The 144,179-nt window shown below is 43.2% G+C and overlaps 4 protein-coding genes across 7 annotated transcripts in view; all 4 read right to left on the bottom strand.

Annotated features, from left to right (window-relative positions):
• Positions 1-7,493: 7,493 nt before the first annotated feature.
• On the bottom strand, positions 7,494-28,986 carry LOC122560977 (neurotensin receptor type 1-like). Of its 2 annotated transcripts, none has more exons than XM_087999187.1 (3): positions 28,890-28,986; positions 16,478-17,918; positions 7,494-9,028 (listed from the first exon to the last, which is right to left on the bottom strand). In XM_087999187.1, the coding sequence occupies exons 2-3, from the start codon at positions 17,382-17,384 to the stop codon at positions 8,466-8,468; spliced, it is 1,470 nt and encodes a 489-aa protein (XP_087855313.1). In that variant the 5' UTR covers positions 17,385-17,918; positions 28,890-28,986; the 3' UTR covers positions 7,494-8,465. The 2 variants fall into 2 exon arrangements, with proteins under 2 accessions (XP_087855313.1, XP_043568156.2); XM_043712221.2 differs by lacking the exon at positions 28,890-28,986 and adding an exon at positions 19,864-19,947.
• A 7,426-nt stretch (positions 28,987-36,412) lies between these two features.
• rrp12 (ribosomal RNA processing 12 homolog) lies at positions 36,413-90,013 on the bottom strand. The gene is made up of 34 exons (XM_043712868.2): positions 89,826-90,013; positions 88,048-88,280; positions 87,762-87,845; positions 85,778-85,854; positions 80,487-80,592; positions 80,249-80,365; positions 79,044-79,182; positions 78,727-78,854; positions 77,421-77,519; positions 76,878-76,969; positions 76,588-76,699; positions 75,184-75,284; positions 74,725-74,839; positions 71,225-71,367; positions 67,657-67,778; positions 63,502-63,566; positions 60,825-60,987; positions 59,773-59,927; positions 59,430-59,497; positions 58,905-58,998; positions 57,371-57,529; positions 57,166-57,246; positions 52,897-53,002; positions 52,548-52,655; positions 51,963-52,120; positions 47,837-47,928; positions 42,160-42,315; positions 40,175-40,341; positions 39,198-39,305; positions 38,625-38,674; positions 38,193-38,265; positions 37,089-37,162; positions 36,827-36,909; positions 36,413-36,668 (listed from the first exon to the last, which is right to left on the bottom strand). The coding sequence occupies exons 1-34, from the start codon at positions 89,962-89,964 to the stop codon at positions 36,563-36,565; spliced, it is 3,873 nt and encodes a 1,290-aa protein (XP_043568803.2). The 5' UTR covers positions 89,965-90,013; the 3' UTR covers positions 36,413-36,562.
• A 14,395-nt stretch (positions 90,014-104,408) lies between these two features.
• Positions 104,409-126,512, bottom strand: LOC122561404 (uncharacterized). The gene is made up of 13 exons (XM_087999257.1): positions 126,395-126,512; positions 123,009-123,149; positions 120,241-120,396; positions 113,935-118,903; positions 112,686-112,742; positions 112,513-112,546; positions 112,215-112,282; positions 111,136-111,949; positions 108,850-109,005; positions 108,451-108,550; positions 108,034-108,155; positions 106,016-106,167; positions 104,409-104,745 (listed from the first exon to the last, which is right to left on the bottom strand). Exons 1-13 carry the CDS (start codon positions 126,506-126,508, stop codon positions 104,642-104,644), a joined length of 6,987 nt encoding a protein of 2,328 aa, XP_087855383.1. The 5' UTR covers positions 126,509-126,512; the 3' UTR covers positions 104,409-104,641.
• A 12,087-nt stretch (positions 126,513-138,599) lies between these two features.
• Positions 138,600-144,179, bottom strand: part of entpd1 (ectonucleoside triphosphate diphosphohydrolase 1) — a 120,608-nt gene continuing 115,028 nt past the window's right edge. For all 3 annotated transcript variants that reach the window (XM_043712869.2, XM_087998823.1, XM_087998824.1), the window contains one exon: positions 138,600-139,798. In XM_043712869.2, the coding sequence (XP_043568804.1) occupies positions 139,592-139,798 (207 nt within the window). In that variant the 3' untranslated portion in view covers positions 138,600-139,591. The remainder of the gene's footprint in view (positions 139,799-144,179) is intronic.

Raw genomic sequence — 144,179 nt, 5'->3', positions numbered from 1 at the left:
ACTGTCTCTTTGGCTAACATTATTTAAGGGCAATATTTCTCTCACTGACAGAGAGAGGAGAGAGAGAGTTAGCTTTGCTTCCTTGCAAATTTTTCCATAACTGACCAAGCAAAACAGAAAGTAAAAGTCCAGAGGCTATTGCTAGGTAAATTCAGCACTAAGCCCCTTCAAATCATAGACCATTCAGTACATTTACATCTGTCTTTTAAAAGATTTTCTGTCCAATTCATTTTGCTTTTAGTAAACAGCAGACAAGCCCCATTTCCTTTTACTTTTGCCTTCCAAAAGGTCACATGGTTAAATACTTTGCAACCTATGAATGTTCTAAATCTTCAATTGTCTAACTCTTATAATCCTGGCATATGTGTGCTCCCAAAGATGGACATAATGTTGTTTCCATAACAGAAATCAACACAACCTCTATCCAGGTGGACAAACCCGCTTCCAGGATAGGTAAATGTGTGAATGTTCCTTCAGTACAATAGGTTTATGATAATGTCTCTTCCAGGTTTGTAATTCAATTAGACAATTACAGTTGCCTTGCCACATTGTTGGTTGTGTCTGATTTGTCAATCAATCAGAGTTCAACTGGCTTACACTTCTGCAAGGTTTTTAGCAATCTTTTCATACCAGAATAGCTCACCTCTACATGTATGGCTATGATCATGATCTGGGATAAAAGAAAGTCATGCCAGATTTCATCAGTGAACAAGAAAGCAAAAATCTTGTTTATTATCACAAACTTGTCCTCTAACATGTGAAAAATAGATGATTAATGTACAAATTCAAACTATACCCCTTCAAATCTAACCATGCACACATTCATTCAAAATAGGCAGGACAAGATGAATGAGACAGATGGTTTTGCAAGAATATCGTGGTAGAAAATATTCGTGAACAGGTACAAAATGTGTATCAGAAGTCCAAACCATGAGAGTAAATGAGGAGACGTTTTTACAGTTCTTCCTTGATTTTTTTTTGTCAAGATATGTCAAACGTAGAGATCCTCAATTCAATAGTTGGACTAGAGCATAGCTTCACTTAAAGGTCTTTCCCTTTGCAGAGGCTGTTATTTATTTCCCACGCATAGAGGGAGAGAGAGTGTGTGTACATTGTTCATAGAGGTCTCAGTGCCCACTGTTCTCTTTCCAGTTCTGTGATAAAGCTGCCACTTAGAACCAGTCCAAAAGTTGGTGCTGAGCAAGTTTCTTGTTTTCAATCCATAGAAACCCAGGGCCAGACTATCTCACAAAAGTATGAAACCCAATTTCAGCAGACGTCATAAGGTCTTGTGTAACCAATGAATAAAATCACAGAGTTTCACTTTAGCTTCAAATTTTAATAATAACAACTTCTTTCTCTGCAACAAGGCAGTCTAAGCTCCTATTTTCTAGTTCGTATTTCAAATAAAATATATGTCGACCTCAAACCAGCCATATCAGTATCATAGCTACAAAAGTATGGCAGAAGTTGAGCAAGTAGTTCACCTCCTAATCCAATCCCTCAGAACCTCTCACTCTCTTAAAAGATTCAAACCAGATATGTACCATACTTGCCTGGAAGGTGCAGCCTTGAAAAGGGCCTCAAGGTGATCGAGGACAGAGCAAGTCACATAGTCCCTGCCAGTAAAATTAGTGGAGAATAATGTTCCCTTTAGGCTGCACAGCTGTGACGACACCATTCGCAACATTGGCTTCCATTTGCAGACGTTGCTGCTATGCATGCAGAAGAAAAAGATAATGGGACCACTGGTGGAGATTACATTGGTCTTGAAGAAACACTACATTGTCAATCGTGGACAGCAACTCAAATTGTCTCTTTACCATTGGATTACATTTTACCCATATTACTCTACAGTTCAAAATAATTTTCACCTCCTAAATTCTACACCTATTCCTGTCACCACCAATGCACCCTAGCTGTATAACGTACAATCAACAGGGTACAGTTCAGCAGATTACCAGCATGGCTTAAACAACATTCTTACCCCCTGTGGCTTTCATCATTGCTAAGAATGTTAAAAAAACGTATTGTGAAATTACCATGAGATACAAATTCTCCTCTGTTACACAAAATCCTCCCTTAGATATACTATGGGAAGTCTTCATCATCACTAGAGCAGAAAAATAGAAAAACAAACCTAACATGATTGTAGAAGTACCTTCAGCACATGGACTACAACAGTGACTCAAGGATGAGGCCTGTAACCACCACTGCAGAAAACAAGATAAACGAACCAATTACCTTCGCTCACTGCCGACATCAAAAAATAAATTTAAAATGAAGAGCGAGCACTCTTAAACAAATCTGGTACTTTATTAATACTGAGCAACACACACACATTACAGACAAAGCAACCCATTGTGTGGGTAGCAGTCTCTTGTGACATAAGTCTTTTCCAGATACAAGTTTAGCAGGAAGGAGATTGTAACATGAATCAGGAGGGGGTGGACCATCAGACAGAAACTTGGGAAAAGGATGAGGGATACCTGAAATTGGAGGAAGCAACAAACTAGTAATTAAGCCAATAATGGAATTTCAGCAATCCCAGGATTGTCCTCTAAGCTTTCTTAACAGCCATGTTCTTGAAGCATGTTCGAGGTACTTTCTCATAGATCCATGTAGGTCATAATCCTGTCCTACAACTGGTTCCTCTTTTTTGGGGGTCAAGGAAACTCTTTTTTCCCATGACTAATCTTGCACAGTAAAGGAGAGGTTGTTTATTCTTAGTAAGGTTGCATCTATTGCTTGGTACTCTGTAGGTATTGTGTCATACTAAGAAGAAAGAACTAGCATTTGCTACAGCACTTTTCACAATCTTGTGTCATTTCAATCTACTTTACAATAAAGTGCAATATGTTAAGTAAAAAATTTGTATCCTCTGATCAGAATGTGCCCTTCATATTAGCAGACAGAAACTTTGTCTAATATATTTGTTAGTGGTTTAGTTGAACAACTCTGAAAGGTGGTGAGTTCTGTCCGTGTTGGTCACCTAACTGATCGAATTAGAGGATTAGTCAAGGCTTTGCCCAGATTGACTTAAGTGTCTAGATGTTCAAACCTGTAAACAATGACAGGTGTCAGCTGTGGATAAGTATTCAGTGTCTACGTTTTGGGCTAAAAAGATATAGAAGGTTCTCTCAGAGAAGTAAAAGATTGCTGTTGGTGTTTGGTCAGCAGAGGGAAAGCTGTGAATACTCTGCTAAATTTGAGGACAGAATACGAGTCAGTGTGTAATCTTTGATTAGACATGAGGAAGAATTCATGAAGTCTAATCAGGATAGTTTCAAAGAACAATATTTAATGGATCCAACCAGGGATCTGATAAATGTGTAACGATCTCAGAGTAAAGATCTTGGGAACAGGGGGAATAATAAGGTAGAACTTAGAATTCAGTTTGTGAGTGAGAAACTTGGGTTAAATATTGGTAATTACATAGGGATGAAGGGAGAGTTGACTGGAGTGGATTGGGCAGGGAATATAGCAAAAAAGACAGTTGAGGAACAATAGCAGACATTTGAGAAATAGTTCATAACGTACAGCAAATATACATCCAAGTGAAGAAGGATTCTAGCAAGAGGATAAAACTACCATGGTTAACCAAATAAGTTAAAGATAGTATCAAATTGATAGTAGCAAAGGTTTGTGGTAAGCCAACGGATTGGGAAAGCTTTGAAAGCCAAGATGATCAAAACAAAATACAGAGGGAGAAACCAAATTGATGGTAAAATAGCAAGCAATATTAAAACAGATTGCAAACTTTTGTTTAAATATATAAGAAGGAATAGATGAGGCTGGGGAAATAATAATGGGGAACCTGAAAATGGCAGAGAAGTTGAATAAGTATTTTGCATCAGCCTTCACAGTAGAAAACACAAATAGCATCCAAAAATACTAAATAATCAAAGGGCTAAATGGAGAAGGAAATAAATATAAGAAGTATTGCTAAAGAAAGTGGACTAGCAAAATTAATACGAATAAAGACCAAAAGTCCTATGTACCTGATAGGCTGCATCCTAGTATATTAAAGGAAGTAGCTACAGAGATGGTGGATGCACTGGTTTCAATCTTCCCAAGAATCCTTAGACTCTGGAAATGTCCCAGAGGATTGAAAACTGCCCGTGTAACACCCTTATTCAAAAAGGGAACAAGACAAATAGAAGTAACTATAGTCAAATTAGCTTAACATCTGTTGCTGGAAAAATGTTAGAATCAATTATCAAAGGTTCAATAGCAGAGCATTTAGAAATGCATAATAAAATCAAGCTGACATAGCATAGCTTCACAAAGGAGAAATCAAGCATGAAAAAGAACATTCTTTCAGGAGATAACAGGTAGGATAGATAGAAGAAAACCAATAGATACAATATATATGGATTTCCAAAAGTCATTTGATAAGGTAGCAATATTGGAAATAGTATTTTCGCATGGTTAGAGGACTGGCTAACTAACAGAAGACAGAGAATTGGAAGAAGGGGAGCATTTTCAGGATGGATACATTTAACTAGTGGAGTACCACAGGGATCAATGCTGGGGTCATAATTATTTACAATATACCTATTAAATGCTGAAATGAGGAAAGTAAATGTGCCCATGAATAGGAAAGGTTTGGAGGGATATTGGCCAGGAGTAGGCAGGTGGAACTGGTATAGTTTGCGATTGTGTTTGGCATGGACTATTTGGACTGAAGGTCTGTTTCCGTGCTCTATGACTCCACGTACCAAGTGAATGTTTGCAGATGACAAAAATATATGGGAAGGCTACTGGTAAATTTGGCACAAAAACTCCTCAGAGGGATTTAGATAGGTTAGGTGATGGGCAAGAACTTGTTTAATGGAATATAATAAGGGAAAATGTGAAATTATGCACTTTGAAAGGAAGAATAGAAGAATTTGGTATTATTCAAATGGAGAAAGACTGCAGAGAGCTATAGCCCAGTGGGATGTGAGAAAGTCCAAAATCACAAAAACTTGCAAGTTGAGCAAGTAGTAAGGAAAGCCAATACAAGTTGGCTTTTGTTCTGATGTCATATGGTCTTAAGAAAATAATAGCTGAAGTTAGTATTTTTACTCTCAACAGTGAGTCTAGAAATTGGTCATGGAAAACAAGGAAGCTTTCAGGCAATGAATAAATATTTTTCATCTGTCTCCACTGTAGAAGTTTTAGAAAACTTTATAAAAATACTTCAAAATCAAGAAGTAGAAGTTGAAATAATGACAATCACCAAAAAAAAGGTATTAAGAAAACTATCAGGCCAAAAGCTGACAAGTACCAAGGACTCCATAGCCCGTAATGTCTTACAGAAATGACTGCAGAGTTAATAGAAGCATTGTTATAATCTTCTAAAATTCCCTAGATTCTGAAGAATTTCAAATCATTTGAACAGACTCATAAAGATGCACAGCACAGAAACAGACCCTTCAGTCCAACTCATCCACGTCGACCAGATATCCCAAACTAATCCAGTCCCATTTGCCAGTTCTTGACCTCTAAACCCTTCCTATTCATATACCCATCCAGGTGTCTTTTAAATGTTGGAATTGTACCACTTCTTCTGGCAGCTCATTCCATACACAGACCACCCTCTGCGCGAAAAGGTTGCCCTTTAGATCTCTTTTAAATCTTTCCCCTCTCACCCTAAAACTATGCCATCTAGTTCTGGACTCATCCAACCCATGGAAAAGACCTTGTCTATTTACCCTATCCATACCCCTAATGATTTTAGAAAATTCTGTAAAGGTCACCCTCAGCCTCCGATGTTCCAAGGAAATCAGCCCCAGCCTGCTCAGCTTCTCCAAAGCTCAAACCCTCCAACCCTGGCAACAACTTTGTAAATCTTTTCTGAACCCCTTCAAGTTTCATAACATCCTTCATATAGCAGAGAGACCAGAATTGAACACAATATTCCAAATGTGGTCTAACCAATGTCTTGTACAGCTATAACATGACCTCCCAAGTCCTATACTCAGTGCTATGACCAATAAAGGAAAGCATACCAAATGCCTTGTTCACTATCCTACTTATCTGCGACTCCACTTTCAAAGAACTATGAACCTGCACTCCAAGGTCTCTTTGTTCAGCAACACTCTCCAGAACCTTATCATTAAATTTAAAAGTTTTGCCTTGATTTGCCTTTCCAAAATGCAGCACCTGATATTTATCTAAAGTAAGCTCCATCTGCCACTCCTCAGCCCATTGGCACAACTGTACTCCCGTTGTACTCTGAGGTAATCTTCTTTGCCGTCTATTACACCTCCAATTTTGGCGTCATCTGCAAACGTACTAATTGTACCTCCTATGTTCACATCCAAATCATTTATATAAATGATGAAAAGCAGTGGACCCAGCACCGATCCTTGTGTCACACTACTGGTCACATGTCTCCAGTCTGAAAAGCAACCCTTACCACCAACCTCTGTCTTCTACGTTTGAGCCAGTTCTGGATCCAAATGCCTAGTTTTCCCTGTACGCCATGTGATCTAACCTTGCTAACCAGTACCTTTATTCAAGAAAGAAAGGAGAGACAAAAAGCAGGAACCATAGGCTGGTTAGCTTAATATCTATTGTAGTGAAATTGCTACAAATCTATAATTATGGAGGTTCTCACAGAATATTTACAAAATTATTATGTGATCAGGAAAAGGTATCAGGGTTCTATGAAAGGGAAATTGGCTTTAACCAATATATTAGGGCTTTTTGATGAAGTTTCAAGTAAATTAGATAAAGGGAAACCTATAGATGTGGTGTACTTGGATTCCCAGAAGATTGGAGACAGATTGCAGAATTCAGTGGGGTATACAAATCTGGAAAATGAACTTACCAAAGATTGGTGTGTGGGTACAGCAAGCAATGAGAAAGATAAATGGAATGTTGTCATTTATTGCAAGGAGAATGGACGATTGAAATATAGAAGTTTTAATGCACCTGTACAAGGCTTCTAAACAGAATTTAGAAGAATGACAAGTGGTCTTATTGAAAGATAAAAGATTCTGATTGGATTTGACAGTTGGATACTGAAAGGAATTTTCCATTTGTGGGTGAGACTAGAAAGAGAGGGCACAGTGTCAGAGTAAAAGGTCTAATTTTTAAGACAGAGATAAACTTTTACTCTAAAGAGACCCTTTGTGGAATTCTCTTCCTAACTTGTAGTAGACACTAGATAAATTAAACTATTTAAGTCTGAGTTAGGTGGATATTTGGTATTTGGTAGTGGAGTCAAAGGTTAGAGAGGGCAGACAGGAAAGTGGAGTTGAGACCACAATCAGATCAGCCATGATGTTATTGAATAGGAGAGGGGCTTGAAGGACCAAATCACCCATTCCAGCTTCTGAGTCCTACACTCTTATATATTAGATGCTGATAAATAGTGTTTCGTCTATATCATCTTTAGTTCTTTCGCAATAGAAAATATCTTAAAACCTGAAATCTTGCCATATGAACCTTTCATTTGGCTATTGGAATTTTAAAAAAAATGTTATTGTCTCTGAGGAAATCATAACAAACACATGGGCCAGACCTTCCAAGGAGTGAATTGCGGATTACCGCTCTGGTCCTTCTGTTTTTATGAAAGAAGGAGCTCTGTGTTTCTGAGAGGAGAGTCCACTCAGGGCTTCCTCTGAAATATAGAGCCACACTTCAAGTATGACAGTTCTTTCATTGTGCAGAACGGTCATAGGAAGGCAGATCATAGCTTCTTTTCACAGTAGTCAGAGTGCCAGTTGGGGAGGGGATAAAATGGTAGATTGGTAGGGGTTAGACTGCCATGTCAGTCGATTGCCAGAATGCCAGAACAATAAGTATTGGGAGCCATTTAAGTAAAGTAACAGCTAGGTAGTGGATAGGTTGCCAAGTATGTAGGGTGCCATGTGGGGAGAGTGGCAGGGTACAAGATGCAAAGTGAAGAAGTGATGCACTCTTTAGGGTAGATTGGGGTGGTTGGGAGAAATTGAGGGTGGGGAAATTGGTTGGGTCTGGCATGGAGACATCATTCAGAGTCAGGGGATTGTAGTTGTAGCGTAGTTGAACATATTTGAGGTAAGTATAGTGTCAATTTAATAGTTACTCAGGAGTTAGACTATGTATTTGTTAATTTAAGAATTCCTGAGTAGTATTTTACTTAATTTCATTAGAACTCTCCAAGTCTATAATTCAATTTCCTGCGAAATTCCTTCAGAGCATGCTACAAGGGAATTTTACAAGGTTTCCATGTGCAACTCCCACCTACACTGAAATAACAACTGTCTGCCAGCAGAAACTCTGAGCCAATATGAATGAATGAATGAGAATAAAGGAGAGTTGCAGACCTGAAACACCATGCAAGGTGAACAAGTAGTAATCTTTTCTTCACAGAAAGGCATTCCATAGAAAGCAGAAGTGCTGATATTTGCATCACTAAAACACACTTCACAGAGGGGCGATGATCAGTTAGCCTTCTGATAAGTCTAGGTTTTACTGGTCTGAAGCTCCTAAGGAAGAGGGTCTACTGGCCTGAGAGTCTCCTGATGGAGGGGATCTGCTGATCCCAGACACTCACAGAGAGGCTGTACTAGTCTGAGACTCTGAGGGGAAGAGATCTGTTGATGCCTTTGTTCTGAAAAACCCCTCAAAGATAACAGTTCAAGACCTCTTCTCTGCTGCATATCAAATGAATCAGGAAGTTCTCCACTGCAGGAACTTAGAGTCCATGTGGATTTGTATGTGAGTGGGGGAACTGTCAGTCGATTCCTGGCCCAATTCTGGGAAAAACTAATGCATGAATCATGCAGCGTGTGGCCATTCAGTGACTGACCAAACTGGGGGATTAAGGGTGCCAGGCTTTGCTTCCCAGCACTCCGGAATGAAGAAGAGGAAATGCAGAAGAGGATTGGGTCGAGAGCGCTGTTCACATACCATAATGGCAACGACAAGTATGACTTCAGCCAGGTGTAGATAGTGTGGACACTTGCAGTCCAGTTTTCTGTGTAAATGTGCATCAGGGTGGCAGCAGTATCAGGAAAGTTACAAACGAAAAAGGCAATGATGACAGCTCCTGTAACAAGACAAAAGACACAATCAGCAATTCTATTGAGTAACATTCATCCAACATATTGCACAGCAGTCAACCTATTTCATATGATGAGGAATTGGTTATTTCTTAACAGCTCCATTACCACACTTTCAATGTGGCGTTGGTTTATTGCAGCCTGACTAATACCACTTCCATTACTTTTGCCTGATGCTGTCTTCATGCTTCCTATGCTGCATAAAGCCACTTAGTTTCCCATGGTAACTTCATGGAAATACTATAGAGATGGTATCTGGGTTACAAAAGCACAGCTTTCATATCAAACAAGTTATATTTTTCCTATTTAATTCATCTCCAAAAGGAGTCATTTATTTTCAAAAGCCATAAATTGAGTCTGTATTCCGGCAGCATCTTTGATGTGGAGACTTTTTCTATGTTTTAAAGTAGCCTCAATAATCAGGAATGGCTCAGCAAGCACCAATAGAGATCTAATTAGCACCAAGCAGACACTTTTATAACAGCTTTTAAAATGCTTTAATTAAATCATTCAGTGACCTCTTCATGTTTCCCTGAAAGATTAATCATTTGGGTGCATTACATTATGTTGCTGAGCATTGTAAGGAGATGCATTTCAGGAAATTTGTACATTCTTTGCCTGTCAGTGCCTATGTGAGTCAAGCTGCTACAACCACGACCACTCTAAGTTGTATATTGCTACAGAAATCTTGTTTAGGCTCATAAGAGGAGGAATAAGCCATTCAGTCCCTTGTTTGGCAATACATTTGTGCAGAGCAAGTGACTATTGCTTCACTGTCACTGGGTCAAAATCCTGGAACTTCCAGCGCCAAGGTCCCGGTTTCTATTCTGGTCTTGGGCGACTGTCTGTGTGAAGTTTGCATGTTCTCCCTGTGTCTGTGTGGTTTCCTCAGAGTGCTCTGGTTTCCTCCCACAGTCCAAAGATGTGCAGGTTGGATGGATTGACCATGCTAAAATTGTCCTGTGGTAACCAGGGAATGTGCAGTTTAGGTGGATTAGCCATGGTAAATGTGGAGTTACAGGGCTAGAGTGAGTTTGCTGAGCCTGGATCTAGGTTGGATACTCTTCAGAGGGTTGCTACAAACTTGATGGGCCAAATGGTCTCTTTCCAAGCTGTAGGGATTCTATGATTCTAAATTGGAGTATTGTCAAATTGACAGCTGTGGCAAGTGGAGCGTTGTCAATATCTGCATTGGGCACTCAAGATTTTACAGTCTATGTTAATGACTTAGGCTGTGGGAAGTGTACATGGAGTGGCTGGAAGAAGATTGGTTTTCTTGATAGACTGGGCTGCATTCACAACTCTGTAATTTATTATGGTCTTTGGCAGAGCAGTTGCCATACCAAACTGAAATGCATCCGGATAGGATGCTTTCTGTTGGTGCATCTATAAAAACTGGTAAGAATCCTTGTGACAAGCCAAATTTCCTTAGCCTTCTGAAGAAGTAGAGATATTGTTGTGCTTTCTCGACAATAGTTGACATAGATGGACCAGGATTGATCATTGGTGATATTTACTTCTAGGAGTTTGAAGCTCTTGACCACCTCTACCTCAGTCCCATTGATGCAGACAGAGGCATGTCCTCCACTCTACTTCCTGAAGTTGATGACCAGCTCCTTTGGTTTGCTGACATTGAGGGAGAGATTGTTATCTTTACACCATGCCACTAAGCTCTTTAACTCTTTGTTGTACTCTGTCTTGCTCTTGTTTGAGAACCTACCCAGTACGGTGGTGTCATCAGCAAATTTGAAATTGGAGTGAGATCTGAATTTGGCCACTTGTCGTGAATGTAGAAGAAGTATAGTAAGGAGCTGAGTACGCAGTCTTGTAGGCCACCAGTGTTGAGGATTTTTGTGGAAGAGGTGTTGTCACCTATCCTTACTGATTGTGGTCTATGGGTCAGGAAGTTGAGGGTCCAGTTGCAGAGAGGGGAGAAAAGTTAGAACAAAGAACAAAGAAAATTTACAGCCTAGGAACAGGCCCATCGGCCCTCCAAGCCTGAGCCGATCCAAATGTACTGTCTAAACCTGTCAGTCAATTCCTAAGCATCTGTATCCCTCTGCTCCCCACCTACTCATGCATCTGTCCAGACGCATCTTAAATGAATCTACCGTGCCTGCCTCTACCACCTCTGTTGGCAACGCATTCCAAATGCCCACCATCCTCTGTGTGAAGTACTTGCTGCGTGTATCCCCCTTAAACTTTCCACCTCTCACCTTGAAAGCGTGACCTCTGGTTATTGAATCCTTGGGGAAAAAGCTTGTCTCTATCCACCCTATCTATACTCTTCATGAGTTTGTAAACCTCAATCAGGTCCCCCTCAATCTCCTTTTTTCTAATGAAGTCGTCCTGAAAGCCGGGTAGTTTACTATGAATAATGATCTGTTTGAGGTTTAATGGTTTTTTAAAGGTGAGCAGTGGAGGTATGGGGAAGGTCTTGGCGAGGTGCTCATCCTCGTTGATAATGTGTTGCAGGCTGTGAAGAACATGGCGTAGTTTTTTGGTTCCTAGGAAGTACTGGACAATGAAGGGAGCCAAAAAATTACTGTCTCTTCCATCAAACTTCTTCATTGTAAAATGGGTATATTCAGTTCTGGAAACGAAGGGAAGAAATTAATGAGAAATAGGAAAGATGTTGCATTGACATAATGTTTAAAAACATTCCCCAAAGTTTTTTATAATCAATGGATTACTGTCGTGGAAGCAAATACAGCAGGTAAATTTTAGGAATGTTCAGGAAAATGAATGACCAATTAAACCATGTTTGGTGAATTGGTTGAGTGATGAGTGTTGCCAAGGTCAGCAGAGGAAAACTAAAACATTTTATAATAATGCTGTGAAATCCTTTAAATCTAAATTTTCAGACAGATGGAACGCTTGCTTATTGTTTCATCCAAAAAGAGAGCATCTCCATCAATGCAACATTCCATCAATATTGCACCAAAGTGCCAGTCTAGATTAAATCTTTAAAAGTTGTTAAATGCAACAATAAAGGATAAGCTCACCCCGAAAGTGCTGTTTTCTGAGTTAAAATCTGTCATAATGATTTATATTGGCTGTCAGACTGATCATGGGGCTGATCCAAGAACCCCAACTCCCAGCATTCCTGTTGAGGACTGCCTGTTTGGGAGCCCAAGATCTCTTACACTCTTGATGGAAAATTACTGAAGACAAATTTCTGGTTGTGTTGATGTGTGCCTTTTGTCTTTATTCTTATTTTTCTCATGTGGATGGTGTTTTTATTGTCCTTTTTGTGATCTTTCTTCATCTATAATATTTTCTCGTTCTGTCAATATTTTGCACTTCCTTCCAGATGCTGCCTGAGAAGAAGTGCATTTCCTACATTTTCTGATTGTCAGTATTAGCAATGATTTATGTGAACCAGTCCCATTTTCATATCTGTTCCCTTTGATCCAGGCTGATATAATTCTGATCATACGAGCAAGGAACGAAAGTAGTCCACTCTGCCATTCAATAAGATCTTGGCTGATCTGATTTTACCCTCTATATTACTGCATATCCCCAATAGATTCTTGATTGCCAAGAGGATGAAAGACTGTCTACCTCAGCCTTAAAATATTTGAAGATTCTGCTTCCGCTGCTTTTTGAGATAGAGTCACAACTCTGAGAAAATATATTTTCTCATGTCTGTCTTAAATGGACGTTCATTTTTTCACTTTTAATTTGAACCCCTAGTTGTAGGTTCTCCCATGAGAAGAAATTTTTCACATCCACCCAGTCAAGTCTTATCTTATATGTTTCAATTAAGTCACCTATGGCTCTTCTCAAGGCAAAGGTGAGGACTGCAGATGCTGGAAATCAGAGTCTAGATTAGAGTGGTGCTAGAAACGCAGAGCAGGCCAGGTGGCATCTGAGGAGTGGGATGAAGGGCTTTTGCCCGAAATGTCCTTAATGTATTTGTAAAATCCTTTTGGGTTCTCCTTAACTCTATTTGCCAAAGCTATCTCATGTCCCCTTTTTGCCCTCCTGATTTCCCTCTTAAGTATACTCCTACTGTCTTTATACTCTTCTAAGGATTCACTCGATCTACCCTGTCTATACCTGACATATGCTTCCTTCTTTTTCTTAACCACACCCTCAAGTTCTTTAGTCATCCAGCATTCCCTATACCTACCAGCTTTTCCTGTGAAATGAATGAACAAGTCGCTGTCATTTATTTTGTTGAGTTTAAAAGTGTACAGTGCAAACATATGGTATTTCTGCCTACAAAGAGGACAGCCATTTGTAGCAATATATTAGGTTCAAGTTGACTCAAGAATACGACACTACAAGCCCAACTGTCAATACTAAATTGGCAGTTAGTGCAATTTCTCACAGATACTTTCCGCAATACTTATATCTGTATTACCAAATGACTATTTTACACAACCTTATAATTGTTACCTTGCTGTTTGAAGGAGCTTGGTGTAAGGATATTGGCTGCTGTATACTGCTATATATTGGTTGCTTACATACAACAATGGCTACACTTCAAAAGTGTTTGATTGACAGTGAGATGTCCAGTGGTTGTGAAAGGCATTACAGAAATGTAATTTATTTTTTCTCCCTTTTGAACGAAGGTGTTGGTTTAGTATCACTCAATTGTTGTTGTCCACACTTTCCATCTATCATAGATCACTGCAGAGCAGGGCTGTTCAATCACTTTGCATGGGGTGGTGGGGAATTTCCATTTTTCTCTCCCTCGGTCAGGTGTGATGGGATGGAGTAAACAAATTGAATAAAGGTAAAATTCTCCATAACTGTGAATGTGAATTTCAAAGGGGGAAAAAATCCACAACAATAAACTGACTTTTAAAAATATTCATTCACAGGATGAGGGTGTTTCTGGCTGGGCCAACATTTATTGCCCATTCCTAGTTGCTTTGGTGGTAAGCTGCCCTCTTGAACTACTTCAATCCATTTGGTGTGGATATACCCAAAATGCTGTTTTAGAGATTCTTCCAGGATTTTGACCCAGTAACAGTGTAGGAACAGCAATGTATTTCCAAGTCAGGGTGGTGGATGCTTTGGAGGGGAACTTGCAGACAGTAGTGCTCCCATGAATCTGCTGCAGTTATCTTTTCTTGGAAGGTGATATCTAAGGAACCTTCGTGAATGTTGTGGATGTGGAGCCAATCAAGGGACTGCATTGTCCCAGATTATGTCAAGCTTCTTGAATGTTGTCGGAGCTGCACCCATCTGGGCAAGTGGGGAGAATTCCATCATTCTTGTGGCTTGTGGACAGTTTTTGGGGAGTGAGGAGGTCAGCCATTTAATTATATGAATAATCAATAATAAAGATATGAAGTGGTACCAAGCAGCAGATTGTGTTGTGGTATTGTCACTCTTGGGATGAGGGCCCAAATCCCACCATAGTAAATTATAAAATTTGCAGTTTTAAAAGAAGTAGCCTCATGGTTAACTAACAAAGCCTCTTTTATTTGCCTTTGTGGTTAAGACGCAGAGTTAGAAAGAGAAAAAGACTGTGAAGTGGAGAAGAATGGACAGAGGAATTTGTTTGCTTATTCACTCACTCACGCAGCCACTAACTAACCCAGCCATTCATTCACTCAACCAGTTACTCAATCATCGATTTGATCACATGTTGAACAGTTCACTCACTTGACCACTCACTTACCCATTAACTCACTCACCCATTGATTCACTTACCCATTCGGCCACTCATCCACTCGACTACACTCCCACTTGGTTACATACTCTGTTATCCACTCATTCACCCAGCCACTCAATCACTTGACCACTCCCTCATTTGGCCATATACTCATACGGCCTCTCATCTACTCAACCACTCATCTACTTGGTCCCTCACCCATCCAGCATCTCATCGATCCTGCCACTCAGTCATACACACATTCACCCAGCCTCTCATCCAAGCTTCCAATCAGTCACACACTTATTAATCTTGCCTGTCACCCATCCAGCCACTTAGTCATCCACTAATTCAGTCACCTGGCCACTCACCCACTTGGCCATTCGATCACTCACTCACTGACATGGCCAATCACTCAGTCACACACTATCTCAAACAACCTCTCACTCACCTGGCCGTTCACTCACACACAGATTTACCCAGTTACCCATCTACCCGCTCACCTAGCTACTTGCCCACTCATCCAAAGGTGTTCCGCATAGTAGTCTCCATGCTCGCAAGGCCAAATGCAGACTAGATGAGTTCTCCACAGGCATCACTTCTACTCTGTCTGTGAGAATAACCCTGACCTTGTGGTTGCTTGTCAATTTAATACAGCCTCTCGCTCCCATGCTAACATTGTTGGTTTAGGCATGCTGTAATGTTTTGGCAAAGCTCGATACAAGTCGGAGGAAAAGTACCTCATTTTCCATCGCAGCATTTTATAGCTTTCAGAGCTCAACATTGAGTTCAATAACTTTATAATGTGACTACTGTCTTCCATTTTGATTATGCCTGGCGTCTTAGCCATCCCCAGAGTCTTGTTTCAGCATGGCTGACCTATTTCCCATAATCTGCACCTATTATTAATGCTTACTTTGCAACAAGATTTCTCCTTTATCAATATTAGCATTCCCATTTTGTTTTGCTCTGGGCACCCTCAGTGTCAGTTCCACTCACTTCTCCTTACCCTTTGTCAACAACATAAACATCATCATTTTCCAGCTCTGTTTAGTTCCGAAGACGAGTCATGGGATTTGAACTATTAACTCTATTTTTCCCTCCACAGGTGCTGCCAAACCTGCCATGATTTTTGAGTACTTTCCATTTTTATTTCAGATCTCCAGCATCTGCAGCATTTTGTTTTTGACCAAAGGCTCCATGCACTGATGAAGGACTCCACAACAGACCACATGGTGGTCTGGATGGCACCTGCTGGACAAGCCTGCTGTAGAGCATGCTATGTTTGTGCCAATCTCCTATATTACAAATTGTCAACCTTATGACATGAATTAGCTGTATTCCTTCCAAGGTCTATATATCTTTCCTGAGATTTAGTGACCAAACTAAATGTAGGGAACTCCCTATGGGAATTGACAAGTCCCTTTCACTTTCTCACTTCAACTGCAGACCAATGTGATATGTGCACCAATCCACATATAACTTACTGTGTCTCCACACTGCAATCTTATACATAACTTTATTGTTTCTTATAAATAATTGATAAATATGCGTTTATTTCATTTGTCGTTAAAATGTATGTGTCCCCTGCAAGGCCTGTATTTTCACAGCCATCCTTATTTTCATTTGAGAAAGTGGAAAGGGGAGGCCCTGAGTACAAATCCATTTTCTCACATCCTGCCATTCAGAATGAAACCGATTATCCTAATTTTTGCATCCCAGCTAGTCCCAACTGATCCTTGTCATAAGGTTGTCTTACCTATTATGCAATATATGAGCTTTGCCTTATTAATTGCAAAGAATGATAACGAAGATATTTACTCACCCATCAGTTGAAGGGCCTTTCTTTCTGTTCCAGGCAAATTTCCAGAAGTAGTGAAGGAGTTTGAATATTGACCTCTCCATGGATGGGTTAATCCCATCTCTTCCCGCTGCCGACTATTTACACTCAAATGTCGAAATATTAACAGGTGAAAAATGATAATCACAGTAAGTGGAACGAAGAAGCATAGGATACTTCTCAGCTGAACCATGGTCTTGTAGATTGTAAATGGCTCTTGCTCAGACATCTCGCACACAGTGGAATAGAAAACAGCTTTATCCTGGGAAGTGGCAGTATAGTCCAGAATACAGGCAGCTGATTGCCCATAAACAATGGCAAATGGTACAGCTGAGATAACTGACAAGACCCAGATCGCTGCCAATAGATAAACCATTCGAGATTGTCGTAGACTAGTGATTGACCACATTGGATGGCAAATGGCAATGTAACGCTCAGCTGTAAAGGCAATGATAGTCCAGCTAGTTGCAGCACAGTAGATCTGTCGGATCATAAAATAGAGTTTGCAGACAGGGTTACTGAGCAGCCAGGGATAGTACTGCCAATAGTACCGGTACACAGTCACAGGTATGGTCAATAGGAGTAGCAGATCAGCCAGTGCCAGACTGAGGAGGTAAAAGCGAATGGCACTGACTTTCATCCGTCCATTCTTTAGTAAAGTCAAAATGCTCAAACCATTTGCAAATACACCGAAGAGAAAAAGTAAAACATAAAATACAGTGACGGGAATTTTAACATAGCCTGGTTCCTGTTGCTTGGATCCAATCAACAGATGATGTTGATTGTGTGGATATTTATTGTGTTCAATTGTATCACTTGGGTTTGATTCATTATTGAAGGACCTAATGTGTATCATGCATGGATCCATATGATTAGCCACAGACCAATTCATTTCGTTATACTACTGTTATATTTAAAGTCAGTTGGAATGTAAATTTTGTCCAATAAAATCCTTGAAATGCAGTTGGTATAATGCAAATTATTATCACGACATGGGAACCTCAAGGTGATTTGTCACGATTTCCACAAACGATTGCTTGTTTTGTCTATTAAAACTGCAACATTGGTACAAAAATATTCAATGGAAAATCAAAATAATATTGTGAAAAGTTGAACAGAGCTGAGAGATTTGCTTAAATTGAAAGTGACTTACTTGTACCAGTTCAATTCTAAAATCAAAAGAGCATGTTTCCTTTTATATGTGGATTCACAGCAATTTGAATTGACTTCTTTCTCTCATAGTTTACTCAGGATCATTGCATTCGATTTGGATCACTGAAGTCCAGGGTGGTCCAATACATCTGCCATCACACGTCATGTATAGTTATCTCTCATGTATAGATTGTGTCAAATGATCCAGCAGAGAGAACTGAATATCAATAAATGAATCTAAGTCCTGAGGATATTGCCCTTTCAGAATAAGCAGCTGGTAAAGGAAAAAAAAAGTTGATAGGTTAGACACTGCATGAGATATTTTGCTGTGTACAATATTGTGTGTGTATTCATGAGAATCTCTGTACACAGTGTGTCATTATGTCAAGAATATGGATTAGAGCTCATTCCAGTTCAGTGATCCAACTATCAGAAAACAGATTAGCCATGATCTTATTGAATGGTGTGACAGGCTCAAAGGAATCCTGGGATCTGATCAATAGTACCCTAGAACTCTGTGGGAAGCTAGGGCACTGATTGCTGGGCCCCTTGCTGAGATATTTATATCACTGAGAGTCACAGGTGAGGTGCTGGAAGACTGGAAGTTGGTGAATGTTTAATATTTAAGAAAAGTGGTAAGGAAAAGCCAGGGAACTTTAGACCGGTGAGCCTGATATCAGTGGTAGGCAAGTTGTTGGGGGGGGGATCCTGAGGGGCAAGATTTACATGTATTTGGAAAAGCAAGGATTGATTAAGCATAGTCAAAATGACTTTGTGCATGGAAAATTGTGTCATACTAACTTGAATTATTTTGATGAAGTAACAAAGAGGACTGATGAAGGCAGAGCAGTGGACGTGATCTATATGGACTTCTGTAAGGCGGTCAACAAGGTTCCAAATGCTAGACTGGTTAGCATGGTTAGATCACATGGAATACAGGGAGGACTAGCCATTTAGATACAGAACTGGCTCAAAGGACACAGACTCTGGTGGTGGTGATGAAGGATGGCTTTTCAGACTGGAGGCCTGTGACCAGGGGTGTGCCACAAGGATCAGTGCTGGGTCATTGCTTGTCATTTATATAAATGATTTCGATGTGACGTGGGAGGTATCGTTAGTAAATCTGCAGATGACACTAAAATTGGTTGCGTAGTGTACAGCCAAGAAAGTTACCTCAGAGTCCAATGCGACCTTGATCAGATGGGCCAATGGGTCGATGGGTCAAGGAATGGCAGATGGAGTTTAATTTAGATAAATGAGAGGTGCTACATTTTGGAAAGGCAAATCAGGGCAGGATGTATACACTTAATGGTAAGGTCCTTGGGAGTATTGCTGAATAAAGAGACCTTCGAGTGAAGGTAAAAATTTCCTTGAAAGTTGAGTCATAAGTAGATAGGATAGTGAAGAAGGCATTTGTGATGTTTCCTTTTATTGGTCAGTACATTCAGTATAGGAGTTGGGAGGTTATGTTGAGGCTGTACAGGACATTGGTTAGGCCACTTTTGGAATGCTGTGTTTAACTCTGGTCTCCTTGCTATCGGAAGGATGTTATGAAACTTGAAAGGGTTCAGAAAAGATTTACAAGATGTTGCCAGGGTTGGAGTGTTTGAGCTATAGGGAGAGATGGAATAGGCTGGGATTATTTTCCCTGGAGCATTGGAGGCTGAGGGGTGACGTTATAGAAGTTTATAAAATTATGAGGGGCATAGCCAGGGTGAATAGACGAGGTTTTTTTTCCCAGGGTAGCGGAATCCAAAACTAGAGGGCATAAGTTTAAGATGAGAGGGGAAAGATTTAAAAAGGACCTAAGGGGCACCTTTTTCATGCAGAGGGTGGTGCATGTATGGAATGAACTGCCAGAAGAAGTGGTGGAGGCTGGTACAATTACAACATTTAAAAGGCATCTGGATGGGTACATGAATATGAAGGGTTTAGAGGCTGGCAAATACTGTCAAATGGGACTAGATTAATTTCGGATCTCTGGTAGGCATGGATGAGTTGGACTGAAGGGTCTGTTTCCATGCTGTACAGCTCTAAGACTGATTGGCCTACAATTGCTTATAATTCATATACTCACAAGAGTTCTTCTGCTTGATAAATGTCAAGAAAACAGTAGTTTTACATGGAGAATTACAATTTTTATTGTTTCATTGGTTCACTAGAAAACTGAAGTGACAACAAAATTCCAGGACTAATTAATTCAATTTTGAAAGTCAAACCTGCAGATGCCATGTCTATTTCCTATTGCATTCTGACCGTCTTCGCTGATGCCTTGTCCCAAATGTGAACTATGTTCTTTCTCGTGATGTAATGATTTTTTTCAAGGTAAAAGGTTGCAGGGGCAAATTCCATCAATCATTGGCAATTTTATAGTCTTCTAGGAATTCCAAACAGTGGTCTGCAGAGCAATATGATTTTAAACTTTGTTTTAAAAGCTCTTGGCTCTCCACAGTCCACACCATCTGTGTTGCTGTTAGGTGCTGTAGAATGATCAGGTTATCCAAGAACAATGCAAGGTTGCTAAATACAACCACAATATTACCTGGTTTGTCAATTTCTGACATACTGCTGAGACATTTATTTTAAACCAAAGGAGCAGTGTCTTATTTTGGCATAGGGCCTTCTTTGGTGGAATAAAGTGCAGAGTTCTCTCACACTCGTGGTCACGGGACTTGCCAGTATTTTGTTGAAAGGTTGGTTTTGTTGAGTTGGAGCAAATGGACCACCTTGTCTATATAATTCTTAATGTGTGGAATTGTGTAGGAGTCTATTCTGATCACAGCACTCACATTCCAGGGGTACATGTGGCACGATTTTGAACTGTCTGGTTTGGGGAACAGTATAACGGGGAGCTCCAGCTGCACTGCTTAGGCTCAATTATTCAATTGTACATCATGTCCTGGATATTCTGCCTGATGTGTCAGCTTGTCAAGGTTCTGCTCATAGTAATTTTGATTTATTGGTGGGGCTTCTTCTCAGGACTGTTATTGGGTCCACATCAGCTAATGTGTGTGGAAGTCTTTAAATTTCTTAAGCAAAGGGTTTAAATCCTCCCACTGCTCTTTGGTCACAAAGGTTAACTGGGCTTTTGAGTTTACAATTCTGGTGTGTGCCAGCCTGGAAGCTAGGGGACTCCTCACTTTCTCCTTCTCAACTGACCCCTTCTGGCTACTCTCAGATGGGGCACCTTTTGCCAGAACCTCATTGGTTAATTATGTTTATCTGCATTTCAGCTTTGCTGTGGCATTCACACCTGCAGCAGGATTTCAAGATCACCTGTCCTGTTCAGTTACTTTGGGGATGGGTTAGTCCCAACCTGTCTCATAATCCTTCAGATGCTACTGCTCTCTCTGTGTTTGTTGCTTTTTTGGCTTTGACTATTCAACCAGATGAGGCACCTATTTCACTATCTGCATGCCTATTTTGGAAACTCCTGTTCTCCTTCGAAGCTGGAAGTTAAGCTTTGGCTAGCCAGAGCTGTTGTTCATCTAGCAGGGATACAGGCTTCTTTCCTTCAAAGTCTTTAGGCCTAGTTTGAGACTTGTGTATGTCCCTATTGTGTCTCAAGTCCTTTGGGATATCTGCTGCTCTGCCCTGCAGTTCTTTTATATCTGGAAGAGGCAGTTTCCTGAGCAGCTGTGGATCTATTTAAGAACTTACCTGATGTCCCTCAAATACGGATGGCCAATCACCCTGCTTAACCAGCAGAGGTGAAGGCTCCTTTACTTTTAGGCCAAGTAGTTTTCTCATCAATAGTTTATTTATTTGGCAACTTTCGTTGTTACTTCTAAAATTGAAAATAAGCTACCTCCTGTGCATTCAGCAGAGGGTCGGGCTCCCCTCTTTACATTTTCTAGCCAGATCGGGGAACTTTTTATGCCCCTATTTACCCTGATTTAAAAACCATTGATTGAATTTTTCTGTATTTTTGATTGCAGACTGAAATTGGAAAAAGATTGTTTTGAAAATGAAGGAATATGGAAAGGATTACTAGAAAAGGTAAAGCCACCATAGTTTTACCAACTCTCTCATTAGAGAGCGAACACTGGTGGTGGTTTAATATGAGGGTCACCGCATCTCAGGGGAGCAGAGAGATTAAGAAGGAGATTCTTTTATGGCAACCTCAGCCAGTGTGGGAATTGAACCACACTGTGTTGGTGTTACTGTACATCACAGACTAGCTACCAGCCAACTGAACAAATCAACATCACTAAAGGACAGGATTACTGACCTTTAAAAAGCAGGTTTCTAAGACTTAATGTAAGTGTTATTTATACCCTGTTTGTTCAAGTGGTGGGAAAGTGCTAGCTACAGACCACTTGGAGCCAGGGAATGTGGGCAAAGGAAGATTTGGCTGGCGCCAAGTAGCTGATTGGTCTATGGACTAGTGTCCAGTTGTTGATGACAGCTTGCACGTGCGAACAGTTGGTCAGAAGCCATCAGATTTCCAGAAAGGGATGGAGCTGTCTCTTTCTCTACAGTATAAAACAGCTCAAGCAAGAAGCCCATTTATTTCCCTCATCGGTTGCTGAGAGCTACAGCTTTTACCTAATAAGTCAGAGACTTTATAGTGCAAACCAAACTGTGTCTTCTGCAGACACGTGAGAGTACCTGGAGAAGATGGATTGGGGAGCAGCAAATCCAAAAAAGCCAAAAGCGTCATCTCAACAAATCCTGTGGGTAGGTACCATTATACTACATTCCCAGACTTTCCCTGTCTCAATAAACCCCTTTCTTTTTATAGTTGTCAGCATTTGTGTGTAAGATGAGATATTTAAGGGGGCTATGACACTTTCTCAAAGTGGTAAAATTATATGTTAATGATTCATAACTGTGTACTTGTAGTTAGAATCTATTTATTTGTAATAAATAGTAATCCTTGTGAAGTACAGAATCCTTATGAGTGTGTTCCTCAAGCTGGTAGATTAAGGAATTTTGCATATATTTATAAAATCTTTAACATTTGCGACCACTCCAGGAATAGTGAGGCTTGATTTCCAACTACCCTAGTAAGGCAAAACATGGGAAAAAGCATTCTGCTAGTCACATTTTGTTTGCATATCTTTAAACCTCTGCTATTCTGATCCCAGTACCTTTGTTTCCCAATGACCCCTCAGTTAAATACTGCACACTGATTTTGTGCAGAGGAAGTCATTGTTAACCAGTCTTTGGACTTCTTTGAGGAAGTATCATGTGATGGCTAAAGGGGAACTGGTGCATGTTCTGTTTTTAGATGCTATACTAAAGGTTATTTCAGAAAATAAAAGTTCACGGTGTAGAGATTTGCAATATTAATATGGATTGAAATTGGCTTTCTAAAAGGAAACAGGATAGGTAGGTAGGTGTTTGAAACACAACCTATTAGTATGCAGGTGCATGATGTAATTAAATTGGGAAGTAGAATATTTTGCCTTTATTGCAACGGGGTTGAAAATAGGCAAGCCTATCACATCCATGCTGTACATCTCTATGACTCTATAACTGTGCAGGGTGTTGGTTAATCTGTATCTGGAGTACTGAATACAGTTTTGTATCTGCACTTCACAAAGGATATATTAGCATCGGAGTTCAAAAGGGATTCATTAGGCTGATTCCTGAGATGAAGGACTGACTAATCAAAAATGGCTAAACAGGTTAGGCCTTTATTCATTAGAATTTAGACAAAGAGGTGATCCAATTAAAACATACAAGGTTCTAAGGGAAATAAAATAAAGAACTCAGATGCTGGAATTCTGAAACAAAAACAGAAATTGCAGAAACTCAGCAGGTCTGGCAGCATCTATGGAGTGAAAGCAGAGTTAATAGTTCAAGATGAGTGACCCTCTTCAGAATTAAAATTCTGAGGGCACTTGACAGAGTAGATGTTATGATGATGGTTCCATTAGGAGAATCTCAAACTAGGGGACAGAGTAAGGGCATACTCCATTTAAAATAGAAATGTGAAAGAAATTCCTCTCCCAAAGGTTATTGAATGTCTGGAATTCTCCAGTTCAGAGTTTTATGGAGGCTAGATCACTGAAACTATTTAGAGAGGAGATAGGTAGATTTTTTGAAAGACCTTTTGAAAGGGAATCTAAGCTGAACTGACAGGGAAGAGGAGTTGGGGCAAATCAGCCATTACTCAGAGGGCAGACTCAAGAGGACAAATAGCATACTCATCCTTGTTCTGTCCTTATGTGAATAGACTTTTATAAGGTTAGCAATACTTCATGAGTGATGTTCCACAGAGATTGGAGCTGGGAACTCAACTGTTTACACTTTATATAAGTGACTTGGTTGAAGAGAGAGAATGTATTGTTGCTAAATGTTCTGATGAAACAAAGATAGATGGCAAGCAAAAGTTCATGAAGAACTAAATGAGGCTCCAAAGAGATATGGGTAATTAAAGTGATTGGGTAAAGAACTGACAAATGGAGTATATTGTTGAAACTTTGAAATTGTTCACAATGCCAGGAAGCATAAAAACACATATCCAAATGATAAGAGATTGTGGAGCTCTGAGATGCAGAGGGATCGGGGTGTCCTGGTGCATGAATCACAAAAGGCCAGTATGTGGGTACAGCAAGGAATAAGGGAAGCTAATACAAAGATGGTTTACGGTGAGAGGAATTGAATTCAAAAGCAGGGAAGGTTATGTTTCATTTATACAGGGCATTGCTGAGATGTCATCTAAAGTACTGTGTACATTATTGGTCCCCTTGTTTCAGGAAGGTTATAAAGCATTGGAAACAGTTCAGAGAAGGCTCAATAGGTTAATACCTGGAATGGGTGAGTGGTCTTAGAAAGGGAGGTCTATGCTTAAATCCACCAGTGTGCAGAAGAATAAGAGCTGATTGAAACAGGAGACATCTTGACAAGGTAGACATGGAGAGAATATTTCCTCTTGTGAAAGAATGTAGAAGTAGGGATTATTGTTTAAAAAGACAGATAACTTAATTAAAACAAAGATGAGGCAAAATCATTGCTCTCTGGTCTTTTTAAAATTTGTTCTGGATATGTGGGTATTTCTGGCTGGGTCAGCATTTATTGCCCATCCCTAACTGCCCTTGAAAAGATGGTGGTGAACTACCTTTAAACTGCTGCAATTTGCTGTAGGTAGATATAAAATGGAAAATAGGAGGAGTGGGGCCCTTCAAACTTGCTCCACCATTCAGAATGATCATGATGGTTATCCAACCCAATATCCTGTTCCTGCTTTATCCCTCTTCGATCCTTTTCATCCTAAGAACTATATCTAACTCACCCTTGAAAACATTCAATGTTTTGACTTCAGCGTTTTTTTCTGTGGTAGAGAATTCCACATGCTCACCACTCTCTGAGTGAAGAAAGTTTTCTTGAACTCTGTCATAAATAACCTAGCCCACACCCTTAAACTGTGACTCCTGGTTCTGGACTCCCTATTCCTGAAGAAGGGCTTATGCCCGAAACGTCGATTCTCCTGTTCCTTGGATGCTGCCTGACCTGCTGCGCTTTTCCAGCAGCACATTTTCAGCTCTGATCTCCAGCATCTGCAGCCCTCACTTTCTCCCTGGTCATCATAAACACTCTTCCTGTGTTTACCTTTTCTAAATGATGAGGAGGTGCCGGTGTTGGACTGGGGTGGACAAAGTTAAAAATCACAAAACATCAGGTTATAGTCCAACAGGTTTATTTGGAAGCACTAGCTTTTGGGGCGCTGCTCCTTCATCAGGACAGCTACTGATGAAAGAACAGTGCTCCGAAAGCTAATACTTTCAAATAAACCTTGTTGGACTATAACCTGATGTTTTGTGATTTTTAACTATATTGTATAGGTTTCTATGAGATTCCCACTCATTCTAAATTTTAGTAAACTGTCCTAATTGTAACAAAAACAGAAGTTGCTGGAAAAGCTCAGCAGGTCTGGCAGCATCTGTAGAGAGAAATCAGGGTTAATGTTTTAGGTAGACTGACCCTTCCTCAGAACACAGTCCTAATTATTCTGGGCTCTCTTCATACATCAATCTGGCAATCCCAGGTGTCAATCCATAATAATTCTTCACTCATTCCTTCTGTTGCCCCAACATCCTTCTTCAGAAAAGGAGACCAAAACTGCATGCAATATTCCAGGACAACAATGTTATTAAGGAGTCAGTTGCAGGATTTTAACCTAGAGACACTGAAGAAATGGCAATATTACTTTAAATCAGGATGGTTGCTGTGTTACCATCCATCTTCTGCCCTTTTCTTCTGGATGGTGGTGGACCAGAGTTTGGAAAGTGCAGTTAAAGGAGCTGGGCGAATTTCTGCAGCGCACCTTGTTGAATGTTTGTGGATGATTTGCCAAACAAGTGGGCATGAGTGTTGTTGGAGCCACATTTCTCCAGGGGGCAAGCAAGGAGTACTCTATCAAACTCCCAAGTTGCACTTGTAGACAATAGACAGACATTGTGGAGTCAGGTGGTGTGTTACATGTAACAAGATTCCTAATCTCTGATCTGCTCTTGTAGTCATAGTACTTATATTAGCTAGTCTATTTGAGGCTCTGGTTAATGGTAAGCCCCCCCAGATGTTGATAGTGTGGGATTCAGCGATGGTAATCCTACTGAGAATCAAATGGTGATGATTAGATTCACCACTGATGATCATTGCCTCGCAATTGCTTGGCTTAAATGTCATTTTTTACATGTCAGCCCAAGTCTGGATATTGTTTAAGTTTTGCTCTATTTGGACATGTACTGCTTCAATATGGGAGTTGTCACAAAGAGTGCTGGAACACGGTACACTGATGCAACCACAATCATCACCACAAAGTTTAAAAATCACACAACACCAGGTTATAGTACAACAGGTTTAATTGGAAGCAGTAGCTTTCAGAGAGCTGCTCCTTCATCAGGTGGTTGTGGAATACACAATTGTAAGACACAGAATTTATAACAAAAGTTTACAGTCTGATGTAACTGAAATTATACATTGAAAAATACCTTGATTGTCACAAAACTTATTTTAAAAGTTACACTCTCAGGTTAACTTTAACAATTGGTGTCAGCCCAGATAATATGTTGAAGGTGTTCGCCCCCTGTGTGCTGTTGTCTGTGCCATAATGCTTAGACTGATTCTAATCTAAAAAATGAATTAAGTGTCTTATATGGATTCATGTAATTTTTGAGCAAAGTACAATGTAATTCTGCAAGTACAAATTCATCCCACAAATGTATATGTGTATGTGTGTGTGCAAGCGTGCGCATAGGAGTGTCTGTGTGTGTATAGTGCAATGGTAGTCACTTGTAGTGTGACATGAGCCCAAGGTCCCAGTTGAGGCCTTCCCTATGGGTACCGAATGGTACAGTTACCATACGGAGGGCCTCAAACGGGACCTTGGGTTCATGTCACACAACAGGTGACCACCATTGCACTATATATATATATACACAAACACAGGCAATCCTATACACAGACACGTGCGCACACACACTACTACAGACACACACTCCCACACGCACCCTCTCACAGACTTAGACTACTTTACACTCACACACACATATACACTCTCTCTCACAGACACTCACAACCTCCCACTCCACACATACATATACAAACCCACATATGCATATACACATATATGTTTGTGGGATGAATTGGTACTTGGAGAGTTACATTGTACTTTGCTCAAAAACTGCATGAATCCATGTAAGACTCTGTCAACTTATTTTTTTAAGATTAGAATCAGTCTAAACATTATGGCACAGACAGCAACAGGGGGGCGAACACCTTCAACACATTATCTGGGCTGACATCAATTGTTAAAGTTAACCTGAGAATGTAACTTTTTAAAAAACGTTTTGTGATTTACATATGAAAGAAGTGAAACTTAACATGGTCATTCTAACAGATGAGCGACTTAACAAACAATCAAGGTATTTTTCCAATGTATAATTTCAGTTACATCACACTGTAAATTTTTGCTATAAATTCTGTGCCTTACAATTGTGACCTCTACAATCACCTGATGAAGGAGCGACGCTCCGAAAGCTAGTGCTTCCAATTAAACCTGTTGGACTATAACCTGGTGTTGTATGATTTTTAACATTCTAACTCATAATCACAGTTTAATAAAATCTTTTCTGGTGTTGATAAATTAATATTAAAAGCAAAATTGCTCCATAATAATTTTTAGAAAATTCCACATTTTAAAAAATAACATTATGTTCATATATTTTAGCTGATATAAATATACCTTATTCTCAAAAATATATCCCAATGATTTATTTCACTCCTCATATTATATAATTATATGTAAAAATAATCAGTGCATTTCACATCTTTGGAGTGGTGTTTGTGACACGTCTTGTTTATCCTACTCAATACCATGGTGGCACGGTGGCAATAGTTAGCTTCCTGCCTCACAATGCCAGGGAGCCAGCATTGGACAACTGTCTGTATGGACATTGTATTTTCTCCCGTTGTCTGCATGGATTTCCTCTGGGTGCTCTGGTTTCCTCCCACAATCCAAAGGTTAGATGGATTGGCTATGCTTAACAATAATTGCCCTGTAGTCTCCAGGGATGAGCAGGTTAGGTACATTAACCTTGGTAAAAATAACATGCAAGTTTACAGGGATGATATTCTTCAGTATGTTAGTACAGACTTAATGGGCCAAATGGCCTCTTTCTGCACTGTAGGGTTTCTATGATTCTAACATAGCTCTTTCTGGAGATCCTCTTGGCTTGGGGTAAAATTCAAACTAACCTCAAGAATGGGGATATCCATACCACGGAGATGCTAGATCTTATATATTATATCCACTGCTGATAAATACATCCGTGCTCATCAGTAAACATAGTGCAGAATCAGTAGAGTACTTGTAATCACCAGTCAGTACACAATCATTGTTTGCACTAATCAGTACGAGCTTCCTAACAAGCTCTTCCCTCATTTTTTTGTCCCCAATTTGTTTCACTGATTTACTGCCCACTCTTCATCAGAGAGAGCTCAAAAGTAATCACCTGTCTGGGAATTGTGGGGACGAACGCACAGCCCAGTTCAATTCTGAAGTGAAGCATGTTGGTACGCAATCCGTGTCTACAAGCAGTAAGGGGATGATATTTTCACCATTTGCCTATATTTATCTAATCACATTTTATACCCACTACTTGCTTAGATCACAACCTATTGCAGAGAATGGAACCCAATGGGAGAATTATTTTAAACTTGATATGGGTTTAAAAGCTTAAATATTCTGGATTTATTCATGATTTATTTCCTTACATGCATTACTTGTACTCACCATGCCATCATTCCCAGTAAAGCCTGTGCTCATTGAAGTGCAGTAGGAAGTTAAGATAGATCACATTAGAAGAATCGATAGTTCATCATGCGGCAAAAGTCACATTCTGGATCCTGTAAGTAATCAGCCAGAGCAAAACCAAAGAACGGATGGAGTAGACATTCATAGTGGAAGCAATGCCACATCTGTGTGAATGACCATAGATGGTAAGGAATTGCTGAATTACTTTAGGTTCTTTCTTCACCTGACTATTCAATTCGCTTTGCTCCTCCGTCAGAGCTCTGCTCCTGGAGATTGAAGTCTGACAATGATTCACTTTGTCGCTAAGAGAAGGATCTCAATCCCCACCCCTCAGTCTGCTGCTGAATGGTTTATACAGAGCATCAGAGGCAGAGAGCAAATGTTCACCAGATGCTGTCAGAGACATTTTCATATTTATGAACAAAGCACCAGATCGACAACCAGCTTGACACCTTCAGCCTACTGAATAAGCATCATGAACGAGACTTGTTACTTTAGTATAAGGGGTGACTCATCTTGTCAGAACTACAAATTGTATATTGACTTTAGATTTACTTTGAATCTACTTAGATGATTGGGTTATAGAGCAACTTAAAATATTCTTGAATTGGCACAGATGTGGTTGAAAGAAGGTCCAGTTAGGCATTTAAATCACTTCAACGTAGACACGCCTAGCCTTTTCTCCAATTATTTTGTTCTTATATAAAATTTGTGGAATTATAGCGGATTTTTTTCCTCTTTCTCAGTATCCCTTCACTAAAATTGCAATGTCAGATACTTTGATCCATGGCACCCCCACTGAGGCTTTCATTAGGTGGTTGGACAGGAAATTACCAACATGAAAGCTTCAAATCTCATTCTTTCTGAAAGTAACTATGCAAAGCCAAGGAATGGATGTGATAGCGTGTCAATGAATATTTCACAATGAATAGTACTGGTAAGAAATTGCTGCACACCTTGATGAAAAGTCACATTAATTCTGTTCGCTCCATAGATACTGCCAGACCTGCTCGGTAAATCTTTTCAATTCGGATCTTCAGCATGCAAAGTAATTTATGTTTCTCTTTGGAACAGAATATTGCTCCCAAATGGCTTTGAATTCAAGATTGTACAAGGAAGGTAGGATGTTTCGTGATGCATTTGGTGAGTCAGCAGCTCCATATTAAAGACCTATTCCAGGACTTCCAGCATGGAAACAGACCCTTCTGTCCAACCAGTCCATGTCGACCAGGTATCCCAACCCAATCTAGTCCCACCTGCCAGCACCTGGCCTATATCCCTCCAAACCCTTCCTATTCACATACTCATCCAAATGCTTCTTAAATGTTGCAATTGTCGCAGCCTCCACTACTTCCTCTGGCAGCTCATTCCATACGCGTACCACCCTGTGTGTGAAAACGTTTCCCCTTTGGTCTCTTTTATATCTTTCCCCTCTCACCCCAAACCTATGCCCTCTAGTTCAGGACTCCCCAACCCTAGGGAAAAGACTTTTGTCTATTTATCCTATCCATGCTCCTCATAATTTTATAAACCTCTATAAGGTCACCCCTCAGCCTCCGACGATACAGGGAAAACAGCCCAAGCCTGTACAGCCTCTCACTATAGCTAAAATCCTCCAACCCTGGCAACATCCTTGTAAAGCTTTTCTGAACCCTTTCAAGTTTCACAACATCTTTCCGATAGGAAGGAGACCAGAATTGCAACCAATATTCCAACAGTGGCCTAAACTTGTTGGCAAAAGGTGTATATTATGTTTGAGTACTAACTTGTAACTCCTTTCAACACATGCCATTGAAGTGGTAAGACTGGGGGAAATTCCTGGTTAAGAAATTGCAGCCTTTTAATCATCACTATCCATAATTGCAGGCTACAAGACAGGAATAATTTACTCAGCCCCTTGAGTTCTATCCTTCTAGACTATGACTGATCATCTAACTCAATGCCATCTTCCTATCCTATGCTGTCCTTATTCATTTAAAAATGTATGTTGCCTCATAAATATTCAGTTTACTATTCCATAACCTTAAAATATCTCTGATACTTGGCTTTCACCACTCACCAGTTTCTAATATATCCAGGATATATCAATCCCTTCAATTTCAGTATTGCAGAATGCAAAGATTATTTATTTCAATGAATGATGTAACTGTTGAAAATAGATCCCTTTCCAAAAGTCTGTACAGTTACAATAGTTCTAGTCACAAAATTTTTGTGATAGTTTTATGCATTTGGAAGTTTTGAGCATGTTGCATTCATAATTTAGATGATGCAAAACAAAGTGCAAAGGTTTTATTTGATGGTACCATCTAAGTTTATGAACTCTTATCACCTAGAAGGACAAGAGCAGCAGTGTGGAACTCCGCCAACTACAAGTTATTTTCCAAGCCACACCATCCTACCTTGAAACTATATAATTTGTATCTTCAGCATCATGGCAAAATACTGAAACACCTTACATAACATCACTGTGAAATCACATACACAACATGGACTATATCAGGTCAAGGTAGCCCACCGTCTCAAAACCAATTAAGAACGGGCAATAAATGACCTTGATGGTAATATTCAAATTCCAAAACGAGAATGTAACCAGAGAGAAGGGACTTCAGTTGCATGGATACAGAACCTGGGATTATTCTCCGTAGGTGATTTAAGAGAGGTGTGCAAAATTACAAAGGGTCACGATGGAGTAGAACAAAAGAAGACTGCTTCCATTGGTGGAAAGGTCAAGAACCAGAGGTCTAGTAATTGTCAAAAGAACACAGGCAACACAAGTAAAGATTTTTATGAAATGAATGGTTTCAATCTGGAACAACTTTCCCAAATTCCACAAACCTGACTGCCCCGGACGACCCATCGTCTCAGCCTGCTCCTGCCAAACCGAACTCATCTCGGCATACCTCGACACGGTCCTGTCCCCATTAGTCCAAGAACTCCCCACCTACGTTCGTGACACCACCCACGCCCTCCACCTCCTCCAGGATTTCCGCTTCCCCGGTCCCCAACGCCTCATCTTCACCATGGACATCCAGTCCCTGTACACCTCCATCCCCCATCACGAAGGACTCAAAGCACTCCGCTTCTTCCTTTCCCGCCGTACCACCCAGTACCCTTCCACCGACACCCTCCTTCGACTGACCGAACTGGTCCTCACCCTGAACAACTTTTCTTTCCAATCCTCCCACTTTCTCCAAACAAAAGGAGTAGCCATGGGCACCCGCATGGGCCCCAGCTATGCCTGCCTCTTCGTAGGGTATGTGGAACAATCCATCTTCCGCAACTACACTGGCCCCACCCATCTTTTCCTTCGCTACATTGATGACTGTATCGGCGCTACCTCGTGCTCCCACGAGGAGGTTGAACAGTTCATCCACTACACTAACACCTTCCACCCCAACCTCAAATTCACCTGGACAGTCTCGGACTCCTCCCTCCCCTTCCTAGACCTTTCTGTTTCTATCTCAGGCGACCGAATCAACACGAACATCTACTACAAACCAACCGACTCCCACAGCTACCTGGACTACACCTCCTCCCATCCTGCCCCCTGTAAAAACGCCATCCCATTCTCCCAATTCCTTCGTCTCCGCCGCATCTGCTCCCAGGAGGACCAGTTCAAAATATGTACAACACAGATGGCCTCCTTCTTCAAGGACCGCAATTTCCCTCCCGACGTGGTCGACGGTGCCCTCCACCGCATCTCCTCCACTTCCCGCTCCTCCGCCCTTGAGCCCCGCCCCTCCAACCGCCACCAGGACAGAACCCCACTGGTCCTCACCTACCACCCCCCCAATCTCCATGTACAGCGCATCATCCGCCGTCACCTCCGCCACCTCCAAACAGACCCTAGCACCAAGGATATATTTCCCTCCCCTCCCCTATCAGCTTTCCGTAGAGACCACTCCCTCCGCGACTCCCTTGTCAGATCCACACCCCCCACCGACCCAACCTCCACTCCCGGCACCTTCCCTTGCAACCGCAGGAGGTGCAACACTTGCGCCCACACCTCCCCCCTCACTTCTCTCCAAGGCCCCAAAGGAAACTTCCATATCCGCCACAGATTCACCTGCACCTCCACCCACATCATCTACTGCATCCGCTGCAGCCGGTGTGGCCTCCTCTATATTGGGGAGACAGGCCGCCTACTTGCGGAGCGATTCAGAGAACACCTCTGGGCCACCCGGACGAACCAACCCAACCAACCTGTAGCACAGCATTTCAACTCCCCCTCCCACTCCACCAAGGATATGCAGGTCATTGGACTCATCCACCGCCAAACCACAACAACCCGACGGTCTGAGGAGGAGCGTCTTATCTTCCGACTGGGAACCCTCCAACCGCAGGGGATGAACTTGGACTTCACCAGTTTCTTCATCCCCCCTCCCCCCACCTTGTCTCAGCCGGATCCCTCCAGCCCGGCACCGCCTTCCTGACCTGCAGTCTTCTTCTTGACCTCTCCGCCTCCATCCTACTCTGACCTATCACCCTCACCTTGACCTCTTTCCACCTATCACATTTCCAACGCCCCTCCTCCCTACCTTTTATCTTCTTCTGCTAAACACTCTCTGCTCATTCCTGAAGAAGGGCCTGTGCCCGAAACGTCGAATCTCCTGTTCCCTGGATGCTGCCTGACCTGCTGTGCTGTTCCAGCAATAAAGTTTCAACTTTGATCTCCAGCATCTGCAGACCTCACTTTCTCTCCCAAAAGTTAAGAGGATCCAAGTTAGATTCTTACCTTTCAAAAGAAACTGGATGAATATTTGAAATTGAACTTCAACCGAAGTTTGATATCTAAGTTTGAGCTTAAGGCATCAAACTTCAAGGAAAGAACTGAACATTGCACATGAATTGATAGGTGCTTAGGAACCACATAGGTTTCGAAAGCAACGCCTTTTCTTTGGAAGGGAAAAAGCAGTTGCATCTTTATTCAGTTCTGAAGGTCACCAACTTAAAACATTCTCTCTCCACATATGCTGCCTGACCTGGAGATTGACAGCTGACTTGATTTACTCAGTCACTCTAGGTAAGATTGACCAAGGTCAAGCTGAGGTGTCATTTACCTCTTCTAATTGCAGACCCTGTGGACTTTTCGTTTTATTTTGTATTTCCAGCATCTACAAAATACTAATCGTGGGAAGAGTGTAATGTAGAATAAGACAGTAGCTAAAATAGTTACACGAAGGACAAGTTGCCAAACATATGCTCAAATGGGCAATCCAGTTACACAATGTGAAAAAAAATGATTTAATAATGCAGCTGGATTGGTTTCACAAACAGTGCTAGAAGTTGCCTCCGAATTGGAAGGAAATGTGTCCTGCTGATCCGCCACTGTCACAAGTTAGTTCACAACAGGGCAAGTGTCCACTTGCTTCAACAGGTGTGCAAAACTTGAGTGTTTAAAATTTCTTTCATGAGATGTGCTTAGCATTTGTTGCTGATTCCTAACTTCCCTTGAATTGAGTAGTTGGCTAGGCCATTTCAGAGAGCAGTTAAGAGTCAACCACATTGTGGTAGTTCTGGGGCCACATGTAGGCTAGACCAGATAAGGCAGTTTTCCTTCCTATTAGTGAATCAGAACAAGTGATGTAGTTTCATAGTTGACAAGCTTTACATACCAGATTTAACTGAATTTATATTCTACCACCTAATGCGATGGAATTTGAATCCAAGTCCTCAAAGCATTAGCCTGGGTCCTGGTTACTAGTCCAGTAACATTATCAGGACACCACCATCTCTGCTCGATAAGTGAAGCAAATCTCTCAAACAAGGCAAACAAAAAAAAAGCTGAATTCTTTATCTGTTGAGCTGGAGCATCAGATCACAAATGGATAGGCGACTTAGAGCTGGCTGATAAAGTTTGCAACAGTTTTGATCAAAGGATGATGAAACCTCAACAAATGTTTTCTCTGTCCACGTTGAGGGGCAGAGTTAGATACACTCAGAATCAGAGTCATAGTTGAGTCTTTATCTTAATTTTGTGCTCTTTACAGAGTGGGTTCTCACTCTCAGAATATCAGTGAGAACTATCTGGACCTTTATGGCTGCAATGACTCTTGATTTCAGTATTATTTTCCTGCCATCCCTCCCCAACCATGCATATTGTTCTGAGACATTCCATATTAAAATAAGCAAGATCCAGCCAACAGTCAGACTGATGCATAACCAATAACATTTGTGACACAAAAGAGCCAAATAATGACAGATTTAATTATTCCATTTCACAAACAATTAATTGTATGGCTATCACTTTATCTTCCACGATCAGCATATGGAAGGGTGCTGACACCATTAATTAATAAACTAACAACACTGACCACAAAAATATTGTCAGACGATAAAAATTCAAAAGTGAATAACTTGCTTTCTAATTCCTCAAAGCCTTCCCACTACAAGACATGTCAAGAGTGTTTTAGAATACTCATCACTTGCTTGGTTGATAAAAAGCTCCAACACACAAGCTCAACATTACCCAGTACAAACCAACTCTCCTGCTTACTGATTAAAAATCTATCTCAAACTTAAATATACTTAAAAGCTCAGCCTCTACAGCATTCCACAGTAAAGAATTGAACAGATTCAATACCCTCAGGTGAGAAATTCCTCTTCATCTCTACCTTAAATGGTCGACCCCTTTATTCTTCAGATTAAACCTACTGGTCAGAGACTCTTCAATGAGGGGAAACCATCTCTCAGCATCTACCATGCCAAGCCCTCCCGTAAGGTCACCCTCCCATTCTTCGAAACTCCAATGAGTACAGGCCCCATCTATTCGATCTCTCCTCATAAGACAGATCCTCCATACCTATGATCAACCAATTGAACATTCTCTGGACTGCTTCCAATGCCAGTTCATCTTTCTTTGTATAAGGCACCAAAACTGTACGGTGTTCTAAGCAATAGTTACTTTGCACATTGTTTTTAGTAAGGCCTCTCTATTTTATACTCCATTCCCTTTGAAGTAAAGGCCAACATTCCATTTATCTTCCCTGTTACTTAAATGTTAGCTTGTTGGTGACTTATGCATAAAGAACCCCAATTACTTCTGTTGCAGCTCTCTGTAGTGTTTCTCCGTTTAAATATTATTCAGCTCCTCCATTCATCTTGTCAAAACACATTAACATTTTCACGTTTTCACATTCACTTAACTAGTCTATGTTCCTCTGTAGACTGTTATCCTTACCACTCATTTTTCTGTTGTCTACAAACTTGGCTGTTGTACATTCACTTTCCTCTTCCAAGTTATCAATATATACTATAAGTAATTGAGGCCCCCAACTCCATATGTCGACTGATGCTCACACGATGGTAACTGATACATTGCAGATGATTTTCCGAAAATAACTCGTCCAGGAGGAAGGTTATTCTGGAAAGCAGTAACTATGGCCAGAACCCACTCTTTACAGGATTATTATAAACCCCAACAATTTGAATTTCATATCATATACTACTCAACTGGATTTCTGAACCTTAACCTTGGGAGATCAATGAAGGTGGCACTTAAAGGTAGTTCTGTAAGTCTTTAATATAGTTCCATTAACAGAAAAATAAGATTAAGGATTTAAGATTCTGAATCCAGGCATCAAAGCCGACAAATTGGTAATAAGTCAGTCATTGAAGTCTGAAATAGCGGCAGCTTCTCCCAGTCAATCAAATCATCGCAGTCTCTGTTTCTTCTTTTGTAATCTACGACCAGCCTCTGCCCCTTTCCGTGCAGCTCTAACCAGGCCCTTGAACTGGCCACAAATCTTCGCCTTTTTCCTTCAAAGGAAAAATATATATTGTTAAGAACAAAAATTTAAAGCCAGGAGGAATGAGAAACATTGCACCTGTAAAAATCATTCTTTACACTGATTGAGCCAACAATGCATCATGACCCCTGTATTCATAGTAGTAACCCAGCAGTAAGAAAACCACACCTTCGATTCAGCTGTGATTTGTTAAGTGGGACATAGGCAAAAGGATCCAGCTTCCCTCTCTGTTTCACATCCCCTCGTCCTTTCTGAAGAGAGATTAGAATGTGTCAGATTTAAAAGAAACAGATGCTGAGATGGAAAAATAAATAAAATCATTTGAGAGAAAACAACAGATATTAAAATTAGTTTTGTGCCATTGAAATTAACTACAATCACAGAGTATCAGACATGGTTAATATATCAAGTACACAAGACTCACACTCACCGTTGATTTATACTCTGCACCATACTCTCTATTTCTCTTTGAAAGTGTCTGCCTGTGAATTCCAGAACCTCCAGCTGAAACATTCACAAACAAGTAAAGGTGAGATTGGGAGTAGGAGACAGACAGCAGAGAAACAGGAACAAAAGACCTTTGCATGCCCACTCTGTAGACCATCATTCTTCCCCACCCTTCCTTACTGATGATCCTCACTAACCCCTACAAATACCTTTACTATACACACACATCTTTACTGAGATCGCTCCCTCCGCTATGACCCACCCTGCAGACCTTCAACATACCACACACAGACCACCACCTCCAAAAGACCTTTTCAAACTGCCCACAAACTATTCCCTGAGACCAAAGACACTCCCATACTGTAATAGGCAGAACATCCTTTACTTAATTGACATGATTGAATACAATAATAAAGCATGGAGAAGTAGTGGGATTGAACTCTAACTGAATAATACCTAAGTGAAAGATGTTCCTTGTGATTGAATGGGAACTTGGAAGTAGGATGGAAAGTACTTAGTTGACATGATCCATATAAGATCTAATAAGACCTCTTGCTGATCTGAAGCCAACTTTTTTTATTGAACTGGAAACTGAGCTGGTGAACTTATAGAGGTTTATAAAACCATAACAGGCATGGTCAGTGCAAATGGACAAGATCTTTTACCTGGAGTGGGGGATTCTAAAACAAGAGGGCATAGGTTTAAAGTGAGGGGGGAAAGAAATAAAAGGGAGCTAAGAGGTAACTTTTTTACGCAGAGGATGGCATGTGCATGCTATGAGCTGCCAGAACAAGTGGTGGAGGCTGGTACAATTACAACATTTAAATTCGAATAGCAAGGGTTTTGAGATATATGGACCAAATGGGACTAGATTAGTTTAGGTTATCTGGTCAGCATGGAAGAGTTGGATTGAGGGGTTGTTCCCTTGCTGTACATCTCTATGACCTTTTCTATGATCCTCCGTGTTATTAAATGACAGAATAGGCTTAATATATCCTACAGTGACATCAGCATTATTAGCAGAGTGCTGTGGAGGAATGTGACATACACAGACATGGAAAAGGGCACAGAAAATCTTTACACCTACCTTTATAGCATGAATCTGTCTGCATCTCTTCATCATCATCAGCAGTTTTGAATTTTTGCTTCTGTGCAGCTTTCTAAATGGACAAATTTTCAAAAAATAAATTGACACTGGGATACAGAGTCAAATAAACTGAAAACCAGAGGGTAGGTGGGCAAGATAGAAGCTGGGGCTTCTGGGGACTCGGGTGGAGGAACATAGGTTGGTGTGTCAGGTATGACAGCCAGAAGCTAGCAGTTGTCAGGTTAGATCAGGATGGATCAGGGAGAGGCTGGTTGTGGTGGGAGAAATAGTCAAAGACTACATGGGAAAATGCAGGAGTATTAATGACAATTAGGCTTGCACTCGGGCAGGGTTTGATGATTAAGTGCTGGGGTCTCACTGTCACTGGGACATTAGTAACAAAGTTCTGATGAAATGAAGGCAAACACTCACAGTTTTCACACCAACTTCCTCCAAGATTTCATTTGCTTCATCTTCAGAGTCTGTTAACAGAAGAATTTCCACAAACATCAGCGTCAAGTTTACTTAAGAGAAACCAACTCAGCGAGTGACTGGAAGACGATAGGGCGTTATCCCATCTCAATTGAGATTCCTTGCCATTGAGAAACAATGCAGTTCCATTGAAGAGCACAAGAATATTTTAGCATAGGAGATCCCATGTAACAACCTCCTCACCATCCCCAAATAAGAAACTGCGCAATGTGGACATGAAAATCTAAGCAACAGAATATGCAGCAAGTTTCCAACAATCTTCACATTATCCATCCTGCTGCATGTGCTCTGTTTCAAAACCTCCGAGTGACAATGAAGAACCTCCACTGGAGTTTGTTTGGTGAATTAGCAATGCACAGAATAGCAATCTGACTGGAGGACATGCCTTGAGCCGCCCTGACCAGAGGGAAAATTGTAAAAAGTGGGGAGGTCTCTTATTGAACTATTCAAAGGAGGAGGGCATCTTCATATGAGACTCAGTGCAGAAACAACAAAAATGTCCACAGTATTTACCTTTTAATTGTTCATCCTTTGCTCCTTGACTGATTACCAATCGGCCATCTGACAACACTGGGAAATCGTGTTTAATGCTTGCTTTCTTCTTCAGCTCTGGTTTAGTGGCTGGAAGAAAAAGTAGTCAAGATTGAATGAGGTAGAAGAAAAACTTATCATTGCCAATTAATGTTAGTACGCAACTTATTTGCCCAATGATACCTCTCACACACAACGGCACAGGCACGGCCTCCCAACTATCAACAGCACAATCAAGATACTGTCTTCAAATGTAGTCTGGTCCTATGCTCCGGTAGTTACTGTATTGAAAACCCGGGCTCCTCCCCAACTTCACTACTTCCTGCTTCCACAAGAAATACACAAATAGAAGCAGATGTCAGCCATTTGTCCCTTTTAGCCTGCCCTGCCATTCTATAAAATTATTTGTATTGCAAATTCCACATTCAGATATAACTCCAATAATCTTTGATTCCCCTACAAAAGTTTACAAACTCGACCTTAAATAAGGAAACCAATACAGCATAATATTCAAAACTCACCAATGCCCTGTATAACCGAAGCATAACATCCATATTTGTACGTTCCTCTCATCACAAAGATACATCCCACTGACTTTCTTAATCACTTGCTGTATCCTGCACATTAATGTTTAGTGACTTAGGGGCTATAACACCTAGATCACTTCAAACTTTGAAATTAGTCATGTCTTTAAATAATACTGTGCTTTTTTATTCTCCCTGCCAAGTGAACTTTACATTTTTCAATATTGTACTCCATCTACATGCAAACTTGTGTCTTCTTCACAACACACTTTGCCTGTTTTTGTGTAGTGGCCCCCTTCCCTTCCTGGATTCTAAAGAAATGCAGATGAGGTGGGAGAGTACAGGTGAGTGTGAGTATGAGCAGTAGCAATAGCTAATTTCACTGAAAGCAGACTGAGGGGCCAAATAGTGTGTTCCTACAACTTGTATTCTTACCTAACACCCTCTGTGCCACTTTCTGGTCCAGAAAATTGAGAGGTTCATCAGCTTCCCCTTCCTTCAGCCAAGCAGAGCTCTTCTGGATAATTTGCTTCTTTGTCACTTTCTCTGCTTTCTCAATAACCTCTTCATCAGAATCAGACTCGGCCAGAATCTCTTCAATACTGTAAAAAAAATTATATAATTAAACTAAGCTTCACAGTCTGGAAAAGACCAATACTCCACATAAGCTAGATTCCAGGCAAATTAGGCTGGCGTATCAAAGTCTGCCATGGAAATAATGCTTCCACTAGTTGAACAGACTAGGACCCAAGAGCACAGTTTCCAAGAGAAGGGTCAACCTTTTAGAAATGAGATGAGGAGGAACTTCTTCAGCCACAAAGTGGGATTCATTGCTGCAGAAAGCTGTGAAGGCCAAGTCATTGAGTGTATTTAAGACAGAAATAGATAAGTTATTCATTAGTAACAGGATCAAGTGGTACAGGGAGAAGGCAGCAGATTGGGGTTGAGAAACACATCAGCCATGATCGAATGATAGAGCAGACTCAAAGGGCTGATGGCCAAACTCTGCTTGTATCTCTTATGGTTTTACATCGATGTGGCAATTGCATTGTCTACGTTGGTGGCAATCACAATGCAAGTGTTAGAAGGTTGTGGATCCAAGCCATACTTGAGAAAGGAGCACAAGATTCTAAGTTGATCCCAAGGAGGCGCGGCCCTTGTGAGAGTGTCTGTACTGAGGGAGCGCTGCCCTGTCAGAGGGTCCGTACTGAGGGAGCGCTGCCCTGTCAGAGTGTCTGTACTGAGGGAGCGCTGCCCTGTCAGAGGGTTCGTACTGAGGTAGTGCTGCCCTGTCAGATGGTTAGTACTGAGGAAGTGCTGCTCTGTCAAAGGGTCAGTACTGAAAGAACACTGCACTGTCAGAGGGTCAGTACTGAGGGAGCACTGCCTTGTCAGAGGGTCAATAACAAGGTGATGCTCACTGTTGAATCTATCCACATCTGAATTAGATGGGAAACAGAGGCCTTTGGCTCATTCAATGAGAGATTATCTAATAGCTGTGAACTGAAGATAAGGAGGGGTGACTAAAAGATTTCCACAGTCTAGAGAGATGATAACACACTCCAGCTTGAAACAGAATAATTTCACCATTCCAAAGTAAAAACGTACTTAAGGTTTATACACAAGTGCAATAGGCCACCTCTGAAGCTATTGTCAGTTCTAACATAATACCTTTTGACCACAATACTGAATTCACAGTATTTAATCTCTCAAACATCAAAAGAAATACTCTCATTGCAGTCTGTAGGAGTTTAGTCTGATGAAATTGGCAGCCATTGTGGCTGGATCTGAACAGTTTTTAATTGGCTGTACAATACTTTGGAATGCCCTTGAGTTGTGAAAAGAGTCAGAGTTTGAAGTCACAGTTTTTACAGCAAGCAAGACGACCTTTCAGCTCATCCTGACCTCAATGGTCATCAAGCATCTATCTATTCTAATCTTATTTTCCAGCACTTGACCCATAGCCTTGAAATCTGTGCTGTTTCAAGTGATCATCTAAATACTTCTTAAACATCTTGACGGCTCCTGCATCGATCACCCTTTTAGGCATAGTTCCATTGTGGAATAATACTATAAACATAAGTACAATAAAAATATAAATCTTTCTTTTACTAGCTCATGTGATGAAGAAGGAGAAAGTGAGGTCTGCAGATGCTGGAGATCAGAGATGGAAATGTGTTGCTGGAAAAGCGCAGGTCAGGCAGCATCTAGGGAACAGGAGAATCGACGTTTCGGGCATTAGCCCATTCCTGAAGAAGGGCTAATGCCCGAAACGTCGATTCTCCTGTTCCCTAGATGCTGCCTGACCTGCAGCGCTTTTCCAGCAACACATTTCCATCATGTGATGAAGAATACAGACCCATGATCTCCACACTGTGTAGTGTTGTACTAAATCACTCTTAGCTTATTTTACTCCTCACCTGTCCCCATTTTGTTTTTGAGTTTCATCTTCACTTTCTGAGCCACTCTCAGCTCGTTTCAGAGCTCGTTGCCTCTTATTCCGGGCCTCTGCTTTACGAATATTGACAAGCACTCGATGGTACTCCTCTGGAACCATGCTGTCAATCATCTCGAATCTGAAATGTTGGTGAGAGGGATGTGGGTGAGAAGCACACCAGAAGAGAACACAGATTCTTCAAATTCACAATCTCAATGGACATTCTCAAAACTGATAGCTAAGTTAATGAACAAGCAATTCAGTAATCTGTAGCACCTAGTTCAGGATTTAACCAATAGCTGCACAGAGCTCAGACACTACTGATTTGAAATTCACAACAGTTTAACAGATTAGTTTACTCAAAACTCTTCGTAATTAGCTCTGGGTAAGCTAAGCAAACAATAATTATAATACTGACATCTACCCAACAAAATTAACAGGTAAAACCATTAAAAAAGTTACAACACGGAAAGAAGCCGTTCAGCCATCACGTCTGCACTAGTTGAATAAACTAGGTACCCATTCTTCATCTCACTTTCTAGCATCTGGTCTGCAGCCTTGTTGTCACAGTACTTCTAGTGCTGATCCAAGTTCCTTTTAAACAAGTTGAGGGTTTCTGACTCAATCACCAAACTGAGCAGTGAAGTTCAGACACTCACAACCCTCTGGGTGAAAGCATCCCCTTCTGCTAATCACCTTAAATCTGTTCCCACTAATTACTAACTTCTCTGCCACAGGGATCAGATCTTTCCCGTCCACTCCATTCAAGACTTAATTATTTTGTACACTTCAATTAAATCATCCCTCAGCATCCTCTGTTCCATGGAAAACAAGCTTCACCCTTATTCAATCTTTCCTCATACCTACAATTTTCAAGCCGTGGCAGCATTCTTGTAAATCTCCTCTGAATTCTCTCTATGGCAATTATGTCCTTCCGTGACCAGAACAGTATATAAGACTCCAGCTGTAATCTAACCAGTGACTTGTACAGTTCCAGCTCTTGCATTCAATGTCTCATACAATGAAGGAAAGCATCCATATGACTTCCTTGCCACTTTATCTATCTGCCCTGCCACCTACAGGGATGACCGTACATTCATTCCAAAGTCCCTTATTTTCTCTACCCCTCTCATGACCCTCCCGTTTACTGTGTATTCCTTTAGTTGTTTGCCTTCTGAAAACGCATACGCTCTCACATTTCCAGACTGAATTCCATTTGCCACTTCCCCCGCCACTCAGCAAAACCATTGGTTTCATTCTGCAGTTGAAAGCATCTCTCAATAATAATCATCCAGCTAATTTTTGTTACCTGCAAATTTCCTAATCATGTCCCCCCACTTGTAAGTATAAATCACAAACATATACCACAAACAACAAGGGAGCAAAACACTAAGCCCTATAGATTACAACTTTTCACTCTCAAAAACAGATGCCAGGCATTACCATTTGATTTCTGTCACTGAACCCATTTTGGACACAACTCATTACATTCCCTTGTATTCCATGGACTTTAAATTTTCTGACCAGTCTGCTGCACAGGACCGTGTCAAATACTTTACTAAAATCCTTATAGACATTTTCTGCACTACCAATAATCTTCCTTGTTACTTCTTCAAAACATTCATAGAAGCGAGTTAAACATGATAGTCCTTTACAAAATCATGTTGCCTATCTGTGATTAATCCATGCCTTAAGTTAACTAGTCCTTTCCCTCAACTTTGATGACAGCAATTTGCCCACTGCCAAGGTCGGATTCACCATCATTCAGCCTCTCCCTCACACCTTTTCTGAATGATGGTACAATGTTTACAGACCTCCAAAACTCTGGCATCTCACCTGTATCAACTAAGGACTGGAAATGATCCTCAGAGTTCCTATTATTCCCTCCCTAGCTTCTTTTAACAGCTTAAGATATAGTTCATTCAGCCCTAGTGATTTACCCACGTTCATAGTCAGTCCCTCCAATATTTCCTTTCTTCCCATTGTTCTTATTTTATCTAATACGTCACATATTTCCTCTTTAACTAGAATGTCTGCATAATCTCTCTCCTCTGTGAGGACACAATACTCATTAAGAACCCTCCCCAATCATCTGCATCCAGGCACAAATTACATCCCTTTTCTTAGTCATCCTCTTGCTCATGTATTCAGAACTTCTTTGGATTGTTCTTAATTTTTATCAGTCAACATTTTCATATTCGTTTTGCTTTCCTAATTTACTCTTTCACTTACATGCTGTACTTTCTGCTTCCTAAAGGAATAGTTTTTTCAAGATTGTAATTAGCTCTGTTTTCCTGTTTTATCTTATCTTGGATAGTGATGTGGCTCTTGATTTGGCAGTACCATCCTTTTTCTTTGCAGGAGCATGTTTACACTGTGCCTGCAGAAAGAATCTCACTTTTAAACACTTCCAGCTGATTTTGCCACTGACCTGCCTTCAAGTATCTATAATCAGTCCAGTTTTGCCAGATCAGCTCTCAGCTTTGTAAAATTTGCCTTCTCCCAATTTAGATTATTCCTGTTCTATCTTCATCCCTTTCCAAAATAATACTAAATCACCTGTATTTCCATTACCATCTGCAAAATGATTGCCTACTGCTACTTCATCTACCCGCCCAGCTTCATTTCCAAAGACTAAACCTAGAATTGCACTCGGTCTTGTTGGGGTTTGTTATGTATTGGCTAAAATAGTTCCCTTGAATGCAATTCAATAATTTTGTGCTCTATGTTCTTACACACTGTCTGTATCCCTGCTGACATTTGGTAGTTGAGTGTCCAATTATTACTGCCCTACTGCTTTTCACTTAGAAACTTGCCTTCATATTTGCTCCTCCACCTCTTGCCCATTATTTCAGGGTCTATAATCATTGCCTATTAGTGCACCCGCTCTTTTTTTGGTTTCTATCCAACACATATGGATTTATTTGATGCTGCATTTAGTATATCATTCCTTCTCAAAGCTGTAATCCGATTCTTTCACCACTAATGCAACACCCACACCTTTAGTAGTCATTATATTTATCAACTATCAACATCTTTTCTCCCCCAGTACTCTACAACGCCAACCGCTCCCCACCAACTGTTGCATAAATGCTGCCTCCCTCCACACTTCACTTCAGCCCTAATGAAGAGTAATCTAGACTCAAAACATTAGTGTGCTCTTTCTCCATGGATACTATCTGACCCACTCTGATCTCCAGTATTTGTAGAGTTGATCAATGGTACTCAGTGATGTTCATGTAATTCAATGTCAATAGGAGATGGTTAGATTCTCTTGTCAGAGATAGTAATTGCCTGGCAGTTTACAGGGAAACAGGAAATTAGAATGAGGAAAGAGATGGCAGTCTAATTACATACACATTTTGGTTGTCTTCACATAGGGGGATACAAATAATGTCCCAACATTGTTGCCAGAATGCAGGGACTAATGACAGGAAGGAACTGAAAGAAATCAGTACTAGAAGGGAAATGATGTTGAGAAATTGATGGAATTAAAGGTCAATAAAACACCAGAGCTCGATAATCTATATCTCAGAGCACATAAGAAAATATGGCCCTAAAAACAGTGGATGCATTGATACTCATTTTTCAAGTTCTATAGACTCTAACAGTTCCAATGGCTGTAGGGCAGCTAAAATAACCCCACTATTTAAAAAGGGGGCGGGAAAGAACTAGAGGGCATAGGTTTAGGGTGAAAGGGGAAAGATATAAAAGAGACCTAAAGGGCAATTTTTTCTCGTAGAGGGTGATACATGTATGGAAAGAGCTGCCAGAGGAAGTGGTGGAGGCTGGTACAATTGCAACATTTAAGAGACATTTGGATGGGTATATGAATAGGAAGGGTTTGGAGGGATATGAGCCAGGTGCTGGCAGGTGGGACTAGATTGGGTTGGGATATCTGGTCGGCATGGACGAGTTGGACTGAAAGGTCTGTTTCTGTGCTGTACATCTCTGTGACTCTAAATCTATGCCTGTGGAACAACACATCACGAAAACAATTCAAGTAATATGGCCAGCTTTGCCATTTACTTTGACTTATCCCTCAACCATGCTTATTTCTTTGTCTCTGTCTTTTGTATGAATGGGGCTGAAAATAAAAGTTTTTGGGTTTTAATCAGACATTAGTTAGATTACAGTGATATCTAAATTTTGCTCTGCTTAAGTTACTGCTTTGTTGATAAATTGCTACGTGTTTGGTTGAAGCTAGACACATGTCTATAATTGGCTATTCGCAGAGTCTAGGATCGGTTATTCAAAACTTCTGGATAGGAATCATTGAGGTCAATATTGGGTTTTTGAAAATTTTAACTTTTTGTGTTGCTAACATGGAGGCTCTGTTTCTGAGTGACAGCCAGTGATTATTAGGGTACTGAAGAGATCAGAGCTTGCACCTTAGTGATTAAGGAGATACATTGATGATCTGGATGAAGATACTAAATGTAATATCGCCAAGTGCGCAGCAACACAAAGCTGAGTGGGAGGCTGAACTTTGAAAATGGTGCACAGATGCTTCAGTGCGACTTGGATAAGTTGAATAAGAGGGTAAATGCATAGTACGTGAAGTCTAATGTGGATAAATGCAATGTTATCCACTTTTGTAGCAAAACAGGAAGGCAGATTATCTGAATGGTGATATGTTGGGAAAGGGAAGGTGCAATGAGAGCTAGGGCCCTTGTACACCAGTCACTGAAAAATAAGCATGCAGGTGCAACAGGTGTGGCAATTGGTATTCTGGCCTTCACAGGATCACAGATACTTGCTGCAATTGTAAGGGGCCCTGCTAAGACTATATTTAGGATGTTGTGTGCAGCTTTGGTCTCCTTGTCAGAGAAAGGATGCTCTGGACGTACAGGAAATGCAATTAAGGTTTACCAATCTGATTCCTGAGATGATATGACAGACATATGAAGAGACATTAGACAGGTTGGATCTATATTCACTGGAGTTTAGAAAAATCATGTGCAGTAATACCTTATAAAATTGTAATAGGATTGGACATGGTGAACATAGGAAGGATGCTCCCGATGACCATAAATCCAGATCCAAAGGTCATAGTTTTAGGATATGAGCTACACCATTCAGGACAGAGATGAGGAGATATTTCTACACCCAGAGAGTGGTGTGCCACAGAAAGTGGTTGAGGCCAAACCGTTGGTTCCAAGACGAAATCAGGTATATTTTAAGGGCTAACTGGTTCAAAGGAAATGGGAAGAAAGCAGGAACAAGGTACTGAGTCGAATTATCAGCCATGACCATGTTGAATAGTGGAGTAGGCTTCAAGGGCCAGGTGGCCTAATCCTCCTCCTATATTCTATGCTATGTTTTACTATTGTTGGAATATTGTCAATGCCGATAGGGGCTTTGCAGTATTGGGTGCCTTGTTCGAAGACTGGGTAAATTAATGCTGAAGACATCAGGAAGAGGTGGCCAAGATGGATTGTACACTCAGCACGTTTGGCTGAATAAAGATACGAATGCTTCAGGTTTACCTTTTCCACAGATCTGCTGGGCTCCTCCACTGCTGATGATTAGGATATTCGTGAAGTCACCACCTCCTGTTCAGTGCTCAACTATGCACCACCAATCATTTGGCTAATGTGAAACTATATTCAGCTCTACCTGCAGGAAAACTGTTCCTGTAGTTACATTTCTGCACTTACCCAAACTTGCGTATGAATTTTGTGAAGATATTTTTTAATTTTACACGGAAATGCCGTCTCATATCATCCCGCAAATTGCCAATACTTTCCATCTGCCAATACAAAAGCAATACGAGAAAAGGCTTTTACACAAAATGAGTAGTCAGGTTCTAGAGTTCACTGCCTGGGCGTACGGTGGAGGCAGGCATAATGGATGCATTTAGAAGACAGTTACACAGTTAATTTGAAAAGGCAGAACATGTTGGCTTAAGGGGAGACGGCTAGAGAATGGAACTAGGTGAACTGCTCATTTGAATAGTTAGTACAGACACAATAGGCTGAATGGCCTTCAGCGCAATAAAATCCTATGAAAGAAACAGAATTCAGTAGGAATGCATAACAGAGGAGTGTAGAGAAAGGAAGAAGGACAACAACGGAGCGGAAGGATGAGAGGGAGGCAGAAAAGGGAAGCTCATAAGGAAAAAAAGAGGTGTTAGCCATTTGGCCCTTAAGCCATTCCCAAATAAATTCAATTCGTTCCTCAAGCTCATCATAACCCTCAATGCCAAGATATTCCAAAAGTTTATATGCCTCTCAGACTGATACTTATGGCACTCCATTAGTTACATCTCTCCAACCTGGAAAGAATCCGTTGATCCCAACACCATCTTGTGCTGGGATACCAGGATCGCCTCTCTTAGATTATATTACCTACAGTATGGAAACAGACCCCTCAGCCCAACAAATCCATACCGATCCTCTGAAGAGTAACCCATCCAGACCTTCTATCTTATATTTACCCCTGACTAATGCACCTAACACTATGGGTGATTGAGCATGGCCAATTCACCTGACCACCATTTCCTCCCACCATCTTTGGACTGTGGGAGGAAACTGGAGCACCTGGAGGAAACCCATGCAGACACTGGGAGAACGTGCAAACTCCACTTAGGCAATTGCCCAAGGCGGAATCTAACCCGGGTCCCTGGTGCTGTGAGGCAGCAGTGCTAACCACGGAGCCACTGTGCCGCCCTGCAATAACAAATCTTCTCAAAACTTGCTATAACATTTTATATGGCACCTTATCAAACACCTTCTGAAAACCCAAATACACTACACCTATGCACTCTGCTTGATTGCCTTAAGATTTTCCAAATGGCCCGCTATTTCTTCCTGAATAATGGACTCTACCATTTTCCCAATGACAGATTAACTGTTTTCTGTCTCTTTGTCTCATCTTGAAGAGGGGTGTCACATTTGTGGTTTTTCAATCTGCTAGAATCTTCATGGGATCAAGATGAGTTCTGGATTATTTCAACCATAACCACCATAAACATTGCAGCCACTTCCTTGATAATTCTTAGATGCAAGTCATCAGGTCCTAGGGACTTGTCTGCCTTTCATCCCACTAGTTTATCAACTACCTTTTTTTCCCCTTGTGATAGAAATTCTGAAAAGATCTTTACTCCCACTATTTGCTTATTTGTCTTTGGGACATTTAAAATGTCCTCCACTGTGAAGATCAATGCAAAATATTGGCTTAATTATCTGCAAATTCTGTTTCCCTTAATAATTCCACCAGTTGCATCCTTGAGAGATCCACACTCACTTTAACAATTCTATTTTTATATACTTGTAGAAGCTATTGCTGTTAGCTTTTATATTTCTTGTGAGTTTATTTTCATAATCAACTTTATGCCTTTTTTTTTAATAGGTTCTTAATCATCTGTTGCTTGTTCTTAAAAAAAATCAACCAATCCTCTGGTCTACAACTAGTTTGTCCAGCTTTGTATGCCTTTCTTTAAATTGAATATTCTCCTTGACTGCCTTTGTTAACATAGAAAAATACAGCGCAGTACAGGCCTTTGGCCCTCGATGTTGCGCCGATCCAAGCCCACCTAACCTACACTAGCCCACTATCCTCCATATGCCTATCCAATGCCTGTTTAAATGCCCATAAAGAGGGAGAGTCCACCGCTGCTACTGGCAGGGCATTCCATGAACTCACGACTTGCTGAGTAAAGAATCTACCCCTAACATCTGTCCTATACCTACCACCCCTTAATTTAAAGCTTTGCCCCCTCGTAATAGCTGACTCCATACGTGGAAAAAAGGTTCTCATGGTCAACCCTATCTAAACCCCTAATCATCTTGTACACCTCCATCAAGTCACCCCTAAACCTTCTTTTCACCAATGAAAACAGCCCCAAGTGCCTCAGCCTTTCCTCTTACGATCTTCCTACCATACCAGGCAACATCCTGGTAAACCTCCTCTGCACCCGTTCCAGTGCCTCCACATCCTTCCTCTAGTACGGCGACCAAAACTGCACACTATATTCCAGATTCGGCCGCACCAGAGTCTTATACAACTGCAACATGACCTCAGGACTCCGGAACTCAATTCCTCTACCAATAAATGCCAGTACGCCATATGCCTTCTTCACCACACTATTTACCCGAGTGGCAATTTTCAGAGATCTGTGTACATGGACACCAAGATCCCTCTGCTCATCCACACTACCAAGTATCCGACCATTAGCCCAGTACCCCATCTTTTTATTACTCTTACCAAAGTGAATCACCTCACACTTACCTACATTGAACTCCATTTGCCATCTTTCTGCCCAGCTCTGCAGCTTATCTATATCCCGCTGTAACCTGACACATCCTTCCTCACTGTCAACAACTCCATCGACTTTCGTATCATCCGCAAACTTGCTCACCCAACCTACTAGCCCCTCCTCCAGGTCATTTATAAAAATGACAAACAGCAATGGTCCCAAAACAGATCCTTGCAGAACACCGCTAGTAACTGCACTCCAAGATGAACCTTTACCATCAACTACTACCCTCTGTCTTCTTCCAGCCAGCCAATTCCTAATCCACACCTCCAACTCACCCTCAATGCCATACCTCCGTATTTTTTGCAGTAGCCTACCATGGGGAATCTTATCAAACGCCTTACTAAAATTCATACACACAATATCAACCGCTTTACCCTCGTCCACCTCCTTAGTCACCTTCTCAAAGAATTCAATAAGGTTTGTGAGGCACGACCTGCCCTTCACAAAACCATGCTGACTATCCTTGATCACATTATTCCTATCCAGATGTTCATAAATCCTATCCCTTACAATTCTCTCTAAGACTTTGCCCACAACAGAAGTGAGACTCACCAGCCTATAGTAACTAGGGTTATCCCTACTCCCCTTCTTGAACAAGGGAACCACATTTGTTATCCTCCAGTCTTCTGGCACTATTCCTGTAGACAACGAGGACATAAAAATCAAGGCCAATGGCTCTGCAATCTCCTCCCTTGCTTCCCAGAGAATCCTAGGATAAATGCCATCAGGCCCAGGGGACTTATCTATTTTCACCCTTTCCAGAATTTCCAACACCTCTTCCCTACGTACCTCAAAGCCGTCCATTCTAATTAATTGTGACTCAGTATTCACATCAGCATCAATGTCCTGTTCCTGAGTGAATACTGATGAAAAGTATTCATTCAGTGTCTCCCCAATCTCTTCAGCCTCCACATGCAACTTCCCACTACTATCACAAGTGGTCACTCTTACCCAGTTCCCCTTGTTCATAAGAGTATTTTTTTTAAAACAGTGTTTTATGAAATATCTGCTTAAGTGTCTACCACTGGTCATCCACGATTATCCCCATAGTCTATTTTCTCAGCCAGTTTAAAGAACTCTTTCTTTATGGCTCTGTATTTGCCCCTCAAAAGTTGAGACCAGAGCTGCTCTCCCTCAAACCATATTTGAAATTCTATGTTGTGACTATTAACCCCATCAAGAATTCTTACATACAAGCTCTCTTATAAATCCATCCTTATCACACATCACTAGATCAGAATTAGCCTGCTCCTGGGTAGGTTCTGCATTGCACTCCTCAAAGAAACAATCCCAGATGTAGTCTACAAATTCACCTTCCATGTTACTCTTGCGTATCCAGTTTGACTGGGAGAGTGGGGCAGGGGCAGCTAGAGGTGCAGGATGAGGGAGACTGAGAATACAGTTTCTTTAACTTGCAATCACTAGTCAATGGATTAGCAGCACCACACAGCTAGGATTTGGGGATGCTGTAATGCTGCTTGGTTGCAAAAAGTGAGATTACAGCTTTGTCTAGTGTCACTCACCAGCAGCTGTAGCTGTTGAGCCAGAACCTTTGTATCCATGATGAACAGAATAACTTTGATAAAACTCAGGGCTGATTTGATGATATCACGTGTTTTGGACTGAAGCAAGAGACAGATGTTTTGAAGCAGCTGCTCAATGGTAGATACATCCATTTGATCTGCGGGCAAGAGGGAGAAAATCAGAATCATTTGTCCGTGTTGGTGTGAACTCCAACAGATCCTGCTGATGGTCACTTCCTTTGCCTCCTTTCTATTTCCTCAAGAAGTGTCCTACACAGCAGTATCTACTCCAATTCTCTCAAACCAACATTCTCTGCTGCTCCAGGAATGGTTGGTTCAAACAGCCACAAAAATTAACATTTCATACTGCACCCAAGACTGATCATGTTTCCAGGATCACAGTGCACAAGATGCGGATCCACTGACTGGACCATTCCAACACAGAGACTTACACAATTAAGTGTAATTGTGGTCTCACTTCTTTACAGATGATTGACAAAACTCCACTCACTGATATACAAAAATGAAAGGGAAGAATCGAGATATATTAGCTTCAGCTAAATATTTACTTTTCTCATTCCATACCTTTAAATTCAAACACTAGCCGAGTGAGTGCAAGAACAGTGCAGCTGATCATTGTAACGGATCCAGTTAAACCAGCATATACCAATGCCAGGTACTGGCCAACAGCCTCTACAAAATAAACACAGCTTATTAGGAATTTTACACTCACAAGCTTCTCTGCATTTAAGTCGCAAGAATATTAACAAGGTACATCAATGGTGCTCAGGGAATGTTCCAAAATATCCTAACCCCAAATGGCCCATCATAGTTCTGCAAATACTGGTCTGCACATCTAATTAACATAAATTTAAGAAACAAGGTAGAAATTATTTACTACTAGGGACGAATGAGACCAAGAATAAAAACTCACCTCTCGAGTCTTCATAGAACCTTAAAAAGGCCCGTCCAAACTCAATTAATAAGGTGTAGCCATTTCTACGAGCTCCAATGGAGACTTCTTTCATGCAGATTATAACCTTCAGATTGAAAGGTTTCCTGAATTAATTCTGTGACATGTCAAAGATCAACATCGTGAAACAACAATCCATACAGTGGTGCAAGGGGCCAGTCTTCATTTTACCACATTTTCTACAATTCAGTCTAAATTGCTGCATTATGATTTGGAACTGCCACAGCTCAAACAATGAGATCGTTCTCTGATGCGATTCAGTTAGCTCTTCATTAGCAGTACCAACGAATTATGTAAAATATACACTGCAGAAACAGACCAGTAAGCCCAATCAGTACGGACTGGTATCTATGCGACACTTGAATATTATTCCATCCTTCCTCAGTTAACTATGAGCATGACCCTACATTCCCTTCTATCTCATCTGCTTGTCTTCCCTAAAGGTATTCATTTTATTGGCATCAACATTTCCTTGTGATAATGAGGACCACATTCTCACGACTCATGCAAACATACATCTACTTTACCAAAACCTTACATCATTTTTCTGTATAAAAACCAAAAAAATTGCAGATACTTTAAACCAAACAAAAATAAATTGCTGAGGAATGGCCACTCGACCCGAAATGTTAACTCTGATTTCTCTCCAGATACTGACACACATGCCGAGCTTTTCCAGCAATTTCTGTTTTTATCATTTTTCTATACATTTCTCTTTTCAAGGGAAAAGAGACCCAGCATTTTAAACTACTTTCAGTGAGTAAACCTTAACAATTTTGCATTCAAGATCATTTGCAATTTGGCCAGTATCTATTACTTTTATGATTAAAATGGTTGAAACATGGGCTGACTAATGTTTGATATAAGTTTAGTTTGTGTTGAGAAGTAAGCCCTAGGGGTTGGTTTGTTTTTGATGGTCTTGCTACTTCCAAGGATTTTGTGCATTTGTACTCCTGATCCCTTTTGTTGCCCTATATTCCTATCACCCTATACCTATTTGGTGTCATATAAAAATTGCCTTTTCATTTCCAAAGTCTACATTATTAATATAAATTGAGAACTGCAGTGATTCCATCACTGATTCCTGTAGGGCTTGACCTACTGCAACTTAGAACAGTCATTCTTTACCCTCCTTGCTATTCCAGTCTTGCAGCAAGCTAGATGACAATATTGTTATTTGTCTCCCGACTCCACTATTAGTCATTAAGCTATCGTGTGGAATCTGATCAAAGAAAATTCAGAAACTGTATTTAATACATTATGTCTAGTCTCTCACTAGTTCAAAGAATTTAATAAGGTTAATCAAGACTTTTCCATCTGATATTTATGCTATTTATCAGATTATTTTCCATTTCTAAATTTTCTATTCTCTCCTTTGTAAGGAATCCATTAGTTCTCCTATAGATGTGCTCTTTTCCTAAACATTTGTAAAACATTAGGAGAAAATGAGGACTGCAGATGCTGGAGATCACAGTCAAAAAGGGTGGTGCTGGAAAAGCACAGCAGGTCAGGCAGCATGAGGAGCAGGAGAGTCAACGTTTTGGGCACAAGCCCTTCATCAGGAAAGTCATCAGTTCATTCCTGAAGAAGGGCTTACATCCGAACCGTCCACTCCCCTGCTCCTCAGATGCTGCTTGACATGCTGTGCTTTTCCAGTGCCACAACTTTTCACAAGTAAAACATTGGCTATCAACCAGTGGTTGAATTATTAAATAAGTATACAAGTACCTCTGCTATTTCCTGCCTTACAACTATTTGGCTCAGTAGGTTTTTTTCATAGAATGTAGGCATCACTGACTAAGCCACCATTTAATACATTCCCAATTATCCTTGGAAAGGTGGGGTCAAAAATCACTGCAGTTCAGGCAGTATAGGTGCTACACCTGGGTCAAGACAAAACTTCTGAATTCCCTATTGCATTTCTTGTTGAATATTTTAGATATTTTCTTGCCAACCTGTTCAGAGTATCTATGGAGCAGGTGGGACTAATGAGTCATAGAGAGGTTCAGCATGGAAACATACCATTAGGTCTAACTGGTCGATGCTGACCAGATATCCTAACCAAATCTAGTCCCATTTGCCAACACTCGGCCCATATCCCTCTGTTCATGTACCCATCCAGATGCCTTTTAAATGTCAGAATTGCACCAGCCTCCACCACTTCCTCTGGAAGCTTATTCCATACACACACTACCCTCTGCGTAATTACGTTGCCCCTTAGGCCCCATTTAAATATTTCCCCTCTCACCCTAAACCTATGCCCTCTAGTTCTGGACTCCGCACCACACGGAAAAAAACCTTGTCTAATTACCCTATCTATGCCCCTCATGATTTTATAAACTTCTATAAGGTCACACCTCTACCTCAGATGCTCCAGCGAAAACAGCCCCAGCCTATTCAGCTTCTACTGATGGCTCAAATCCTCTCACCATGGCAACATCCTTGTAAATCTTTTCTGAACCCTTTCAAGTTTCACAACAGTCTTCTGGTGTGAGGGAGACCAGAATTGCATACAATATTCCAACAGTGGCCTAACCAATGTCCTGTACAGCTGCAACATGACCTCCTAACTCCTGTACTCAGTACTCTGACCAATAAAGGAAAGCATACCAAACATCATCTTCACTATCCTATCTACCTGGGACTCCACTTTCAAGGAACTATTAACCTGCACTCCAAGGTAACTTTGCTCAGCATCACTCCCCAGGACCTTACCATTAAGTGTATAAGACCTGCCCTGATTTGCCTTTCCAAAATGTACATTTATCTACATTAAACTCCATCTGCCACTCCTCAGCCCATTGGCCCATCTGATCAAGATCCCATTGTACTCTGAGATAACCTTCTTCACTGTCCACTACATCTCCAATGTTGGTGTCACCTGCAAACTTACTAACTGTACCTCCTATATTCACATCCAAATCATTTATACACATGACAAAAATCAGTGGACCCAGCACCGATCCTTGTGGCACACCCCTGGTCACAGGCCTCCAGTCTCAAAAGCAACCCTGTACCACTCTGTCTTCTGTCTGCAAGCCAGACCTGTATCCAAATAGCTAGTTCTCCCTGTATTTCATGAGATGTAACCTTGCTAACTAGTCCACCATGAGGAACCTTGTCGAATGCCTTATTGAAGTCTATATAGATCACATCCACCGCTCTGCCCTCATCAATCCTCTTCATAATCCTTCAAAAAACTAAATCAGGTTCATGAGACATGATTTCTCAAAGCCATGTTGACCATCCCGAATCAGTCCTTGCCTTTCTAAATGCATGTAAATCCTGTCCCTCAGGATTCCCTCCAACAATTTGCCCACCTCCAATGTCAGTCTATAGTTCCCTGGCTTTTCCTTACCACCTTTCTTAAATAGTGGCACCACATTGAACCTGGGCCTTCTGGCTTACAGGTAGGGACACTACCAATGTGCCACAAATGGCCTTTGTTGACTTCTTTTATTGAGGACAGCTCATTATGCTCTTCCCACAGGAACAAACATTCTTTGTCTGCTCTAAACTTTCATATTTGATTTCTATTGGATCACCTTTTAGTCTTCTCTTTTCTCTTGAAAAGAGACCAAAGCTGTCTAAACATTTCCAGTTCATATAACCTGACATTTCGAGAATAATGGTTGTCAGACTTTAGCAACAGAGCCAGCACCAAGTGCAACCAACGACTAGTTTGTTTCTGATAATATTGGCTCAGGGTGAGGGGAATGCCAACACGGACATCAGGGGAGTCTCTCCTCATCACGAGAGGTCTCATGGGATGTTTCAAGACCGTACTTCCCAAATTGTGACCCGTGAGCCGAGGGCATTCATGAGACACTGGGGTAGCAACTGCTATCATAAAGCTCCAAGAAGGCTGAGAGGTTCATCTAAACTCTAACTTTTTTTTTAATCTGTGCGAGCGACATCACAGACCTGTACCCTGCCTCAGGGGTAAATAAATTAATTGAAAATAATTTATTTTCAAAATCTTTGAAGGTGAAAGCCCTGATCTCTCAGCTCTCGCCCACCTCAGTTCTCACTGCAAGTTCATGGCAATTTTCATGCCTCAAAAATGGGTCACAGTTGGAAAAGGTTTGGGACACAATATTCTCCAATCTGTGAACTGGAAAACGCTCTAACCTAAAACACAATACCATGCAACAAGTCAGCACTCCCAGAACATTTCAGCAGACAGCTAGATGGAAAAATAAATGGTTCGAATAATTGATGGTGTCCTACCTCAGGAAGCAACGCAACAATGAATGGCTGATGTTCCACTGACAGCTGTTTGACAATATGAATCAGACATTTTAACCTTGGCTAGGTGGAGAAAAAGAGAGAGAGAGAAATTTAGAGTGATCCACCACAGACACCACACTCCATAATTGTCTCAGTAGCCCATTTACATACACTGGAAGAATCTTCCTTTCAGTGGTACACTCACCCTCTTTGCAGGAGAGGCTGCACTCTTCAGAGATCCCAGCAATGTTTCTTTCATTTCCTCCAAATGTTTATGAACAAATTGTCTGCATGCTTCCCTCTCCCCACCACACATCTCCTCAAGGATTCGATAGGCCTTCTTCTGGACATGATGATCTTTGCTCTATCACAGAAAGAGCAAAACAGCATAGTTGGATCACTCAGATGCGAACAGGAACTCAGTCCCTCAAGCTTTCACCATTTAATTAGATCAGAGTTGATCTGGGAAAACTCTATCTACCAGGCTTAGCTCTGTACTTAAAAATCTTATCAAATCGAGTTATGGGTTTTAAGTCATTTCCCGAACATCTTAAATACTGAATTTTCAACTGGGCTCAGCTTTAACAGTTACTTAAGGAAGTTCCAGATTTCCAAACCCTTTAGTGTAAACTTCCCGACATCAACCTTGAATGCTCCAGCTCTAAATGTAAGGTTATACCAACTCAAAATAGTGCGGATGCTGAAAACCTGAAATAAAAACAAAGTTCTGAAGAAACTTAGCAGTCTGTTGGCATCTGTAGAGGGAAAGAGTTAAAGTCTGAGTTGATGACCTTTCATCAGAACTAGATTCGAAATATTAACTGTGTCTCTATTTCACAGATGCGGTCAGAAAAAAGTGACCAGTACACTGGAACATAGTCCAATGCAGGTCAAGGTGAAAGGCATTAGAGTAGGTGAGTCAATGGGTGTTGATGTGAACCAGAGCAAGACACAATTCAGCCCCACCATTTTCTAAATTACACATTCTATCTTTAAGATTTATATAAATAACTGGGTCAGGACTTACTTTCAAGTCAGTCCATCTTTATTCTTGCATTTCAATTTTAAATTTCCACATTCATAATCACAATGGGAATAGTCTGTAAAAATGTGTCACCTATTTTTGAGTATGTTTAAGGTAGGGATTGAGCAATTTCTGATTACAATGTGTGGAATATTTTGGGGATGGGTGATTAAAAGGCAATGATGTGATCAATTAGCTATGATTGTATTGATCAGGATCGATGGGCTGAATGGTCAACTCCCATGTCTAATGCAGCTTTCTGACACTGTTGCAAGTGACAACTTGACTTTCCTGGCCTATGCCCTACTATATCCACCACCCACCCAGCTCTCCCCACCTTAGCAAGTACCAACAAGATTTTACCTACTCAGTGCTCCAAAGCAATTGTATTTTTGTCGGATTCCAGAAGACAGACTCCACCTTCCAAACCCCAGGAACACTTCTTTGGCATTAAGAAAACATCTCAAAACACACTAAAAGAATTCTCTACTGCTCCTAGACTAAGAGTCGTCTCCAGCACTAGAAAGTCACCAGGGTTCCCATTAATTTCACTCTATCAAAACATTTCTACTCTGTAAAACCTGTCAACTCTCAGGCTGCATCAACACATTTTGAACTTGACTACTCTTGTAACCAATTATTTTAAATCAGATGAATAACATGCTCATCATGCCTCTGGTTCAATCAAGTAGAAACCTGTAACATCGCTGTTTACCTGCAAGAATGGGAGGATGGTCTGGAAAACGTTATTCATGCTGAGCTCATCGACCACAGGTGCCATTGCCACAATCAGGTCCATAAGTGACAGCCTATTGGAAACCAAAACATTGAGTGTACAACTGTCTTACTGTAAACTTGGAAAATAAATAGCTTAGTCTCAACTTTGAAATTTTAATCATTTTAAGAAATATTGGTCCAATTCTAATTTAATGATGCACACAATAATTTCACTTGACTATTCATCAACTATGGCACAGCAAGAAATACATTCAGAGTTAAACTATTGGCTAAGGGAAATGCATCCGTGACACAGTGGTTGTGTCCTTGCCTCTGGGCAAGGAGGTCTGGTATTAAGCCCTACTTGCACTGCAAATGTCTCCTGTCTGAGCATACTGATTCAAAATACGTTTTTCTTTGAAATTGCATTCTAGAGTATGAAGCCAGCCAACATGCCCTCATGCCTCTGGTCTAAGGCCAGCGCATGGTTAACATATCTGCCTTTTGGTGATGTTCTCCTTACCGCGTGAACTCTGAATTCTCTGCCTTCTTCAGCTTCTCACTGGCCTTGTCCAGAAATCCACACACCAGCTGTCAAACAGTAGCAGGGAATTAGACAACAGGGCAGTCTATTAATCTGTACTCAATGTCTGGGCAGGTACATTGACAAACCCGTTCAGAAAATTAATCACAATCCCAGCTCAGAGTGTAACTCAAAGATCAGAGAGTGCCAGTATATGCCAATACAATTGTGAATTTAAGGCACAGTCACAGCCTGAAATTAGAAAATAGTTTACACTCAGATTTCAGAATGACAAAATCAGAGGTGATTGGCGATGTTTCCAAGTTGATATCAACAAACACACCTGCTGGTCAGTTAGAGTCAGGTATACTTTGATAGTGTCAAGCACAGGCAGTCTGTAGGCTGCACTCTCTCCACTTGCTGGTTCTGTGCTATAAACATTAAACAGGACTGGCAAGAAATTCTTGGCAAATCGACTCACTTCAGCTCGATCAGTCTCTGGAAGAATAAGAAGCAAATGGTATGTGTTCACATCAACTCAGATTCAAGCCTCCTCCTGCACCACAGAGACAGTACAGCTGACTGGACAGAGTACACTGTCCCCCTCTCAACCAGAATCTGACCTGCTGAGGCTCCTCCCTATTGAAGGGTCAGGCCCGGTGGCAGCTCTCCCATCCACCTGAGCCTGGGTGGCCAGCTCTCCCGTCCACCCAGGCAGAATTGTTTTTATTCTTATTTGGAATGTACGAGTTGTTGGAAAGTGAGCATTTGCTGCACGTCCCTAGTTGCCCTTGACCCGGAAGGCTCGCCACGTCATTTCAAAGGGCAGTTAACAATCACACCATTGCTGCAGGTCAGAAGTCACATGTTGACAAGGCTGGATAAAACTGACAGATCAGATATCTTTCATTTAATTAAAGGAGTGAACTGGTTCAACAATAGTTGCATGGTTGCCAAAAGTCTAGCTTTTAACTCAAAACTTTAACTAATTTCAAGTTTCACCATCTATTACAATGGGATTTGAATCCACGTCCCCTAAGGCATTTACTTGGGTTTTCAGATTACTGGTTCAGTGACATTAGCACTATGCCACACCACCTCGTAGGTGCAGCTTTGCCAGTTAATGAGACCAACCATGGTACAGCACTCTCAGTACAAGAGTGAATTCAGCAGGAGGCTCCACAGGTGCAGCATCTCTAGTCAAGGAATATACACCTTTCAATGTAAACTCAGCAAAACCCAGGAGCACCATTTAACAACTTGGGACTGATCACGATTTGCATTGGAATTGCGACTGTTTCGGGATGGATAGAAAGCCAATTGGTACTGGATTGCTTGTGGAGCTTCTTCAATATTTCTCCAGGTGAAATCTCTGTTACCGAAGCCACAACTCACCATTTTCACAACCTTTGTTGATGAGCGTGCGAAGCGCCTGACAAATGGTGAGTCGGAGGTCTGGGTGGTCACTGATGACTGTGCCCAAAGTCCTCGCAATACCTTTGAAAGCCACTGCTGTGTCTGTGGGTTTTGTGCAGAATCCTGGCAGCATTGTCCAAATCTAAACAAAATAAACACTGGTGATCAGCAAATGATCTACAGTCAGAGTACAGAGAATAACACCAAGGGAAAGCCTTGGTTCAATGATGGAGAGAATTGATTAATTCCAGAGGTGAGGTAAGAACAACTGCCCTTGACATTACGGCAGCATTTGACAAGGAGCTCGAGCAAAACTGAAGTGAATGATGATTGGAGAAAATATCTCCACCGGATTCATACATAGCACAAAGGAAAATGTTGTAAGTGAAGGCCAATCATCTCAGCTCCAGGGCTTCACTGCAGGAGTTCCTCAGGGAATCCTAAGGCTCAATAATCTAAGCTGCTTCATCAATGATATTCCTTCCATAAAAATGAATAGTGGATACAATCATTGATGACAGCATAAACAGTATTATTTCAGATTCCTCAGATACCTTAAATACTCTGCCTGCATGCATGCATGCAACAAGACCTGAAAAACATTCTCGCTTGTGCTGATAAATGTTAATACTTGCACCTACTTCTGTTTGTCACCATAAAAAGATTAATCAGAATTAACGGGAATTAATAAAAAATATAAATACTTCACTTGTTCTTCACTACCAAATGTAATAAACGTACATGCATACAAGTTTTTTATTAAATGTAGTTATTTCACTCTGAAAAAAGGGAATACATTTAGTTGAAACATTCTAACATGAGTTATAATCGCATAGTTTTCTCAGAGGCCAATGTGCCATGCAGAGTTCGTCTGGTTGTATGATGCACGTGAATGTGAAGATAAAGAAAATTACAGCATAGAAACAGGCCCTTCGGCCCTCCAAGCCTGTGCCGATCCATTTCCTCTATCTAAATCTACCGCCCATTTTCCAAGGATCTGTATCCCTTTGCTCTCTGCCCATACATGTATCTGTCTAGATACAACTTAAATTAAACTATCATGTCTGCCCCTATCAGCTCCACTGGCAGTGCATTCCAGGTCCCCACCATCCTCTGTGTAAAGAACTTTCCATGCATATCTCTCCTAAACATTCCCCTCTCACTTTGAACTCAATTACTAGGGGTCACGAGTCCCCTGCTCTGGGAAAAAGCTTCTTGTTATCCACCCTGTCTATCCCTCTCATGATTTTGTAGACCTCAATCAGATTCCCCCTCAACCTTTGTCTTACTAATGAAAATAATCCTAATCTATTCAACCTCTCTTCCGAATTAGCGCTCTCCATACCAGGCAACATCCTGGTGAACCTCCTCTGCACCATCTCCAAAGCATCCACATCCTTTTGATAATGTGGCGACCAGAACTATATGCAGTATTCCAAATGTGGCTGAACCAAAGTCCTGTACGACTGTAACATGATCTGGTAACTCTTGTGCTCAAAACCTTGTTCAATGAAGGAAAGCATGCCGAATGCCTTCATGACCACTTTCCAGACCTGCTTTGCCACCTTCAGGGAACAATGGACCTGAGTACCCAGATCTCTCTGCCATGAATTTTCCCCAGTACTTTTCCATTTACTGTATAGTTTGCTCTTGAATTGGATCTTCTAAAACGCATCACCTCGCATTTGCCCAGATTGAACTCCATCTGCCATTTCTCTGCCCATCTCTCCAATCTATTAATATTCTGCTGTATTCTCCAACAGTCCCCTTCACTACCTGCTACACCACCAATCTTGGTGTCATCTGCAAACATGCTAATCAGGCAACTGATATCTTCCTCCAAATCATTTATATATATCATAAACAACAGTGGTCCCAGCACAGATCCCTGTGGAACACCCCTGGTCACAGGTCTCCATTTTGAGAAACTCCCTCCCATTACTACTCTGTCTCATGTTGCCCAGCCAGTTCTCTATCCATCAAGCTAGAACATCCTTGACCCCATGCGACTTCATCTTCTCCATCAGCCTACAGTGGAGAACCTGATCAAACGCCTTACTAAAGTCCACTGTCGGACAGAATGATGGTTCAGACTTGCTTACTAGTGTTAGCTGCAATGTTGTGTGACTTGACCACCCACAGGCCACCTCAAGAACCCTCATAAGACATACTTGGAAAACCACTTACCTAGCAAGAGAAGGCCAGCAGGCACATGGAACATCACCAACTGCAAGTGCCATCCAAGCAACTCACCATCCCTTCTTGGAACCATATCACCATCCCTTCATTGTCACTTCATCAAAACCTCAAACTTTCACCCCAACTGCACCAAGCAAGCAACTGAAGTACAAAGATGGCAGTGATTCAAGGCTGCAGCTGACTACCATCTTCTCAAGAGCAATTAGGAAAGGACAATAAATACTGCCTTGCCATCCTGTGAATGCATTTAAAAATCCCAAACCCAACTATCCACACAAAGACAGAGGGAATTTGCACCTCAACAGCCTAAATTAGACTGCTCTCTGGTGAGAGAGCAGCATCTAGCACAGTAGCAGACTGCAGTTGAATGGAGTTATGTATAAGAGAGCCCAGGAATACAGATCCTCCCCCTTCTATAGAGTCACTGCTGTCACTGGTTCCACCTCTTGGTCCTTACCTGCCATTGCAACGTGTCATAAATTTTAGCTTCAAGAGGTCGTCCAGACTGAGCGAGTTCAAGTGCTGCAGAGAGAAAGAGAAGTTCAGCACCAGAACACACACCATAACTGGACATACTGCGCCAACATCAAGGCCAAAATATCCCATCACCCCACTGCTTCCTCCAATTAAGTGCATGTGCCAGCAAGAGGAGACTATGTGTGAGAGTGAGTGAGAGAGAGACAGAGACAGACAAAGGGGGGTGGGGAGAGAACATCTGGGAATTTTGTTCAGTGAAAATTCAGTGTATGGGGGAAAATATTAATGCCAGATCCTTCCTGATAAAGGGTCATTGGATTCGAAATGTTAACTTGTTTTTCTCTCAATAGATGCCGGCAGACCTTCTGTGTTTCCCCAGCACTCAGACTTCCAGCATTCAGCTGAGTGTGCTTACTAAAAGGGGTTGGTGAAGGATCAATCTTTGGAAACAGTAATAAATCAAGGGATAGAATCAAGGAAAAGCAGCAAAATTCTAATGCCAAAATACTACGGTCAGAAAAATGACATGATTAGACAGAGAAAAACAGTCAAGACTAAATGCTGTAAAGATAACAAAAAAGCAAAAGGCTCTGCATCTGAATGTGCTGAGCATTCTTAACAAGTAAATGAAACAAAAGCACTCATTGAAGTAAATAAACATGATCTGATGGCCTTACTTAGACACTGTGTCCTGTTGCCCAGCCAGTTCTCTATCCATCAAGCTAGAACACCATGGACCCCATGCAACTTCACCTTCTCCATCAGCCTACAGTGGAGAACCTCATCAAATGCCTTACTAAAGTCCAGTGTCTTATTAAAGACAGTGTCGGACAAGATGATGATTCAGACTTGTTTACTAGTGTTAGCTGCAGTGTGGTGTGTCAGTAACTTGTATTTAAGACCACCCACAGACCACCTCAAGAACCCTCATGAATCATACCGGGAAAACCACCTACCTAGCAAGAGATTTGGATCTGAACACTGATGAGTATATGACATTCGAGAAGAATGAACAGCTTCAGGTGAAGGGATAACACTCCTAACCAAAGGTGGCACTGGTGCAGGAGTTAGAGATAGTGCAAGTCAGCAGAATTGGTTTGGATGGAGATGAAGAAGTGTAATGGAAACAAGTCATTAGTGTGAATGATCTACAGGCTCCAAAACAGTAATCATAATGTGGAAGACTTAAGTATACAAGAAAAAATACTGGATGTTTGTGACAATGTGATGGTAATAAGCATAGATGATGATAATCCACATATAAACTGGAAAAATCAGATTTACAATCGTAGGCTCACGGTATGAATGCTTTCAAGGTAGTTTCTTAGTTCACCATGCTCTGGAACCAAAGAGATGAGCTTATATTGGACGTAGTATTGTGTAAATTGAAAGGATGAATTAATTACTTCAAAGTAATGGTGCTAGGTAATAGACCTCATAACACGATAGAACTTACATCCAGTCTGAAAAGGTCTAAGACTAGTATTTTGAATTTAAATAAGGGTAACTACGTGGGAATTTTAAAAATTTATTCAGGGGATGGTGGGCATTGTTTGTTGGGCTGGCATTTATTGCACATCCCAAGAGCCTTTGAGAAGCTGGTGGTGAGCTACCTTTCTGAACTGTCAGTTCATTTAGTGTGCATACAAGCACAAAAGCTAAGCTACCTGAAGTGAACTAGTCCCGAATTGATAGATCAGTCAAGACGCAGCGCCAGATATTTAAGGAGATATTTCAACACTCCATGTAACTAAATTCCAACAAAAAAAAATTCAAAGGGCGGATACATGAAGAAGTTAAGGAAAGGGTATTGTGTAATGGTGAACGGCAGGTCAGGTAACTGATCGGAATATAAAACAATGGCACAAAATGACTAAAAGGTTAATCAGGACAAATGAATTACAGCATAGAGGATGTTAACTGGAAATGTGGAAACAAACAGCAAGAGTTTCAACACTTATCTTAAAAATGGAACAAAATCAAGAATTTAGTGCTGGTCCTCTAAAGAGTGAGGCCAAGGAATTAACAGTGGATTTTAGAAAATGGCGCAATAAATGAATACATATCTGAATCAGTCTTCACCAGAGAGGTGACAAAAAACAAACCAGTAATACTTGTTAATCAGGAGGTTGAAGGAAGAGAGGAATCAGTGAAATTATAGTCACTCAGGAATGGAAAGTAGCACTGAACAAATCAATGGAGCTGCAGGTTGTTAAATCTCTGAATCTAAATTAACTTGATTCAAGGATCTTAAAAATAAATGGCTAATGAGGTAATCAGTATGTTGGAGTTAATTTTCCAAAATGAGTTATGATTCTGGAAAGGTTTCAACAGTTTGGACAGTAGAAAATATTCCCGTCTTTTCAAGGAGAGGGAAGGATACCAGTTAGTTTAATATGTTTCATGAGGAAGGTGCTAGAATTGGTCACAAAGGATATTATAATTTGCATTTGGAAAAACATTTCACAATCAGAATAGTCAAGGTTTTCTGAAAAGGATATCGCATTTAACCAAATTATTGGAATTCTCTGAAGGCGTAACATCTATTGTACGTGAAGGTGAGCCCACTGATATCCTGTTTTTGGATTTCCAGAAGGCATATAAAAGTGTTATCACTCAAAACAGGAACTCAGTGTAGGTGGTAACGTATGAGCAGGGACAGAAGATCGACTGACTAAAAGAATACAGAACAAATGCATAAATGGGTGTTTCTCAACCCGGCAATGTGTGACAAGTAGTATCCCACAGAGTCTGTGCTAAAGTCTGAATTAACATTAATGATTTAGATGAAGGGACTGAAGGTATAGTGTCTCAATTTGCAGGTGATACAAAGATAAATGAGAATGCGTGTTGTGAAATGATATAACAAGGATGCAGAGAGGTTTAGTGGGGAAAAAATCAGGAAAATAGCATATAATGTAGGAAATGTTAAGTTGTTCACTTTGGCAAAAGGAACCAAAAGGCAGAGTATTACTTAAACAGATAACATGCAGAATTTTGATGTGCAGCAGGATCAAGGAACTCTGGTATATGAATCACAAAGCTTTATTATGCAGATACAGCAAGCAATTAAGGCAGCTTATGAAATGTTATCCTTTATATGAGGAATTGATCATAAAAGCTAGGATATTATGCTTCAGGTATACAAGGAGGATATAATGTAAATGTGGAGGCAGTTCAGAGGAAATTTATCAGGAACAATTGGAATGTGCGGGATACCTTATGAGGACCAGCTGGCCAAGTTTTCACTGAAGTCGAAGAGTGTGTTGCTGGAAAAGCACGGCCGGTCAGGCAGCATGAGCTGGAGAGTCGATGTTTCGGACATAAGCCCACTGCTCACATGCTGCCTGACTGGCTATGTTATCCCAGCACCACACAGCTCGACTCTGATCTCCAGCATCTGCAGGCCTCACATTCCCCTAATTGATTATAACCTTACTGCAAAGCCTCTTCCAAGGATGCCTACCTTGAAGAAGTTTTCCTCCTCCCTCTACAAGGATCTCAGTGAGTCTCTCTCTCTCACTGCACCCCCAGGTCATCTCCTCTGCCCTGAAGGTCTTCTCCTGCTCCTTGATGCTGCCTGACCGGCTGCGCTTTTCGAGCACTCCTTGACTCTGATCTCCAGCATCTGCAGTCCTCACTTTTTCCTAGCTTTCTCTTGAGTGTAGAAGAGTGAGGGGTGACTTGAGTTAAGTATAAAAGATCCTGAATTGTCTTGGCAATGTGGATGTGGAAAGATTATTTCCTTTTATTGAAGGCGCACTAGAGATCACTATTTTAAACTTATGGGTGGCCTTTTCAGGACAGATCTTAGAGGAATTCTTTGCTCCAAGACCTGTAGGACCATGGACCACACTGCCTCAGAAGGCAGTGGAGGTAAGTACACTGAATGTTACTAAGGTAGAGTCAGATGCTTGTAAGGAAAGTGAATCACAGGATAGTTGGGGTAGATGGGAATTCAGGACAAACCGATCTGCACTGATCTTGAATGTTGGAGTGGTTATGAAGGACTGAGTGATTTGCTTCTACTCCTAAACTGTGTTTGTGTGTTCCTCCCCTGCTCCCCAGAAGCCCTTTTGCTGTCTTCTCCTAGCTGAGTGTGGACCCATCCCTCCCTCACCCTCCCACCTAGTACCTCTGTTCTTGAGATTTGCAGCCAAGGGTAGAAAGTATTGGTTGAAGAAAGTGAGCCGTGTATGTTTTACATGGTCTCGGATCACAGGAATGAGCCAACTCCGAGGAAAGTCGAACGTCTCCCTAAAGCAAAAGACATGTCACAGAGTAAGATCAACGCTTTATGAGAGGTTTGATCAGAGTAAATAAAGGGAGACTATTTCCAGAAGCAATTTGGAAACAATGGACACAGGAATAGTACACAGGAATCATGCACCATTCAAGTATTTCGGATTTCTAAATAATTCTCATTTGTGCAAAGGGTTACTGCTTGCAGTACTTGTAAAGTTTAATGTCTAAAATGTGGTGCCTAGAATAGCAAAGAACTCTAGCTCTGGCCTAACCACTGTTTTGTAAAGGGGTAGCATAATTCCTTCCTTTATATTCTCAGTCTCTGTTTATAAAATCAGTGATCCAATATGCTTTTCATACAAGCTTCTCAACTTGCACTTTTCATCTTTAAACACTTCATCTTTCTGTTCTTGCATTTTCTTCATGTTGGATCACTTAGATTATACAGTTTCTCTTTATGCTTTGCAGCAAAATGTATAACTTCATATTTCTGTCATAGTTCATCTGTTAATTATCTGTCCATTTTACCAAGCTGTCCATGGATTCCTAAAGTCTGTTAGCCTGTATAGCCCAGTCGAGGATATTAATGCATTAGAGAGTTGTGGTGCTGGTATTGACCCTTGATAATCATCAATCTCTCCTCCCATTCATTCTGGGGAAAGAATACTGATTCACAGCTACTCTCTACTTTCTGTCATAAGAAGAGAGTATTCAGGAGCAGGAGCAGGCCATTTCTTCCTGCTCTATTATTCAATTAAAATATGGTTGATTTGGTCGCAGTCTCATCTCCACTAGATAGACCCCTCTGTCTATCTAAATTCCATCTAACTCAGCCTTGAGTGAATGTGAAGACTCAGTCCCCACTAGAAAATTCCTCACTTTAACAACCAAGGAAAACATTTCCCAATGGCATCTTAGAAAGGAGAGTCTTAGTGTTAAACTGTATCCCTTAATTATAGTCTCCCCTACAAGAAATAAACCATCCTCTGGGTATCGACCCTATACCGTACCTTAAGATCTTAGGTGTTTTCATCAAGATTATCTGTATGTGATGTTCTTTGGAGGGTTAGTGCAGACTCAATGGATCAACTGGTCTCTTTCTGCACAGTAGCATTTCTATGATTCTATGTATCACCCATTCTATAACATCTCTAAACAGGTTGATTAGAAAACATTATACAAGATCCAGAAGTCTTGATGGACATGAAAAAGATGTTCTTCTTGTGGACGAGTCCAGAACTAGTGGACCCTGTTTAAAAATTAGAGCTTCGCCTTTCAGAACAAAGATGAAAAGAATATTTTCTGAGGGTTGTGAGACTTTTAAAGAAGGTAGTGAATCAGGGTCAATAAATATTTTTCAGGCTCCGGTAGATTAATTCTTGCCAGACATGCAATAAAAGGTTTTTGGAATAGGTGGGAAAATGGAATTCAAAACACTAATAGGTCAGCCATGATCTTACTGAACAGTGGAGCAGTGGTGCTAAATGCTCCTTGTTAATATCTAGTAGGGTCTGATGCCAAGTGTAACTATAAAACAGACAATGTTGATGTGAGTATAACTGGATGAGAACTTGACTATGTGCAAATATATCGAAAACAAGTAATCAGCAGGTGGGATTTGGTTAACAGAGAGTTGGAATAAAACTCTAACCAGAAATCACATGCCTGAACCCTGCCTAAACAACACTTTAAACTCTGGTGCTTGTATCTCTTAATTTGTATCCTCACTTAAGCCCTCCATCCCAGGAATGATCCAGGTGAACCTTATCTGAACCTCTTCTAAAGCAATTATAATATTTTCAAGTAAAGAAACCAAAACTGGACACTGTACTCCAGATGCAGACCCACCAACATCAATATAGTTGTAGTAAACCTTTTTTATTCTGTAAGTTGTTGGAAGTGATTCTGAAAGATAGTATTTATAAGCATTTGGAGGTGCAAGGAATGATTAGGGATAGTCAGCATGGTTTTGTGCGAGAGAAATCATGTGTCAAACTTGATTGAGTTTTTTTGAGGAAGTAACCAAGAAGATTAGAGAGGGCAGAGCGGTCAATTTTGTTTACTTAGACTTTAGTAAAGTCTTAACAAGGTTCCGCATGGTAGACTAATTAGTAAAGTTAGACCACATGGGATTCAAAGTGACCTTGCCAAATAGTTACAAAAATGGGTTTAATGGCTGGAGACAGAGTAATGGTGGAGGTTGTTTTTCGGACAGGAGGCCTGTGGCCACCAGTGTTCAACAGGGATTGGTGTTGGGTCTACTTTTGTTTGTCATTTATATAAATGATTTATCTGAGAACTTGGGAGGCAGGATTAATAAATTTACAGATGATACCAAAATTGGTGGTATAGTGGACAGTGAATAATGTCATATAAGATTACAAAGAGATCTTGATCAATTTGGTCAATGGCTAAAGGGAGTGGCAGATAGAATATAATTTGGATAAATGCAAGGTATTACATTTTGGTGAAACAAACAAGGGCAAGACGTATATAATTAAAAGTGTGGCCTTGGCTAGTGTTGTCGAACAGGTACAACTAGAGACTCAGGTACATAATTCTTTGAAGTTTGCATCACATATAAATAGGGAGGTTAAGGCAGCATTTAACACACTTGCATTAATTGCTCAGACCTTCAGGTATAGGAGTTGGGACATTGTGTTGAGGTTGTACAAGATGTTAGTGAGGCCTGTGTTGGAATACTGTGTCCAGGTCTGGTCACCCTGTTTTAGGAAGGATATTATTAAGCTGGAAAAAGTTCAGAAAGGATTTACTGGGATGTTGCCAGAAATGGAGGGCTTGAGTTATAAAGGGGAGGCTGGGATGTTTTCTCACTGGAGCATAGGTGGTGAGGGGTGACCATATAGAAGGTCATGAGGAATATAGACAAGGTGAACTGCAGGTGTCTTTTCACTAGGATGGGGAATTTCAAGTGTAATGGGCATATTTTTAACGTAAGAGGAGAAATATTTAAGACAGACATGAGGAGCAATTTTGTTTTTAAATATACAGAGTGGCTCAAGTGTGGAATTAACTTCCAGAGAAAGTGGTCGATACAGGTACAGTTACAACATTTAAAAGACATTTGGATATATACATGAATAAGGAATGTTTGGAAAGATGTGGGCCATGCACAGGCAGGTGGAACGAATTTAGTTTGGCATTATGGTCAGCATGGACTGAAGGGTCTGTTTCAGTGCTGTATGACTCTATGACCTCATTGCAACAAACGCCAATATTGTGTTTGTTTTTCAAATTATTTGCTGATGGCTGCACTTTAACTTCATGTGATTCATGTACCAACACCTAGATCCCTCTCTACCACTGAATTATGCAATCTCTCTCCATTGAATTAGCATACTGATTTAATGTCTCTTAACCAGATTTTTTTTTCCATATTGCCAATGCTTCTTTAATCCCCCAGGCATCAATTCACTTCCCATGACTGCATCACTCACTCAGTGCCATCAATCTGTAGGGGAACTGCCTGTAAAACAGATTCTGGCCCCATGCACTCAACAGCCATCCCTACAGTCCGATCCAGCTCCTTGGTGTAGGCGAAATATGGAGTCTCTCGCAGATCACACAAAGTCTGCACACACTGAAAACACAAAGACAAGATCAAGATAGTGGAGACAAGAAAACAGATTATCTGGTCATTATCACATGCCTGGCAACTTGATGTGTACACATTGATCTTTTTGTTTCTTATACTATAACAGTGACTATTGTTGAAAAACAACTCGAGAACGTTGAAAGTGCTTTGGAGTCCGGAGGTCACAGAAATGCAAATCATGCATTTTTAAACATAACAAGATGACATTACTAAATCCATTCACTCATTCCCACTCCATTTCTTCAAAGAGCACCCCCCCCACCCACTCCAGTAACTATCTGTCTCGTTCCACTTCCCCCTGACCCCACTCTCTTCCCCTCTTTCCACCTTAGATCATAAGTTGCAGCAGGAGGTGGCCCCTTTAGACCCTCAAACTTGCCCTAAAATGTAAAATTGTTGCGACTGATCTGATTCTGGGTGCAATTCTACTTAATAGCTTGTAGATCATAAGTTTGTCTAGCTCAGCCTTGGATATATTCAGTAAAGCAGTCTTCACTGCTACCTGGGAACAGACTTCCAAAAACTAACCAACCTTCAAACAAGAATGTCCTCCTCACCTCCATCTTAAAATTAGAGACCCCTTATTTGTAAAACTGCCTCTCTCCTTAGAGGAAAACAATTTCTTCATTCGCTCAAAACTCCAAAGAGTATAGACCCAACTTGCTCAATGTTTCTTCATAAATTAACGCACAAAATCAGCATTCTCTCACCGGTTTCCAATATATAACTGGAAACCAACATTTAAGTATGGTTTCACTAATTGCAATGTACAGTTGTAGCAAGTTTCGCCAACTTTTATTCTCCAATCCTTCTGCAAAGAAAGGCCAGCATTTCACTTCTATCAATCTGGACTACCACATACAGTCCTCACAATGTAGTCTCCTTTACATTAACAAGGCCAAACACAAACTTGGTGACAGCTTTGCGGAACACCTCCACTTGTCTGTAAGAATGACTATGAGCTCCCAGTTGCTTACAATTTCAATAAAGTATTGTGTTCTCATGCTAATATTTCTGTAATGGCTCTGCTGCAATGTTCCAATGAAGCACAATGCAACTTTGAGGAACACCACTTCATTTTTCACTCAACACTGTACAGCCTCAAGGTCTCAACACTGAATTCCATAACTTCAGACCCCATTATGTCTATCCTCCATTTTCTTCTGTCTCCGTCTCCCTCCTTTTCCCTCAGTCTCGCCTTGCTTGCATTTTTATTTGCTTTTAGTAGTTTGCTCCCCACCACATCTTAATTTACTCCTATATTACATCTCTTTTTCTCTTTCTCCACCATTAATAACCCCTCTGTCTTCTGCCTCTGTCAAATGTATATACAAAAAGGGACTGCCTACCAACATCAGCAACTGGGGACAACTACGCATATGCACTCATTTGAGAACGCACTTGTGTATGCACAGGGAAGCATACACAATTTTGATCTGGAGTTCAGCAACGGGAAGAGATGTGAGATGGGGGGGGGGGGGGGGGGGGGGGGGGGGGGGAGGGTGGATGCAAATTGAAAAGGGAAGAGTGCCCAGCTTCTGGGCGCTCTACCCCTTACAATGTACCGTCCTGAAAATTATCTATTTATCCCAACTCTGTTTGCTATTATTTTGTCAATCCTCTTAATCATGCTATAATAGCAACCCAAAACAGTGAGCTCTTATCTTGTGCTGCAAACGTTTAAGTACTATTGTATCTTGTAAATTTATTTTTGCTTAAAAATGTGTTGCTGGAAAAGCGCAGCAGGTCAGGCAGCATCCAAGGAGAAGGAGAATTTGGATGCTGCCTGACCTGCTGCGCCTTTCCAGCAACACATTTCTAAGTTCTGATCTCCAGCATCTGCAGTCCTCACTTTCTCCTAATTTATTTTTGCTGCCCATAAACAGTGAAAAGTCAACCATATTGCTGCAGTGTATAGTCTAGTAGGCCGGACTGGATAAGGATAGCAGACATCCTTTCCTTCCGGACATTAGTGAGCCAATTGGATTGTTATAACAATCCACAGTGGTCACATGGTCACCATTAAGGTAGTTCTTTTTATTCCAGAATTTTACTGAATTCACAGTTCGCCATCTGCCATGGTAGGATTTGAACATGCCCCCAAACCATTAACCTGGAGTTCAAGATTACTTGCCCAGTGACTTTAACACCATGCTGTTGTCGCCTTTTGGAAATCCAAATATGCTACATCTATTGATTGCTATTTATTCAATCTGCTTAGTATGTCCTTAATGAAGGCAAATAAATTTGTCAAACATAATTGCCTTAATGTAAAACCATGTTGCCTCACCTGACTATATTAAAATTAATATTTCCCAATTTGTCTGTCTCAGGTCGTACTCCAGAGATTACCTCATAATTGTAATTTCTCTTACAAAGATTAAGTCACTTGTTTCAGACCCACATGCCTCACGCTTTTAATTAAGACTCTAGTTTCTTGTACTCCATTAACAGAACCCCTTTCCCAGTTCCCATCTATGTTACTCACACTTATATGGGTTATAAGAAATAGATCCTTTCACTCCCACAGCAACTCTATGGCGATGTCCTTAATCCTGGCACCAGACAAGCAACACTGCCTTGGGACTCATGCTTCCGGCTAGAGAAAACAGTACCTACCACCATCACCACCAAGCCCCACACCCTCCAACCACCACTGCTCGCCTCCCCAACCATACTTTTATCTCCTACAAATAATTTCTCTTTCCTTTCTTCACTGCAGCTGCAGTTCTCCATGGTAAATTTGCCGTCTCGCTGTAGTTCTTATGTTCAGCCACACAAGGTGCCAGAACATCAAACTTTCTGAGCAAGTAGAAGAGCAAATGTTCCTCCATTTTAAAAGAATTTAAATGTGACACTATAGGTGTGACAGCCTGTAGTCACACTATCCCATTCTGGACCAAGTCTGAAGTACCAAGGGAGTGACTGCCTTCTGGGACAAAGTGTTCATTCAACTTTCCTCCTCCCTGATGCTTCAGTGTCAGAGGCTGATACTTCAGCTCAAAAACTCTCACCTTTTCACATTAAAGTGTGCTCTGGTCCTCTGCTGGCTATGATAACTCTCTCATACTTGCTGCTATAAAAAACATTCATCCTTTGTAAGGCCCTGAACCATGACCCTAGTATTTGCCATTATCATCCACCTGAGTTAGCTGGCCACATAAATAACAGATTCCACAGGTTGTCTATCATCTCTCAATGTCTCTCCCTGTCCTCAAATCTCCCTCACCCATGCTTTCTCTTGCTCACTAGCCATTTCTATCCCTTCCTTTCTCTCCCTCATTCTCTGTCTTTCAAGCTGTCTCTAGCACTCCCTCCTTTCTTTCTCTCTCCAGCCCTCACCTGTTTCATCACTGGATAGGCCTGCTTGCCAATGACCTCAAAGAATGTGCCGAGGACCTGTAGTACGAAAGCCCAGGAAGCGTGGAATCGATAGGTCAGCCCATTCTCCACTGCCCTGCAACACAAAACCACCAATAAACATAGTGAAACAGGACTGCATCCAATCACAACACCCTATGTCATACAGCCAATCACAATGCCCTAAAACAGATTATTTTCCAGTCAGTTTCTTTGACTATAATAAAAGATTGAAGAATTACATAGTCACTGACTCCACCAGCCCTCCACCCCACCCCGCAACGAGACCCCATTATCACACCTCCCTTATTACGGCCTGATTGATCCCCCTTGTCCAATCAACTCCCCCGCCACTCGAATGTGACCCTACTACTCCCCAGACAGAGAAACATCAATGAGCAAGTACTCACAGTGAGCTAATTGACAGCTTGAAACTCTCACCTAAACATCTTACAAATGTAGGAGGCAGGACCAGATGGGGAAGCTGAAGTAAATACACCAATGTCATTGGCAAAAGGAGCCACACACTCTCTCAGCAGCATCTGCAGAGACAAAGAGGAGCAAGCAGAAAGCTCAATGACAATTCAACAAAATCAAGGCGATGAGGCTGTACCTGCCCTGGGAATATTGATGGGACAGTGCAGAGGAAAATTTTACTCTATCTGAACCCAGTTAGAGGATTCCTGGAGGTGTTTGAGGAAACTATTTAACCTGTGATAAGTAAGGAAGATATATTAAAGGTGTATTAAACACAGATTTAGCCTCAACTGAAGTGTCATGTCCAGTTCTGACACTTTTAGAAAAGCTGCAGAAATGTTTCCTGAATTGTGTACAGATTGGAGACTGTTTTCCTTTAAGAGAAGTTTCAGAGGACACCTGTTAGGGTTTCAAAATCATATTGGGCCAAGACAGAGTAGAAAGGGAGAAACTTTTTCTATTGTTTGAAGGATAAAGTACCAGAGGACAGTGTTTTAATGTAACTGGAGAAAGAAGGATTGGTATTATGAAGAAAAACCTGCGACACAGCAAGTGGTTAAGGTCTGGAATAAATTTCCTGAAAATGTGGCAGAAGCAGTCAAAAAATTCAAGAGGGAACTGGATCATTATCTGAGAAGATCTGCAGGTCAACAAAGGAAGGGGAGTGGAACTCATGGAACTGCTTCTATTAGAGGGTCAACACATTTATAATCATTCTGTTCTGTGATTCTAAGGAAATTCCCAACAGCTGCAGTTTCAGTCTATTGTAGGAAATTGACCATTTACATCTCATCCATACCAAATATGTAAACTTGGATGCACCGGTTAACTCCTCTGCCCTCAAATTCGATCACCGATTTAGGCTACAACATACTACATTCATTATCCGGACTTAACCACATGTTCATTTTGCTTATAACACAACTTGAACCCTGCATCAGGCACCATCCTGTGATCATTTCAATATTCACAGTGCCTGTGATTAGCACTGCTGCTTCACAGCGCCTGGGACCAAGGTTCAATTCCAACGTCAGGCGATTGTCAGCGTGCAGTTTGCACATTCGCCCTGTGACTATATAAGTTTCTTCCAAAGGCTCTAGTTTCCCCTATCAGTCCAATGATGTGCAGGTTAGATGAATTGGCCATACTGTACTATAGTGTCTAGGGATGTGTAGGTTAAGTGGATCAGCCGTGAGAAATGCAGAGTTACTGGGGGTGGGTCAGGGAAGGATGCTCTATGGATGCTCGATGTAGACATAATGGGCCAAATGGCTTGCTGCCACACCATAGTGGTTCAATGATTCTATGATTTCAGTGAGTGGAGCAAAAAAAACAAGACGACAAGAAAGATTAATACCTTTAACTCACCTTCATGGTTTCAGCTGCAGCAGCCACGAGCTGTGTGTGTGATGAAAGGAGACAACTAACAGCCGTGCAGAAAAGACGAGGGAGATGAGCCAAACACAAGGAACCCTGCAACCTAACAACAGGACATCAGAGTTTAGACACTAAAGGATCAAGAAAAAAAAAGTCACGAATGAAAAAAAACCTCAACTAGTCCACGATAAACCCTGACCCCTACAGAGCCCTTGGTAAACGCTGACCCTGACAGGGCCACTATAAACAGTGTCACTTATTCACTGAAACAAACTCATTACCTGCACAGGCTGATATGTGCTTTTTCCATTACGGTAAGCCAGGCCAGGACAGGCTGTAGGTCACCAATATTTGGCAAGTAATCATACAAAGCCTGTAGGTGAAACACAGCATTTACAAATTATTCTTCACAAACTGCAAAGACCTATTAATTAACACCCCAACCTCAGATCACTCATAATCCCAAGACCAACACCCTCTGAGCACACACGGCCCAATCCACGTAGGTCACCTGCATACGAACACACACACACATACACCACACACACAACCAACACACACACATCCATATTCAAGAACGGTCACCTAGTCCCCTCCTCGCAGTCAGTCGCACCCCTACCTGCCCTGACTGGGATCACCTGAAAATCTTTCCACTATCTACACTGTCACTTGTACGCCTCCCGGGGCCACCCAAACCATTCCCGCCCCCTATCAGTGTCACCTCAACCTCCTGCACCTTCCATCCCACCAGAATCATCCATAGCCAATTTGTCCCCTTCCAGGATTGCCCATGCATCCATCCCACTGCTGAGGTCTAGACTCACAGTTATGATCTGAGCATTGAGTTCGCCTGTCAGGACTGTTGAGTTTGGTTTGGCAACAAAGAGTCCGTGAAATGCTTGCATCGCACAAGCCGTCACCATCTGTGAGAGAGACAGGAAATGCAGGAGTTCACACTGAGGGTTTCAGAGTGTGAGGCAGTAACAGTCTCCAATACAGTGTCATGAGCTTTCTGGAAACAGTGGCTAGATTGACTAAGAAAAGCAAGAAACAAAGTAGGCTGGGGGTGCAAAATCCTGAGAAAACAATTGGTCCAAGATTTTGCAATCAATTCATCTGCAACACGTTGGCAAAAGGTGATGTTTATGAAGGTTACAGATTCTTGGATTGGTAAAATGCAAGATCTTTCTCCCAACAACTTTCACAAAGCTTTGTCGAGCAAGTCCCTGCTGCGTGGAGAAGCAACAGACCTGTTAGCTCGACATCGACAGAAGTGAAAATGCCAGAATCTATTTGAATGAACATGATTACTGGATATTGAAAATAATTATCCAATTGGACAGAATCAACATTGATTAACAAATGAAAAATCAAGGCTGTCAAATTCAGTGGAGTTTTTTTTGAGAAGGCTATGAGCAACACCAATAAGGAACCAGCTGATGTGGTGTATTCAGATTTTCACAAGGTTTTTGAAAATGTTCTATGTAGGAGGATAGTAAACAAAATTAAGTCACATGGAACTGAGGATGATGTACTGGCATGTTATGTGGAATTGGTTAACAGGCATAAAACAGATCAGGCTCTGATTCGTGTGGTATTGCAAGGATCAACAGCTTTGGCCCCTGTTGTTCACAATCTATATTAATGAACTATGAGGGCCTATAATTATGATGATAGATTGGAGGAGCTGCAGGTCACCTCCTCAGATCAGAGAAGCTAAAGAGGAAATCTTACCGTTCTCAAAATTATGGAAAATGTAGTTACAGCAAATTAAAGAACTTTTTTCCAAAATCTAAAGAATTGATGACCAGCAATTACAGACTAAAGATGACTAGCAAAAGAATCAGATTTGCTGAGTGCATTGGACTATCTGAGAGTATGGTGGACATAGGTTCAATAGTTGCCTTTAAAGGTGAATTGAACCGATATTTGAAGAAACAACAATTGTTGGGATGTGGGGAAAGAATAGGGGAATGGGACTGATTTGATTGCTCTTTGAAAGAGTCAGTGTAAATTTGATAGGCAGAATGGTCTTGTTGTTGCGTCTTGTACTGGCCTATCATTATAGTTATGTCCTGTCCAGCAAAGGAAACAATTTGTAGGTTTACGAATCTTAATGGTGAGACTTACCACATGACTGAGAGTCATGACTCTGAGCAGAGTCTCACAGCATGACTTTACACAACTGACAGGGAAACAAGGGAGCACATCCTTCAGCAAACCCAACACATGCAGTGTTGTTGTACCCTGATCACCACCTATAAGAAACAAATATAATTATCAAGAAAGTAAGCATTATTACTGAGCAGACCACAATCCAACCAGCTTCTTCCTGACTTCCTAACTCCACCCAACAAGCATATAGCCTCCCTACTCCCAGTCTAGATACCTCAGCAGAGAACTCCAACCCACACTCCAGAGACCTTCCATATGTCGTCACCACAAACCTCCAGACTCCTCAATTTCCTTTATGCAGAATCTGGCTGTCGATTGTGCAGCTGGATGATGGGGTGGAGCCAAGTCTCCAAACATGAAGTCACTTCCCTTGAGTATAGAGCAGATGCTGCGTTGCGCTTCTTTCCGGACCTGGGGCAGTGAAGGGCAGAGGGGGGCAAACAATCAGCAATAAATAGAGTAGCATTTCAAATTTGTGGCAAGCAGCGATACCAATAGCCTTCAAGAGGACACAGAGATCAGCAGAATGGGCATAGAACTGGCAGATGAAATTTCATTCAAAGATTACGTGGTGATGACTTTTGGCAGAAGGGATAGGGAGAAGCATTAAAGACACAGCTGCGCTGCTCAGAAGTGTGTGCAGGAACAGGCCAACCTGGGGTTGCATGTGAATCCACTTTTACAAATCGCAAGACTAATTAAGAGAATAATTAGCAAAAATATGGGTTCTCAGGATCCATTGACAAATTGAGTACAAAGGCAGGTGGTTATCCTAACCATTTCAACAGCTCTGGTTAAGTCCCAAACAGAGTTGTGCACACCCAATTCTGGCCATTACGCTTTAGGACGTGAGGACTCTTAAGATGGTACAGAGGAAATTCACCAGAATGGTTCAGAGATGAGAAATCTCAGCTCCAAGATTAGCTTGAAAGGGCTGTTGTTTTTCTCTTTTAAGCAAAGAAAATTGAGGGATGATTTGATGGAGGTTTGCAAGATCACAACAGTTTAGGAAACTGTTCACATTAGTCAATGGTACTATTTCCACCAGTCATGAGTGAGTCCAGGACCAAGGGGCAGAGTCTACAAATTAGAGCAGAACTTTCAGGTGTGAGATTAACAAACACATTTATGTACAAAGGATGGTAGAGGTTTGAAGCTCTCCTCCACAACTTGCAATTGATGCCAATCTACTGTTAATTTTAAAAACAAGACTGACTTGATTTTTGTTATCTGTTCTGTTTGACCAACACACAGTCCCCATTCAGTTCTTCCTTGGTAACCCACACTCAACAGTCTATGTGGCACCAATATCATCAAACTGGCAGAGTTCATCACTGAGCCTGACCTCTCCACTTACATTTGTCTCTATTGTGTTTTGTGCAGTCTGGTGACAGTGCAACCTGGTCCAGATGAATTATGAACACCCCATCAGCCAAGTCATTTTTATCACTCCCCAGCTCCAGTGCGATTGGCTTACCTTTGGTTTGACATGTACAGTGAAACTGAGGACACCATGGTAAACTTGAAGAGTGGACGGGAAGCTCCACACAGTCAAATCCTGCCTGCGTAACAGTGTGGAGAGGCAGGCGAGAATCTGATGGACAAGAAAATCAGGCTAAGTCACAATGAAAACTTAACATTTCCATCCAACAGGCAAACATCATAGGGATGAATGGGACCATTTTAATTAAAATACTCAAAAAAATCACACCCACCCATCGCAGACCTGCCGTAGATCCAGAGTTCACTTGAGCAGATAAAAGATTCATAAAAACTTTTGCTGTGTCTGAGAACTTCTTTATCAAGACAGGACCAGGAACACTGCAATCAATAAGCAGAATAATTATGCCAGTGAATTCAAGAAACATGGTTACATCACAAGCAGATACGGAATAGGACTAACAATAGGCCATTCAGTCTCTCAATCCTGTTCTTCCACTCATTAAAGATCATGGCTGGTCAACCACAATTTTATTATCTAGTTCTAGCTCCTTATTTCTTCCTTCCTTTGATATCCAAATCCACAGATCTATCCTGATTATAACAGAGGATATGTCACGTAGATCTCTGCAAGGGAAAGAATTCCAAAGATTCACACCTCTCCAAGTGAAGTGTTTCTCCTCCTAACCAGCCATATGCTTATACTGAGACATTCTTGTAGCCTAGTCTTTATGAGTGACAATTTCTCATCACCTCCTCTATCAAACCCTTTATTACAGAAGAGTTCCAGACTTCCATCATCCTATGTGTAGAAGTGTTTCCTAATATCACCCCAACATAATCAGAAGTTTCTCTCCATCAATCCCATCTGTTTCCCTTAACAGCTTGAAAAAGAGATCAAGTCACCCCTTAAACGTGCAAATTCCAGGGGATACAATCCTTGTGTAATCTCACGTTTTAACTGAATCTTTGGAGTCCAGATATAATTCTTGTCAATCTAATCCATATCCCCTTCATGGTTAATATACCCTTCTAACACTGATGCTCTTTGTGGTCCCAGGTGTGTCTAACCAGACCTTATAAAGATAAATCACTCTTGTACTCGAGTTTCAATGACAAGGTTCTACAACTCAGGTTGCTACATAAAACTGCACGATATAGGAGATAACATGTAAGCATGAGGAGACAATTGGTTAGCTTACAGGAAATAAAATTTCAGGTTTTCAAATTGTAACAAGTGGTGTGTCACAGGGATCTGATGAGGCATAATCTTTTACAACTTATATCATTGACCTTAATGAAGAAACTATATGTACAGTTGATAAATTTGCTTAAAATACAAAGATAGGGAGTAAATTGTAAAGGGGATATAAGTCTGCAAATGTTAGGGATAGGTTAAGCAAGTGAGCAAAAAGTTGCAAGTATAATTTGTGTAAATATGAACTTGTTCATCTGGCAAGAAGAAGAAAAATATATTGCTTACACTGAGAATTCTAAAGGACAGAAAGATTTTAATGCCCTGGCAAATGAATCATCACAAAGCTAACTCACAGTAGACCAAGTGATGAAGAAGCAAATGGAGCATTGGTGTTTGTTGCAAGGGTAATAAGAATATAAAAGTAGACATGTTTTGCTACAGTTATACAGGATGTTGGCGAGATCACATGTGGAGTACTGCATACAGCTTTGGTCTCCTCATTTAAGGATACAAATGTATTAGAAGCAGTTCAGAGAAGATACACTTGATGGATATCTGGGAAGGGGTCTTTATCAAGAGGAAAGACTGGACAGGCTGGCCTGTATCCCTTGGCATTTAGAAGAATGGAAGGTAATCTTATCGAAGCATATAAAATTCTGAGGGATACTGAAAGGATGTCTCCCATTATGAAAAATACTAGAACTAGGAGACATGTTTAAAAATAGTAAGTCTTCCATTTAAGTTGGAGACAAGGAAGAAGTTTTTACTCGGAGGGTCAACTTTCTACTGCAGAGAGTTGTGGAGGTGGAGATCATCGAATATTTTTAACACCATGGTAAATAGATTTATAATCAACAAGGGAGCCTAATGTCATCAGCAGCAGGCAGGAAGGAATCTAAAGTTGAGGCCACAATCAGCTATATTCTTATTGAATGGGTAATGTGTATGCTTCTAAATGCCAGGGTTATTGGTCCATCCTACTGAACGTCTCCACTTTCTTTCCCAGGAATCAATCCAGTGAAGCTTTCTTACACTTTAAGATTGTTTTATTCTTCCTTAGCTTCAGAGACCCACAGCAGTGTAAAATATTTCATATGTGGAGTAACCAAAGTCATATATAACTGCATCAAGAATATCTTAAATGTTATACTCCAAACTTCTTGTAATCAAGGACAGCATACCATTTGACTCCGTAATCACTTCTTGTATCTACATGTTAAGTTTGTCTTTCTTGTTTGTACTTACTGGACTCTCAGTATTTAAGAAAATATTGACTTTCTATTCTTCTCACCAAAGTGAAGAAAAACATTTCCCAAAGTAAATGCCATCCTTCACTCAATCAACTTGCATCCATTTGCATTCCATGCCCTCTTCAGAGTTTATATTCTCACGCAGCTCTGTATCATCAGCAAACTTGACCACATTAAACAGGGTCCATTCATCCAAATGATGGATATAGACTGTAATAAATGGATGCCCTCACTCTAATCCGATTAGCACTCCACACATTACAGCCAATCAATCTGAAATGATTCCGATTTTCCATTCTCTGTTTTCTGTTCTTTAACCATTCTCTATCCATATTAATAAATTTCTCCCAATGACATGCACTTATACAACTTTTTGTGTGGCACCGTATTGAATGCCTTTTACATGTATGCGCCATATCCACTGGCTCCCCCTTATTTCTTCAGCCAGTTATATCCTCAAAAACCTGAGACTCTCAGAGTGGTTACAACAGAGGCCATTCAGCTTGTCAAGTCTGCTCTCTGCATGAGCAAAACAGACTGTCCCATGGCCCAGCCTTTAATCTACAGTCTTGCAAATATGCTGTAATCAGATAATGATTCAATTCTTTTAGAAAGCCATGATTAAATCTGCCTCTACTACACGCCAGCAAGTATACTGCACTCTTAAATACTCGCTTCTGCACAAAAGGGTTCTTCCTCCACTATTTTTGATTCTTCTGCCAATAATTGGTTCATGCCCCTTCCACCAACAAGAGCTGTTTGTTTCTACCTACTGTGCCAAGATTTTTTCTGACTATGAACACTACTATTAAATGTCTTCTCATGAGTCTTTTTCCTACACCCTTTGGTGCCTTCACATCCTTGTCAAACTGGACACGATACTCTAGCTGAGATTGATCCAATGTCCCGTACTAACTTCCCTGCTTTTGTACTCTTCCGCCTCAATTATATCGATTAATTCACATTGTCTCTTGATCTTTTAAGCAAATAAATCACTTTGCGCTTCTCTGCTTTAAATTTTATCTAACATTGATCTGATCATTCCACCAGTTAAGTCTTCTTTAATTATCAAACTTGCAGCTTGATTTTCTTCCCGAGTTTCACGTCATCCAAAAGATTGCCCATCCAGGTTTATAGATCAAGAAAAGTATCACTAATAACAATGCTTGGGAAACATCACTAGAAAATCTTTTCTAATTCAAAAAGCACAGTCCATCACCACTGTCTTCTTTTACACAATTAATTTCATATCCATGCTGCTACTGTCCCTTTTATATAATGGATTTTGTTGGTAAGCCTATTATTTGGCATTTTACAAAATTGCTTTTGAAAGTCTATGTACACCACATCAACTATGTCACCATAATCAATTCTTCCTGTTACTTCAACAAAAAAACTCAATCAAGTTAAACATTTTATTTAGAACAAATCTGTAGCTGCATTTACTTTGTTAATTTACATCTATTCGAGTGGCTGTTAATTTTGTCCGGGAGTAACATTTATAAATGTTTTCTCACTAATGAAGTTAAACTGATTGGCCTGCACTTGCTGAATTTATCTCCATGCCCATTTCCAAACAAGGGGGTAACATTAGCAATCCTGTTCTTTGGCATCAATTCTTTACTCCCCTTCATTGAGGGGGAACTGGAAGATTATGGTCCATGCCTCTGCAATTTTCATGCTTACTTCTCTCAGTATCCTTGAAAACATTTGAACGGGTACTGGTGATTTATCAACCTTAAGCATAGTCAATATTTCTATTAGCACCTCTCAATTTTTCAGCCATCCAGTGCCTCAATTACTCCCTCTTTCAACACAATTTTTCAGACTGATGCAATACACTCAATTAATACCAAAGCCATGGCCTCTACTTCATGTGCGAATCCTGTTTTTGGATTTTAATTGGGCCCATTCCTCCATTTACCAGCCCTTTACTGTTTATAGGTTTATAGAAGAATTTTAGATTCACTTAGTTATGGATTTCTCTCATACTGCCTTTGCTTCTCATTCCTGCTCTGAATTTTAATATTCATTTTGAATTTTACTAGTATCATGAATTTGACATTTATCATATGCAAGCTATTGAAGATGATTTCTCTTTCATAAAACCATGACGGCTCTGCCTAACCATAACATGACTTTCTAATTGTAACATTACTTCCGGATTCCAGCACTTCCTGATCACTGAGGTCAGACTATTTGCCGCATTGGTACAATATGAATAATGTTACACGCCACCTTCCAAACCACTCCACCTATTCCAGATTTGTGAATTTTGGAACATTACAACGGAGTCATTCTTTTTAAACTCACTCGTAGGACCTGGACATCGCTGACTGACCAGCATTTATTGCCTGTCTCGGTTGCTGTTGAGAAGGTGACGGTGAGCTGCCTTCTTGAACTGTTGCAGTTTATGTGCTGTTGATAGATCACAACGCTGCTAAAGATGGAATTCCAGAATTTTGAACCAGCATCATTAATCAGGATGGTAAGTGGCTTGGAAGGGAGCCTGCAGGTGGTGGTGTTCCCATATATTGCTGTCCTTTTAGATGGAAGTGATCATGGATTTGGAAGGCTGAGGTTTAAGGTGAATTTCAGCAGTGTATCCTGTATATAGTACACAGTGCTACTATTGAGCGTCACTGATGGGAGTGAGGGAATGCTTGTGGATGTGATACAAATCAAGTGGGATGCTTTCTTCTGGATGGCGTGAAGCTCCTTGAGTGTCTTTGGAGCTGCACCAATCCAGGCAAGTGGGGACTATTCTATCACACTCCTGACTTGTGCCTCATAGATGTTGGACAAACTTTAGGAAGTCAGGTAGTGAGTTACAGAAGGATGTTGAGGGATTCAGTGATAGTAACATCATTGAATGGCACAGGACAGTAGTTAAATTGTCTTTTCTTGAAGGTGGTTATTACCTCGCATTTGTATCATGCAAATGTTACTTATCACTTCTCAACCCAAGCCTGGAAACTGTCCAGACTTGTTGCATTTGAATATGGACTACTTCAGTATCTGAGAAATAGTGACAGAGCTGGACATTGTGCAATCATTGCTGGACATCCCTACTTGGTCTCTTACCAATACATCAGACCTCACTAACATTTGGACTTACCGTCTCATTACCAAATTCAGCAGATAGACAACAGCTGCAATTGATTCCTCAGATTCTACAGCTTCCAGTGTGGTCATCTGAGAAAGAGATGCGATCAGGAGTTAGTCAGGCTGGGAGTTATCACGTTCACTGCCTCCCACACAACAACCATTCGTAACAGCCGGCCTTTTATGCTCCTCAACCTTAAACCTTTTACATTAATAGTACTTCATCCAATAGTCTCTTGTAATCCACTCAAAGTTCAGGAAATCATAATATGATTAATTACAGATTTGCCCATCAGAAATGCAATGAGTAATTGACTCCACGGCTGGTCTGTTATCTCAACAATCATTCACATGACAGTCAAATGAACTTTTAACATGTTGGCATTATCTAAATAAACCCTTTGCTTTATAAATTGTTTCGATAATATTTGGGGCCCAGCCTGAAATGTATTCACTTATCCTCACCTGCTGATAGTCAGCAATTTCTACTAGATACCATGGAGCACGGACATAGTTCACGGGTGGATATGAGAATGTGTACAGGGAATAAGCAGACAGGGAAAGAGTTACGTTTTGTGAAACAAGATGTTCAGTTGAGCATGACTCAGATCAGATAAGAACTTACAGTTAACATGGGGTGCTGGAGACAAGGGTAATGGGTTAACAAGGTGGAAAAGCAGTCATTATGTAGAGCCATTTAAAAACATTGGAAGCATTCAGTATGCAAGGCCAGCTAACAAGGGGAAAAGTATCCATTGTATGAATCCAGTTAACAAGGTTAAGAACACTCAGTGTATAACAGTAAAGATGTGTTGTTGGAAAAGCGCAGCAGGTCAGGCAGCATCCAAACAGCAGGAGAATCGACGTTTCAGACATGAGCCCTTCTTCAGGAAATGCCCGAAAGAAGAAGGGCATTTCCTGAAGAAGGGCTCATGCCCGAAACATCGATTCTCCTGCTCCTTGGATGCTGCCTGACCTGCTGCGCTTTTGCAGCAACACATTTTCAGCTCTGATCTCCAGCATCTGTAGTCCTCACTTTCTCGTATAACAGTAAAGGGCTTGGTTTCTGCTATTGATACTCGTTGTTTATAATGGTTACCCAAATAATTTGTATGTTGCCTTATCTGGATACTCCTCCCTGTAAAATGACTACATAGTTCATTGAGAAATCATTGTTCAAGAGAAGACCGTGAACTCATGTCTCTGTGCACTTGGGCAATTGTTCTCTCTCCCTCCAGGGCCCGGAATAAAGATTTTGCGGGGGGGGGGAAGCAGGATGACAGATATAATACCTCACTTCATAGATACAGTCCACAGGCCTCAACAAAGCATACAGTATTTATAAAGCCTAACCAATCGTGGGTGGCACGGTGGCACAGTGGTTAGCACTGCGGCCTCACAGTGCCAGAGACCCGGGTTAAATTCCCGCCTCAGTTTGCACATTCTCCCTGTGTCTGCGTGGGTTTCCTCGGGTGCTCCAGTTTCCTCCCACAGTCCAAAGATGTGCAGGTCAGGTGAATTGGCCATGCTAAATTGCCCGTAGTGTTAGGTAAGGGGTAAATGTAGGGGTCTGGGTGGTTTGCGCTTCGGCGGGTCGGTGTGGACTTGTTGGGCCAAAGGGCCTGTTTCCACACTGTAAAGTAATCTAATCAATCGTAAACCACTGCCAACCAGATGGCGATCTCTCTCAGACAGATCACTGCCGCACTGACCAAAGACCCTGACGTTCAATGACCAGAGAGATTCTTTCTTCATTTCTCCAAACTCACTCAGTGCAAAACAGATTTGAAATTTACAGAAAATCAACCAAGTCTCTGCAGAATAATCTGTTAAAGCAGCAGTCACACCAGACCACACACTACCAAACAACCTTGACACTTCCACCCCACCCCAAGCAATCCACCCCAATGACCCCTCACTCCCACTGCTCTCCAGACTCTTGGGAAGGTGGGAGTGATAGGTGGGAGAAGGGCAAGGGACATGAAATGAAGGCTCACCAAAGCTGCAAAATATTCTGTCTCTGTCTCATTCCCACCTTGAGATCGAATCACCTCCGTAACAGCTGCCAAAACAGCACACACCTGTAAAACAGACAGACAATTAATGAATGTAATCAGTTTGGACCATGTGTTGCTGCTAGTGGTCAACTCCCAGTGTCTCTACTTGAACAGTGAAGGCTCAAAGTTTAACAACTTGGTACTTACTGTTCAATGTTACCAGTGAACACCAGTTTCCACAGAGCACTTTGGGTAATTGACTCTCGGAAACTATGCTGCTACTCACCTCTTTGTGGGCAGCAGAATTGGATTCCCATAAACGCTGCACTCGCCGAAAGGTCAGGTTGCTGCAATCAGACAGGCCACTGAGAAAGGTGCCAGTGGTTTCTTCTGAGGGTGCACCTTCCTCACACTTGGAAAAGGGGTCTTCTGCTGAACTCTCTCTTGGATCAAACAATGAACTGTTGGATTGAAGGTCGTTATGCAGTTTCAGCACATCCACTGTCAGATCACTCTTACCTGGAGAGAATATAAAGGGATCAGAGGTTAACAATCAACTGATCAATATTAAATGCAGTTAGAGAATCATATTCCAAAGAGAATCCCACTCAGACCCATTCCCCCCACCTTATCCTTGTAACCCCGCACTTTAGATGACCAATCCACCTAAATTGCAAATCTTTGGACTGTGGGAGGAAACCATAGCATCCAGAGGAAACCCAGACAAGGGGAAAATGTGCAAACTCCACACAGTCACCCGAGGCTGGAATTGAACCAGTGTCCATGGCGCCGTGAGGCAACAGTGCAAACCACTGAGCCACTGTGCCGACCCCCACTCTCACATCAAATCAAACAGCTCACCATCCAAAGCCTGTCTCCAACAGTATCACCACAACCCAAAGAGTTGATTACACTGGTCCCAGACCATCAACTCACTCAGCAGGGACGACAGCAAATCCAAGACAGGAATTAGGGTTGCAACTATAACAGAGCTAACAATCAGCACCCACTGGGGAACTGACCGTCTCTCCACTCCTCACCCAACCCCAAGCAAAGTAACAGAATTACCACAAGTACTTCAGACAGCGAGAGAAGCCAAGCTAACTGGCACACTAAATTTCTGGAAGAAAGGGAGCTTTACTCTACCTAACCCTGGACTATAGGTAGCAAAAATAGGAAGACGGATCATTATGATAGTTTGCGAAGCGGGGAGGTTATGAGCCTTGAGTGCCCTTGTACACCAGTTTGTGAAAGTAAGCATGCAGATGCTACAAGTGGCAAAGACAATGTTACACAGGCCCTCACAGCAAGAGGATTTGGGTACAGGAGCAGGAGCGCTGCACTTGCACAGGGCTTTCCACAGTATTATGTACAGTATGTACTAATGAAGGATATTCTGACAATGGAGAGAGTGCAAAGTTTACCAGACTGACTCCTGGGAGGCTAGGACTGATACACAAAGACAGACTGGGTTACTTAGGAGTACATTCACTGGAGTTGGAAAAATGAGGGTGAAATCTCAGAAGCCTATGAAATTCTAAAAGGACTAAACATCGGATGAATATTCCGGATTACCAAGGAGACCAGAACCAAGGATCAACCTTAAATGAAATGGGACTTAAACGAGGAAACATACCTTCACCACGAGAGTGACAAACTTATAGAGTAACCTGCAGAATTCTCTGGCACAGAAAGCGACTGAGGCCAAAAAAATTGAATGTTTTCAGTAAGGAGCTCGACAGTATTCTTCGGGGTAAGGGTACAGGAAGAACGCTGGAATAGGTCTGAAATAAACAAGCCACAGAACAGGTTCAGAGGGGCCGGCTCCTGCTGCTACAGGCTGGACCTGTCCTGGGAGTGTTTGATGGGGGTCAATGTTGAGAAAACTTTCCTCTGTATCTAACCGCACGCCGTGTCCGTTCTGGACGAGAAGTGACACTGGGACAAGGGTCGGCTTAGGCCGCAGTCCCGGGATCTGGACTCAGTCACACGTTCCCCACGTGCCCCGCTCTCCAGCTGGGCCTTTAAGCCTCGGCTTTTCCAGCCGGCTGAGGCCGAACTTACCGGCCGGTTTGCTGAAGAAGCCGCTCCGCGCGGCATCCCGGAAGCGGTGGGTCTCCGGGTTGGATTCGCTGCTCTGCCCTTTCCGCCAGCGCTTCAGCTTCGGCTTCACTCCGGACCGTAGCCGCCCGCTCCGCGACATCCTCCCCGGCCAGACCCGAGCTCCAACTGATCCACCCCGTTTTCCCCTCGGATTCGGGGGGGGGGTTCACTCACACCGCCCCTTGTGGCCTGGAGCAGAACTGCAGTCACACCGCCCCTTGCGGCCTGGAGCAGAACTGCAGTCACACCGCCCCTTGCGGCCTGGAGCAGAACTGCAGTCATACTCCCCGCGACCAGAGGCAGTACTTCAGTCACACTGCCCCCCGCCGACAGATCCAGTACTGCAGTCACACTGCCCCCCGCCGACAGATGCAGTACTGCAGTCACACTGCCCCCCTCGGCCAGAAGCAGAACTGCACTGACACTGCCTCCCGTGGTCAGAAACAGTACTGCAGTCACACTGCCCCCCCCTCGGCCAGAAGCAGAACTGCATTGATACTGCCTCCCGTGGTCAGAAACAGTACTGCAGGCACACTGCCCCCCCGCGGCCTGGAACTAAACTGTAGTCACACCGCCTCCCCGCGGCCTGGAGCAGAACTGTAGTCACATCGCCTCTTGCGGCCTGGAGCAGAACTGCAGTCAAACCTCCCCCGCCCCCGCGGCCAGGAACTTGCCCGAGTCCAAAGGGGAGTCGTTTTCTGTTAGTGTTTCCTCCGAAACCGATTTCTTGGCCATTGTGGTCAATGAACATACGAATTCAGACATTCGGCCCCTCCAGCCTGTTCTGCCACTTGATGATCTGTGTGAAGGTGCAGCTCTACATTCCTGCCTCTCCCTTGTCCATCAGCTCCATGACCCTGCCCCACATGATCCTGACGAAGGAGCAGAGCTCCGAAAGCTCATACTTCCAAATAAACCTGTTGGAGTGTAACTTGGTGTTGTGTGGTTTTTAACTTCATTAACTCAATGTCCAGTTAAATATACACTGATGAATCAATGCTCCTTCATTTTGAACACCAATGGGAGGACTTGCAAGAGATTAGATTTGCTCCAGATGGGAGAATTTCTGAAATCTATCACCAAGATGCCGAGTTGCAGCGCAACTAACTGGTTGACTTTTAAATGGCATACAGGGAGTTCTCATTTAAATTTTTGGTTGCATTCATGAAAATTACAACTTTATGTGAAATATGTTTAAGTGAAGCAGGGTTTCCCAGAAAAAAATCAATGTTAAAGCTGGAGTTAAGTCCCTACAGACTTTATGCTCGAAAAAAAAGTATAGATTGAAATTCGAGACTGTACCAAATGTATACAACCTGCATTCTTAGCTAAAGTAACCTGCAAAATAAAATGCATCACTAAAAGAAATAAATATTTGGGAAAGTATCTGTACTTAGGTTTACTGGGCACTTACCAGACTCTGTTTACTGGCAGAAGTTGGTAGTGCAACTGGAGTCCCAGACAACAACTTGTACTGTTTTCAGCCATGAGATGGAATGCAGGTCCTCAGTTTGAATTCAGCCAGATTGGATCCTGAAGTTAAAAGTTGGGTTGGAGGTGAGAATGAAGCAATGCAACATTGGGAAGCAAGACCAGAAGACAACAGGGGAGATAAGGCTGATGGGAGACAAGAATGGAGGAAGCTACACCATAGGCGAAAGTGAGCACTGCAGATGCTAGAGATTAGAGTCGAGAGTGTGGTGGTGGAAAAGCACAGGCAGGTCAGGCAGCGTCTGAGGAGCAGGATATTTGATATTTCGGGCAAAAGGTCTTCATCAGGAATGAGGCTATGAGCCGAGGGTGTGTTGAGATAAATGGGTGGGGACTGGAGGGGAAGGTAGCTGAGAGTGCAAGAGGTAGATGGAGGTGGGGGTAATGGTAATAGGTCAGCGAGGAGGGTAGACCAGATAAGTGGGAGAGAAGATGGACAGGTAGGACAGGTCATGAGGGCAGTGTTAAGTTGCAAAATTGGAATTGGGATAAAGTGGTGGGAAAGGAAATGAGGAAACTGGTGAAATCCACATTGATTCCATGTCATTGGAGGGTCCCGAGGCAGAAGATGAGGAGGCCCAGGACCTGCATGTCCTTGGCAGAGTGGGAGGGGAGTTGAAGTGTTCAACCACAAGCAGTTGCTGTGGGTGTCCCAGAGATGTTCTCTGAAGTGCTCTGCAAGTAGGCGTCCTGTCTCCCCAATGTAGAGGAGACGGCATCGGGAGCAACAAATACATAAATGTATTTGGAAGTGTGGAAGTGCAGGTAAAACACCTGGACTACACCTCCTCCCACCCTGCCTCCTGTAAAAATGCTGTCCCTTATTCCCAATTCCTCTGCCTCTGCCGTATCTGCAGTTACTCCACAGAACACACCAGATGGCCTCCTTCTTTAAAGACATAGTTGATGATGCCCTCCAGCGCATCTCATCCACTTCCCACAATTTTGCACTCAAACTCCACCCCTCCAACCACAACAAGGACAGAACCCACCCCCCCCCCCCCGCCCCCAACCCCGGTCCTCACCTTCCACCCCATCCAGTTCTGTTTACGTCGCATCATCCTCCGCCATTTCCGCCACCTACAAATGGACCCATCACGAGAGGTATATTTTCTTCCCCACACCCACATGGTTTCCATAAAGACCATTCCCTCTGTGAATCCCTCATCAGGTCCACGCTCCCCAACAACCCACCCACCCCTTCCGGCACCTTCCCTTGCCACCACACCCATCAATGTTTTACCTGCACTTCCACACATGTTATTTACTGTATCCATTGTTCCCGATGCAGTCTCCTCTACATTGGAGACACAGGATGCCTACTCACAGAGTACTTCAGACAACATCTCCAGAACACCTTCATCAACCAACCCCCACTCTCCCAAGGCCCAACATTTCAACTTCCCCTCCCACTCTGCCAAGGACATGCAGGTCCTGGGCCTCCTCCATTGCCACTCCCTAACCACCCGACGCCTGGAGGATGAATGCGCCATCTTCTGCCTCAGAACCCGCCAACCCCATGGCATTAATGTGGATTTCACCAGTTTCCTCATTTCCCCTCCTCCCAGTTCCAACCTTCCAACTCGGCACCACCCTCATGACTTGTCTTACCTGTCCATCTTCCTTCCCACCTATTCGGTCCACCCTCCTTGCTGACCTATCACACTCTGAGCTACCTTCCCCCCAAGCCTCACACACCCTCCCATTTATCTCACCACCCCCTTGGCTCACAGCCTAATTCCTGATGAAGGACTTTAGCTTGTAATATCAATTCTCCTGCTCCTCAGATGCTGCCTGACCTGCTGTGTTGTTTGATATCCACACTCTGGGAAGCTACATCATGTCATACAGAGGAAGCAGCATGGAATTGACACAGCTAAACATTCCAGGAGAAAGGGTTAGTCCCTGCAGATGCTGGGGATCAGAGTCAAAAGGTGTGGCACTGGAAAAGCACAGCCAGTCAGACAGCATCCGAGAAGCAGGAGAGTTGATGTTTTGAGCTTGAGCTCTTCATCAGGAATGAAACTTGAAATGTCAACTCTCCTGCTCCTCGGATGCTGCCTGACCAGCTTTTCCACCGCCACACTTTTTGAGAGCTAAACATTCCGAGAATCAGCAAATCAAATCTATACTTTGTTAACCCTTCACATCCGATCATAGAGCCATAGAGTCATACTGCACAGAAACAGACACTTTGGTCCAACTCATTGATCAGATTTGTGAAGAGATGGCAGGCATTTCAGGATGCCCCCACATCTGTTGGTGCTACCCAGATAGCATGCTTAAGTTCTGAACCCAGTTGTGTGGGGAGTCGTGATTTATATTCAGGCCTGAGATGGAATATGTTCAAGGTACAACTTACAGGACAGCCATGGTGGGGCTCTAAAGTACCATTGAGATGCATCGCAATGGGCTTGATAAAGCCCTGACCTTCTATCGGATACTTTTATTTCATTGTTCTGAAGGACCACCACACTCTGAAAGCAAAACAAAACAGTTTTGATCTGCCAAATGCTCAGTTGACTTGGGTTGTGTTCATTTATAAATTTTCTCTTGTGAATAAATGTGGAACCCACTCCTCCCCACATGAATAGTCCCAGTTTACTTGCTGTCAAATGTTCCAACTAGAAATTCTTCTGGAGGGAACTTGCATAAGCAACATGTGAGGAAGCAAAGTGATGAAAATGGTAGCAGCCCTGGGTCATGGGTTCATATTTAATTCAGTCCTGCTGCTGAGCCATTCCTCATTTCAGGCACCAAGGTGAAATAACTATGGGGATTTGCAACAACCCGGGGATTGTCAGATACGTGGCATTTTCATGTTTATTCGCGGGTTGTGGATGTCGTTGGTTAAGCCAGTAATTATTGCCCATTTACCTTGAGCAAGTGGTAATTAGCTGTGTCTTTGAAACGTTGCAGTCCATTTGGGTTGTAGGGAATACGTGTGACACAATCCTAACCCAACGACAGTGAGGGAACACTAACATACAGAGGAACCTCGATTATCCGAACGAGACGGGCGGGCACTATTTCGATCAGATAATTGATTATTCAGTTAATTCATTTCCTCCGGGGTGCGGAGTTTTCTGTGAAGTCTGCTCCCCATTTAGGAGACTAGGCAGCAGCACACCACGCACAAGCCCCCGCCCCCCTGTTCATTCCCACACTGCCCCATCCCCATCCACTCCCACCCCAACCCCCGCCACCTCCAAAACTGTCCGCTCCCACCTCAATCTCCCCGCCGGCCACCCCCAACCCCGTTCGCTACCAACCCACGCCTCCGCCCCCAACACCATCCACTCCCACCACAACATCCCCCCACTCACCTCCAAACTGGTCCAACACCTCCCCCAACCCTCTTTTGCACCCCCCTTCTTCTGGGACAGCTGGACTGTATACCAACATCAAGACTGCTAGTGCCTTTGTAGGGTAAGTCTCCAAATAGCACTCTCTCTCACAGACACTCACAACGCCCCACCCCACACACACACACACACACACACACACAACTTTATGACAGGTTCCACTTCTGCCCTGTACAGGACAATGTTGGAGAGATTATCTGGAGAAGGGGGCTTTAGGGTTCACCCCTGTGTAGAACTCCAGGGAAAGTGTGGGGACAGAGAGAGAGGGCGGGAGGTCAGTCATTTAGAGACAGTGCCTGGACTGTCCAGGACTGTTCTCGGCAGCATTTCAGTGAGCCGAGTTTGTTTTTAATCATTGTACCTGTAAATAAAAGACGCGATCAGGGTTGACACAGCTCTTTGACGTAATGTTTCTATTGGGACCTTGAGATCTCCTTCGGATAATCCGATATTCGCATAATTAATATTCGGATAATTGAGGTTTATTTGGAAGTATTAGTTTTCGAGGTGCTGCCTCTTCATCAGGTGGTACTGATTTTTAGAAATGTATTTATGCACAGTAATACTGACATTCTGCTTAATCAAAATACATTCACACCTACTCTTAACTATCAGGAAACCAACTGACTTCTACAAGGGACACCAAAAACACAATGATGTGGAGGAGCCACTGTTGGATTGGGGTGGACAAAGTTAAAATTCACACAATGCCAGGTTATAGTCTATCGGGTTTATTTGGAAGCACTAACTTTCGAAGCGCTGCTCCTTCATCAGGTAACTGTGGTACAGGATCATAAGACACATATTTTATAGAAAAAGATTACAGTATCATGCAACTGAAATGATATACTGAACAAACGTAGGTTGCTGTTAAGTGTTTCGTCTTTTAGAGTGGGCTGCAAGGTTTCTGTTCATTAATATGTAAATCCCAGAACTTCTTTTAAGTCATATTCTTGAGATAACTTAAGGTTTTAATAAAAAAAAGGTGACGTCTCAGCGAAGACAACACCTTAAAGGTGTGAGGTTAGAGTCTGTCTGTATCCCAACCTTGAAGTCAGACTGGTTCTATTTCCAAAGTAGGAATTTATAAAACATTACATGGATTGACTGCCTGCATTCATGCTCGAAATGTCGACTCTCATGCTCCTCGGATGCTGCCTGACCAGCTGTGCTTTTCCAGCACTACGCTTTTCGAGTCTGAACTTCAGCATCTGCAGGCCTCACTTTCTCCTGGTCAATGCAAGCAGTCAATCCGTATAATATTTTATAAGTTCCCACTATGGAAATAGCAATGGTCTGACTAAAGATTGGGACAGAGACAGACTGTAACCTTGCATCTTTAATGCATTGTCTGAGCTGAGATGTCACCTTTTTTCATAAAACCTTAAGTTATCTCAAGAATGTGAATTAAAAGAAGTTCTTGGATTTAAATATTAATGAACCGAAACCTGCGACCCATTCTAAAACATGAAAGACTTAACAGCGATCTAGGTTTGTTCAATATATTGTTTCAGTTGCACGACAGTGTAATGTTTTGCTAGAAATTCTGTGTTTTATGATCCTGTTCCACAGCTACCTGATGAAGGAGCAGCCCTCCAAAAGTTAATACAGGTGCACAATCCTTTATCCGAAATGCTCGGAACCAGCTGGTTTTCGAAATTCGGAATTTTTTGAATTTCAGAATAAGTGACAGCTTGATGGCGAAATTTTTAAAAAACGTTACCAAACAGCAGACGCATTGTGAGTAAAACAGGCCCTGAAACAGAATCAAGGCCCGCCAGTGCTGGGACACGTCACATCTGAGTGTTAATGAGGTAAAAACTTCACAAAAGAACCTTCAGATTTTGGAGCTTTTCGGATTTCAGGATTTCGGATGAAGGATTGTCAACCTGTACTTTCAAATACACTTGTTGGACTATAATCTGGTGTTGTGTGATTTTCAACAAAAACACAATGACAACACATTTGTGAGAGTAGATAAGTCTATATAACTGCTAGCCCCGATCTGGGAGAGAGACATGATACGTAGGAGCTGGTGTTGGACTGGGGTGGACAAAGTTAAAAATCATTCACCAGGTTATAGTCCAGCAGGTTTATTTGGAAGCACTAGCTTTCCACACATTGCTCCTTCATCAGGTAACTGAAGCCAACCAAACGCTATCTGAAAAAGAGCTTCCAGAGACAGACCTGTTCCAAGCCAAGAGAACCGACAGCAAGAACCTCAGCAACTGGATACATTTTAAAACGGTGTTTTCCCTCGTGGTGAGCTGAAACTCCCAAGACCCCAAAGTTTCTAATCTAGCTAGCAATAAGGGAAAGATGGGTGATGGTGGTGCAGGGACCGCAAGGGTAGGAAGCCTGAAGAAAGTTTAGCCAGGTGGCTGATGCAGCTGCCACCCCCACGCTGATTGATGATGTCACTTCCGCCCCATCATGGCCACTCCCACAGCCACTTCCGGCCCTCACATCATTGCCGATGCCACATGCTCAGTGACTTCCGCCACCCCTACTGCCGTGTCTGCCATCACTTCCGACCCTATCAGCGCCACTCACCTGCATTCTACTGACACGCCCCCCTACAGACCCCACTGTGACTATCCCCACCCCCCAGAACCCCGAGGGGAACACTACCCCTGCTCATGCCTCCACCCCCATTCCCCCCACCATCACACCCACTCCAGGTACTGGCTCCGACCCCACTCCCAGCTCCACACCCACACCAGATCCCAGCTCCCAGCCCTGCCGAGTTTTCACCATCCCTCCAGACCTCCCACTCACTGAGGACGAACGATCAGTCCTCAGCAAAGGACTCACCTTCATCCCCCTCCATCCATGTATCAATGAATTTAATACACGCCGTGACATCGAACAATTCTTCCGTCGCCTCCGCCTCCGAGCTTACTTTCACAATCAGGACTCCCGCCCACCTTCCGAGGACCCCTTCGCCCACCTCCCACACACTGCATCCACCTGGACACCCCGCGCTGGCCTATTACCTGCCCTCGACCTCTTCATTTCCAACTGCCGCCGGGACATTAACCGCCTCAACCTGTCGACCCCCGTTCCCCACTCCAACCTCTTACCCTCACAACGCGCAGCCATCCAATCCCTCTGCTCTAATCCCAACCTCACCATCAAGCCAGCGGATAAAGGGGGCGCAGTGGTAGTCTGGCGCACTGACCTCTACACCGCTGAAATCAAACGCCAACTCGAGGACACCTCTTCTTACTGCCCCCTCGACCATGACCCCACCCCCCATCACCAAACCATCATCTCCCAGACCATACAGAACCTCATCACCTCAGGAGATCTCCCACCCACAGCTTCCAACCTCATAGTCCGGGAACCCTGCACTGCCCGGTTCTACCTCCTTCCCAAGATCCACAAGCCTGACCACCCTGGCCGACCCATTGTCTCAGCATGCTCCTGCCCCACTGAACTCATCTCTACCTACCTCGACACTGTCCTATCCCCCCTAGTCCAGGAACGCCCCACATACGTTCAAGACACCAGCCATAGCCCTCCACCTCCTCCAAGACTTCCGTTTCCCCAGTCCCCAATGCCTCATCTTCAGCATGGATATCCAATCCCTCTACACCTCCATCCGCCATGACCAGGGCCTCCAAGCCCTCCGTTTTTTCCTCTCCCTTCCACCGACACTCTCATTCGTTTGGTCGAACTGGTCCTCACCCTTAACAATTTTTCCTTCAAATCCTCCCACTTCCTCCAGACCAAAGGGGTAGCCATGGGCACACGTATGGGCCCCAGCTATGCCTGTCTCTTTGTTGGCTACGTAGAACAGTTGATCTTCCGTAATTACACCGGCACCACTCCCCACCTCTTCCTCCGCTACATTGATGACTGCATTGGCGCCACCTCGTGCTCCCGGGAGGAAGTTGAGCAATTCAGCAACTTCACCAATACATTCCACCCTGACCTTAAATTTACCTGGACCATCTCTGACACCTCCCTCCCCTTCCTGAACCTCTCCATCTCCATTAGTGACGACCGACTTGACACTGACATTTTTTACAAACCCACCGACTCCCACAGCTACCTGGATTACACCTCTTCCCACCCTATCTCTTGCAAAAATGCCATCCCGTACTCCCAATTCCTCCGCCTCCGCTGTATCTGCTCCCAGGAGGACCAGTTCCACCACAGAACACACCAGATGGCCTCCTTCTTTAGAGACCGCAATTTCCCTTCCCTCGTGGTTAAAGATGCCCTCCAACGCATCTCGTCCACATCCCGCACCTCCGCCCTCAGACCCCACCCCTCCAACCGTAACAAGGACAGAACGCCCCTGGTGCTCACCTTCCACCCTACCAACCTTCGCATAAACCAAATCATCCGCCGACATTTCCGCCACCTCCAAAAAGACCCCACCACCAGGGATATATTTCCCTCCCCACCCCTTTCCGCCTTCCGTAAAGACCGTTCCCTCCATGACTACCTGGTCAGGTCCATGCCCCCCTACTACCCACCCTCCCATCCTGGCACTTTCCCCTGCCACCGCAGGAACTGTAAAACCTGTGCCCACATCTCCTCCCTCACCTCTATCCAAGGCCCTAAAGGAGCCTTCCACATCCATCAAAGTTTTACCTGCACATCCACTAATATCATTTATTGTATCCGTTGTTCCCGATGCGGTCTCCTCTACATTGGGGAGACTGGGCGCCTCCTAGCAGAGCGCTTTAGGGAACATCTCCAAGACACCCGCACCAATCAACCAAACCGCCCCGTGGCCCAACATTTCAACTCCCCCTCCCACTCTGCCGAGGACATGGAGGTCCTGGGCCTCCTTCACCGCCGCTCCCTCACCACCAGACGCCTGGAGGAAGAACGCCTCATCTTCCGCCTCGGAACACTTCAACCCCAGGGCATCAATGTGGACTTCAACAGCTTCCTCATTTCCCCTTCCCCCACCTCATCCTAGTTTCAAACTTCCAGCCCGCACTGTCTCTTTGACCGATCCGGACTTGTCCGACCTGCCTAGCTTCTTTTCCACCTATCCGCTCCACCCTCTCCTCCCTGACCTATCACCTTCATCTCCTCCCCCACTCACCTATTGTACTCTATGCTACTTTCTCCCAACCCCCACACTCCTCTAGCTTATCTCTCCACGCTTCAGGCTCTCTGCCTTTACTCCTGATGAAGGGCTTTTGCCCGAAACGTCGATTTTGCTGCTCGACAGATGCTGCCTGAATTGCTGTGCTCTTCCAGCACCACTGATCCAGAGCCTGAAGAAAGTGCCTGTGATTAAAACTGCTATTTAGCTTTGAATAGTGTTGTAACCTTTGTTTAAGAGTGTATTTAATTACTGTCCTCTGTATAATTGTGTTAATTTCACTCTTTTATTGTGTTTGCCTTTTATTTCTTGAGTCATACTTAACTTTTTTTTGCATTTAAATAAAGAGATTCTTTTGCCCTGAAACATCTGACTACTGCCTTCTTCAATTCACGTTTCTGAAGTAAGTCCAGTGTCAGAACCAGGTGCTGGGCTGATTCGAACCAACTAAAAATCAGCAAATTACTGATTGCAAACCAGAAACTGTGCAGTAGACAGAAATAGACAGCCCCTGGCTTCGAGGAAAGAGAGCTTGGTTAATTGCTTCATTTCAAAGGTGATTTTCAGCACAGAACGGGGCCCATTAAGAAGTGTAAGGAAATTCTCACATGTGGATGCAAACACAATTTCAGAGACATGCAAGGGGTTGGAGGTTAGGAATCATTCCATCGGAGACATGTCTCATGGAATTCAACAAAGAAGTTTGCAAGAGCTGAGAGTAGTGGGGATCTTATGGCAACATCATCAATTTGGGTATCCATGGCATTATTAAAACTGAACACAACTATGGGATAATCCTGCATTCTTATAAACTCCAATCACTACCTGTCCAACCACCCAATCTTACTGTGATGTAATACAGGTGAATTGGCTATGCTAAATTGCCCATGGTGTTAGGTGTGTTAGTCAGGGGTAAAGATAGGGTAGGGGAATGGGTTTGGGTGGGTTTCTCTTTGGAGGGGCAGTGTGGACTTGTTGGGCCAAAGGGTCTGTTTCCACACTGTAGAGAATCTAATTGAATCTAACCTAATCAATATATAATGATTTCAAATTGGTGGTATGCTGGCTTTGGTCTATGTGCATTAGGATGTTTAATAATTCATTTATTTCTATTTCTGGAGTCCTCATTTAAAACCAGTACGTGCCTGATAATAGATGTCTGGAGCCCTCCTGCAGTGATAAAATGGAGTTTGAATATACTGCAACAGTTTTATAATCAAAGAGAATAAACAGTGAATGGCATTTGCTCGTTTTTGGTTTAAGATAATCAAGAATTAAGTTTTAGTTCAGGAAAATCCCATAGATTGGAAATCCTTTGTATCAGTTCACAGAAATCAAACTGCTGTCAGATGGAAGTACAGTTCCTTCTAGGGAAAGGATTAGTTCAGAACAGTTAGGAGTTAGCTTAGATCAATATAATGGTTTTAGTTTGAAGAGTCCAGACCTGAAGTGTTAAGAACCCTGAAGGGGGTTATTTGAAGATAAGAAAGTTTTAGCAGTGTGTCAGTGCCCTCAAAGGCCATCAAGCTGTCAAGACCAGTAACTGAATAAACAGTTAAGTTAAACCTGAGTCTAAAACTACAGGGCATAGGTTTAAGATGAGGGGAAAAGATTTAAAAGGGCAACTTTTTCAGCAGAGGGCAGTGCATGTATGGAATGAGCTGCCAGAGGAAGTGGTGAAGGCTGGTACAATTGCAACATTTAAAAGGCACCTGGATGGGTATATGAATAGGAAGGGTTTAGAGGGATATGGGCCAAATGGGACTAGATTAATTTAGGATATCTGGATAGTCTGGACAAGTTAGACCGAAGAGTCTATTTCCACACTGTATATCTCTATGACCTTATTAAAAGCCTTCTGAAAAATCCAAATACACACTCTCCCTTAATCCCACTAACATCCTCAAAAAGAAATGTAAAAGGTCTGTCAAACATAATTTCCCTTTTATAAATCCACACTGACTCTGCCAAAACAGATCCATTTTTCCCCCAAGTGTCTAGTCACCACAACCCTCTACTACTCTCGTACTTTCCTGATGACTAAAGTCAGGCTAACAGCCCAGTAATTCCCAGTTTCCTCTCCTGCTCCTTTAAATTTTTGGATTACAGCCACAAATTCCAATCTCTAGACACTAAACAAAAGTCCATAGAATTTTGCAAGATAAGCACAGAACATCGCTACCACCACATCTCTTAAGAATGTGGCATGTAGATCAGCATCCCAAGAACTTGTCAATTATCAATCCTACTAAATTGACCTGTACCACTTTTTAATTAATATCATTTTAAAGCCATTTTGTAGAACAGAACTTAGGCATTACAGAAAAAATTGTTTCATGAAACTTTTTCATTTTGCATGTCAGTACAATTCACAGAAATTCCAATGTAAAGGGATCTTTTTTTTTCTCTTATAGAGGCCAGTATCCCATCACCAAGTCCCCCTTTATTTACCTTTGGAGGATCCTTGACACTGATTCAATTCCCTCAGAGCCAGCTCTGAGTGAACAGAACCTCTGACACACCTGTTTTTTTTAGAACGTCTGACATTTCTATTTTTGTTAACCCCCACACTACTGCCTAACTGCAGTAGTGCTTATTTTTTTCCCTAGCACCCGTGTTGTGTGTATGCAGGTGTGAGACACAGTGAAAGACGCAAGGTGCACAAACCTTTATTCAGTTTCCACCACCAGGAAGGAAACACCCGAATGGACTGTGACAAGCAGTGCCCTTCATATCAAAGGGCAATGCTGTGTGATCAAACAGTGAAGGTGGAAAAGGGTTAAATCAAGAGGGATAACATTTATTTATTTGTTTCTTTTTAACCCCCACACTACCGCCTGTGGTAGTGCTTATTTTGTCCCCCAGTACCCATGTTATGTGTGTGTGTGCAGGTGTGACACAGTGAAAGACACAAGGTGCACGAATCTTTATTCAGTTTCCAGCACCAGGAAGAAAGGAAACACCAGAGCGGCCAGTGACAAGCGATACCCTTCACATCAAAGGGCAATGCTGTGTGATCAGTGAAGTGGAGGGCAGGGGTTAAATGAAAAGGGAAAACCATTTTTTTTTTCTTTTAACCCCCACACTACCACCTAACTGCGGTAGTGCTTATTTTTTCCCCAGCACCTATGTTGTGTGTGTGTGCAGGTGTGAGACACGGTGTATGAAATTTCCACTACCAGGGAAGAAAGGAAACACCCGAGTGGCCGGTGACAAGCAGTGCCCTTCACAAAAGGCAATGCTATGTGATCAAACAGTGAAGGGGAGGGCAGGGATTAAATCAAAAGGGAAAACATTTTTAAAATTCTTTTGGAAAACACCCAAGTGGCCAGTGATAAGCAGTGCCCTTCACAAAAGTCAATACTGTGTGATAACCCCTGTTTATTTTTTTTTCTTGGTAGTGCTTATATTTTCCGCAGCACCCATGGTGTGTGTGTGCAGGTGTGAGACACAGCGAGAGACACAAGGTGTACGAACTGAATTTCCACCACCAAGAAGATAGGAAAACACCCGAGTGGCCAGTGACAAGCAGTGCCCTACACAAAAGGCAATGCTGTGTGATCATAAATTTTAAACAAGACAGGTTGACTCCGATTGGTCAAGATGTCACCTTGACCAAAGAATCACAATAGCTATCATCTATTTCTTGAATTGAAAAAGTGCAGCATTTGTTATTTCCATTTGCAAAGATTAGGGCCAAGTGTACTCATATCTGTAACCTTTAGTAGACAGAAGTCAGGCTCACAGTAATGAGTCAGCACATGTAATATGTACTTTAAGAGATTGGATTAAGTGAAAACAGTGGCCTGCCATTGTATTATTGTCACCATTGCTAATAACCCAGTGGCCAACGGTTAATGCTCTGAACATACTAGTTCAAATACCATCATGCAACTGATGAAATTTAAATTCAGTTAACAGTTTGGAACTGAAACCTAGACTCAGTAGCAGTGACCTATGAGAAAATCTGCTGTCCTTGACCAGTCTGATCTATAGCATCGTTGTTGATGCTCAACTGCCCTTTGAAATGGCCCAGTGAGCCACACAGTCAAATGACAACTAGGGATGGACAACAAATGGCAACAGTACTGACATCCCATGGAAGAATGTTTTTAAAACTTCATTAACAAACCCCACGATTAAAAAAAGCACAGCAACTCCAATATAAAATGTGCCATGGGTTAGAAAACAAATAGTAACAAATGGTTTATCAGATTGGAGGCATGAAGAGTGGTGCTCCCCAAGGAATGGTATTAGGATTACTACTCTTTCTGGGAAAAGACTAGTGACTCAGACTTGAATATATAAAAAGTACCAAATTTTGTACGTAAGATGAAAAGCTTAAATTGAAGGAGGAGAGGCTGTTTACAGTGGCAGAAAAGCAAATCCTATTTGTGATCTGAGCGAGATGTATTGTGCAGCAATTGTTGGAACTGAAATCTTCTCAGTGGTGGAAGCAGATTAAGTAGCAACACTGTACCTCCCAGTGTTCACCTTTCTCCCCAACTCCCACCCTCTGCCTTCTCTGCCTTCCCTAACACACTCCTTTCCCACACCCACCCAGTCTATCACTCACTTTCCAATCCATCTGATGCTTTGAAATGATCAGCAACAGCATTTAGCAGATATATTTTATTTGATTTTTTAAAAAGATTTCTTTTTATCTCTCCAAAGTGTGAACTGCTTGACGCAGATGGCAAGACACTTCTTGCATTCTGTCAGTCACACAGACACCTAGGGTTTATATATAAATCTCAATCTGATCCAGTAGCAGCATGTAAACAGGAGACACAATGCCCTCAGACTTGCTTCTCCCTTGCACTCCTTCCCCTCCTCCGCTGTCACTGCTGTCACCTCCGAAGACTCCGTTTGGCCTGTTTTAATAAAGTGTCAAAGTCTAAAGAGTCAAACTTGCTTTTGGTTGAATAAGAACTGTAGTCTGCATGACTGGAATCTGAAAGAGAAAGTTTTCTCCAATTAATCTCCGACATATCATTAGATTCACCCTCAGTACAGCAAGCAGTAACTCTGGGTTCCACCTGGAACTTATTAAAGCCGAGGTCCAAACATAGATAAAAGTGCTGAATTCCAGGAGTTGAGAATGACTGCCCTTGACATCAAAAATCACAATTGGAACCCTAGCAGAACTGTATCAATGGGAATAAGGGGAAAACCCTTCACATGGTTTGAATTATACCTAGCACAAAGGAAGACAGTTACGGTTATTGGAGGTCAGTCATCTCAACCTCACAACATCTCTGCAGGAGTTCCTCAGGGCACTGTCCTAGGTCCAACCATCTTCAATTGATTCATCCATGGCCTTCCTTCCATCATAAGGTCAGAAATGGGGATGCTCATATCATTCATAACTGCTCAGATACTGAAAATGTGCGTTCACATACAAACAAGGTCTGGACAACAGTCAGACTCTAGCCAGCAATCAGGCTGAGTGCCAGTTGGCATTCAGCCCACATATGTGCCAAGCATGACCAACTCCACAGGCTGCAAGCAGCTCAAGACGATAGTTCACTACCACCTTCTCCAGGATAAGTGTGGTAATAAATAATAGCTGTTTTGCAGCTTACATCCTAATGGAAAAATAAAATCACCCCAATACAGACAGGAGTAACCCCACAATGTGGACAGCACTGTGCCCCACAACACAATACCACCCTCGGACAACCACCTGCATAGAGTTTGCACATTCTTGCCGTGTCTGTGTGGGTTTCCTCTGATTTCCTCCCACAATCCAAAGATGTGCAGGTTAGGGTGGATAGGCCTTGCTAAATTGCCTGCAGTATCCAGGGAAATGTAAGTTTACAGGGTAGGGGAGTTGATCTGGGTGGGATGCTCTCGAGAGGATCAGTGTTGACTTGACAGGCCAAATGGCCTGCTTACATACCGTTGGGAATCTATGGCATGTTATTCACCCTGATACAGGCAGGAGTAACCCCACATTTTTCACCCCAATTACAAGCAGGAATAACTCCCATTTCACCACTAACACAGGTAGGATTAACTCCACATTCACCCATAATTATGAAAAAAATCATGTTTGCAACAGGAGTAATGACCACACACTGATCTCTCCGAGGCCTCTGGTCAATAACACACTTGGGGAAGGAGGTGCATGAATCCACCCTGGTGCTGAGATGATGCTGGATGAGGCTGGGATGGAGGTAAAACTGGAGGCCAAACTCCAATTTGCATTTTCTTGAACTCACCTAGATCTGCATAATTGGTTTTACAAAACTGCCGCCGGCCACCAAAACAGAGGTCAAAGGGCAATTCGTCAGGTTTACGCAACGTCTGTCCATTCTCAATAGCAGCAAATGCATCGCATGTGTAACGGTATGTGACAAAACCATAGTTATCTCTGAAAGGAACATTCTCCAGTTAGAAAATGTTAATAAAATCTCAGCTGAACAGAAATTCTTGATGAGTTGCTAAACACAGATCAAAACATTAGATTGCATGATATTTCAACAAAGTGCAGAAAAAAATGAAACAGTGTCCACTGGGGGCAAGCACACTGGAGATGTGACAGGGTCACACAAAAAAATCCCATTTCACTGAGTCAGGGGAGACAGCAATATAGTGACAATGTCATTGAACATGAATCTAGAACACTAGGCTAATGGGCTGGGACACTGGTTTCAATTCCACCATGGTAATGAAGAAACCTGAATTTAATTTTAAAAATTTGGAAGAAAAAGCTTTTCTAAACCAGAGCTAGAATTGGTACAGCACGAAAATCCAAAAAAGGGACCCCTCATGGTACAGTGGTGGTGTCCTACCCTGGAGAGGTAAATCCCAATTACACTAGAGGTGTGTAATAACATCTCTGAACAGGTTAATTAGAAGATAAAAGCTATTCTGCTGGTGTCCACGTAACTACTGTTGATGATGATAAAAACCACCTGGTTCACAGTTGCCCTTTAGAGAAGGAAATCTGCTATTCTCACCCAGTGTGGCTTATGTATGAATCCAGACCCACAGCAATGCAGTTGACTCAACTACCCCCTGAAATGGCCTGGAGAGCCACTCCATTTAAGCACAATTAGGGATAGGCAATAAATGCCTTTCCAGCCTCTCACATGCCATGGAAGAATTTTTTAAAAATAAAATTCAGTAACAAGCCCCTGGAATGAACGATTTTGACAGCTTGGATGTAAAATGCGCCAAGGTACAGAAAGCCAAAATAGTAACGAATGGCCTATCAGACTGGAGGGGAGAAGAGTGCAGTCAAAAGATGGGAAATAGATTTTTTTATTCACTTGTGGGACATAGGCGCTGCTGCCTGCTAGCATTTTCTGTCTATCCATAGTTGCCCTCGAGGTGATAGCAAACTGAATTGCTGCAGTCCAAGTGCTGCAGGTTGATCCACAATGCCCTCGGGAGGGAATTCCAGGACTATCATACAGCGATATTGAAGGAACAGCAATATACCCCCAATTCATGAGGCGAATGGCTTGGAGGGAAACTTGCATGTGGTGATCTTTCCAAATATCTGCTATCCTTGTCCTTCCAGATGGAAGTGGTCATGGGTTTGGGAAGTGCTGTCGGAGGATCTTTGGTGAATTTCTATGGTGCATCTTATAGATAGTACACACTGCTGCTACTGAGCATCAGTGGTGGAGGGAGTGGATGTTTGTGGATGTTGTGCCAATCAAGTGGGCTGCTTTGTCTTGGATAATGTTCAACTTCTTAAGTGTCACTGGAGCTGCACATGCTCAGGCAAGTGGTGAGTATGCCATCACACCCCTGATTTGTCTTTTAGCTGGATTTGGGGAGTCTAGTGGTGAGTTACTGGCTGAAATAAGAGCCTCTGCTGCTCTTACAGACAGGATACATGCAGCACGACCAGTCAAGTTTCTGGTCAATGGTAATCTCCATGTTGATGATGGGTGATTCAGTGATGGTAACACCATTGGATGTCAAAGAATGGTGGATAGATTGTCGCTTATCGATGAAGATCATTGCCTGGCATTTGAGTGGCGCAAATGTTACTTGCCAATTGTAAGCCCAAGCCTGGATACTGTCACAATCTTGTTGGCAACCTTGGCATGTCCTCAAAAAAAAAGAGTCAGATCATAAAGGCCAACTGATTGGTGCACAAAGGTCTCACAAAAGGTGTTTAAATGTGCACTGGAAAGGGTTCATTACTGCTAGACAGGGAACAGCGAACGTAAAACCATCACCTCGCCACTCCAGAACAATACTCGGCAGATACTGATCTTACCCTTCACTCCTGAAATAAATGTTGCAATCCTCAATTTCTCCAAACACTTCGAATCGCCTCCTCAATTCCTCACGCAACATCCCATTCCGGATTTTCCCAACATAAACAACTCGCCGTTCTTCCTATTTGCAAATAGACCAGAACATAACTTGAATTCCTGTCCTTTGGCTTGGACCCACAGTGATACAATTTATTTACACAAATGGTCATCAGTACCCATCTACTGACGTACAGTGAACAGCAAGGGGGAAGGAAATTGGTGACGATGACTTGGGTCATGGATTCACCCCCTCCCTGGAGAGCTCGAACTCAGGGGTCAGTCTGCCTTCAAATAGAGTGGCGAGCCTGGGGTCAGGGAGCTGGTTTTGCAGACTCTATCTGAGCTGAGATGTCGGAGTAGTAGAATAAACGGCTTACTATAGCAAGTTCCCGTCGCTGATTAATTCTTCGTGAGTGAGCTCTCGAGTACTGACATCTCGGTTCCTCAGGAAACACGTCATAAGTATCTGTGAAATAACTAGAGAAACAGCAACAATTAAATGTGCCCAGACAGTATGAGCAGTAACAAACAGGGCATGACAGTGACCCCCTATTGCCATTCCTAGCTGTCCCAGCACCCAGGGAATCCCCATAGACCCATCGTGGCACCCAGGGAATCCCCACAGACCCATCCTGGCACCCCGTCATTCCTTACTGATACCCAGCCATGGAAAATAAAAATCATTTTGACCGCTAGGTGTCCCGGCTAAAGATATATCCCCCAGTCAGGAACATCCCATTCTTGCTACCGTCTCCCCAGGCTCAGTGATTTGTTACCTCATATGAACACTGCGTCTTCGCGATGATCTTGATCTGGACCTAGATCCAGAGTCAGATCTTGAATTTGATCTGGAACATGACCTGGAACGTGAGCTCGATCTGGAATCTGATCGTGAACTGTGTCGAGAATGACGGGATCGTCTCCTGCCATATCTGCACCCAAACAGAATGGGGTTATTGGCAAAACATGAGCAAAATCTCTCAGCTTCCCTTGCTGTAACTATCCCTGTTACAAAACAATGTTTAACAGTGCCCAAGCAGAGTTGGCAAAAAAGCCCATAAGCTCCAGCCAATGGTAGTGGAAAGGCAATATTTACAGATTAAAACTAACCTGCTCTAGTAGCTTTATGAAAAGCAAAGCAGACCAGGTTCCCCAGCATAACATTATTCCTGGTTTTACTCTTAAGGTCTAAAAGAATGAGCTGCCGCCCATTAATTGCATTGCCCTGGACACATTTAGTTGAAGTTACTAAGCCTTGCAATTGACCAAAAGTTCTATCACCTCAAGACATTCAGAGCACTTACAACCAATGAAACTGTTTTGAATTGTCAATGGACAATTCACGGAAGCCTACTCACATGCCCCAGAGCATTAACTGGGGCTCTGGATTACAAGCCCCTTGGCACTGCCCATACCCCAATACCTTCCATTGAGTGATGTAATTCTGGCTGTAGAGAGGGCTATAAACTGAAGAGATGGAGGAAGATTTCAGCTGAGGGGAGATTTGGAATTTAAAGCGGAAGACAAGATAGTAGTGTAGAATTGCAATGTAGGTCATGATAACCAGGTGACAGAAAGGGACAGAGTACACAAACATTGCACAATAGCAAACAAGGACAAAGTAGAGGAAAATGATAAAAATGCAGAAACAAGGACCCTTTAGGTGAATACACACAAAGATTTAAAAACAAGATAGATGAAGTTATTGCTCAAATAGAAATACTGAGTGATATGGCAGGTAAGTGACTATAGCTGGGACAATGACATTTTGAAAAAGGCAAGAAAAAAGAAAGGAAAAAGTGGTGGGTTGGTAACTCAATAAAGCCTTGTATGTACGAAATGGGAAAGAGAATTCTGGCCTCCCTTCGACAGGGAGTTCAGAAAAGATTTACAAGTATATTGCCAGGGCTGGAGGGCTTGAGCTATAGGGAGAGGCTGAATAGGCTTGGGTTTGTTTTCTCTGGAGCATCAGGTGGTAAGGGGTGACCTTATTGACATTTATGAAGTCACAAGGGGCGTGGATCGGGTAAATAGACAAGGCCTTTTCCCTCGGATAGAGTCTAGAACTAGAGGGCATAAGTTTAGGTTGAGATAATTCTATTGTCACAAACCGATAGAATTTCACATTCAATTTCTAAGAAATGTGAGCCTGAAACCAGAATCTTAAAAACTTAAATAAAAGGCAATGACAAAGATCTGATGACTTGGTTGGCTAAACTGGAATAGGAAAATAGATTAAAAATTAAGATGGTAGACAAATGGTAACAGACACAAGGAGATATTCCATAATTTTAACTAAAGATCTATTTGATTCAGGAAAAGAGATGGAAAGAAAGTGCAATTCATGGCTAACTAAGGAAGTTAGAAAGGGTATCAAATGGAGAAAAGATGTATAATGCTGCAACCATTATAAAAATAGCCTAGAGACAAGTTGGACCCATTCTCATTGAGTTTAGAATGATGGGTGATCTTATTGAAATATACAACATTTCAGAGGTGGGGTTAATGGGTGGATACTGAGAGGATGTTTCCCCTTGTAATGGAATAGTTTTTCCTAAAAAAAAGTTTTTCATTTAAGCTGGAGACAATCAACAATTCCTTCCTCCAGAGGGCCATTAGCCTGTGGAATTCTCTTTCACAAGCAGCAACAAATACCAAGTTGCTGAGTACATTGAGGCCAGGTTATAGAGATATTTGATCTACAAGGGAGTCAAGGAGATGTGGAAAAGCTGGAATGTGGAGACCACAGATCAGTTATGATCTTTTCAAAGGCAGGAGCAGAATGGCTTATTGCTGTGGTGTAACCTGTACAGCTGATACATGACTTTTACTCCCTTGTATTCTAGGTCCTTTAGAAGTGATGGGTCAACATTCCATTTGACCTCTTGACCATTTTCTCTACCTGCTTACAGCATTTCAATAACCCATCTACCTGGATCACTTTCAATAATTTGAGGGGGTTCAGGCTGGACTTGTCAGTTATAAGGCTGAATTGTATATTTATGGCATATTGAACAGCCTTGCTTTAGCATTCAAACAAAGGGTTTTTATTCAAATCTCACCGTCTCCTTTTCCACGTAGGAGAATGGGACCGGGACCGGGACCGAGAGCGGGACCGGGACCGAGAGCGGGAGCAGGATGTGGAACTCGAGGAGCTAAGATACCGCTGGTGCCTATAGCACGGGGAGGTCCGAGTCCTTCTTGAACAATGGGAAGAATCAAAAGGTTTGCTCCCCTCAGTCTCTCCATTTGGAGCGGGAGCTACAGTTACACAACAGTTTCCCTCTGCAGTGTCGCCTCCAATGTTTCTTTGGTCCACTGCTGATGAGAAGCTCCTACTGGGTTTCTCGCTTCCTGTTCCAGTGGGAAGCATGTTGGAGGACACCTGAACTCCCGGCAATGTCTTCTGGGAATCTGACGTGTTCCTTTCAATACCAGGGCCAGCTCCTCGCTGCTTGTCCCCTGCCCGGGCCTGACGAGTTGGGCTTCGGCGTTGACGATTCAGGGAGGTAATGGGTTTAATGGTAATGTTAGCTTGGCGCTTGATATTCCAGCGGCAAGCAACATCTGGCTTGCCCACAGTCGGTGGATAGATGTTGCATGATGACGACTGGGTGCTGACTCTTGGCAAACAATATATGTGATCCCCAAAGCCATTGGCAGCAGTGAGCGGGGGCTCAACTGAAGACTGCAGGCTTGAACACTTTGTCCGGTTATTCTGTGCCATAGGCTTTGGATCAATCAGCTTCGCAGTCCTAACTGGAGAGCCCTCAAAGCCCTCAGCTGTTTCCTGCAACTTTCGTTTGCCCAGAAAGCTTACTGGTGGTGGTCGTGATTTCCATATCTGATGCGGAGGAGTCGCTGGAGGCGTCAAACCTACAAAGAGATGCAGACGGTCATTGATACCAGCCAATTGCTGAAGACCAGCAGGCACAAGCTCCCAGCAAATTGTCTGTCCAGACCCTGTCACACTCCACCAACCCAAATCATCCTAAAAGAAACATACTACCTCCACCTTGCACCCTCAAACCCGTTCTCAACTCACCCATCCCTACACCAACCCTGTGCACACATCCTCTAACTACCCTACTTACATCCCCCCACAGAAACCTCTACACATATCCCTTCCACTAAGACTCACCTGCTGTACTTGCCAATTCTGCTCCAAATATGTGATCTAATAGTTTCCACTCCTCAGGAACCTCTGACCTGAAAAGAGAAGTCGTTTCAGCCACAGCACAGCAAAGAGCACCCGACCACACTTCTGCCCCAAACCCAGAAATAAAGGACTAAAATGCAGAACGTTCACTCTCCCTTCCATCCTAATCTGGGAGGCATCCTCTGCCACCAGAAGGAAGTCCTGTATCCAATCCCCATGCCAGATACCAAGGAAGGAGACCTTGATGCAGCTCTTGTCCGAGAACAGAAACTGTACTTACCCACTGCTGTTCCCAAGGGGTGATTCCTCTGACACTGGAAAAGAAACAAAAAAGTAATCAGTACGAAACACCAGCCAAACTGGAACGCCAGCTCTGGGCATAGTTCTTAACTGTCATGCACAGACCCAGGTCCACTGCATCTATCCATACATCCAATCTGAAATTTGTCTCACCCTCAGTGACTTCAAACTGTTCCAATAAACTCATCGGGTCGGCCGCCTCAATTCCTGCTGGGAGCGAGGAAAGAAACCATCAGCAACTCAATACAAGAACATGCTCCTCCCCAAAATTCCCATTACCTGCCTCTCCCCAAAATCATCTAACACAGAACCACTGCCTCCTGCCTCTCCAGCACCAACCCGACGGGAAGTAGGAGCCTGTGCCAGTGACAACTACAGGGAGCTCCCCACTCCTCAGATTTCAAACATCAGCTGGAATGTTGAGTTCAGATTGTAACCATGTCTGGCAGCATGCTCTCATGAGCAACATGAAGTTTGTACAGTCAATGAACTGATCTGGGGTAAGTGGGGGAATGAGAGACAGTAGCGCAGTGGTAATGACACTGAGCTAGTAAACCAGAAATCTGGGTAAATGTCACATGAGCGGATGTTCTAATCCCAATGCAGAAGAAATGGAATTCAAATCAGCTAAATATGGGGTATAAAGCTAGGTGCAGTGACAGCAGCTACAAAACCATCTGGTTCTTTGAAATTAAGGAAGTTAATTTGCCGTCCTTATCCTGTCTGGCCCACACATGGGCCTTCATTGCCCTTTAAAATGGCTTAGCAAGCCACTCAGTTCAAAGGCTATTAGGGCTGGACCTCATCATGAATGAATTAAGAACAGTAATCAGTGTAATTAATATACAGAGAAGGGCCTTATCAACATAGTTTTACATTTTGTTCTTAATTCTGCTGACAGAATGTATCAGAAATTAACATTTTACAGAAACTACATCAAGCTGTAACACCAAATCTCAAAATGAGGTGCATTTCTTACATTCATGACCAGTATCCTAGATTTCCAAGGTGAAGGAGTAATTTACCAATCACAATATTTGCGGACCTAAAGTATGAATTTGAGGCATTACAACTGCCTTGAGCACCCCTAGCCTGCCTTATAGGTAACCTGCTCCTGATTATTAAATACCCAGATAAAAAAGTGCAAATAAACACCCTGCCCACTAAGCCTTGCCTTGATACTAGTACCTGAAAAGCTTGCCAACATTTACTCTCTTTGTATTAAGAATAATGACTTATAGAGTTTGGCAGAGGCCAGGAAACAACTGCAAACCAGATCAAAATGGAGACCACCTCACTTTCAACCTAAAACAACGCTGACCAGGACCTATTGCCATATATCCTCCTCATTCATTCACAAATGCCATACTTGCCCTCGACGATATGGTTACTGTTTACACACCTTTCAGGTTGACCTTTACTTTGTTCGACACCACTGAGGAGCTCAGTGTGCCCTGATCAACTCCTTCATATGCCTGGGTTGCCGTGGATGATTGAAGTTGCTGCACTGGAGGAGATTCAGAGAGTGGCACTGATGGAGAGGTTATGAGCATAGTCTCCATTGTAGTTCTCTGGACAGATTCAGGCAGCAAGTCATTCTGACAACGTGGAATATCGTCCTCTGAAGCAGCATCATGAGGCCCGATCACAGGCAGCAGTGATGGGCACTCTGAATCTCCTGACATTAGAGTTGATGGTGGAGGAGCTCTCGCAGGTGGGATGAGGGCTTTGTGGACTGATGTAGTCGGGGCTTGCTGAGGCTGTAGGGCCATGATTGAGGTTTTGTTTAGGGGTTTCAAGCTCCCTGGGAGAACTGGAGGTACCACTTTCTGCCTTGTCCTGTTCTGAGTGCCATTTGACAGTTGTTGCGTGAAACTGCATTGGGTGGCTAGGACTGGAGCAGGAGGGGCCGCAGGGAGAGGAACCAAAGCAGAAGGAGCCACAGCGGGTGCAGATAGGGCCTGTGCAGGATGGGCCGCAGGGGCTTCAGGCAGAGTGTGTGCCGCTGGGGCCTGAGGAGGGGGGGTAGGGACCGGACCAGGAAGGGCCAGAGTGGGTGACACCGTGGCCGAAGCAGGAGTAGCCACAGTGGCAGGGGCCAGGGAGGGCGCGGCCGGGGCCAGAGCGGGAGGGTCCAGGGAGGGCGCGGCCGGGGCCAGGGCAGGAGGGGCCAGGGTGGGAGAGGCCGGGGCCAGGGCAGGAGGGGCCTGGGCGGGAGGGGCCGGGGCCTGGGCAGGAGGGGCCGGGGCCTGGGCAGGAGGGGCCAGGGTGGGAGAGGCCGGGGCCTGAGCGGGAGGGGCCAGGGTGGGAGAGGCCGGGGCCTGAGCGGGAGGGGCCAGGGTGGGAGAGTCCATGATGGGAGGGGCCAGGGTGGGAGAGGCCGGGGCCTGAGCAGGAGGGGCCAGGGTGGGAGAGGCCGGGGCCTGAGCAGGAGGGGCCAGGGTGGGAGAGGCCGGGGCCAGGGTGGGAGAGGCCGGGGCCAGGGTGGGAGAGGCCGGGGCCTGAGCAGGAGGGGCCAGGGTGGGAGAGGCCGGGGCCTGAGCAGGAGGGGCCAGGGTGGGAGAGGCCGGGGCCTGAGCAGGAGGGGCCAGGGTGGGAGAGGCCGGGGCCTGAGCAGGAGGGGCCAGGGTGGGAGAGGCCGGGGCCTGAGCAGGAGGGGCCAGGGTGGGAGAGGCCGGGGCCTGAGCAGGAGGGGCCAGGGTGGGAGAGGCCGGGGCCTGAGCAGGAGGGGCCAGGGTGGGAGAGGCCGGGGCCTGAGCAGGAGGGGCCAGGGTGGGAGAGGCCGGGGCCTGAGCAGGAGGGGCCAGGGTGGGAGAGGCCGGGGCCTGAGCAGGAGGGGCCAGGGTGGGAGAGGCCGGGGCCTGAGCAGGAGGGGCCAGGGTGGGAGAGGCCGGGGCCTGAGCAGGAGGGGCCAGGGTGGGAGAGGCCGGGGCCTGAGCAGGAGGGGCCAGGGTGGGAGAGGCCGGGGCCTGAGCAGGAGGGGCCAGGGTGGGAGAGGCCGGGGCCTGAGCAGGAGGGGCCAGGGTGGGAGAGGCCGGGGCCTGAGCAGGAGGGGCCAGGGTGGGAGAGGCCGGGGCCTGAGCAGGAGGGGCCAGGGTGGGAGAGGCCGGGGCCTGAGCAGGAGGGGCCAGGGTGGGAGAGGCCGGGGCCTGAGCAGGAGGGGCCAGGGTGGGAGAGGCCGGGGCCTGAGCAGGAGGGGCCAGGGTGGGAGAGGCCGGGGCCTGAGCAGGAGGGGCCAGGGTGGGAGAGGCCGGGGCCTGAGCAGGAGGGGCCAGGGTGGGAGAGGCCGGGGCCTGAGCAGGAGGGGCCAGGGTGGGAGAGGCCGGGGCCTGAGCAGGAGGGGCCAGGGTGGGAGAGGCCGGGGCCTGAGCAGGAGGGGCCAGGGTGGGAGAGGCCGGGGCCTGAGCAGGAGGGGCCAGGGTGGGAGAGGCCGGGGCCTGAGCAGGAGGGGCCAGGGTGGGAGAGGCCGGGGCCTGAGCAGGAGGGGCCAGGGTGGGAGAGGCCGGGGCCTGAGCAGGAGGGGCCAGGGTGGGAGAGGCCGGGGCCTGAGCAGGAGGGGCCAGGGTGGGAGAGGCCGGGGCCTGAGCAGGAGGGGCCAGGGTGGGAGAGGCCGGGGCCTGAGCAGGAGGGGCCAGGGTGGGAGAGGCCGGGGCCTGAGCAGGAGGGGCCAGGGTGGGAGAGGCCGGGGCCTGAGCAGGAGGGGCCAGGGTGGGAGAGGCCGGGGCCTGAGCAGGAGGGGCCAGGGTGGGAGAGGCCGGGGCCTGAGCAGGAGGGGCCAGGGTGGGAGAGGCCGGGGCCTGAGCAGGAGGGGCCAGGGTGGGAGAGGCCGGGGCCTGAGCAGGAGGGGCCAGGGTGGGAGAGGCCGGGGCCTGAGCAGGATGGGCCAGAGTATGAGTGGCCAGGGCCTGAGCAGGAGAGGCCAGAGTGGGAGCGGCCGAGGCCTGAGCAGGAGAGGCCGAGGCCTGAGCAGGAGAGGCCAGAGTGGGATCGGCCGGGGCCTGAGCAGGAATGGTCAAAGCAGTCGTGGCTGGGGCCAGAGCAGATGCGGCCGGAGCCTGAGCAGGTGGTGGTTTGGCCAGGAGAGTGGGTGGAGCCTGGACAGTCAGTGGAGCCTGAGCAGGCACGGTTTGGGCAGGAATGGGTGGGGCCTGACCAGGTGGTGGAGCAGATAAAGCATTAGAAGTGCGTAGTGCCTGAGGAGGAGCATGTGAGGTCAAAGGGGGTGGGACCAACGGTGGGAATGGTCTGGGCACAGTGGGTAGAGTCAGGCAGTGGTTGGATGGTACAATAAAAGGTTTGGCCAAATGACAAGCAGATGGAGTTTGGGTCAGTGGGTGGCTGGGTTGTGATAGTGTGGGCAGGGCCACAGGAGGTGGGGGCAAATGATGGGTGGGCAGGGCCATAGGGGGTGAGCACAGAAAGGGTGGGGGCAGGTGGTGGTTGGACACAGCCACTGGGGGTGGGGGCAGGTGGTGAGGAAGGATGGCCACAGGGGGTGGGGGCAGGTGATGGGGCAGCATGGCCATAGGGGGTGGGGGCAGGTGATGGGGACGCATGGCTACAGGGGGTGGGGGCAGGTGATGGGGAGGCATGGCCACAGGGGGTGGGGGCAGGTAGGGTGGGGGCAGGGCCACAGGTGGTGGGGGCAGATAGTGGGGGGGCAGGGCCACAGGAGGTGGGGGCAGGTAGTGGGGGGGCAGGGCCACAGGAGGTGGGGGCAGGTGACAGGTGGGTGGTGACAGATGGGTGGATGGGGGCAGACTGGGTGGAGTAAGATGTGCCACAGATGGTGGAGCCAGGTGGCTGGCAGGTATGGCTACAGAGGATGGAGTTACAGAGCAAGTAGGCAGTTTTGCACTAGGTGGGGTTGCTTGATGGGTGAATGGAGTATGTTTATCTTTGGATGAGACCTGGATGGGAGCAGCCTGTCTTTGAGGTGAGTCCCGCAGGTGGAGCAGAGGGGCCTGAGCAGGAGAGGCCTGCCTTCTGACCACATGTCCAGCAGGTTCTAATGGCAAAATACTGAGCTCCCCCTGGACAATGGACTGAATGGGGACAACAGGCCAAGCACTCTTGCTGTTAGTATCAGTACCAAGTTTTGGTTTCTCAGGCACTGAGAGGACACGATCTCGTTTTCGTTGTTGGAGTCGCAGCCGATACTGTTGGAGGCTGATTGATCGCAGTTTGGATTCATTGGTGGTTGTTTCAAGAACAGCAGGAGACTGCACGTCGCAAGTAGACAATGGTGATATTGTGGATGAAGTAGACCCAGGATGCTGACTTATCAGGTCTGACTTAGGGCACTGGGGCACCGGAACAGGCTCATTGTCTACAGTTTGTTCAGGGTGTATGGCCTCATTTGCAAGTCTGATTCCATGCCCAGGTTGAGGCTCGACTGACTGGGGAATGCTGCAACCTCCCAGTGCAGGCTCGCTCTCACATGGTGATGGATTATGTGGCTCTTTTGCACCCTTGCTAAATGCGGTGACTTGGCTGCTTTCCCTCCCGGCAGTAACATCTCTAGTTTTGATTCTCCTCACATCTTGTTCTGTTTGTTGGGTTAGAAATTGAGACTCCTGTTTCTGTTGGACTTTGGAGTGTTCCTGATCTTCTGCTGCTTGAACCTGGGTCTCAAGACTGTGATGTTCACATGATGTTTCAGCACGGTCCAGCTGCACAGCAATTAGAATTTCATCAGATCCTGATGTTTTTCTCAACCGTCCACTTGGTACTGTGACTGGGGAGGTCTCCAGATGTACTGGGGTGGGTGGAGAGACTTCCTGTTGTTTTAAGGTTTGTGGCAGGCTCTCTGGACCAGGGTCTTTAGCTAGCACAGACTCCTTGTCATTCTCACCTATCATCTGCAGTAGGTGCTCACTGCTTGCACACAGCACTATCGGTAACTCCAGATCCTGTACCTCATTATCCTGGAGCACATGAACCTCTAGTTCAATCATGCTGTCTGCTAGCTCAATGTCTGTCCCCAGACACATCACTCCATTGGGCAAACAGTGGAGACGAACATCCTTGACTAGGTCAGACATCGGAACATCGTGTGCACATGGTGAACTGCTTTCAAGTACCAGTGTTACGTTATTCTCCAACCCTACTGCATCAAGCTGTTCACCCAACTGCAAGTCCAATGAGTCACCGGGTCCCAACTCTGATACACCCTGACCATTACTGATCAGATCCTCTTCCTCCTCTTCCTCGCCATCACTACGTTGCTTTGAAGTCTCCTCTCCAAAACTTCTGTTCATCAGCTTCTCTGATCTCCACTGGGCATTCAGATCCCTTGGAGCAGTTGGCACCACGTGTCCAAAAGGTTCTTTTCCTAAATCTGGAAACATGGCACAAGACTGATGTCCAACCTGAGGGAACAGCAAAATTAAATGAGAAAGTGTACGAGAGAAACAGAGCCTATATAAGGCATCACGAAAGGCAGCACACCAAAAGAAAGTCACTCATTCACCAGGATCAAATCTGAATACTTGTAAATTTTGTTTCTTTTAATTCACTCAGGATGTGGGCATCCCGGGCTAGGCAAGCCTTTATTGCCCATCCCTAATTACCCAGAGGGCAATTAAGAGTTAACCACGTTACAGTGTGTCCAGAGTCACATGTAGGCCAGACCAGGTAAAGATGACAGATTTCCTTCCCTGAAGGACATTAGTGAACCAAATCGGCTTTTCAGACAATCAGCAATGGTTTCATGGTCATTATTCGAGCTTTAACCCCAGGTTCTTTATTGAATTCAAATTCCAACATCTGCCATGACAGAATTCAATCTCGGTTCCCCAGACCATTAGCTGAGTTTCTGAATTAACAATCCAGTGATAATACACTAGACTACTGCTGAATGCCAAGAGATTGGGAGCTATGGAACCGTGAATGCATTTCAGTGTTCAAGTACTAAAATCATAGATACAAACAGGATTCAGAAAGCCAATTAGAATCTGGCCTCAAGGGGCTAGATTAAAAAGGGAGGAAGTGACACTTCAGTTGTAAACAGTTGTAGTCAGATTCAATCTGGGGTCAGTGTGTTTAGCTAGTGCTGCATGTCTGGAATGACATATCAGCCTTGGAGTGGGTTCAGGACAGATTCACCAAAACAACTTCAAGGTTAAAAGGTATACATTATGTTCACAGGTTGCATAAAGATGCTTGCATTCCTTTAGGTTTGAAGGTTAATTGAGGTATTTAAAATGATAACAGGATTCAAAAGTGTGAAATCTATCCTTATGGACAAGGAATGTAAAACTAGATGGAGCAGTGCCAAAACTGAAGCTGAGCTGTTCAGCAATTAAATCAAGAAGCATTGTCTACATAAAGAAATCTGAGACACTTCCCACAAAAAAAAAGGTGTGCGCCTATAGCTTTCAAGATTGAGATTAATAAATTGATGACAGTTGATTGACCTGACAGTTAGCTTGGTCTCCCTCTCTATGGATACAGCCAGAATGCTGCGTAATTCCAGCATATTCTACATTTGTTTCAGTTTTTTAGCATCAGTATTTTCCTTTTGTATTATTAAACTTTTCTTGGTACAGCTATCAACAGATCAACTGTGCTATAATTGATCAGATTTGAGCTGAGTCAATACCTCCTCTTCCTCTGTAACATTACTGATATTAATCAGTAAGCTTTCACAACTGACAACATCCACCTAAGAGCATAGTTATGCCTTCACACATTTGTCTATACGTACCAGAAGGCACTCTTGATCATCCTTTGGTGGGGCAAATAGCTCAGAGTCAGGAATGCAATCAAATGGAGAGGGATTTTCATCATCAACAGTATCCAGTATCTCGGTCAAGGCTGTTAGTAGTGATGCTTCACTTTCCTCATCAAGCAACAATTTATTCTAGAAATAGTGCAGAGGCAATATCACAGAGTCAGAATGAGCAGTGTTTATAGAAAATCAACAGAAACCAAAAGGAAACAGATAAACATAACATCACAATTCTCTTCAAGTCAAAAAACAATACCAAGTCAAAGGAGAGTGGATGCATTTGAATTATAAATCTGAGTTATCAAGCTGGCAGGTCTGAGGGTCATCCAAAGGGTGGACACATGGGAGTACCAGGAGCACCCTCGAACATCCAGATGGGGAAGTGATTCATTACGAAACTCCAACATAGAGAACAATCTAATTAGAATTAGAATCCCTATAGTGCGGAAACAGGCCATTTGGCCCAACAAGTCCACACCGACCCTCCGAACAGTATCCCACCCAGTCCCATTCCCCTACACCTATTACTCTACATTACCCCTGACTAATGCACCTAGCCTACACATCCCTGAACACTATGGGCAATTTAGCATGGCCAATTCACCTAACGTGTACATCTCTGGACTGAGAGAGGAAACCAGAGCACCCGGAGGAAACTCACACAGACAGTCGCTCAACGCTGGAATCGAACACAGGTCCCTGGTGCTGTGAGGCAGCACAGCTAACTACTGAGCCACCATGCTGCCCCTAAAAGCTACTCATAAGGGCATTGATACCTTTAGACAAGAATGTTACACTGCTTTTATCATTTAGTGCTCTTTAAAGATTAATACTTGCCTGATCATAGATGCAAGCAAAACCTTAACTCAGAATAAGTTTGTCTCGAAGAGAAACTGCATATAAAATGCTTTCTAATCAACAAGAAAATCCAGCCTCTACTCCACAACCAACTGAAGAAGCAGCGTTCTGAATAGTGCTTCCAAATAAACCTGTTGGACTATTTCGTCAGGTTGCTTTAGAGAGTCAAGATATTAAATATGTAAAGTCTTGTTTGGAACTATTATTCTTCGATATAAGCTAAATGTAACTTTCAAATCAATTGGCTGCAGATGGAGAGTGACTGTTGGCTTTAGATTAGATTAGATTTGTGGGCGGCACGGTGGCTAGCACTGCTGCCTCTCAGCGCCAGAGACCCGGGTTCAATTCCCGACTCAGACGACTGACTGTGTGGAGTTTGCACATTCTCCCCGTGTCTGCATGGGTTTCCTCCGGGTATTCCGGTTTCCTCCCACAGTCACAAAGATTAGATTAGATTACAGTGTGGAAACAGGCCCTTCGGCCCAACAAGTCCACACCGACCTGCCGAAGCGAAACCCACCCATACCCCTACATTTACCCCTTACCTAACACTACGGGCAATTTAGTATGGCCAATTCACCTAACCTGCACATCTTTGGACTGTGGGAGGAATAAACCTGTTGGACTATTTCGTCTGTTGTAGATGTGCAGGTCAGGTGAATTGGCCATGCTAAATTGCCCGTAGTGTTAGGTTAAAGGGGTAAATGTAGGGGTATGGATGGGTTGCGCCTCTGCGGGTCGGTGTGGACTTGTTGGGCCGAAGGGCCGGTTTCCACACTGTAATCTAATCTAATCTAATCTAATCTAAATTAGATTACAGTGTGGAAACAGGCCCTTCGGCCCAACAAGTCCATACCGACCCGCCGAAGCGCAACCCACCCATACCCCTACATTTGCCCCTTACGGGCAATTTAGCATGGCCAATTCACCTGACCTGCACATCTTTTGGACAGTGGGAGGAAACCGGAGCACCCGGAGGAATCCCACGCAGACACGGGGAGAATGTGCAAACTCCACACAGTCAGTCGCCTGAGGCAGGAACTGAACCCGGGTCTCAGGCGGTGAGGCAGCAGTGCTAACCACCGTGCTGCCCACGATATGTTTAGATTATATTAGATTACTTACAGTGTGGAAACAGGCCCTTCAGCCCAACAAGTCCACACCGCCCCGCCGAAACGCAACCCACCCATACCCCTACATTTACCCCTTACCTAACACTACGGGCAATTTAGCATGATCAATTCACCTAACCTGCACATCTTTGGACTGTGGGAGGAAACCCACGCAGACACGGGGAGAACGTGCAAACTCCACACAGTCAGTCGCCTGAGGCGGGAACTGAACCCGGGTCTCAGGCGGTGAGGCAGCAGTGCTAACCACTGTGCTACCGTGCCGCCCACTACTGCAAGCTGATAGTAGTAGTACCGGTCAGGAATGAAGCATCGTCTCTTACCCCTCTCTAAACATAGACAGCCCCATTACAGAACCTGTCACTTGTTGAAATAAAATCAAGCATTATCCACTTTCAATTCTTTCTCAGTATTCAATTTTTAAAACATTGCTGCTTAATATTATGCTTGCCTGAATATAGTTTTGTTTGATACAGGAATTAGGAAAGGGAATGATATTTAAGAATTTATTTACACCAAGAAGAAAAAATAAAGAAAGCGTGCAGTGAGGTTAAGAAGAGTGACAATGGATTATAAGACAGTGTGAGACCTGGACATGCTCACCCTATGATTAGAAAGGCGGCACAAAAACATGCAAACAGTTAACTTGCCCAAAAGGAACATGTTGGGCAAGGGGTCGGTGTGCCATTAAAGGGTATAGGGCCAGCTCATGCTCAATGGAAAGAATCTTAGTGCATACACAACTATTAAACCCACCTCTGTTTGTGCTGTAGCTTCAATTATGGAGATTATAGACTGATCAATGCAGCCAGGAAAACTTCCTGAAATCCCTCCTAGATCTGAATCTGCAATGGTGAGGAGGCTGGAAGGTAAATGGTAATCCTCGAGATCCTGACCCTGAAGTGAATCCAAAGCAATTGTAAATAAAAAGTTACGAGAACAAACTTCTTGAAATTCTCTCACTCTCCTCATTGGGCAACAATTTATTCTGGAAATCGTACAACGGCAATATCAGACAGAGTCAAAATGAGCACAACATGAATATAAGATCAACAGAAACCAAAAGGAAATGTATGCACAAAATATCACAATTCCCTTCAAGCCAAAAAAAACCCCAAGTCAATAGCCAATACTGCATGGTACAACAATAAGGGTGAGCTTGCCAATTGGATACAAATCTAGCTTAATAGCAGGAGACAGAATGATAGTGGAGGATGACCAGCAGTGTTCCACTGGGATCAGTGTTGAGTCCGTTTTTGCTTGTAATTTATACAAGTGATTTAGGTGAGAATATAAAAGGCATGGTTAGTAAGCTTGCAGATGACAAATTTATGGACAGTGAAAAGGATGATCTAAGATTACGAAGAGATCTTGATCAATTGGGTCAATGGGCTGAAGAGTGGCAGATGGAGTTTAATTTGAATAAATGCCAGATATTACATTTTGGAAAAACAAATAAGGACAAACTGATACAATTAAAAGTAGAACATTAGGCAGTATAGCAGAATAGAGACCTACGGGTTCAGGTACATAATTCTTTGAAGCTTGTGTCACATATAGATGGAGTAGTTATGAAGGCATTTGGCACGCTTGCCTTCATTGCTCAGACCACTGAGTTTAGGAGTTGGGGTGTTATGTTGATGTCGTACAGGACATCAGTGAGTTCTCTTCTGGAGCACTGTGTCCAGTTTCTGATCGCCCTACTATAGGAAAGATATTAATAAGCTGCACAGAGTTTAGAAGAGATTTACCAGGATGTTGTCAGGAATGGAGAGTTGTGTTGTAAGGAGAGGCTGGGACTTTCTGGAGCTTGAGGAGTGGCCTTAAAGGCGTTTATAAAATCATGAAGGAAGGGTGTTGATATGGTGAATGGCAGGGGTCTTTTTCTTTGGAGGTGGGGGGGGGAAATACGAGATTCAAGACTCAGGGTAATATTTTTAAGGTGGAGGAGAAAGATTTAAAAAAGACATGAGGGGCAATCGTTACAGAGTGGTTCAGGTGTGGATGCCAGTACAGATTCAAATCTCTTTTAGACATTGTAAAAGTACATGAATAAGAAATGTTTGGAGGGATATGGCCAAGCACAGAAAGGTGGGACGAGTTTAGTTTGGGATTATGGTTGGCATGGACTAGTTGGACTGAAGTGTTTATTTCCGTGCTGTCTGACAATGACTCTCGAAATGGGCACAGTATTCTGCCACTCAATCTGAACTGTTCAAACCACTGACTATAGGTATTGGGATGTCATGTTGAGGTCATACACGATGTTAGTGAGGCCACCTTTGGAGTACAGTGTAAAGTTCCGGTCGCCCTGCTATGGGAAGGATATTATTAAATTGGAGATTGGTCAGATAAAATTAACATGGATGTTATTGGGACTAGAGGATTTGAGTTATAAGGAGAGGCTGGATAGATTCACTTTTTTCAATCAAGTGTATGAAACTGAAGGGTGACCATATAGAGGTTTATAAAATCTGCATAGATAAGGTAAATAGCAAAAGTCCTTTCCTTAGAGTTCAAAACTGAGGGGCATATTTTAAGGTGGGAGGAGAAAAATGTAAAAGGGACCTGTGGAGCAATGTTTTCACACAGAGTGTGGCTTACATAGGAATTGGCAGGCGCGGGTACAGTTACAACATTTAAAAGACATTTGGTCCAGTAGATAAATAGGAAATGTTTATGAGGATATGGGCCAAATGCAGGTAAGTGGGACTAATTCAGTATGAAAAACTTGGTCAACATGGACAAGTTGGACTGAAGGGTCTGTTTCCATACTGTAGGACTCTATAATCTATTGCCTCAAAGCTTATGCAACACAACCCCATTTCCACTTTTACTTCTTACTCAATGACTGTTGACACCAGAAGTATTTTTTGAGATTTAATGTCGGGTGGATTTTTAGCTCAAATGTCATCTTTTGCTTCCAAAAGTGGAGATGGGACAAGGCATAACAGAAAGATATATGGGATCAGGGATTGACTTTGAGACAGGACAGGTTCAGGAAGAAGCCACTTAGATCTCAAACTCTTCTGCTATTGAGTGCAATTATGTCTCATTTTTGCTCCATATAAGTCAATAACTTTGAGAACAAAACATATTAAGCTTGCAACAATTACAATTTACATAAGACAGTACAAATTTTTAACCTTTTGCATGCAAATTGTTTTCCTACTTCCACCTCTTAAACGCTCTGGCTCATTCCAGGCTATGCAACTTGAGTTTCTGTAATATTTCCTGCAATTTAAATCTTGGGAGAAAGTGAGGACTGCAGATGCTGGAGATCAGAGCTGAAAATGTGTTGCTGGAACAGCGCAGGTCAGGCAGCATCCAAGGAGCAGGAGAATCGACGTTTTGGGCATAAGCCCTTCTTCAGGAGGGTTTCCTGAAGAAGGGCTTATGCCCAAAACGTCGATTCTCCTGCTCCTTGGATGCTGCCTGACCTGCTGCGCTTTTCCAGCAACACATTTTCAGCTTAAATCTTGGAAGCCCAGGTAACGTTTTGAGAAGTCTGCAATACGCTACCTCCGAAGCCAATATGTACAGCTGAGAAACGTTCCCACTCCAGGTGTGGTTTAAATCGGGCTTTGTAAAATTGAAGCATTATTTCGCACATCCAACCCCGCCAGCTTTCCTGCTTATGTGAACCGTGTTAACGATGCAGGCAGCTAAAACATGAAGCCTTAAAAAGCCCCAATGGCCTGACAAGGAAACCCAGAGCTTGAACCGTTCACAGGAGCTGCGTCTGAGCGGCATTCCCGGACTGGGCCAGCACCAGTACGATGGGCTAAATGGCTTCCCCCCGTCTCAATGTGCACCCCCACTAAGGGAGCAGATCTCGGGGAGGGGTTCCCGATGCCCGGCTCGGCCCGGGCCGGCCTGGCCGCACCCACGTGCCCCGGTGTCGGCCCCACTGCCTCTCGATGTTCACCCTGGACACGGACACGGACCTGGACACGGACACACACACCCACACACAGGTATTTCCCCTGCCCCCCCATCATCTCCTTTCCCCGGCTCCCATTGCTCGGGCCCCTGGCCCTGACACCTCCTCCCACCCGGTCCCGGCCGCGCACACGTGTCAGTCGCCGGCTGCTCCCAGAGCCGCTTCCCGGCCGGGAAACCCAGGCGTGGCTCTCCCTCACCTGCGGCCCGGGCTCCAGCTTGCTGACGCCGCCGGTAATCAGGTCGGTATCCCGGAGCCTCCAGCGCCGATCCCGTACTCGGCTCCGGGCTCCCGCCGCCCATGGCGCCGCCATCTGCAGCCGCCGACTGGGTCAATCTGACTCCACCCCTTGCTGGCGCCACTTCCGCTTCCGGCTCCCGGCCCCGCGCCGCGACCAGCACGAGCGCTGCCATATTTGCTCCTGGCAAAATCTGACTTGCCAATGTCTGTTTATAGAATCATTAGCACATAGAATCCCCTTACAGTGTGGAAGAGGCCACTCAGCCCATCGAGTCCACACCGACCCTCCGCAAAGCGTCCCACCCTGACCCACCCATCGCTGTAAACCTGCATTTCCTGATGAAGGGCTTATTCCCGAAATGTCGATTTTCCTGTTCATCGGATGTTGCCTGAACTGCTGTGCTTTTCCAGTAACACACTCAACTCTGATCTCTGATCTGTAGACCTCACTGTCCCCTAGTGCATTTGCAATGGGCAAACCACCCAACCTGCACACCTTTGGACAGTGGGAGGAAACCAGAGCACCCATAGGAAACCCATGCAAACACCCGGAGAATGTGCAACCTCCACACAGACGGCCGAGTCAAAGAGGTCTAATGTCTAAACCATTGTATTTTCTAATCAACCTGTTCAGGGATGTTATTGCACATCTCTGAAACGTGGGACGTAGAGTCATAGAGATGTGCAGCACTGAAACAGACCATTAAGTCCAACTCATCCACGCTGACCAGATATCCTAACCTAATCTAGTCCCATTTACCAGCACTCGGCTCATATCTCTCTAAACCCTTCCTATTCATACACCCATCCAGGCGCCTTTTAAATGCTGTAATTGCACCAGCCTCCACCACTTCCTCTGGCAGCTCATTCCATACTCACATTTATTCCTGATGAAGGGCTTTTGCCCGAAACGTCGATTTCGATGCTCCTTGGATGCTGCCTAAACGGCTGTGCTCTTCCAGCACCACTAATCCAGCCTCTGTGTGAAAAATCTGCCCCTTAAGTCCCTTTTATATCTTGCCCCTCTCACCCTAAACCTATGTCCTTTAGTTCTGAACTCCCCCCCCCCCGTAAAATGCTTTGTCATTTCCCTAGAGGACCCTAACCTATCCATGTCCCTCATGATTTTATTAAACCTCTATAAGGTCACCCCTCAGCCTTCAACCCCAAATCCTCCAACCCTGGCAACATCCTTGTGAATCTTTTCTGAACCCTTTCATGTTCCACAACATCCTTCTGGTAGAAAGGAGACCAATGTCCTGTACAGCCGCAACATGACCTCCCAACTCCTATACTCAATGGTCTGACCAATGAGGTATACCAAACATCTTCTTCACTTTCCTATCTACCCGTGACTCTACTTTCAAGGAACTATGAACCTGCACTCCAATATCTCTTCATTCAGCAACACTCTCCAGGACCTTGCCATTAAGTATATAAGTCCTGCTCTGATTTCTTTTTCCAAAGACTTGAACCTGTCTGTCTAATATAAAGTGAGGCTCTTCTGGCAGCAGCAGTAGTATCCTTACCTCTGAGCCGGGATGCAGGGCCTGAGTTCAAGTATCAAACTGTTCTGGTCGTATGTACTATCATCTCTGACCACGTTGATTAAAAAAAATCTCAGATACAGAGCGGCCCACACCCCCACGCCCCGATTCTGTGTTCCTACATTCAGCCTCCTGTCCACTGTCTCTCTACCCTTCTCTGACCCCTGCCTATCCTCAGTCCGGCTTGCCCTCCCAGGACATGGCTATACCTCAGATAGTCCCACGTGTAACCTTTAGCCTTCTTGACCTCGGCGTCTTTACAGTATGCCCCAACCCTCGCCTTCTCACAGAATTTCATTCTTTGCAATGTTCAGACAAATAGCTGTCATTTCCTCACTTTGAATCATTTGCAACATTGTATTCGCTTGTATCGAGGCGCAGCATCTACTATTGTTGTAAATTTGTAACAGAAGGTGTTTCTAGGGGACATTTTTAAATCAAAAGGATTCTCACTGAGAAAGGCGTATTGTGACACCAAACTCCGAGACCAGACTAAAATTACGGAATTTCTTCTTCACAAACGTGGGAGGGTATTAATCCAGATTCAGTTTGTTCATCTAGCAGCTGCAATATCAGACATCTGGAAAGTACTGGACTATTATGAATACATGGCTTGGCACTTATTGTGCTGAAAAAGAATTGGCTTCCTGTCTGCTAATCCTGTTTCTACGTTTGTGGAATAGAAGCTTAGTTCAGGATCTCGTTCGCATTCTCTCTATCCCGATCTCTGCAGTCTGCGATAAAACACAGGTTCACTTGCAAAGTTTTAATCAAAATAATCGGCAGGGTAGTTAAAGAAGCTTGTATTGTTCGTGAGGTTTGTCACTACGCTGACATAGATTTCAAGTTAATAACTTTTAACTTGCTGAAATTATTTTTATCAACAAACGTTAGTTGCATAAACACATAAATTGCTGAAAAAATAGTGAGATTGGCAGGATTTGTAGAGGGAGAAGCAGTGTTAACGTTGCGATTATTGCTCAAATAACGTGCAACAGCTTCCAACATAATCAGCTGTGAGTTGCCCAGGACGTGAATGTGGCAAAGTGGATCAAAGAGGTTCAGTCCGTACACGTTGAAACTGCATTTAAACGCATGGCAAGAAACAATAATAACCTTGAAGCGGAAAAGCGAGGCGTCACTTTGTTACAGCTCAAGTGTAGCAGCGAGTCCTGCCTGAGAAGCAATGGCAAGCTGGCCGACATCTTGTGTTAATAGACAGATTAGCTGATTGATGTGAAACAGTAGTGATACACGGGAGGATATGGCACATGCTCATTCGCTTGAGTAAGAAATTGTCGTAGCGTCCAATGAAGTGCATGGACTACCCATGGTAAATGTAAGGTTACTGGGATAGTGTAAGGGCTAGAGTTAGGTGGCATGCTTGTTGCAGGGTTGGTGCAGACTCGATGGGCCGAATGACCACATTTCGCACTGGAGGGATTCTATGAAGCTATGAACTCCAGAGCTCCTTTTATGATTGGGTATATAGAGCTGGACCTTGATCAGAGGGGCCAATGGGCCAGGAGTGGCAGATGGAATTTAATTTAGATAAATGCGAGGTGTTGCATTTTGGAAAGGCAAACCAGGGTAGGACTTAAACACGTAATGGTAGGGCCTTGGGTAATGTTGTCGATCAAAGACACTAGGGTATGCAAGTGCATAGTTCCTTGAAACTGGAGTTGCAGATAGACAGGGTGGTGTGGAAGGTATTTGGCATGCTTTTATCTTCATTGGTCAGAACAATGAGTACAGGAGTTGGGCTGTCATGTTGCGGCTCCACAGGACATTGTTAAGACCACTTCTAAAATACTACATACAATTCATGTCATCCTTCTATAGGAAGAATGTTGTTAAACTGAAGAAGGTTTAACAATATCCTTTTATAAACCTTTTGGAGGTTTATAAATTTATAAAAGGTCTTTTCCCCAGACAGCATAGGTAAGAGGGGAAAGATTTAAAAAGGTGGTGGTATAAGCAAACAGAAAAAGGATGTGGTACACTTACAACATTTAAAAGATGTTTGGATGGGTACATGAACAGGAACCGTAGAGGCATATGGGCTAAGTGCTGGCAAATGGGACTAGGTCAGATTGGGATGCCTGGTTATCGCAGATGAGTTGGACCAAAAGATCGGTTTCCATGCTGTATAACTCTATGACTCTGACAATAGAAAAAAAAGAGGGTTATATCACTGTCATGTTTATAATACGATAATTAAGTTGAATGTAAAAGAGGAACAAAGAGAAGAGGAAAATAAATTGTTTGCTGGATAGTCAAATTGAGACTGACAAGGAACTTGGAGGAATTTAGAGTCATACAGCACAGAAACAGACCCTTCAATCCAACTCATCCATGCTGACCAAGTTTCCCAAACTAAACTTGTCCTACTTGCCTGCATTTGGCTCTCAACTTTTCCGATTCACATACCTGACCAGCACGGACACTTATTCTGGCAGGTCACTTTACACACTAACCACTGTCTGTGTGAAAATGTTGCCACTCTGGTCCCTTTTAAATTTTTATCCTCTCACCTTAAAAATATGCCTTCTAGTTTTGAACTCTAGGGAAAAGACATTTGCTATTCTCCTTATCTATGCTCCCTCATGATTTTATAAACCTCTATAAGGTCACCCCTTCAATCTCATACACTCCAGTGTAAAAGTTCCAGGCTATCTGGCTAACCTTTCAAACCTGACAACATCCTGGTAAGTCTTTTCTGAACCCTCTCCAATTCAATGATATCCTTCCTATAGCAGGGTGACCAGAACTGTATTCAGCACTCCAAAAGTAGCTTCGTCCAATGTGTCCTGTACAACCTCAACATGACATCTCAACTCATGTATCATTGGCCTAAGCAATGAAGACACAATTAAGGGCCAAAGTAAGTAACTCAGCACTTGCCTTCTTGAAAAAGTGAATGTTGCAAATATTGCACTGAAGGAAAAAATAGTGAAATTAGATCGGATGAAATAGAGCAAATTTAAAGATTTTCAGCAGTCAAAGTAGAACAAATGGAAATTTCCCAGATTTCTGAGGGAAGTGATGGAGGATTTGCTGAAGTTCTGGTTGCAATCTTCCAATTCTCCTTCAATATGGGAGTGGTGTCAGAGTACTAAAGATTGCAATTGTTAAGCACCTGCTCAAAAAGATTTAAGACTGAAAAATTGAGCAAGTTCAGGCCAGTCAGCTAAATATCAATCTTGGCAAAACTTTTATAGACCTGATCATGAGATAAAATTAGTAGGTACATGGTTAAGTATAGATTAATAAATGAGCATCAACATAAATTTATCAAAAGTAAATTCTGGGTAGCTAACAAAATTGAGTTATATATTTAAATAACAGAGTATGGATGAAGAAAATGTGCTTGATGTTGTGTATATGGACTTCAAAAAGTGATTGATAACATACGGCATAAAATTAGTAAAAATGAATATGTGATTAAAGTGGCAGAGATTAAATGGGTACTGTTAACAATAAGGGACCATTAAGTATTATAGATAAATTCGAACATTCAGTGGTTTAATTAATACAAGACTTACACCTTTTTAATAAAAACAATTTTTATTGATATAAAAAATTTAAACAAATCAAACAGTCTCAACACTAACATTACTATAATAACAGCAAAATACTACAAATGCTAGCCATCTAAAGCAAGAGAAATTGGAGAAATCCAGCAGATCTGGCAGCATCTGCGGAGAGAGAAACAGAGTTAACATTTCAAGTCCAATGTGACTTGATATTTTCAAGAAATCACATAAGACATCAAAATTCTTCTTTTTCTCACACAGATGCTGCCAGACATGCTGAGCTTCTCCAGCATTTTCTGTTTTATTTATTGTCATAATTATATTTGTTATATACTTCTTATTCCTTATTACCCCAATCCTTTCTGGATTAGATATATCAACTAAGGTATTTAATTCTGTCATAACCTTCCATAAGTTTAACACTGTACTCTGAAAACCAGTTTAGTTTTCAATTCCAGCAATCTTTTTTTCACAGAATCTCTACAGTGTGGAATCAGGCCATTCAGCCGATTGGATCCACACCGACCCTCCAATGAGCATCCCACCAGACCTAACCCGCTACCCAGTAGCACCACATTTCACATGGCCGATCCACCTAACCTACATATCTCTGGCCACCAGGGACAATTTGGCACGGCCAATCCACCCTAATATGTACATCTTTGGACTGTGGGTGGAAACTGGAGCACCTGGAGAAAACCCACGCAGATAAAGGGAAAACGTGCAAACTCCACACGGCCCGAGGGTGGAATTGATCCTGGGTCCCTAGCACTCTGAAGTAGCAGTGCTAACCACTGAGTCACCATGCATCCCTCCACTGAACCAGAGATAAGTCTTTTATTTACTTCCTCTTGACAATGAATGTCTCAGTTCATTATTCTGTTTATTTTCTCAATACTTTCAAGCTAATCTGCTGCATGCTTTCTTTTACCACAAAGCTCTGAGGGCCACTATAGATTTATCAGCTTATTTAAAACTTAGCAATCTTGAAATTTCTCCAAGAAAAGGAAATAATTCCACAGCATTGAACCCCGGAAACCAAAGGCATTGCTGCCAACTATGAAGCATTTTAAAATATGGGACAAAAGTAGACAGAATTAGAGTGCATCTGCAACAACCTCAGAAGGTTGTGGTTGGTATAACTTAGAGATAGGAAATTGAAAGGCCATGAGCAGCTTTGAAATAAGGCTAACAATTTTAAAGTCAAAATTACACAACACTAGATTATAGTCCACCAGGTTTATTTGGAAGCACTAGCTTTCGAGGTGCTGCCTCTTCATCAAGTGATTGTGGAACAGGACCACAAGACACAGAATTTATAGCAAAAGGGTTACAGCGTCATGGAGCTGTCATGATACATTAAACCAATTTAGATGGTCTTTCATCTTTTAGAATGGGGCATGCTGGTTTTGTTTCTTTAATATTTAAGAATGTTATTAAACTGGAAAGAGTGCAGAAGAAATTTACAAAGATATTACCAGTTATAGGGAGAGGTTGAAAGTGAGGACTGCAGATGCTGGAGATCAGAGCTGAAAAATGTGTTGCTGGAAAAGCACAGCAGGTCAGGCAGCATCCAAAGAACAGGAGAATCGATGTTTCGGGCATGAGCGCTTCTTCAGGAATGAGGAAAGTGTGCCCAGCAGGCTAAGATAAAAGGTAGGAAGGAGGGACTTGGGGGAGGGGCATTGGAAATGTGATAGGTGGAAGGAGGTCAAGCTGAGGGTGATAGGCCGGAGTGGGGGTGGGGGCGGAGAGGTCAGGAAGAAGATTGCAGGTTAGGAAGGCGGTGCTGAGTTCGAGGGATTTGACTGAGACAAGGTGGGGGGAGGGGAAATGAGGAAACTGGAGAAATCTGAGTTCACCCCTTGTGGTTGGAGGGTTCCTAGGCAGAAGATGAGGCGCTCTTCCTCCAGCCGTCGTGTTGCTATGGTCTGGCGATGGAGGAGTCCAAAGACCTGCATGTCCTTGGTGGAGTGGGAGGGGGAGTTGAAGTGTTGAGCCACGGGGTGGTTGGGTTGGTTGGTCCGGGTGTCCCAGAGGTGTTCTCTGAAACGTTCCGCAAGTAGGCAGCCTGTCTCCCCAATATAGAGGAGGCCACATCGGGTGCAGCGGATGCAATAAATGATGTGTGTGGAGGTGCAGGTGAATTTGTGGCGGATATGGAAGGATCCCTTAGGGCCTGGGAGGGAAGTAAGGGGGGAGGTGTGGGCGCAAGATTTGCATTTCTTGCAGTTGCAGGGGAAGGTGCCGGGAGTGGAGGTTGGGTTGGTGGGGGGTGTGGACCTGACGAGGGAGTCACGGAGGGAGTGGTCTTTTTGGAACATTGATAGGGGTGGGGAGGGAAATATATCCTTGGTGGTGGGGTCCGTTTGGAGGTGGCGGAAATGACGACGGATGATACGATGTATATGGAGGTTGGTGGGGTGGTAGGTGAGGACCAGTGGGGTTCTGTGCTGGTGGCGATTGGAGGGGCCGGGCTCAAGGGCAGAGGAGCGGGAAGTGGAGGTGATGCGGTGGAGGGCATCTTCGATCACGTCTGGGGGGAAATTGCGGTATTTGAAGAAGGAGGCCATCTCGGTTGTACGGTATTGGAACTGGTCCTCCTGGGAGCAGATGCGGCGGAGACGAAGGAATTGGGAATATGGGATGGCGTTTTTACAGGGGGCAGGGTGGGAGGAGGTGTAGTCTAGGTAGCTGTGGGAGTCGGTTGTTTATGGTAAATGTCCGTGTTGATTCGGTCGCCCGAGATAGAAATGGAAAGGTCTAGGAAGGGGAGGGAGGAGTCTGAGACGGTCCAGGTGAGGTCGGGGTGGAAGGTGTTGGTAAAGTGGATGAACTGTTCAATCTCCTCGTGGGAGCACGAGGCAGCGCCAATACAGTCATCGATGTAGCGGAGGAAAAGGTGGGGGGTGGTGCCAGTGTAGCTGTGGAAGATGGAATGTTCCACATATCCTACGAAGAGGCAGGCATATCTGGAGCCCATGCGGGTGCCCATGGCTACTCCTTTGGTTTGGAGGAAGTGGAAGGATTGGAAAGAGAAGTTGTTCAGGGTGAGGACCAGTTCATTCAGTCGAAGGAGGGTGTCAGTGGAAGGGTATTGGTTGGTACGGCAGGAAAGGAAGAAGCGGAGGGCTTTGAGTCCTTCGTGATGGGGGATGGAAGTGTACAGGGACTGGATGTCCATGGTGAAGATAAGGCATTGGGGACCGGGGAAGTGAAAATCATGGAGGAGGTGGAGGGCGTGGGTGGTGTCCCGAACGTAGGTGGGGAGTTCTTGGACTAAGGGGGACAGGACCGTGTCGAGGTATGCAGAGATGAGTTCGGTGGGGCAGGAGCAGGCTGAGACAATGGGTCGGCCGGGGCAGTCAGGTTTGTGGATTTTGGGCAGGAGGTAGAAACGGGCGGTGCGGGGTTGTGGGACTATGAGGTTGGAGGCGGTGGATGGGAGATCCCCTGAGGTGATGAGGTTATGGATGGTCTGGGAAATGATGGTTTGGTGGTGGGAGGTGATGTCATGGTCAAGGGGGCAGTAGGAGGAGGTGTCCGCGAGCTGGTGTTTAGCCTCAGCGGTGTAAAGGTCGGTGCACCTAACTACTACCGCGCCTCCCTTGTCTGCCGGTTTGATAGTGAGGTTGGGGTTGGAGCGGAGGGAGTGGAGGGCTGCACATTCCGAGGGTGAGAGGTTGGAGTGAGTGAGGGGGTGGAGCGGTTGAGGCGGTTAATGTCACGGCGGCAGTTGGCTATGAAGAGATCGAGGGCGAGTAAGAGGCCAGCACGGGGTGTCCAGGTGGATGGGGTGTGTTGGAGGCGGGAGATGGGGTCGTCAGAGGGTGGGCGAGAGTCTTGGTTGAAGAAGTAGGCGCGGAGGAGGAGGTGGCAGAAGAATTGTTCGATGTCACGCCGCGTGTTGAACTCGTTAATCCGAGAGCGTAGGGGAATGAAGGTGAGAGAGGTTGGACAAGATCAGACTTTTTTCTTTCCAGCATTGGAGACTGAGGGGGGGATCTTATAGAAGTATATGTGATCATGATAGGCATGGAGGGTAGAACGTGGAAGACCATTGTGGAGTGCATTGAAACAATAAGTGCAGAGTTAATAAAGATGTAAATGAGGGTTTCACCAGCAAAAGAACCGAGAAGGAATGAAGACACTATGTCACCAGTAGAAATAGGCTGTTTTAGTGATAATATAAATATGAAATCGGGAGCTCATTATTGCAGGCTCAAATATGATACAAATGCTGAGATCAGGCTGTTCCTTATGAAGGGCTTTAGCCTGAAACGTCGATTTTCCTGCTCCTCGGATGCTGTTTGACCTGCTGTACTATTCCAGCACTACTCTAATCTCGACTCTAATCTCCAGCATCTGCAGTACCCACTTTCGCCTGTATTAATCTCGATCTTGATCTTTCCCTGATACCAGTGTTCCCAATAGTTGATTTAAGAAAATTTCTGTTCCATGAGTATTGGATGATGAATAAGCAACTTTGAAGGAGTAGGGTGAGGGTGATGCTGAGGCCAAGCTGAAGGTTATTCGTGTACATGTGAAAGTTAATACTGTGCTTTTGGAACAGAGGAGATGAATGTAGAAAATAAACATGAGGTCAAAGATCAATTCTTCAAGAAATAGTGTGGAGACAGAAGAGAAGCCATTACAGGTGATTTTCTGGCTATTATTAGTTAACATCTCTGAACAGGTTCATTAGGAAATATCTCACAGACTATATCTGAATAGTGTGAACAGTTTTGATACCTTTACCTAAGAAAAGATATTGGCATTGGAGGCAGTCCAGGGAAGGTTGATAAGGTTGATCCTGTGTTTGGAGGGATTTTCTTGTGAGGAGTTGTGTAGGTTGGACTTGTACTCATTGGAATTTAGAAAAATGACCTTATTGAAATACATAAGATTCTGAGAGGGGTTCTTACGAAGATTTTTGGTAAGTGAGAATCTTTCAGGAGGGTCTAGGACCAGAGCACATGATCTGAGTTAGGGGATCACCCATTTAAGAAAGGAAGGAGTAAGAATTTCTTCTGTCAGAGGGTAGTGAATCTGTGGAATTTTTGTTAGTGCAGAGGGCTGTCAAGACTGGGTTGTTAAGCATATTTAAGGCTGAGAAAGGGAGATTTTTAAAAGTAAGGAGTCAAGCGTTAAGACAGGGCAGTGAAATAGATTCAGTCAGCCGAATGGTCTGCATCTGGCCTACGAAATCTAGGGCCTTATAATTGAGAGGCATTGGAAATGGTTTGGTCTCATCACTATTCCACAGGCAGGTAGAGAAGGACAAAGGAGAGAAAGTTTACATTTGTTGCAATCATCTCGGATGGAATTTGTGATTTTGATAAGTCATTCTGATATTGAGGAGTAATAGAGCAATGTTCCCCTTAAGCTGAGACTGTGCACATTTCTGTTCTTTCCAAATTATCAAATGTGTACTAGCATGGCTTGATAGGCTAATTAGATTTTCCTTTTGTATACTGAATTAACTATGTCAGCCAGGACAATATTCGCAGGTCTCCAATTAGTCTCCATGATTCAGGATCCAGGATCAGACTAGAGAGCTCAGTCACACTGCATGCACAAACCATGGTCCAGTGAATTGTGATGGGAAGTGAGAGAGGCCACGAAGGAGAACAGATTCTATCAGCTTTCTATCGAAGATGCAAGCATGCTTTTTATTTAATTACATAATGTAGGCATCTCTGGCTAGGCCAGAATTTATTACCCATCCCAAATTGCCCTTGAGAAGGTGGTGGTGAACTGAAGTCTTTGGGATTATAGGGACACCTACCAGGAGGGGAGTTCCAGCATTTTGATCCAGTGACAGCAAAGAAACCATAATCTATTTCTAAGTCAATGTGGTGTAAGCTTGGAGGATAACATGCAGATGCCAGTAGCCCTAGACATCTGTTTCCCTCGTTCTTTGAAATGAATTAGTTTGCAGGATTGAAAAGTGCTATTGAAAGAGGCTTAATGAGCTGTTGCAGTACATCTTGTAAATGTCACATACTGCTGTGACTGTGTGTGAAGGGAGCGAATATGTAAGTTAGTGGATAAGGTAACAATCAAGCAAATGCTTTGTTCTGGATAATATTGAGCTTCTTGACTGTTTTTGGAACTACACTTATCAAGGCAAGGGGAAAGTAGTTCGTCACAGTCCCAAAATGTATCTGGTAGATAGTGAACAGGCATTGGCAATCCAAGAAATGAGTTACTTGCCACTGAAGTCTCAGCCTCTCCTCCTCTCTGCTCTTGTGACGTACAAATGGCTGGTCCAGCTTAGTTTCTGGTCAATTGTAACTCCCAGAATGTTGATACTCAGGGATGTTAGAGAGAGCTTGAGTGCATTAGAGAATGAGTGGTAGGGTATGTGCTGGTTTGTTGCACATGTTGGTCGAATTCCACATTATTTCAGCCTGTCGAATGCTATGCAGCAAATTGATATCATGCATACTGTAATACTGCCTCAGTGCCATTGTCAGTCCAGCTGCTCTAGCTGTACACAATTCCCCTGGAGTAGGTGCGACCCTGTGCAGACTGACCCTGAACTGGGGCCGTGACCACAGCAAGCCACACTGTATCAGTAAAAGCTGGGAAGCATATCAGATGGGTGTGTAGACACATTTGGTTAAGATCACTGGTGAGTAGTGAACAAATGGTGCCTGTCTGTTACCTTACAAACAGGTTTCATATGGGCTTTGACACCAGAAGTTGCTGTCAGTGAACCATCCAAACAAACAGAGCCCCTCTCCACTGGATCAGAAATTTCTATGTGATCAAAGGACGTGTGTCTCGTAACAACTTAGATTGAAGAATTGTTAACGTGCAACACAGACTTTGTATCATGAAGTATAAAGTTAGAAAAACAAATTCAATATTGTTTCATTTTCTGTAACTGATTTAAAGAGAAGGAAAGAAAGATTAAATATTTTAAATCTCGAACAATGAACGTCTGAAGGAATGATTCCTTGCTTGTACAAGTTCATTTTCACAACCAAAGAGTTATTTGCTACTAAATATGATTTACCATTCCAAAAAAAAGGGTACTATTACTGGCAAATTTAACAAGAATGTATCGGAGAAGTACAATAACCGCACACATTTGTATTTGAATGATATGTCTGTCAGTAACAAATCAGTACAGCACAATTTCTAAAAGAATAGGACATCTTAGGTAGCAAGTTCCTTATTTGCACAATAAACCTCACATTTTTGGTTCGCCATGTGATTTCCATGTAATAAGCATTTCCATAGCAAAATTTAGCCATTTGCTCAACAAGGAACAAAATCCCAGTCCAGGCATTGGGAGTATTTAATGAGTAGATATCAGGTAATTTCAATATTACAATATTGAGACAACTCATTGCTGGAATTAGGATGATTGCTTAATCCAATGAATCTTAAACAATTCCAGAGAAACTCCACTGCCTGGGGCCTGCTGGAGAGAGTATAGCCAAATTGGATACAAGTAAATTTACTGCATAATACAATTTCAAGCATTTTAATTAATTCATTCACAGAATGTGGGAATTATTGGCTAGGTCAACATTTATTCCCCATTCTGAATTTGCCTGCCCAAGTTGGTACGGACATCCTTCCTGAACCACTGCAGTCCTTGGGGTGAAGGGACATGCACAGTGCTATTAAGGAGGGAGTTCCAAAATTTTTATCCAGTGATACTGAAGGAGTGATAGAGTTCCAAATCAGGATGGCGGGTGACTTGGAGGGGAGCTTGCAGGTGGTCAAGTTCCCATCTATCTGCTGTCCTTGTCCTAAGTTGATAAGAATCACAGGTTTGTAAGATGTTATTGAAGGAGTCTTGATGAGTTGCTTCAGTGCATCTTGTGGATGGTTCACACTTTTGTCACTATGCACTAGTGGTGAAGGGAGTCAACATGAAGATGAATGGATGGAATGCCATAACAATTTCCATAGCAAAATGTGGACATTTGGTCAACAAAGAATAAAATTCCAGCTCAGGTTTTGGGACAGGTAGTAGGTTGCTTTGTCTGAATGGTTTTGAAAGATTAATGGACAGAACATTGGTGCAAGCATATACTGTATTTGTAAATTTAATTACAACTTATCTTGTGCTTTGAAAATTTTTTTCTTAAAAATAAGAAATCCAACGAGTAGCAGAAAGAAGACGAAGATGGAGAAGATGACCATGACTGTTAGATATGAGGCATTGGTGAGGGGTTTGGTGTAAGGCGGTTCTGCAGGGATCATATTTGTAAGATTCATCATGTATCCAAGTGTCCAACCAGCATTTGTTCCTTTAATCTGCAAACAATAAAAAAATCTGAGTAACCATGATGCAAATAGACTGCAACATGGAAAGATATGGAAATAGAAAAGAATGTATGTGGCTACAAAACAGGCAATTGAAAATAGATTAAATCAAACCAATGTCTGCCGATGGATGATTTTCTTCCCAAGTAAGTTGAAAGGCCAAAGAGGAAAGGGAGAGAGAGAGAGACAGGATGCTGCAGTGAACAGAAGAGAGGATCTTGGGGAGGGGATCATAGAGGAAGAGAGATTTTTGCGATAGGAAAGGTGAAACTGGATTTTGACATACAAACATGCTTTTGAGGCTTTGGATTCAAAAGCTGGATATAAATTAAATAAAATTTGCAGGTGATAAATTAGAATAAACAATGGAATCAAGTATTAGAACATGAGCTGGACAAGGTAATTCCATTTATCACAAATAAACACACATTAGAGGGAAAAATTGCTGAGCTATTTGTTTAAGATGATACTAAGGTAAGATGAGAGAGAGAGAGAGAGAGAGAGAGACTCCCTAACAAGGAATCACTTGTTAGGGAGTCAGGTGTGAGAGTAAACATCACTTCTGTTCAGGGACAGGTCAGTTCCTCTTCTATGGTCACATGGTTCATAACATACGTTTGAAGAGAACAGCAAATCAACAGGCAGAAAGCTCTTACCGTCAACCCCCCAGCGTGAAGGTTCCAGTACCATATTAAAGATAACCAGGTAGTCATTCACTCGCTGTGACCCAGGAGCATCCCTGCTGCAAGTGTTGGGCAGGCAATAGGACTGTGATGTGACCACCCAAAGGCTCAGCAAGTGGAATATATAAGCTAAGTGTGTAGCAGTCAGGAGCTGGGTTGGGTGGGGGTACATCAAACCAGTACCGAGAGTTTGAGTGGGCTCATTGTGCTTGGCTTGAGGCTGTGGCCAGGGACAGGAAGGGAAGTGCCGCCAAGGCAGGATAGAGGTAGGGGCAAGGCTGGGGCAGCAACATTGAGGCCTGTCATTTATGTCCCTGCTTCATACCGTCATTGTTATGTCAGTTCAGGATGCAGTTGATAGTTACTCAGGAGGGCTCAGGGGCTGGCAATATCCAGGCATGCTCAGAAAATGCCAATGGGTATCTGATCATTCTTCTGTCTGTAGGAAGAAACCTTTCACAGTTGAAGGACAAGGCCTCAGACTTGCTGAATGTGGGGCTGGGGTTGCCACATACTCGGATCAATGAAGGAGCAAGCAGCTGACCTAGCAGGGACGGACCATGCTTGGATTGTCCGGTGGAGAGTCTGCACTGTCACAGGAATCCTCCAGTCTGCAGTGATCAGATGTACTGACAAAGTAAGACATTGTGTAGATTAGGGTGTGTTCGTAACCATTAGCTAAGTTTGTACCAGGTATAACTCCAACCATGAAGAGTTTTCTTCTTCTCTCCATTGACTCAAATCCTTAACAGCACATTTTGTCAACAACTTGATGTCAAATGAGATCACTCTCACCTCTGCAATTCAACTTTTTTTGTCCATGTTTGAACTAAAGTTGTAATGAGGACAGGGTGGTCATGGCGGGACCCTCAAAACTCTGAGGTGGACACTGGAACCTTGGGAGGAGGAGTAAGAGTAAGCCACTTGGCTCTTCAAGTGTATTTTATCATCCATCCAGATCATGGAAGATCTTCTCATTCCTCACTGTTTCTTTATTATTCCAATAATTCAATATCATTATTATCTAGAAATCTATCAATTACAATTGGTTCTGCTACAACACAGTAGTTCCGTTCTCATGCAATCCAGTGTTATAAGAACATTGCATAACAGCAGCACCATTTAAACTAATGGGGCTGGAATTACGTTATAACCAATACATGCTTTAAAAGTTTGCACTTTCGAAACAGCGCCCCCAATTCCTCAATTGCGTTATAGGGAATTTGCATTAATGAAACGTGCATTATAGCAGAATGACCTATAATTTTTATTTATTCACTCTTGGCATTTGGACATTGTTTGCTGGTCAGTGTTTATTGCACTCTCTAGTTGCACAAGGTAATGGAGAGCTGCTTTCTTGAACTGCTGCAGTCAATGTGAATCAGTGGAGAATTCCAGGATTTTGACCTAGTAACAGTGAAGGAATGGTAATATATTTTCAAGTCAGGATGGACTGTGGCTCAGAAGGGAACTTGGATGTGGTGATAAGCATGGTAACAAAGGATAAGTGTTTTGTCAACCACAAATTCAAAGGACAATGGTTGGCCAATGCACAGCAGCAACCATTCAGACAACATAATGTTAAATGACAGATTGGTCCAAGTATGTCACCAAAGTGTACAGAATTCCATTCAGAAAAGTAGAACATGGTCAGCTTGGACTTGACTGAACCTTGAGTACTATGTTCAGTTCTGGTCATTGAGACATTTGAGAAAAAAAACCTAGGATTATCCTCATTCTTAAAAATCTGAATGTTCAGGAACATTAGAATTTAAGCTCTTCAGATTTGGAAGGAAACGTAAAGCATTTAGTCATTTATATAAATGATTTGGATGTAAACATAGGAGGTATATGCAGATGACACCAAAATTGGAGGTGTAATGGACAGTGAAGAAGGTTACCTCAGATGACAATGGGATCTTGTTCAGATGGACCAGTGGGCTGAGAAGTGGCAGATGGAATTTAATTTAGATAAATGCAAGGTGTTGCATTTTGGGAAAGCAAACCTTAGCAGGACTTATACACTTCATGGTAAGGGCCTAGGGAGTGTTGCTGAACAAAGAGACCATGGAGTGCAGGTTCATTGCTCCTTGAAAGTGGAGTGACAGGTAGATAGGTAGTGAAGACGACATTTGGTGTGCTTTCAGTTATTGACCAGAGTATTGAGTACAGGAGTTGGGAGGTCATGTTGCAGCTGTACAGGACATTGGTTAGGCCACTTTTGGAATATTGTGTGCAATTCAGAAGGATGTTGTGAAACATGAAAGGGTTCAGAAAAGATTTACAAGGATATTGCCAGGGCTGGGGGATTTGAGCTACAGGGAGAAGCTGAATAGGCTGGGGCTGTTTTCCCTGGAGCGTTGGAGGCTGAGGTGTGACTTATAGAAGTTTATAAAATCATGAGGGACATGGATAGGATAAATAGACAAGGTCTTTTCCTTAGGTGAGGAAGTCCACAATGAGCGGGCATAGGTTTAGGGTGAGAGGAGAAAGATATAAAAGGGACCTAACGGGCAACTTTTTCACATAGAGGGTGGTGCATATGTGGAATGAGCTGCCAGCGGAAGTGGTGGAGGCTGGTACAATTACAACATTTAAAATGCATCTGTACGGCTATATGAATAGGAAGGGTTTAGAGGGATATGGACCAAGTGCTGGCAAATGGGAACTAGATTAGGTTAGGTTATCTGGTCAGTATGGACAAGTTGGACCGAAGGATTTGTTTCCGTGCTGTACATCTCTATGACTCTGACTCAGACTTACTGAATGGTCACAATGAGGAGGAGGCTCAGAGTATTTCAATTGTATGGATAGGTCAAGGTATCATAGAATTTAATTATAGAAGTTAAGGTTAGTAATGATAGGAGGAACTGATCAACACATGAATGGATTCCCAGAGCAATGCAACAATAAACACTGGAACATTTAAGAACCAGTGTATGTAGTAAATGAAGATGTTGAAATTATCCTGGCCAATGGACTGAGGTGGAATCCATGTCCTCCCTAAACTAAAATTATGACTTAGAGATAGAGATGTACAGCACAAAAAAAGACCCTTTGGTTCAACTTGTCCATGCCGACCAGATGTCCCAACTCAATCAAGTCCTACCTGCCAGCACCAGGCCCATATCCCTCTAAACCCTTTCTATTCATATAACCATCCAGATGCCTTTTAAATGTTGCAATTGTACTAGCCTCCACCATCTCCTTTGGCAGCTCATTCTATACACGCACCACCCTCTGCATGAAAAACTTGCCCCTTAGGTCTCTTTTATATCTTTCCCCTCTCATCCTAAACCTATGCCCTCTAGTTGTGGACTACCCCTCCCCAGGGAAGAGACTGTCTATTTATCCTATCCATGCCCTTCATGATTTTATAAACCTCTATAAGATCACCCCTCAGGTTCCAACACTCCAGGGAAAACAGCCCTAGCCGATTCAAGCTCTCCCTATAGCTCAACTCCTCCAACCCTGGCAACATCCTTGTAAATCTTTTCTGAACCCTATCAAGTTTCACAACATCCTTCTGAAAGGATGGAGACTAGAATTGCACACAATATTCCAACAGTGGCCTAACCAATGTCCTGTACAGCCGCAACATGACCTCCCAACCCCTGTACTCAATACTCTGACCAATAAAGGAAAGCATACCAAACGCCTTCTTCACTATCCTATATACCTGTGACTCC

Source organism: Chiloscyllium plagiosum, unplaced genomic scaffold (assembly GCF_037043375.1).
Source record: "Chiloscyllium plagiosum isolate Xiang-an unplaced genomic scaffold, Cpla_swu_hap1 HiC_scaffold_22, whole genome shotgun sequence".
NCBI classification, from domain to species: domain Eukaryota; kingdom Metazoa; phylum Chordata; class Chondrichthyes; order Orectolobiformes; family Hemiscylliidae; genus Chiloscyllium; species Chiloscyllium plagiosum.
Note: the sequence above shows the minus strand (reverse complement) of the source record. Positions and strands in the feature narration are given on the sequence as shown.

Excerpts from the sequence above, each read along its gene's own strand:
- LOC122561404 (XM_087999257.1), bottom strand. The coding sequence starts at position 126,508 with ATGGCGGCGCCATGGGCGGCGGGAGCCCGGAGCCGAGTACGGGATCGG. Across the intron at positions 112,547-112,685 it reads ACAGTTTGAAGTCACTGAGG|TGTCAGAGGAATCACCCCTT; the intron begins GTGAGACAAATT and ends TTTCTTTTCCAG. Across the intron at positions 111,950-112,214 it reads AGAATTGGCAAGTACAGCAG|GTTTGACGCCTCCAGCGACT; the intron begins GTGAGTCTTAGT and ends ATCTCTTTGTAG.
- rrp12 (XM_043712868.2), bottom strand. The coding sequence starts at position 89,964 with ATGTCGCGGAGCGGGCGGCTACGGTCCGGAGTGAAGCCGAAGCTGAAG. Across the intron at positions 71,368-74,724 it reads CCTATCCAGTGATGAAACAG|TGTGTGCAGACTTTGTGTGA; the intron begins GTGAGGGCTGGA and ends TTGTGTTTTCAG. Across the intron at positions 60,988-63,501 it reads ATGACACGTTGCAATGGCAG|ATTTGGACAATGCTGCCAGG; the intron begins GTAAGGACCAAG and ends TATTTTGTTTAG.
- LOC122560977 (XM_087999187.1), bottom strand. The coding sequence starts at position 17,384 with ATGAATTGGTCTGTGGCTAATCATATGGATCCATGCATGATACACATT. Across the intron at positions 9,029-16,477 it reads AAAGGCCCTTCAACTGATGG|GAGCTGTCATCATTGCCTTT; the intron begins GTGAGTAAATAT and ends GTCTTGTTACAG.